At 42.8% G+C, this 124,573-nt stretch overlaps 3 protein-coding genes across 3 annotated transcripts; 2 read left to right on the top strand and 1 right to left on the bottom strand.

Moving 5' to 3' along the window:
• Window positions 1-7,372: 7,372 nt before the first annotated feature.
• On the top strand, window positions 7,373-13,730 carry EPCAM (epithelial cell adhesion molecule). Its single transcript, XM_041424137.1, has 9 exons — window positions 7,373-7,741; window positions 8,068-8,175; window positions 8,756-8,996; window positions 9,272-9,337; window positions 10,551-10,614; window positions 10,975-11,076; window positions 11,244-11,441; window positions 11,837-11,878; window positions 12,561-13,730. The coding sequence occupies exons 1-9, from the start codon at window positions 7,678-7,680 to the stop codon at window positions 12,600-12,602; spliced, it is 927 nt and encodes a 308-aa protein (XP_041280071.1). The 5' UTR covers window positions 7,373-7,677; the 3' UTR covers window positions 12,603-13,730.
• A 5,579-nt stretch (window positions 13,731-19,309) lies between these two features.
• Window positions 19,310-65,289, top strand: MSH2 (mutS homolog 2). Its single transcript, XM_041424179.1, has 16 exons — window positions 19,310-19,538; window positions 21,611-21,765; window positions 22,169-22,447; window positions 22,729-22,875; window positions 23,885-24,034; window positions 26,223-26,356; window positions 44,302-44,501; window positions 49,615-49,724; window positions 51,759-51,882; window positions 52,910-53,060; window positions 55,318-55,415; window positions 56,456-56,701; window positions 58,167-58,371; window positions 58,608-58,855; window positions 62,705-62,877; window positions 64,881-65,289. The coding sequence occupies exons 1-16, from the start codon at window positions 19,319-19,321 to the stop codon at window positions 65,049-65,051; spliced, it is 2,811 nt and encodes a 936-aa protein (XP_041280113.1). The 5' UTR covers window positions 19,310-19,318; the 3' UTR covers window positions 65,052-65,289.
• Window positions 65,290-91,700: 26,411 nt separating this feature from the next.
• On the bottom strand, window positions 91,701-109,497 carry KCNK12 (potassium two pore domain channel subfamily K member 12). The gene is made up of 2 exons (XM_041424151.1): window positions 109,146-109,497; window positions 91,701-92,596 (listed from the first exon to the last, which is right to left on the bottom strand). Exons 1-2 carry the CDS (start codon window positions 109,495-109,497, stop codon window positions 91,701-91,703), a joined length of 1,248 nt encoding a protein of 415 aa, XP_041280085.1.
• Between the last annotated feature and the right edge of the window lie 15,076 nt (window positions 109,498-124,573).

Genomic DNA, 124,573 nt, shown 5'->3' with positions numbered 1-124,573 from the left:
TTCAAAACAGCCAAGCACTCTGCAGCAACAAATCTTCATAAATCTCCAGGGACATAAGTTTGAACTTGTTCATTCCTACTGTAAATAGACTGACACATCCTGTATGAACTTAACTAATTCTAATCAGACAGGGGAAGCCTTTAAGATTTGTTTTTAAGGATTGGCACCTGTATGCTGGTTGTAAATGAAACAAAGTAGTCTTTCCTGAAGAGTTCCAGTTTCTCTGTAAAACTAAATAGATGATATAGACTACATTAGGTCTTCACCATCATGTCACAAAAGATGAACGATCCCTCTCAACATCAGTAACTCAAAACTAGCCCTGCATATTTTACATTAAAGGGAAAGGAGATGACCTGCACTGTTTTCCTTTAAGTGTTTCTGAACCTTCTGACATCATCCACCATATTCTAAGTCTTTTTTAGCCACTGAAGATTGCATTTTGGATTCGCAAGTATTTAATAACCACGGCTATATTTGTTACCCTGTTGTGCCCATGCAGTTTCTTCATTCTGAATTGTGCAAAGAGCCTTAATAAACAGGACTCCTCTCTACCTCCATGGCCCTGGAGCCATTTGTTCCAGATGGCAAGAGCAGCAGGCTTCCTGAGAGACAGGTGCAGGAGCAAGGAGCAGGTGTGTGCAACTGTGCCCAGGGCGCTGCCCGTGCGCTGTGCATGCGCAGAGGGGCTGGACTGCCTCCGTTCACACTGGGAAATGGGAACTTTCCACCCAGAAACAACCAACAAACGCCAGACTTCGAAAATCTCCCAGCTGGAAATGTAGCTGGACAGAGAAAGTTTCAAGAACTTAAGAAACCTTTTTTTAAAAATGGTGTTAGCTAAAAAGTGTTTCATTCCATCTGGAAAATAACACAAATGCTTTGCCTCACGGATGTAATGTTTAGGTACACATTAGTACACTGAAATACAAAACATCCAAGGAACATATTATCCAGGAAATATATCTTAGGTTATTATCTACAGACATCAAAAGTAGAAAAACATTGGTGCTTTCAAAATAGCATCCTAATCCTTTTCCTGAAGGCAAGTTTCCTAAATAATACCTGTTTGAGTGGCTAAAGAATAGGTGGGAACCTTCAAACGTTTAGCTAGATGGGTTATGATTCTATAACTGGGCAAAATGTGTAAATTTCATCAAATCTTTCTCATCTTGTTTTCCAGTTTCAAAGTTTACTGATCACATAGGTCACAAACTCATTCAAACACAGTATCTATTTATTCTGTTTTATATTGTTGAACACAATTGAATCTTTGTCCATGACCCCTATAATATGAAATAATAGTGGTGATTAAGACAGGAAAATTTTTCTGTTGTCAAGAGATGTATTTGCATGGCACAGCATTCAAAAGAGTCACTCCATGAAAGGACTAATCAAAAGTAGTGTAGCTATAATTTTTGAAGCAAGAGGAAATTGTTTTCATTGGCAAATAATTTGGCTCCCATGCTCTTGTACTGCTAGGAAAGGAGCAGCATCAAGTTCAGTAGTGGGAAGGCAGAACTTCAAGGACAGCCCTTTAGAGACTAAAGCCAGACAAGTTAAAATGTGACCTGGAAAAAGTCCAGGATTTGCTTTTTTTAACTCCCATCCAATGGTCCAGGCTCCACACAGTTAAATTAGAACTGCCACAGTTTGTTAAACATTGAATGCCCCTCCCAAGAAGCAATAGGGTCTATAATTACTCCACAACAGGTCAAAAAGCTTTCTTGTTTCACCAAGTTCAGTAATCACAGGTTGTAAAAGTTCTCTCACTCCGAGCTTGAAGCAATAAAATGACTAGTACAAGGGCTGTAAATTAAAGTGCACAGAGAAAGATGAACTTTGGTAACAGCTTTTGCTAACTGGGAAAAATAAAGGAAACTCATGAACGGTGAAAGTAGTCACAACACAAAAGCAATTTATTTCAGTGAGGGACAAAAAGAAGCCAAACACTAATGGCATGCCCAGCTCTTTGAACCCCACTCTCTGCTCTCCGTTGTGCCGGTGTTTGTGGGATGAGATTTTTCTGCCCAGCTTATGGGTGTATTTATTCACCTTTGCTTGGGGTATGACTGTGCACACAAATTAGAGTGAGGCAAGAGTGGGTGGGGATTTACAGCATGTTAACTGCTCCCTGGAAACTGCCTGCTGTGTGCATGCGGTGACCCTGTTTCCATTGAGGAATACATGGCTTCTGCTCGCTGCCAGGTCCAGCCCTGTCTGTGGGCTGTTACTGGGGGTTACCTGACTAAGTCCATGCCCTCACTAGCCCCATGGCAACCTGCACAGGTCCAGCAGAAGCAAATTCAATGGCAGGTTTTATGACAGCAGTACTCAATGTGCCTTCTGATAACACCACCCTGAGGGACAGGACGGCTGTCTGTGTAAACATCTGCTTCAGTTCTGCCTGCAGCCCACAGATGCTGTCATGCAACAGAGCATGGTAAAAACTGCTTGGGACTATCTCACTTTCCAACAAGAGTTTCGTCCGCATCTTCTTTCATAGAGAATAGCTAAAAGAGAGGAAAAAAAATAAAGTTATATTCTTTCATAGAGAATAGCTAAAGGAGGGGGAAAAATAAAGTATCTTAGATGCCAAAACTGAAATAATTTTAATGTAAACAGAGCTTCTTTTACTACAATTTGCAATCTTGTGTTTTCCCCTGAGCCCTTTCCAAACACTACAAATTTGAGGGATTGGGCACAGTATGAAATTAGAAGGTTTGCCTTGCTGCTGCGCAGTAGTCTGGATGAGGAATTATTACCGGTTTTACCTCTAAGGCTGTTTATTTTAAGCCGTTTTGAATGCTGACAAAAGATGTTCTAAAAATGCTGCCAGTATTAGAGCCATGGAAATGCATTTTCAGGTACTTAAAGATGAGGGCGACAAACCTGTTACTGGCCCCACCCTCTAGAGTTAAAACTGAGCCCTGGCAGAAAGATGAGGATGCCACAACGTATCAGACAGGTTGGTTTCAATAATCCTCAAAGACACAAATAGAACATACATTAATTGCATGAGCGTTTCTCTCCTGTGGCTACACCCTGTCTAGTTTTGTGAACCTCTGAACCAACAGCCCTGTACCTCTTAGTAGCTACTCTTACTTTCGAAGGTCTCCAACCTGGTAGAGACCCAAGCTGTGGACTTCTGAAGCTGAGGACGGCTTTGTCACGGTTGTCACTGCCTCTGAACTAATTTCCATCTTCAACATGCATGACAGTCTTGTCAAAATGCACAAACACTGTGTTATTATTAAAAAAATATGTCATGATCTAGAAACGGACCAAAAAGACCCAAACATGTAGAATAGCTTCTTTTTTTCTGGGTTTTTTTTTTTTTATTATTTTTTTTGTTTGCTTGTTTCTTTTGGGTTTTTTGTTTTGTTGTGGTTTTTTTTTAGTTTTGTTTTGGTTTTTTTTTTTTTTGTTGTTGTTGTTGTTGGTTTTTTTTTTCTTTTTTTGGAAGTAGTTAGACAGTATAACAGAAAGGTATGATTGCTCATTTATTTTTTTTATTCTTCTTGGCTCTATACTTGACCACCTCCATATGGACAAGACATTTAAGTTACCCAGGACTCCGAATGTTCTCATTATTCAAATCAGTGTAACAAGACTTACCTCTTTACTAGTGGTTTTCAAACAGGCAGGAAAAATAAAATAGCAATAGAAGCATCAGTTTTGTTACAGTCCTTTGAGCAGCAGCATGTGTCAATTTGTGACAACATGGAGTCTTCAGAAACACACAATAGACAAGGTACTGTATAAAATTTCTCAATATTGTCCTCTTCCTACAGTTCTTTCAAGGTTTCATTCTATGCAGATGATGAAGTCTGGCAAAAAAATAAGTTGAATGCAAACATTCTGAAGCTGTCCTAATAAAAAGTTCCTAAGCAAGTCTGTAATATAATGACATATGTAGCAATATCTGCTGTCCAAAATACCTGTTGGCACTTTTGAGCATCAGTATTTCTGGTCGTTTCTGTCTTTGTCAGCCTTAACCAGTTAAAAGTCATGAATTTTCAAAAGCCATTAATTTTGTTAGAAAAAGACTAACAAGATTATGCTTCCCAGTTTGGTGTCATACATGGCCTATTTTCTAGGGATGAGACTGGTTATCTTTCGGAGGGTACACCCAAAATCAATCAGGTTTGCAGCCTCTGAAGAATCTCAGACCGAGATTGCCAAACACCCCAGTGGCATTGATCCCGCTCTGTCCACTCATCTCTGTGATCTGCTGATCACGGTGCATGTCACAGCCCCACCTTGCATCGTTTCCTGATGCTTCAGGAGTGACTCACACATCCTTTCGACTTTCCCTGAAAGGAGATTCTGTCCCTTTTCTGTGCCTGGGGAGTTTCACAAAGCCCACTTACCCAATTTCTAGTGAAGACCTGGAAATTACCTCACCTCATAGCCCAGTATCACACTAATTCTTACTGGCTTCAGAAAGAGCTGGATTTATTTCCTTGAATCTGATTCAAAATACACTCAAGTCAATAGAAAATTTCCCCCTAAAGTCAATGTCTCTTGAGTATTTCAGTGAACTAATACTTTATTCTCCAAACAGATTGGGATCCTATTAAATTACAGAGCAAAACTAGAAAAATACAGATCACATGAGTTCTCCTAATGCAAGCTTACATACTTTGTGTATGTAGAGTTTAGGGACCAAAACATTTTTTCTTTTTGCTATATAGCAGAGCCAGTAATGTGCTCGTAGCATTTAAATTATAATTTGTCTGAGCTGTAATTATGCTTTAGTAAGAGTAAACCACAATGAGCCTACACTGCAATGCCTAATCAGCAGTCAGCTATTTGATAAGAGGAGGTATGTCCAACAGTTGATAAAATTATCCTGTTTATAACCAATATGCAAGGCCTTACCTTTAGAGCTGTGTGCTGAGGAAATATAGAATAGCCATTGAATATGGTCACGTATTTCAGCACAAAGAGATACAAAAGGTACAAAAATGACACTGCCTCCCAACCCTCCAGAACACCAAGGTACCTGTGTAATAAACTTCAACACTCAGGCCCTTGTACCTGTTTAGCCTCATGTCTGCTCCAGTGGCTTTGATTCTACGGAGAAGCCACCCTCAAAATAACCTGGGAGGAGGGTAAGATGAACTCTGCTTCATCTTACCCTCTTCCCAGGTTATTTTGAGGTGAATGGTGCCTCATTTCCATTGCCTTGTGGTGAGTGACCTTGTGTAGAGCAACTCTCCTTCAAAAATACTGAGCAGCATTTAAACAATCATTTCTTCACATCTGGAAATCTGGTGAGACCACAGGTAGCGAGGTCCTTATTAGTCCCTGCAAACTGGAGCCAAATTAATTGTTATACTACAAAAAGCTGCATGATGCCCCTGTGTTTGTAGCAGAGTTCTCAAAGTACTTTCTACAGGTGCTAACTCACGTTTTGCTACGTCACAACAGTGCCAAAACACACTGTGAGTGGCTCTAGACCACACAAATACCCCAACACCATTCAGCCCCTAGATACAAAAGGTTAGCTATTTTCTAATAAAAAGATACCTATGTGGAGTTTAAAGGTGCTTGTAGAAAGTAGCAAGGCAACTTTCAGTAGTAGTCACTCCAAGACTTGAAGACTGCTTGGATTTGTAAAACTAGGCACAGAGGTTTACCTACACAGAACAAGGATCAGGAGAAGAGGACTAGCTGTACCCAGCCTGTTCTGTTCTTCAACATTTACATATTAAAAAAAAAATAAAGGCAAAAGCCTATAATAAAGTTTATTGGTCCTTTTATCAAGGCTTACGTAGGTCAGCTTGACAATTCCACAATGACAAGACAGCTCTTCTCATCTTGACGAAAACAGTACTTTAACATGGAATAAGAGGTTTATAGTAAGGCAGGCATTTCTGAGCTTATTGATCCTACTTATCTTTCTGGAAAATGCCATCACTTGATGGAAGCCATACGAGAAGTCCATATCTGAGACTTTAGTCTTGCCAAGTCTTCATATTGCTAGGCCAAGTTTTCCATTTCAGTTTCTGACAAGTGTATCAGAAGAATATACTTATCAATCAGAAACCACACAAAACCACACAAAGAATCAAGACAAATGCTGCAAAACTCTGATTTGGGCTGTACCAGGAGCAAATCCAGAGAGCACTCCTTTAACTTGGACGCATCTGAGACAGCAGGGCACTGGAGACAAAAACAAGACACAAAACCAGGTACTACACAAACACAGCTGCACACAGAGACAAAACCACTAAGCTCACCGGCAGTTTCACTTCAGTCAAGCAAAGTTTTCAAACAGTTTCACTTACTGATGTCTGCACATGCAAAAGCAGAAACATATTTTTATTGTACAGTGAACTGGTAAGAAGAAGCTTCAAGTCTTTGGGCAGAATGTCATTCTGGTTTTATCCTGTACTAAAATAACTTGTTTTTCTAGGGTGCTAATATATCTTTTAGAAAGATCTACGCATATTTTTTAACTGAATAAATAAACTCAAGGTTCATAAAGCGCTTCCAGGGTACCATACCTATCTTTTGTCTTCCATTTTGACATTGCTTTTACATTTTGGAAAGCCATCTTAAAGCCTGCAGCCGGCTTTCCCGTGCTTCCTCGTCGGCAACCTGGCAGGGCTCTGGCACTACCTCCCATTTTGTAGGTTCCCACAAAGGTGCGCTGCTCAGAGGCAAAGCACTCAGGACTGTTTTTTCCTGAGTAAGGAAATTAAGAAATGCAGTAGCAGAAGCGAATCTTCAGAGCAACTTTGAGGCAGGGACACCTACAGTGTATTCTAGAAAGGAACCAAAACCGAAAATAAATACTATACGCACGATCAGCGAAGAGCCTTAGGAAAGTGTTCATTCTATATAGATAAGCATTCTGGTTTTTCAATTTACTGAGGAATTATCAGAATTTATGCCAAGAACGGAGTATTTCACACGGCACCCCGGACGCAAACAAAGCTCACTATGAAGCGCGAGTTTCCCTGCTTGCTCTCAGCTCGCCGAGAGCGGAGTGGAAACACCCCCCCCGTGTCCCGAGGGAAGAGCCCGGGGCCACCAGGCCAGGGCAGAGACCCGGGGACCGCCCCGAGGCTCCGAAGGTCAGCGGCGGGCGCGGGAAGCCCCGAGCCGGGAGGGCCGCGGGCTCTGCTGCCCTGCCCGTGTGTCACAGCACAAACACGCCCGGGAGCTCCCGGCAATGAGTAACACTTTCCCCTCGACGGCGGGGGCCGCTGTCCCCCGGCTCCCCGCGACGGCCCCAGCCCGCCGCCCCTCCGCCCGGGCGGGGCGGTTTCACAGCGCGGGTAAAAAGCGGGCACGGCCGCGCCTCGGGACGTCCCTCGCACCGCCGCTCCCCCATCCCATTCCGCAGGAGAGGCGCTCTTGGGGCCGGGCCGAGAGCGGGTCCCGCCCTGCCCCATCCAGTTTCGCCCAGGTGCGGCGGGAGGAGGGGGCGGCGGTGGTTTAAGAGCGCGCCCGGCGGGCCCGGGGGAGGAGCCGCTGTCGCCGCCGCTCCCCCCGCGCGTCCCAGGTGTAACCGGAGCCGGGAGGGCGCGGCGCAGCCACCAGCACCTGCGGAACCTGTCGGGCGGCTCACAGCGCTCCGCCGCCGCTGCCGCGCACGCACCGCTCCCTCTCTGCCCGCGTCCCCGAGGACTTTCCCCGGCCTCTCCGCCGCCCGCCCCAGCCATGAAGCCGCTCTGCGGGGCTGCGCTCCTGCTGCTGCTGCTCTGCCCTGCCGCCACTGCCCAGGGTGAGTGCCCGCACCCCTCCGTCCGCTCCCCGCCCCGGGGCCCCCTCCCGGCCCCGCTCTCCGGAGGGCTGGGCGCCCCGTGCCGCCACATGGCGACACCATTCCCCCTTCGCCGGGGGCGCGGAGCGGGCAGGAGCGCCCGGCACCAATAGCGCCCCTTTGTCCGCGCCCCGAGGAGAGCCCGGCGCTCGGGAAGGGAGGGAGGGAGGAAGGGTGGGTGGCCGGGGGGACGCGGGGGGTGCGGGCACGCCACGCCCGGCCGGCCAGGGGCGGCTTTGTCCTCCTGTCGGGCAGCGGGTCCCCTCACGGCCGCGCTTCCCTTGCAGCGTGCGTCTGCGAGAAGAACAAGCGTGTCACCAACTGCAGGATGGACAGCGGCGGCCACTGTCGCTGCGAAGCCATCGGCTCCGGAGTCACCGTGGACTGCTCGACCCGTGAGTAAAAGGGCACGGCCGGGTGGGTGGCGCGGAAACGAGCCCGCAGAGCGCCGGGGAATATGTGGGAATGACCGCTGAGTTCCCAGCAAACAATGGAGGCGAGGAAGGAGTTCTTCCTGGTCTTCCAGGTCAACCGGTGTTGGAAGATAAGCGTTCAGGGTTTCTCTGCTTGTACTGATGTCGGCTTACGCCTCGTCCTCAGTATTTGTTCTCCAGTGGCAAGAATTTATTGAAGATGAATGTTTGGCTTCCTTACAAGCTCATATCCTCGCTTTTCCTACAAATCTAGAGGGGACAGAGCCTTGTGACAAGACTTCACTCTGGGTTCAAGCTGAGCTGTGAGAAATGGAATGTGTAAATCCTAAGGCTGGCCTTGCTGGGCCTTTGCCTTGAGAGGCTGGCATACCCCAGTTGTATTGATTTTGGGCACCACCTACACATTAGCCATCTGCTCTTGCGTGTAATGGCTTCGAATGTGGTTGCGGCTGGTGTCTCCCGGTGTTTGTACGGACTCGGGGCTCAGGTTTGGACATGCGTGCTCTGGGGCTGCATAACGCGACTTTCTGGTTATTTTTAGTGACTTCAAAATGCCTGCTGATGAAAGCAGAAGTGATGGGCTCCAAATCGGGCCGACGCGAGAAACCAAAAGATGCGTTTGAAGATACCGACGGTCTCTACGATCCTGACTGTGAAAACAGTGGCGCTTTCAAGGCGAAGCAGTGCAATGGAACCACCTGTTGGTGTGTGAATACGGCTGGAGTTAGGAGAACTGACAAACACGATGCAGACTTGAAGTGCAATCAATTAGTCAGAACGATGTAAGTCTTTCAACAGGGTGTGCTGTGACATGAAAACATTCCTGTGTGAGGCTCTGCCTGTGTGAATGATGCTCTGGGAATGAATGAAGATGGAGCAATCAACACTTGGTTAGTTGGCTGGGTTTTTTCTTCAGAAACAAGGAGATATTGAGTGGGTTTGGAAGAGACTTTGCGTGCCTTGGTTTTGTGTCATTGTTCTGGTTTTTTAGCCTGGGGTTAGATACTTTTGTTGTGTTTTATATGCATGTACTTCAAGAATATTCATTGTACTTCAGGTGGATCATCATTGAAATGAAACATGCTGAGAGAAATGCTCCTCTGAACGCTGAATCTTTAAAGAAGTAAGTGATGATAGTAATATGTTATGGTAGTGTATGCATGTCCTCGTGGCTATCTAGTGTATTTCTAAACAGTTGCTAAAAGCATTGACAGACCTGTGAACTCACTTGCAAGACATTTTAGAAGCAAGCTGCAGATTCTTCATAGAATTGCTTTAATTTGAAACAAATTAACTGCTAAAGCTATTCTCTTCCATTTAAAATTGATTGCTAATTTTCCCCCCTCAAATCAATATTCTAAAAGCAATGGAAGGTAGTGGATGAAACTGTTCAGAAAGTAAACTGACAAAAATGGCAGAATAACTACATAGAAGCAGTAGGAGGAAAACGAGAATTTAGCCTTTTTTTCTTTCTTACTTTTTTAAACTTTGTTAAAACCCCACTTGTTGTAGCTATTAGATCACCTCCTTTACCAGAACAAAAGCTGCTGCCCTCTAGCTCTTCTTCTGAACTCTTTAAACTGTAAAGCTCTTTTGTCTAACACAGGTGTTTATTTTACAGTAAGTGCATCTTCACTGTTAGGAGTTAATTGAACTCTAGTATGAAGAGAGTGCACTGGGATTGATTGGGGCAGAGTTAATTTTCTTGATGTGGTGCTGTGTTTTAGACCAGTGACCAAAATGGTGTTAATCAATTCACCAGTGTTTTAGCTGCTGCTGAGCAGCACTTAGAGAGTGTCAAGGCCTTCTCAGAGTCTCACTCTGCTGCCCCAGTGAGTAGGCTGTGGATGGGCAAGAGGCTGGAAGGGGGACAGGGCTGACCTGAATTGACTGAACAGATAGCCTATATCATATAATGCCATATTCAGCAATAAATCTGGGGGAAAGTCTTTTCCCAAGTTGCCATTGCTTAGAGGCTTGCTGGACCTTGATCTGTCAGTGATGACTGATTGCTTTTACATCACTTGAGGATTTTATTTCCCCCACCCAGCCCTTTCACTTCCCAGACTGTCTTTATTTTAAGCAATGAGGGTTGTTTTGGGGTTGGTTTTTTTTTTTGTTTTTTTTTTTTTTCCCTTGCTTTTGCCCTCCTGATTCTTTTCCCAATCCTGCTAGGGGAAAATGAGTGGAAGACTAGGTGAGGGTTTAGCTGCCAACTGAGCTCCACCCACCACAGAGACTGCAGAAGAAAACAATTACACTAGTCTTCTCTACTTGTCAAATGATATATGTGAAACTGTACTATTTTTACAGCCATGGCTTTTGTGTCCTTGCAGGTTTTTCACGGATACCATTACCAGTCGTTACCAGCTGGATGGCCGCTACATAACCAGTGTTCTGGTAAGGGGCACACAAAGTTTAGTCAAGTATCAGAACTTCATTTTGTGAGTCACTTTAAAAACTCGTGTTTGACTACTGCAGTACAGCATGAGTTCAATGGTGAGCAGTTAGCCGATAGCTGTATCTGAACAGAAATGTTGAGAAACGACGCTGCTCTCCTTAGTCTGTAGATAACTTCTTTGCTTCATTAGAAGTGAAGTGGAATTTGAATCCTACTGTAAACAGCTGGCTTGAGTTCAAGAACATAAACTTGATCCAGGATGCAAGTTCACAAACTGAATCATAATGTTTTGGTGAATATTGGATAGCTGGATTTAAAGTACCTCTTTCTTAACACCACCTTATATTTTTTTTTTACAGTATGAAAACCCTTACATTACTATTGATTTGAAGCAAAATTCCTCAGCCAAATTAATGGGTGAGGTGGATATAGCTGATGTGGCCTACTACTTTGAGAAAGATGTAAGTGTGTCACGGGTCAAGTCTGCCAGAGGCTGGGTGTGTGTCTTGCACTGCACTTGGGAGTCTTGGCTGTGTGCTGGCTAAAGCCAGGTGAATTATTCCTGTGATGAGATAAATGCCTTACTACAATGTGAATGAGCAAGTCTGTCTTTTCCTATCTGCTTTAGGTGAAAGGTCAGTCTATCTTTCATAATAATGCTGGGCTAAATGTCAGCATTGACAACGAGCCGGTGAAGCTTGAGAAGACAGTGGTCTACTACGTTGATGAAATAGCACCGGAGTTTTCCATGAAGTCTCTGACTCCCGGCCTCATTGCTGTCATTGTGGTGGTAGTAGTAGCAATAGTGGCTGCAATTGTTGTCCTGGTAAGTTCTAACAAAGCTGCCAAGCAGAGTGGTACCGATAACAGTTTGGGAAGTAACAGCACACGTGTTCGGATTCTGATGGAAAGTCTGCCCTTGTGAATTGGCTTGCTTCTTCAGACGTGGGAGGTGGGAAATTGGTGATGGGCACACTGTCGCTGTTTCAGGTTACAGCTGAAGGGTGTCACCCGGAAAACAAGTACTGGGAACAATTCACAGAGGTGAACAAAGTGCTTCCTGGTTTAAAGTAGTTGAGAGTGACAAACAACCTCGTTTGTACCTACCTCGCATTGGAAGGATGGGGAACAGGCAGCTCCCAGTTTGTGCTTTTAAAGTCAAAACCAGATGTAGTTACTTGTATATCAAGACTTTAAAAATATTGCACTCTTCTGTTACAGGTCCTGACAAGGAGGAGGAAAGGGAAGTACGTGAAAGCTGAGGTAATTACTTTCTGTTCCTGGTATATGTGTGGGGAGGAGGTTGACCACAATCCAGAAACTTTTAAAGTTTGCTGTAGGTTAAAAGCTCGCTTTGGGTGCTTCAGATGTATTCACGGAGACTGAAAGTATTCAAATTCTGCAGCTAGTTTTCACCTCTGTGTAGTTCTGGGCTAGTTTCAAAGGCAGCTGGTGATCTGCTTTTCCCGGAGCTGAGGGGGTGGGGTTCGGTTTTACTGCGAGTTCTGTTTTACATATGTATAGCAAAGGGCTGTGCAATCCACAGGAAGCGCTGATAGTCTTGTTCTGTGACAAGACCTTTACTGAGGTATTTGCACGGATCTCACAGTTTCCATTGAGAAGCTGCTTTCCAATGGAATGGCAAATGGTGCTTCACCCAAGTGTGAAGCCTTTTGTGGAGGAATCCAAACAATGTTGTAGCAGCTAAACAGTATTGTCTGCTTCCTGCATGTGCCCTAAGTAATGCTTTTTTCTGTTTTTTGTTGGGGTTTGTTTTTGTGTTTTTTTTTTTTTTAATCTGGTGAATTTTTCATGGTTGGTTCTGTTAGTGTTGCATCAAATCCATTTGTTAATGAAAATCTGGGCTGTTCAGTCCCATGGCTTACTGAGTCTTAAAGTTTAGAAGTAGCACAGATGTTGATCTCCTCTACCTCCTCCCCTCCAGGTGAAGGAAATGAACGAAATGCACAGAGGGCTGAATGCCTAACTAAATCAACTGAAGACAAGCCAGATTCAAGCTAGAAGACAACAAAAACATTGGAGGCATGAATCTTAACTGTTAATTTCCTCCTGAAAGGGAGGCAATTGTTCTCACTTAATGATTGTTAAAACTCTTAACAGCCAAGACTGATAACCATTCAACTACTTTTACTATTTGTTGAGAGTTAAATGCCCCGTCTTACTCAAGTAAAACCTAACTATTGCTCCCTGATTTTATTTTTTTTTTATGATGATGAAACGAGTTGACAACTGCTGTTACTAGGGTTTTGGAGCATACATGCCTGAATGGTTATTTTACCCTTGTGGGAGTTTTATTGAAAGCAATGATTTTGTAGCCATGTTGTAACGAGACTGTCTCCTGTGTAACTGAACACAACGTTTTTATGGCAGTTTGTACATATTTGAAGTTGCTGTAACTTTTTTATGACTTGAATTAATAAAACTTTGAAACAGGCTTCTAATTCTTCCATGGTGAAATGATAATCTGCTAAGTTATCGTGCTTATAAATTTGTAGTTTGATTCCTTAAAGCAAGGAACCTCAGCATAGTTGAAAATATTCTAGAATTAGCAGTTGTTATTAGCCATCTAGTATTTCAATAGCATGCTCTTTTTTCTTAAAGCTGTGAAAAGTATTCAACAGGAGTGAAATGATAATAGACAGATTGTTCTATGAAAAAATCAACAGGCTAAGAATGCAGTCATTTCAGGAATCCACAGACTGATCTTCCCAATGCCATGTAGGTATTCAAAATAAGCCTCTAACCTAGGAGATCTCTGGTGCATGTTTGGGGGTGGGTAGGCCTGGCATCTGATGGTGGAGCTGGGGGAGAGCAGTTTACCCCATTTACTGTGATTTTTGTCTGTGCAAAGCTGCTGCACAGCAAGGAGCTGTTTGTGCTGTTATTCCTGATCTCTGCCATAGCTGTGGGCCAGACTTCTGTAGGCTCTCAGCCTCCCAGGACATGAGAGCTTGCTTTGGCTGTCAGTAACCTGTGTCATGGATGTTGGCTAGCAATCCCTCCAGCATATCTGATTTATAAAGGAAATGCTGTAACTCCTGTTGCCAAAGAAATAATGAGATGCAAGATAAGGCACTGAATGACAAACCTTGTTACTGATGTGGTGTGTGTTCTGACCCACCCTGGCTCAAACAGGAAAAATAGGATAAGCTAACTGGGAGGATATTCTATGTACTGTCCATGAAATTAAATGTGAAGCATGCCCCATCAGTGTGCCTGCTAGATATCACAGGGACCTTGCTAACTGTGGTGGTGTCACCTCCACTGTCACAGCTCACCAGTATCCCTTCTGCCTTTCAACAGGGTGGCACCTCACATGCATGATACTGCACAAAAATCCTGAAGTTGGGAATTTACTGGAATGTTTTGCAGCCTTTTCAGGCAGCTTTGTCAATGATAACTTCTGCAGGGCAGGCTCTCCCTCTGCTGATCTGTGCCATTCCCTTTCTCCCCAGGTATGCAGGCAATCTGCTGAGGTGTGATTAATTTTGTACAATTGTGTAAGTTGTTAACCAAATAAAGCTAAGTTTTCAGTAAGGTGGTCTTGTGGTGAGCCGTGTGTATTACTGTCTTCCCCAATGCTTCAGTCTCCATCTCCTCTACTTATTTAAATGTCTGCAATATGGTATTCTCACCATTTCTTTCTTCTCCACATTACTCTAATGCTGTTGTTCTCTCTCCTCCTCCCTCCCTCCCCATTTCTCACCACATTTCTGGCCTGTGGGATGGAAAGAGGTGTTGTGAATTGTGGCTGGGCTGGAGCTGCACGTGTGCAGACTTGACTGGACAGGCTGGTCTGTAGCTGCTGTGTGGCCTGGACCTTGTCCCAATCGGTTTGTTTGAACATCATCTTCTCCCTGCTTTTCCCACACTGCAGGGAGGCATTCAGACACTTTTCCATTTTTTTCTTACTTAGTGGAGCTTTTCATGAGAGATATGAAACTTAGTGCTGTATTATGGTTTTCTTCCTTGTCAAATTTGCCTGAAACTAGCTAAGTGATTAGAAAACCAGAAAGTTTACAAAAATTATTTTAAAAACCCCAGAGTTTAACTGAATGCACAACTGAAACTAATGCAATGTTTCTAAACTCAGTTACTATGGTACTAACATGGTGCTGCTCAGCTCTCAAAGTGATCATCAGTGATAGTTTTTTTCATTAGTTTCCTGTTCTAAATAGTTTTATTGACATATTGGCCTTTGTGTTGTTCTGTTTACTCAACATTGCACTTTTCCAGCTGCGTAGAAGTGAATTTATAGGAAAATGGAAAAGGATGAGGGGGAAAATACCTGAGAAACTTGTGTATTGGTATCCTGCAGCTTATTGTGTTTTATAGATTTTTATCCCAAAAGGAGGCTAATGTGATGAAATTCAAAGGGAAAAAAAGCCATTATCAGATTGTATCAACTCTCCACACACGCATGTGATAGTTCTCCTCATATATAGAGCAATATGGCAAAAAATGTTTGCTGCTGAAAACTAATATGGTATTAAATAGGAAAATATTAAATGATCTCAATTTTGATACCTGGATACTACTTTTAACACTATTGGAAAACACTCAGCAAACTTAAAAAGAGAGTTTCCTGTAAAAGAAACAGACAAATATAACTTAATAAAGGACAAGTTGTCTCTGCATCAATTTTTAACTAGGTAAATATTTTGATACTTCCATTTGCCTTATTCATTAACTTCCTTACGTGAAGGAGCATATTTTTAAAATCTAGAGTTCTACATAAAGTTGAGATACCACGTTTCCTCTCTTTTCATGTAATGTCACTTTTGAGAAAGCATGTGAAGGGCAGATTGAAAGTGTATTTGGACTGCATAAATGAGGTTTTTGTGTTACAGAGAGGGATAGACACAAACTGCAAGAAACCCTAGTAATAATACATATCTTAGTGCCTTTGTACAACATGGGAAAGTAGTGTTTGTATAGGCAAGTGCAAATCTATTACTTCCTCATGAATTATTACTCTAGCAAATATGTATTATTATTATTACTGCAGAGTATAATTAAATCTATGTTTATGTAAAGACAATGACAGACTTTTTAGAAGAGGGTATGCTAATAATATATTTGAGAAAGCATGACCAATAAAGTCTATACAATTTGCTTCTAAGACCTGAGTACTGCCAAAGCACAGTTTCCACAGCTAGGAAAAGAAAGGTCAGTGTTGCATCTGTGGGGTATGTTGACAGTACTGTAGCCATTAACCTCCTGAACAGTCAGAGTAGTTTGGTAAGAGGAGTAACACTGTTTGTGAACCATGTTTATTTTTATCCTCACCTGCTGGACTTTGATCACCAGAATACAGTGACTTTGGATGGCATGAAAATATTCTAGGAAGCGAAAAATGCTAGCAGCTCTGCTGCTCCAACTTTACATGTGCTAGTTATGGAATTCTAGCACTCCCAGGAGAGGCTGCAGTCTGGTACAGGTCGATCCCAGGGCATGCAGGCAGTCAGGCACACTGCAGGGGTGCCCTGTATCTTGGAAATAGTTGATCCCAAACCCAGAGATTTTTATGAACTCTGTTAAAGTACTTGTCTTAGCAGGGACATGCAAGGACAGACATGCACAAAGAGGAGGTGGTCTGTGATGGTAGAGGAAATGCTGACCAGTTCATAGTGTGTGAAAACCTCACACTTGTAAGAAGTGATTTTTTTTTTTTCTCTACAATCCTCTAAACGCACTGCAGAATTCTTACACTTGCCTGCCAAGTAGAGCATGGCTGTGCCAAATCTGAGTGAAAAAAGTAAACAAAAGAAAGTTAAAAGGTTCTCTACAAGGCAACAGCCATATTTTCTGTTTTCAAGCTTACGTTATCTAAATATTCTTATCCTGTTAATGTTGAATGTCTGCTGCACGACGTGTGTGCACACACAGCTACACATCAGTCTGATACCAGATTCTCTGGTGACATCCCCACCAGCTCCAAAGCATTAGAGCTGCCACTGATCACAGCTGTATACCAACCAACCACTGGAGAAAAAGAGTTTATTCTTTCTCCTTTTTCTTCCCCTGTAAAGTGGTTAAAGGACATCCATTTTCCTAACTGAAAACCCATTGTAACTTTCCTCTATACTTTACATATGCCTAAGAAGGAAAAAAAAAAATAAAAATTAAGGTCTAGATTAGCAGCAGTTTTCCACCTGCCATGGGCATAACAATTACAGACATCTCAATCCCCTCGCTGCTGACAGGCAAGGGAAAAAGCAGGGAGCGTTCTGATACAGCACAGGGAAATAAATAAATGGTCCGCGCTCAGAGCTGGCCTGTGCGGAGCTGCCCGGGAGGAACAACGGCACACAGAAACAGGCAGAGGCTCCCAGGGAAGGTGAAGGGTGCCCAGCTGCTGTGTGCCCGGGATGGCACAGCACAGAAGCTGCCCGGGGGCCGCGGCACCGCGCTCGGAGCATCAGCGGCCGCTTTGCGTGGAGCTCCCGCGAGTGGAGCCTGCGGAGCCGCACCAGCCCAGGGCTGAGAGAGGCTGAAACACGCAGCAATTACAGCTCAGCAGGCATTATTTTACCGCTTTTGAAGATGACAGTGAGGTCCCTGGAGTCCACCCCGTCTCCAGATGTTTGTGTGGGACACTCCTTTTCTCCCTGTGCTGTCTCCTGCCTTATCTGCAGCCATCGGCGTGTACAAAGACAAGCTGTCCCAGCTATTCAAAATGTGTATTCTGGGCTGACCTGGCAATATCGATGCTTGGCAAGGCTGCCTGACATTCTGAGTGCATTCCCAAGGCAAGGTACTTGCTAAATGACAGCTGTTGGGGCTGAATTTACCATGTGAGTATTGCTGCAAGCAAGCACTTTTGGCGGAGGGAAGTGTCAGACCAGAGAGTTTAGCTGCTTCTGAAAAGAAGGTTAGGAAAAGCACACTTATTCATACTGAAAGTAAATACATTTGGCTTGTCAAATGTCATTTGGCTTACCAGTGTCATTTTTACAATTGTTATGGAGATAAGAGGAAGATTTTGGGCTACTACGAAGCTGTCAAAACTCTGGAGATCAGCCTGCTTTGCTCCTTCCTTCCTAAGGCAATTTAAGGCAGATTGGACTTCTTCTTCACCACAAGAACCACCTGTGATCCTCCTGCAAATACATTCACAGAAGGGGTTTGAATGCTTTTGCTGGAAAAGCTGTGTTTCCTCAGGGGCACAGCACTGGGTTTTGGGAGGGGAAGGCTGAAGTGAGGATGGGAAGCCAAGAGTGACACGGGGCAGGAATGAGGTGGGGACACCAAAGCATTCCCTGTGGTGGAACAGACAGCACATGCCAACACCTTCAGACCAGGGTGGCCCAGTAAAAAGCCAGTTTAGTGTGAAAACCTGACGTAGTTCTTAAAAGGGCATCTGAGGGCCTTTTGGAAAAGCAACTATTGACACTAAGAAATATTAAAGATGAGCACATTGATTCACCAATTGCAATGAAGAGAAAAGCCAGGTGAGAAAATCTAGAAGCAGAGGTCCCAAAAGCATTCCTTAGCTGGAAACAGATGGGAGGGAGCGAGGAAGAAAGGAAGGTTGGGAGATGAGTTTTGAAAAGCTGACTAATATAGGGAAGAAATGAGAGAGAAAGCAATGGTGGGCAAACAAGGGGATGTGCTGTACAAGGTACACAAACCAGAACATCACCAGAACATTTATGCAAGAAATACTGAGGTAAAATAGATTTGTTTTATCTATAGCTGATAGTGTGCAGGCAGCTGGACTGGGATACAAGAATTTGGGAATTGAGATACCATGGTCTCTGATTGGAAAGATGAAAAGCAGTGCAAGGTAAGAGAAGTTTCCAAGAATACTTGACTTAGCTGGTGAAACATGGCATTTCTCATTATTCTTAGACAATAATCACCAAAAGAAAGATTGTCATCTATACTGTTTCTGCTCCTTTGTGCCTTTACAGTACAAGATAAAACAGGAAAACAAAACAAGGAAGAAAAATGCTTAGGGCAGTGCCAAGAAAACAGCATGAAAAATCAAAACCCTAAAGCGTTCTGGGCATGAGGACCACCTTGTAGCCAGAACTCAGGATACCTCTGAGTGCCACAGGGCAGTCCCTGTCCTTTCTGTCCCTGGGCTGGATAACCCTGAGTGTAAATGGGGGTCAAGCCTTGGGTTTTTTGGCCATTTGCCCTGTTCCTTGTGCTGGAAGAAGCGACCCCCCTGGAAAGAGGGCAAGAGCTGCTCTCTTTGCTGGAGGGAGCACACGGGGTCTCTGGACACCACACCTGCTGTGAGCAGAGCCTGTCACGCAGTGTCACTGTGCCGGGTGACAGCCCCGCTCTCAGCCTGCGCTGCAGCCCTCGCCCTCTGGCAGCCCGGACGGACTCTTCTCCTGACGGAGCGCAGGCAGTGACACCGCGGCACGGCTGCCAGGGGCACACGGGCTGTCCAGCACTACCTTGGGCATTTGGGGGAGCTCTGCCCGGGCAGGTGCTGGAGTCACCGTCCCCGGAGGTGTTTAAGGGAAGGCTCCACGCGGCACTCGGTGCCATGGTCTGCTCCACACGGCGGTGTCCGCTGGCGGGCTGGACTCGATGCTCTCAGAGGTGTTTTCCAGCCCAGTGGATTCTGGGATGGAGGCAGCACGGAGCCCCGGTCATGCGCCACCGGCGTTGCCATGGCAGCGGCGGCGCGCCGGGCGGGCCGGGCCTCGGCGGCGGCACAAGATGGCGGTGGAGCCGCCGCGGGAGGCCGTGTGGCCCGAGGGCGCGGGGGCCGAGGCGGGCTTCGTGCGCGCCGTGCTCTCGCTGCCCGAGAAGCCCGACACCACCGTGCGCTTCTTCGAGCGCGGCGACTACTACACAGCGCACGGCGCGGACGCGCGGCTGGCCGCCCGCGAGCTCTTCCGCACCCGCGCCGTCATCCGCCAGCTGGCGGGGGCACCGGGTGGGTGGCGGCGTGCGCGGGGGGCACAGCCCCGGAGCGGGCGCTGGGGGACGGAGGGGCCCGGGTGGCCGCGGAGAGGGGAGGAAGGGGGTGGCGGCCCCTGGGTGCTCGGGTAGGCCCTGGTGGTCCCTGGCAGCCCCGGGAGGCCCTGGCAGGCCCCGTTGACATGCCGAGGCTGCGGGTGTCACAAGGATCGGGCTCGGTGGCATTTCGTGCGTGGTGTGGCCCGGCCAGGGCGGGCGGTGCTGCCGGTCCCTTCCCGCCCTCCCGGGGCGGATGGATGCGGGAAGGGAGATGCTGAGAGGTGTCCGCGTTCCGGTGTCCGCTCTGGCTCGTTGAGGCCGGGAATCGCTGAGTGAGGTTCTTCACTTTCAGGTGTTTCTGTGTGTTTCGTAAGGTTTTCTTTCCCGTCCACCCCGTGCTGCTTTTCGTTTATCACTTGGTATAAGGCAGTGCAGCTTGCGAATGCAGGTGTAGGAGCATCAAGATAAATTATCTTGTCGGAAGGTATAAACCTTAGTATTGGCCTTAATCTCAAGGAACACAGCGTTGCTGAGTTATTGGCTCAGGTTTTGTAAAATAAACCTCTTTTATTGAATCTTTTTTTTTTTTTTGGTGTGTGTGTGTGTGAGCAACAGCATTAAAACAATGACATTCTCACATGCTTTTTCCTTTCTATTGTGACTGCTGAGGTCATAAGTAAAAAAAACCCCAACATTTAAATACCCCAGCTCTCCCCAAAGCTTGATGTGTCTTCCAAGACTGGAAGCGTGCATCAGTATTATTGTTGTATTCAATTTAGAAGTTATTTTGCAGGTGTAATCAGATGACTACCAGCTCCAATTTCAAACCCTCTAAAGCCTTGTCTACCATATCCAACTAAAAGCATAAAACTGCACTTGTTGCTTTCAGGGTGATTTCAAAGTCCACATGAACTTCAGCTGCTCCCCACCCCCTGCTAGTGTATTGTAGTGTTTCAACTGAAAACATAAGAAAAATTTTGCTTTGTGGGGACAGTTCTATGCTGGGAAAGAGAATATATGTCAAATTACAGGTTTTTTACCTGTTTCAAACAATCTTACGAGATGTTTGAGGAAAGAAAATGGAAAAATCCTATTTCAAATAAACCCATAAGTTGTTATGGGTGTGGAAGTTTGCTACTTAACATCTTTGATGGAAAGGGAGGAAGAGCCTCAAATGTGATTAAGACATGCTGCTAAAAGAGAGATGTGATACTCTGTGTTGCTTGTGCTCACTTGGTGTCTCACCTAACTCCAGCGTGTCTGACGCCAAACACTGTGTTATTTCCACTTCCCAGCCTGGCAGAAAGTTTAAAGTACTCTCCTGAAATCCCAGTTTGCTCAGCAGTGGAATGACTTTGTTCTGTGAGTAGGCTGCTGCTGGAGTTGTGGAGGTGGAAGTGGTGTTGCTCCTCTGGGCAGCTGCATGGAATTAAATTTGTTCAGCTGCATCATCTGCTTGCACATACAGGAGCACAAGCAAGAAATTTATCAATTAGGCACTTTCTAAGTTAGGTTTTAATGTAAACTTTTTTTTTTTGATGATGTATTGTTTTTACAGGATACATCAAGATAAAAGGGGAGTGTCTTGGCACACGTGTGAGTGTGAATAGGGTGGCAGTCTGTTCTGTCAACAGAAGCTCCTTATCCATGAAAGAAAAGATGTACAGCAGGAGAATCTGTAACAGACTTCTAATCCTCATTAAATCAAAATGTGTCAAATTTTCATTAGTAAACCAAGTCAAGAATATTGTGAGGGGAAGGGTGCCAAGAACATATCCCTTTGTATATATTAACGTACTTATTAAGTGAAATTAGGAATTGAACATTGTTTTTATTTGGAGAGAGAGTATGCTTTCTTCATTAGTATTAAGTAGTTGAATGTTGTGGATTTGTGTTCTTTCATGGATTCTGCATGTTTGTTTCTTTGATGTTAAGACAGTGTCTTCTGAAGGCTGTTCTTGGGGATTTTGATTACAGAAAATTAGCAAATAAGCTTTATGAACAAATTCAGGTATCTCATAATTTTCTTTTTTTTTTTTTTTTTGGTAGGAACTGAGAAGCTTGAGAGTGTTGTGCTTAGTAAAATGAACTTTGAATCTTTTGTGAGGGACCTGCTTCTGGTTCGTCATTACAGAGTTGAAGTTTACAAGAACAAAGCAGGGAGCAAATCTGTCAAAGAAAATGACTGGTATTTAGCTTACAAGGTACCATTTTCAACCTTTCTTTATAGTTGTGAGATGAAAGAAAAAAGCCCCATAGCTTTTTCCTGTTTGGAGTTTTGGGATTTTAAGGGACTGATGATGAAAAATCACACCTGATTGTTCTATATTGGTTATATGGCTGTTAAACATATCACTGTGTTTTCTGCTGCTCTAAGGATGGAAGAGCTTGCTCCGTGTCATTTCCATAGGTTGGGAAATAAAGGAAACCTGAAGTGCTTTCCTCTGTGTAGGTGATATGTAAAATTCAAATGGTTAAAAAAACAGAATAGCAGTGTATTTTGTATGAATGGACTGTGCAGTACTTGGTTTGATCAGTTGTTATTTTGAAAGAAAGAAAGCGTGCGTGTACAATTATTTTAATAAGTATTTCTCTTTTTCTAAATAGGGTTCTCCAGGAAATCTTGCCCAGTTTGAGGAAGTTCTCTTTGCCAACAATGACATGTCCACAGCCATCGGGGTTGTGGGGGTGAAGCTGTCTGCTGCTGATGGACAGAGAGTAGTAGGAGTGGGCTATGTTGACACTACACTGAGAAAATTGAGTGTTTGTGAGTTCCCAGATAATGATCAGTTCTCCAACCTTGAAGCTCTACTGGTTCAACTGGGCCCGAAGGAGTGTGTGCTGCCAGGAGGAGAGACTGCAGGAGAGATGGGGAAACTGAGACAAGTAAGGGAACCACTGTGGCTGACAGACAAAACTTCTAAAAAGCTCAGTTCTGGTTTTTTAGCCAGGCTCTGATTTGTGGAAAAACCAAGGACCAATATCTTAATTGGAGGAAGTTTTGATTTATGCGTGCAAAATATATTGTTCTAAAATCTTGTCTGTCATTCCTCTCTCTGCAGCCTAGCAGTAAATAAATGTCACTTCAGGGTTTGCTTCTCTGTGGTCAACATCTGTCCCTTAAATATTGAAATGAATTGATAACTGTGTGTGTTTGTGAACAACAGGTCGTTCAGAGGGGAGGAATCCTGATTACAGACAGGAAGAAGGCAGATTTCACAACAAAAGATATTGTTCAGGATCTCAATCGCTTGTTGAAGTCAAAAAAGGAAGAGCAGCTGAACAGTGCAGCACTGCCAGAGATGGAAAAGCAGGTGAGCAGTGTTCAATGTGCCTCTGTTTTTAAAAAGTGGAGTGGTGTGTGCACCTGATGTGAGTTGATCTCCTCTACATTCTTGCTGGAGTGTTCAGCAGTTCTGCTCAGCTTGGGTGCCAGAGCTGGATACCAGGGGTCCTGGAAGAAATGGGAAAAAAACATTCACTTATGGCTTTAAAGGAGAAACTCTGATAGGTAAGCAAACAGGCTGCAGAAGAGGTGCCTCCTGTTCATAATGTATCTAGCCTAAGGACTGAAATACAATGCTCTGGTTATTTTGCATGACAGGAAAATTGGTATTTGAAAACAGAGTAATGTTTATGATAATATTTTTGTTTTGTCTTAGGGCTTAAGTATATGATTTAGTGCCTGCATGTTTGTTCTTAGCTGCAAACAAGAGGCAATTTGTTGAGATAAACAAGTTTTAAAATGCCCCTTACTGCTGATGCTCACTGCAGGTGTAAGGTTCACAATTATCCTCCCTTAATGTGTCATTTCATAACAGATTAGAGTTGTTTGAAGTGTGTTGCAGCTGAACAAGTCAGTCATGCTGCTGCCTCTCTTTTGTGCTGGCACTCAGCAGTGCTGTGCAGTGAGTCAGAGCAGATGCTTGTTCTGGCTGAAAACTAACCCTGAAACCATGTCCTGAGATGATCCAGCATATCTCATTTATCTGTGCAGTATAACTTGTTTGTGTTCCTGAGCTGGAAACATCCTGATAGCAGCTTTGGAAAGCTGGCAAGGTGTGCAACTTCACATTTTGTTGATCAGATTATGCAGATGGCTCGTGTGTTGTTCTTGCATCTGCCTAGAAAGAGGCTGCGGTGCCATAGAACGTCTCTATGGAAATGAAGTCTTGTCAAACAGGATGAGTCTCTCACAGCCCTGCCAGAGTTGGCCTGGCTCAAAGTCTTCCTCAGCTGTAATTTTCTAGGAGCATTTATCAAATCCTCTTGGATTCTTTTTTCTAACTAGAATGTGATGTGTTTTTTTTTAAACAACTTCAGGTTGCTGTTTCGTCTTTGTCAGCTGTTATCAAGTTTTTGGAGCTGCTGTCAGATGAGTCTAATTTTGGACAGTTTGAGCTGACTACTTTTGATCTTAGTCAATATATGGTTCTAGACAATGCAGCTGTTCAAGCCCTCAACCTTTTTCAGGTAAGAAATACATACTTGAGTTAGTAACTGGTTTACAATATACTTAATTATCAAGCAGCTAAGTAATGACCCTGATTGCCCAATTGCAATTCCCCAGATCCTGATTAATGGCAACTTCTACATTTTAGTTTTGTTCTCAATTACTCTCCCGCAATGTGTGTTTTAAACATTTAGATACTCTTACCACTTTTTAAATTTTTGTTTCTTGTTAGTTTATTTTAAATGTAGAAGGGGAGAGAGGATCATCAAGCAGGTAGGAAGTGGTCACAGTAGTGCTGATCTTGGGAAAAGAATGCAAACCTCAGTTAGGTGGTGTTACTGGAATGTGTAGGACATGACAGGAGCAATGCCAGTGGTGTCAGGAAAGGAGGGCTGGCAGTGAACAGGACACTGCTTGAGAACATTGTGAAAGCACCATGTCATGTTAGCTGTCATGTTTTGATGTCAGTTTTACCTTTTTTACGCACATTTTCTACAAATCCAGACAGCTGACAGACTCCTTCATACCTCCTGCCAAGACTGTTTTTCTGCTTTCCCATTTCTGCAGTTAGAGGAAAGCATGGACTGAAAGTGGTGTGTTGTATCAGCTTTTGTCCTGTGTCCACATTAGTAAGCCCTGCTTAATGATCTTTGCTTGGATCTACCTCATCTGCTTGCATTTCAGATTTATAGGAAGATATCACAGATTATGGTCCCTGTTTACTTTGGAGGAATTTCTGCAGGAAAACAGAGCATGTATTCAGCACCTGAGCTGGTTAGCCCCTGGAGAGAGATGTTCTGAATTTTTAAATTTTTTTTTTTAAATTTCCTGCTGCTGAGTGCCTCTCTAGGGACTGAAGCAAAAATTACATTTCTTCTCAAGCTTTATGAAGGGTGTTCTAGGAAGTTCTGTTTTAGCTACATTCCTTTACAAGTCCTTGCAGGTGTTTTGTGATAGGAGATATGCTGCTGTGTCTTCAGGGGCTTTTGTGAGCCTTGGAACAAAGGTTTTTCCATGGAGCAGGAAGCTGCCTGCATGGTAGGATGTGTGTGTGGAGATTTTTGGACAGCAGTAAAGCAAAGTCAAATTATTTTGTAATTTGAGTTGCTCGGTGAGGTGTGTAGGTAAAGTTCTTATGGTGCAGCAGATGCAGTTGGTGGTGTGGAATGTAACCCTAAACATTGGATGTGCTGAAGTAGGTAATTTGTGTGTAATATATGTATGTATGCTATGACACTTTCTTACATTCAGAAGTTTTTAGTATGTCATACTGTCCAGAACACTGAGAATAGGCCCATACACTTTAAATATTAGATATTCCAGGGGCTGAATGTGTCAGTATTGCTTCTCGTGGCATTCATTTCCTGTTGTTGTGACTCTGGTTCTACACACAGAAGCATCCAGACCCACTCCTGGCTGAATGCTTGCCTACTGTTCTAATTGCAGCTTTTCTTGTGTAGAGGGAGTTGAGATATTAATTTCAAAGTCAGAAAGTTTCAAAGAGTTGAAACAAGCTTGTTTGTTCAATGTTAACCAAAATTTTTGCTTCGTAGCTGTTTGTGCGAAAACCAAATCAAACCACAACAAAAATGCCCAAAACCTGTCTGGAGTCCAGCTAATATTAAACCTGAATTATGGGTAATGAGCTATAATTTGAACAGAGTTAAGTTTAGAGGTGTTTATGGCACTGTAGAGATGATATGGGGAAGCTTGAGAGAATTCAAGTAACTGTTCTTCCCCATTGCCTGATTCTGTTCTGTTGTTTCCCCCCCAGCAACCCCCAGAGTTCTCAAACTAAACCCCTTGAACTTGAGTCCTGTTTCTTGCTGCTTTTTTGTGATTGTCAGGACTCCTAATTTTGACCTTAAGAAGAGCAAACTAGCAAATACGTAGATGTATTTCCACTTTGCTACTCAAAGTGCAAACTGCCCCATGACTAGACACACTTTTAACTTTGCTGTTCAGTCAGGATTGGTTCCAAAACAGACAAACCTACTCCTTCCTTCCCGTGTTCCAGGGACCAGAGTGTAAGTATTTAATGCTGCACTGTTTCATTTACCATTTTTGCTGGGTGCCAAGTTTAATGGGAAAAAAAATGTTCTGTTCCTAAATAGCTGTGTGTCATTCAGTGGGTGTCAGTAAACTTCAGTAACTAATTTTTTTCCTTTTGTTCCTTTATATATATATTTTTTTCCTCATTTGTTCCAGAGTTCTGTGGAAAATGCAAATACTGCACAGTCTCTGGCTGGTTTACTGAATAAATGCAGAACCCCTCAAGGACAAAGACTAGTTAATCAGTGGATCAAACAACCACTTATGGACAAGACCAGAATTGAAGAAAGGTAACAACATTATGTGTTTAACAGTCTTAAACAAGTTAGTAACTGTTTTATATAAGGCCCTTTCTTTTTAAGCACAGAATGCTACAACCAAGAAACAGTAGTGGTTGGAGTCTTTTGTGTGCTACCCTGTAATGCATTGCAGTTAGAGCAGAATAGATTTTTCACTGAGATGCAAATTGACAGGTTACTGTTAAATTAAATGCTTTTTGCAATTATACATTTTAAAGAGGAGGTACAATATGTTTAGATGATCTGAATGATGCTGTGCTACAGGCTAAGGCAGTGCAGCAGTCACTTACTGACTTTGTTCATATGCAAAAGCTCAGTCTGTATAATAATATTTTGATGTTGCTTCAAGTTTACCAGTTAAAAAAAAATCAACAAAACACCCAAACAATCAAGCCGTTGTGACATCTTCCTGTTCCCAGAAGAAAGCTATTTCTGGTTACAGTAGGTCACTCTAATCATGCCTAGATACTGCGGGGGCTTTTTCTTTCTTGCCCTTTGATCCTGCCCTCTGTCACAGTGTGGCTGCCCTGCCAGTAGATAACAGTATCAGCTGATAAGGAGCCTTCGAGAATCTGGTACATCTCTGCTGAGAATGCACCGATTATTCTCAGTCCTTCAGAGAGGAAAACTGCAAAGGCTCTGATCCTACTGTGTGTGTTTGTCTTGAGTATGTTCACCATGCAAATACAAGTTACACATTTTTTTTAAACTACTCCTGTGTATACTGTCTTTTAATGATCTAAACCCAAATTTCATGTACCTCGAGCAACCAGCACTACAAAAAGTGTGTGTATTAAAGTGTATCTTGACAAAGCAGAAGAGGCTGGAAATTGAGTTTAACTTTGATAGATTATCTAAGGCTGATATTTCACATCAGGCATTGCAGATATGTCTGTATATGCTGCTGGGCACAGATCCCTACTCCCAAAAAAAGAAATCTTGGCTTGGATGTGCTGATATTTAAATAAGTTATGCAAAGAGTAGTTGTTTAAGTCCAGCTGGCAGCTAAGCACAGAGCTGCCTGCTCACCTCCCTGGTGGAATGGGGAGGAGAGGCAAAACCCAAAACACAGCACTGTACTGGCTACTGAGAAAAAATAAACTCTGTGCCAGCCAAAATCAGGATGATAGTTTTCTCTCTAGGTTTCTGGAGACTGAGTTATTCTGCTTCTTTTCAACAAGTTTTTCTACTTTTCCTCATCATTTGCACAATGGTGTGTAGTAACTTGATCAGAGCCCACTTAAAAATGTTGTTGATGTGGCACTGAAATATTTGTTCCCGGGTTTGTTGAAAGCTGTATCTTACTTCTGCATGTGTTACAAAAGCTTTCATTCTTGGTTCTTGACTAAGTATCCAAGATCATCTGTGTTTGTTAGTTTTGGATCCTAATATCTAAACTAAATTTAATTTTATGATTGTGTTGTTTTTAAAATTTTGAAAGTTAGAACTCCCTTCTTGTAATTTTCTTATGTCAAAGTAAACATTAGAAATCTTAACTTTTGTGTGACACATTTGCTTATTACTGTACATCAGAAATCTTCCAAGTTAGGAAGAGACAGTGTTTGCTTTATAAAACTGGGGTTGAGTTGTAGGCAGAAAATGTAACTTGACCTATTTTGTAGAGTTACTGTCACCTCTGTGTTTTGTGTTGCTGATGTTGGCTGCGTGTAGGAGGAAGTGTATTTAAAGTAGGAGGAGAGTAATTAAATGAAGTTAAGCTCTTAGTGAAGCTTGTAAAGGTCAGTATATTCAAGTGTTACGAATTTGAAAGAAGTCCACTGATAACCTCCTGTATCTTGCCCAGCTGCAGAAACCTTGGAGCTGCAATTTGTTAAAAGCAGTTTGCTTTAACCTCTACTAATGGGTGATAAAAAGCCATAGCAACACCTTTTCACTTTATTCTGCTGCATCCTGTCTGAATGCATCTTGCTTTCAAGTACTACTTGGATGAGCTCAATGTTCTGAGGTAAAAGCAATGTAATTTACTTGTAAGCTTCAAACTTTACGCTTTTCAGAGGGTGTAGGACTGTTCTTTTTTTAATCCCAAGGAACAAGTATGATAAGAGAAGCTGTTAGTGAGATGTACTGACAGATTTAAATATCTTTTGAAAGATATGCAGTTGCCAAGTTGTTTTCTGGAGACTTTGCAGTATATTGTGGTTGTTTTAAGGATTGCAAACCACAGTTTAGATCATAAAGTGGCTTGGGAAGGAAATACCTGGACTGTTGTCCCTTTACGTCTCCTTTGTTGTCAAGGGGAGCTACTGATTGTTTCTCATCTTGCAGTGTGCCATGTTGAAGGATCCCATTTAACACTAACCAGAGCAGAACTCCTCAAACCAAGCAGAACTGCCCAAGCTGGACTGATGTTCAGTGGCTATTTTGAAGGAAGCCTCCCGTTTTGCTTATACAGGAGGTATTTGACTTAACTGTGGTCCCAGGAGTGTAACATTGGTGTCTGAAAGTTTTCCTTTTTTTTCCCCCCCCGCAAGTTAGACTGTTGTAACCCTCTGCTAAGACCTGCAGGTGGTGCAAGTCATCTTTTGGAGATAAAGGAATCCACTTCTTTCAGTAGTTTTTAATCTGCAGTGTGTTGTTAAGCTGTATGGAGAAATGGAACACAGAGTTGAATCAGCAGTCCATATTAACTATTGATACAGTAACAGCACAAATTAAAGTACATGATGCACATGCTTCAGATAAAATGATGTTTACTGACAGGAGCAGCTCCTGATGAGAACTGAGAAAACAGAGGCTCCTGATAGCTGCCTGTCTTGTAAGACTTGGGGTTCTGCCAGTATCCAGCTGGTTTTCCTTGATTAAAAATATAATTGTCAGTCATAAGTATACACAATACAGCCCTGTCTCTCCTGTGTGGTGTGTTCAGAAGGCAAGTACATGAGGTTCTTGCTCCTTGTCTCATAGTCAGCATATTTGAAATTAAAATGTAGTCGCAGAGCCAGCATGTGCAAATTCAAGTATTAATTGCATAACCAAATTGACTGCAATACAGCAGGCAGCTTCAGTATGTCATGTTTATTCTCCAGGTACTGGAAAGTCTGAGGAATGTGGCACAGTGTAAAATAGTGCTTGTTCTTATGTCCTGAGAAGAGAGTTCATGCTGAATATATTTATTTTTTTTCCCTGCATTTGGGATAAACTATCTGACATTTATACACACCATAAATAAAAGATTCCAGCTCACCTTTTTAATGCTTTATGTATACTGTGGTTGAACCTCTTATGTGCCTGTGTCCCATGGAAAAGGTGCAGGGGTCTCAGAGGAGTTAAAGGCTGTACTCAAACATCACTTGCTCTGATCCAAACCTATTTTGAGCTTTCCTCCTGTGTTTCTAAATCTCATGCTGCATGCAGGCCACATTGTAGAAACAATTCCTGTCTCTGGCAGAAGTAATACATTTGGGAAGCTCGAGGTGAATAAATGGCTGGAAGGGTAAAACTTCCAAGTTTGTAGAACATTTTCATGCATCATGATTATTTAAGTAGCAGTTTGTTTAAAAAATAAAGAAAACCCATCCCTAGCTTGTTGCCTTGAGACAAGAAGAAGCAGCATAATCCAAGGCCCTGGATCTCTTGGAGCACCTTGGGTGAGGCGTGAGGATGGTCAGACTCTGGAATGTGAGCTCACAGAAGTGGAGGGATCTTTGTTCTTGCTCAGTGTTTGGCTGAAATTAGCCTTGTTGCAAGGGCTGTAACCAGAGGTCTGCAGTTCCAGTGGGAATTGTTCTGCTGTTAAGGTTTCCCTACTTTTGTGTTCTTTTGTGTTCTTTTCTAACCTGCAGCTGTCCCTGCAAAGCATTACAGATAGGCTTTGTTGCTGCTGTTGTTCTGGGTAGCAGCTGTGCAGAGACCTTCAGTGCTTTTCTGAGTCCAGGTCAGGACCTCTCCAGAGCCACAGACCGAGCCCAGGCAGCTGCATTAGCAGTGTGTGCTGGCCCCGTGTCCTCATGGAGGGAGGGGAAGATGTGACCAGCTGGAGGTTTGTCTAAATGACCTCTTTAAAGTGCATTTTAGGCACTGGGACTGCTCCTCTAGGGAAGCTTCTGAAATACAGATTGAATCTGAACAGATTTGGAGACAGAAATGTGATTTCTTATTGTCACGGAGATCATGGTGCAATAAATATTTCCCATGAAAAAAGTTGTCATTCCAGTGACATGAAAATGGTGTTGGCTTCCACTAAGCCTCTAGAAATGTTAGAAAAACATCACCTTTGTCATTTTAAAAGTTACCATCACCAAGTTCCTTAGAGAAACGTTTGGAGCTTGAAGCTCTCAATGCTTCTTCTTTAACCCTCTTCACCTATGTGTACTGTTTTCAAAACTACAAATTTGCCTCTGTTTTTGTTTGGGTTTGCTTGTAAAACTGAGTTTGCCATTGAGTGCTGTCTAGAGACATTAAACTGGAGCTCTGTTGGTCAAGCACATATCACACAGGCCATATCTTTAGGAAGGATTTGCCATCAAAATCCCAGGTCTCAAAACCTATCCAAAGGCTTAGACTGTTGAGTTGCAAAAAGACTTACATTGAGTTTTCTTGTCTGAGGAGCTGAAAAAAAGGGCTCCTTTCATGACACCTTCAGGTATGAGAAAGATAATGTTGGTGTTTGTATTCTGCTTGTTTGTATTCTGTTAGCCAGATCGTTTGTCTTCTGGGTCAGGGATCACAATCAGTGTTGCAAATGTGTAAATTACAGGTGGCATTGAGTGGTGCAGCTCTGGAGCAGGTAGTCATAGTATCTCCTCGTTGATACTTCCAGCTCACCCACTTCTTCCTGACAAGTCCTCACTTGGTGCAAAATAAATAGAAGGATTAAGCTTTTAGTATTTCTTTTGTGTCTGAGTTTTGAGGCTCAACAGAAATGAAAATTAAACAAAAATTTGATTGAAATGTCACATTAGTTTTCAGACTTGTAAGACACAATGAAACTGCTATTTATTTAGGGAAATGTGAATCTGTAGCTGCCATGCTGTTCTTTGGCTCTCATCCTGCCAAAATGAGGTGGATGGCACTTACTGCCATAGTGAAATTTTACTTAAAATCTGTGTTTGAGTATTCATTCCATTAAGTTTCCATTATGTATGGAAACGTAATATGCACAGGTGCAACGCTCTCAGGTTTGTAACAGTGTCCTTGGTAGTCACTGTTTTGAACATTGGATACAGAAATATGGTTTGTTCTCTGTGAAAGAACAGTGACCACATTATTGTTCCTGCTTTGTTTAATTTATGTCCAAGAACATTAGAAAGGTGGCATGTTAGGACACTGCAATGGAAGCTCTTGGCAAGAAAATTTTGTCTTGGCTTGTAATTTAATTTCATTTATCATGTGTGAGGATTATAAGAGCCTTTAATGTTTTGTTGACATTCAGTTTTGAATTTCTTCTGCACCGAATGAATGCAAATGAAGAAATATTTGTTTTTCAACAGCTAAGAAATAGAACTTGTTCAGTATGCTCTTAGTTTGCACAAGCTTAAAGAAATGCACAGGTTAGCGATTTAAAAGGGTATTAATGTTGATGGAGTAGTGTAATAAACGTAACCTCTTCATTTTAATAATGTATGGAAACTTGTAAGGAATAAAGCACAAAATAATAATGAAAATACCTTTTCCTCAGCCGACTGTAGTCTTTGAAGGCCATGCAGTAATACACTTTTATCACTGGGCCCCAAAATGCCATATTTAATTAAAAAGCAAGACTGGCAGAAAACTTCCATGGTTTAAGACATTAAGCTGGGAAACAGCCTCTGCTGCTTTCCATCTTGGGTTGCTCTGGCAGGTTTTGGGTGGAGCAGTTTCACTCTGTGGGGTTAATGAAGGTGCCCATGACTGGGTAGTATTTGGTGAGTCCTTGCTCCATCCTCTTCATTGTTCTTTTTTACCATATAAGAAATGGAGGTTTATTAGGAATTCTTAAAGATGGGCAGTTATTGTTTTGTCTGGAAGCCTAAATATTCCTGTGTTGTTCTTGTCTTTATTCAAATTAGGATCTTTTTGCCTTCATGTCTTTGACACTTGCTCACACTCTCTGTTCTGTATGTAGGGGTTTCTTGGGTCTTCAGGATTTAGTATGACAGTTTTTCATTTGTTTTTGACTCTTGTGAACCATGCAGCAGCCTGTGGCCCTGAGTTGTTACATGGGTGGCTCGTGTTTAAATCACTTTAAATCAAAAGGTTCAGTCATGCTTCCCTAGCTGTGGGCTGCCACCTGTTCCCTTGTAATTGGCACTGGTGTTCTTGTAGCTGACTCGTTCATCTTGTGATGGGGAGTTTATCATGCTTAAACATTCAAGGGTGTCATGCTGGATACCAGATAATCCAGAAAAACTCAGCAGTTGCCAAAAGGGACACTCCTTTTTTTTTTTTTTTTTTTGGTCTCACAGCTAAAGATTAGTTTGATTTGGCTTGTTCACTTGATGAAAACTAGTCATGAAAAAGTGAGGAAAGTTGTCATCCAAAATCATTTTGCTCCTCTGCAGCTGGTCCACGAGCTGCTATTCTCATGAACATCCTAAGTGCAGGTCAACAAGTACCAGAAGCCAGGATTTGTTCAGATTTAATAATCTGACTTGAGTTTGCTTTCTGCTGGTACTTTGACTGTTTTAGAGATTTTGCCAGTTGATTTATGTTGTGAGTCAGATTGCCAAACTTGCTACAGGAGGATAGAATGGATATCTTCCTATCCTTGGATTGGAATAGTCAATTTGTGAAATGGAGCTGTGCACTACCATTGCACAGTAAACCTGCTGCTTTCCTGACAAATTAGCTGTGAAGATGCTATTAGAATATTTTTAGCTCCTACAGAAAACAGACAATGAAAATGTTATGAAAAAGACTATATGCATGGAAATAAGCATTGGGAAGACAAAAAATACGTCTCTGACAAAGATTTTGGGAGATACTTCTTGTTTTATGAGCTATCCTCATATCACTTTTGTCTGTACAGTTCTGTGAGGGTGAGAGACTGCTTAGTCCAGCAAGATTGCCATGGGGTTTGAGGTGGGAAAGGATTTGCTGCGTTGAATATTCAAAATTCAACTTTGGTGATATATGCTATTTTTTTTCTTCTATAAACATGCATGTTGAAAAAGTTGGGAATACTTGTTTATCATTCTGTGAAGTAGTATGTTACTATAAGGTGAGAATTTCCCCTTTTTATGCCAGTTCCTCTTCTGGTGAGCTGTTTAATTCATTTAAGAGTAATAATTTTGTTATTCCTTAGCTGTGAAAGAGGAGGGGAAGGGGAATCAAATCTAAATTGTGCTGTTACATAAAACTAGTTTGAGTGGCAGTTCTTGGTAATAATTAAAAAGTACTTTGTTCTTATTTGGCCAATACAGCTTTTGGGACAAGAAAGCAATGGTTTGTTTTCCTTGTCTGTTGGTTAGATAGTGACTGGTATTGTATGTAACACACCCAGGCTGAGGAGTGGGAAATAAAAGACACCTGGCTCTGGTTTGAAGTGTGGCTGGGGTGATTGTATAGGTGTAATTTGGATGAACAGGTGTGTGAGAGTTTCTTCAGAATCTAGACAGGAGCAATACTTCTTGTTTAAAATGTGCTGATATTTTCAGGACCTGAGTTTTGTAGAGCCAGGCCATAGGAATGTGGAGTAGTCCTCTCGGGTTTCCTGCTTTTGGGATGACCCGAGAGTCCCTTTTTCCCAGCCCGGTGGTAGAAGAAAGAGCTGGGATTCTTCAGCTCGTGTTCACAAGGTTGTTTATTATCTATTATCCAAGATATTTTCTCTCAGACCCGCAGAGGCCTGATCTGCAGGTCTGTCAAGGGCACGCTACCCGCCCCTGGGCTGGTGTTGTCTTTTTGTACTAAAAACTAAATGTACTTTATTTGCAATTATTTTCCATCGTCTATGTTAGACTGTCTACTTCTACTTTAGGCCAATCTAAATGTGCCACCATCACCAGGAAGATGGAGGCTAGGAAGAAGAAAGAAGAAGAACAGGACAACGCCCATGTCCCTCCATCTTGCCTCCTAGATCCCCTATAATAAAATCTTAAAAATTCCACTTTTCACCCTGTGACAACTACTATTATGCTACTTAAACTTTTGTGACTTGTGATTCTTCGTACAAAGTTGGTAATTTGCTCCATGGGTTAAGATCAAAATCCCAAGTGCCTTTGGCTTCCGGCCAGGGTCTCCGAGCCCCTGCCAGGATCTTGAGCCATCCAGGGCACCCAGAGGGATGTCCTGGGTTCCGACATAGTCCCAGCTGTGAGGTGGTGACAGGGAGATGTCCCTGCTGCAGGGCATAGGTGGCCCTCAGTCTCACGTGGAGAGAAGCAGTGGGAGCCCTGGCAAGCCGTGGTCACCTCCTGCCTCCTGCAGAAGAGCTCCTGCAGATCCCTCTGCACGCCTGGGACACACAGCCCAGCGCTGCCTGCAGCTCTTGGCCACGGGCAGGGTGGTGGTTGGTGGGGAGTGCTGCCAGCCCTGCCTTGTGCATCAAGGAAAGATGGTTCCTTCTCTTCTCTTTTCGTTGTAGGGAATTTCTGTGCCTGCGTCACAGTCCTGTGCTTGCTCTTGGGTTCTGGCTGGAGGAGGCCAAGCAGAGCTCTGCTGCTGTGCTGCTGCTTTATTTCGTGTTCTTCAGTATGATGCCAGGCACTCGCTTCCCTCAGCATCTAAAAATATTGCTGTTGCAGCAGTCTGCTTCAGGAGCAAAGTCTTAACTGCATCAAGTGGCACTTTGCTGACAAGAATTAAGACCAAATATTTTATTTTTCTGCTGAAGAATTGATTTCTTCTTTACTTTGCTTGACCTGCTGAGGTCGGAAAGTTCATAGGCACTTGTGCAAAAATAATGAATTATTGGTAACATCAGACTTGGATAAATAGTTTGTGGGGAAAAAACCCCAATGTTATTTTGACTACTTTTCCTGAAAATCCTATTTTATTTTTCATTCTGATTTTATAATCTTGCCTCATAGTCAATACATGCAGTTTTCAATGCTTGATTTTTGTAAAAAATTTTCGTGCTTGATTTTTATAAAAAATAGTTACTTTGTGCCTGGTACCCCTGATAGAATCCCAGGGCTTTAATTTGCTCTTCTAGCCTTTGACATAATACTCAAATAGTGTATTCAGAAATTCATGTAGGGTGGTAAAGAGTCAGTTGCTTCCCTGATCCATATTAATGTTATGTTATATAAATAAAACTGATATAGAGGAGTGTGAACTCTTTTTATTTGGAAGACTGCATTTATTTGAATTACAAAACTTCTCTGTAAATGGAGTGTCCTGAAGTTAGAAATATCCATTATTGTTATCATGGTAGGATAGTTTAGGGACTAATTAGGGAAACTAGAAAAGGCATGAAAGTGATATTTGACTGTGGCTTTCTCTTACATTGTTTAATATTACAGGTTTAACAGCAGAGAGCCTGATCTGTGCAGCTGCTTAGAAGCACACTGCCTACCCAGAGCTCTGGAAAGTGCGTGCAGTTTGATTTCTCTGGCTCTCCTAGGGTCTAAAGCTGCTCTTCAAACCTTGCACTCCGTATTACAGGGGATTATACTTCAGCAGGGCTGTGAAAAACAGGGTGTTCATGGTCTCTTCAAGTTACATTTAAGATTAAAGGACAGTAGGAGTGGGCTCTGAAGAGCTGCACTGTTGGAATGGAGTGAAAGACAGTTGTTAGTGCTAAATGCATTCTGTGGCTTCAGATCCGTGCCTGCAGATAGATCCCTTGGCTTAGTTCATTTAAAACTTGATGGGGAGAGTGTGGCAGGTGGAAGAGCAGTGGGTAGCAGCCCTACCTTGCACTTCTCCTGGTGGCAGTGCTGCTTTCTGCCAGCTTGGAAGCGCTGCTGGGTCGGGAGTTTGAGGGCATAATTTTGGAGCCACTTTAGGCCAGCGTCAGGACACAGCTGGCCTTGTCCACAGCTGGCAGGGCCACCCCAGGGTGAGGTGGGTCAGGGGAGCCAGAGGTGAAAGGCAAACCCAGCCACAGCAAATGAAGATGTGTGTTTGAGGAGGGGCTACAGCTGGGAGCATCCTCCTCAGTGGCAGGCTGAGGTGACCACTGGTGCCTCTCCCAGGTTTTGTTCCTCCACGCTTGGTGGCTGGGCTGTGGACAGAGCAGGACAGCTCTCCTGCTGTACCCCTGAGCCAGCTCCTGTTCGGTCTCTCTGACTTCTTTGTTTAGGCAGAGGGGAAGTTCTGGTACTCTGTTTGGGTCTAGAGCTGTGAATGATTGCAAAAGCTTTTAAGAAGCTAGAGAGGTGATCAGACTCCAAGGAATGCTGTCATCTTACTGGGGTGACAGCGTTTTCTCTCCAAGGACACAGGCATTACAGGTGAACTGAGAAACGCATCCCCCTGGGGCTCTTTGTTCCTGCTTTTCTGTTTCTGTTCATCTGCTTTATGATACAATATCTTCTCATTTGTTAAAAGCCTGCAATTTCACATCCCTCACATAAAACTGTAATGCACTTCAAATTCTGAATTGAGGAAGAATATACAGTGTTCTACTTCTTCACTGTCATCTTCAAAGTTTTTTTTTGTAAGCAGCTATCTTTTAGTTTAGCTTTTTGGGAGTGTTTAGGTCGTGACAGTGGTTTTCAGGGAGGGAAGCTGTGAAGTAATTTGATAATACAGAAACATTCAGAAACTGAGGAAACAAAACCAACTTTGTGCTCACGTGGCAGGAGGAAACAATGACAAGGTTGCACAGTTTGGGCAAGGGCAGGAGGGAAAGGTTTTGAGCCATTTAGCATGGAGGGGAGTCCCTGTGAAGGTGCAGGCTGCTCTTTTTTTGGCAGACAGCAGGGAGAAGTTTGACTGCCTGGGCACAAGCCTCCCCCCTGCGTGTCTTGGAATTGCCTGGGTTGTCTGCTCCTGAATTACAGGTTTTTGTGTGTCCATGCCAGTTTGGGAGAGCTGGAGGAGAGCTTGCTCAGGTGAACAGTTTGTGGTACTCAGCCACAGGATTTTGGACCCTGAATGATACTGTATGGCCAAGTTGGTACAATTTCATTAGAACAGCAGTAAGATTCTGACCCCTTGCTTGGGATGTTCTGTGTCATGTGTAAGAAGTGCTGGAGAGGTGTGTGCACAGCTCATCCAGAAAGCAACATTCTGAGTTCTTGGTGAATCAAAAACCTGGATTCAGATCTAGTGTCTTCAAAGTACTGGAAGAACTGGTGCCTGTTGTGAGCCCCTTCCAAGGCTATTCCTGTGGCTTAGGGTAAATGTTGCCATCAGCTGGAGCTGCCAGAAACCAGAGCCACTTCTGGCTGTGCAAAGGCTCCAGTATGAGCTAAGTGGGAATTGAGATCAGTGATCCTAAACCTATGATGTATGACTAAAATAAAATGGCTTTTGATGGTATTAATCTCTCTAAAGTTGCTGGTTCTTTATTCCTCAAGGCTTGCATTACATTTATTTCTAATTGTTTGCAGAGACTGCTCTAGTTTCATAAAAAAATGTCTTTTGTGCATAACTAAGCACTTCCAAAAGCATGCGTGGGTTGCCTAGCTATCTTGCATTGTTATTTCTTTGTGCTTGTCTGAAAAATTTTGGATGTTGTTTTTATAAATGCATGCAACAGCTCTAATTGTCTGAGGCAAAATGACCTGGGATGGTCAGTGTGATTTTTATGCTGCTGTGTGCTGAATTACTAAAGTAATTTTTAGTTACCAGGGTTCAGATTTCTGATTTAGTTTCCCATGTGCCCATCTTAGGTGTCTGCCTTAACACTTCAAAGGCTGTAAAGCATACTGAAGTTCTTTGGCATGAAAAGAGCTCTGTAAATTTAAGGTCTCTACTGAGGCAGCAAACTGGATTATGGCTGATTTTTGGGAGAGAGATGATTGTTTAGGGAATGTCTTGGTCACCAGGAGAAGTTATAAAGGGAACTTAGGGGACAGTGTCTTGCTTATTTCTGTTTGGAAAAAAAAATTTGGTTGGGAAAAAAGAATTTGAAGTATTTCTCCACTACAGCATCTTGCTGTAGGCTGGGCTTCCTCCAGGGTGTTAAAATTCTGCGTGTCTTGTGTGAAAAAGAAAATCCATTTAGAACAGGTAAGGTGGTGGGTATCATTTTACATGTCTAGGTTAAGCATGTCCAGGGAGGATTTGCTTTGGATACATTGGATTAAGAAGAGATCTGAGTTTGAAAGAAACCTGAGGGAAACAAAATAATGGTATGTGAGGTGTTTTTCCACTTTCTTTTATATAAGGAAAACATGAAATTAAACTGATGCAGCTGTCCATATTCTGAAACTTGTGCTGAGATGAAAGTCTCAGTATATTTTAAAGCAGTCCTTAATATGCTGCTTTTGGAAGTGGTATTTTCTGTTTAAAATTCTGCATAATCAAGTAGAACAGTTGGACAGGAAAGTTGGTCTTAATCTGCAAAGAAATCCTTTAGCAGGCAGAGAATACAAATGTGTGCTCTTCAGAAGACTCAGCTGTTAGGTAGTCAGGGAGTTACAAACTTTAAAGTCTTCTTAAAAGTAAGTCAGCTTCCCCTGTAAGAGAGGGCATTCTTAGTTTATTTCAGTATTAACACTTTTTCCTTTGTGTTATGTGGAATTCTTAGTTAGTACAGGTTTTTTTTCTGAAAACATCTCTGAGTAATTGGGATTTAAAGTCACTACCCTGAAGTAATAACTAAATATTTATTACTCATTATTAAATATGTATTAGTGATTACATATAGATCCCAGTTTCATGAAATGATTAAAAAAACCGCTCAGAGTCTTTTTTGGAGCTGAGGTTCTTGAGAGAAGTGTTTTCTTTCCAGAAAGAAGGTGCAGAGCTGTCCAGGGTTTTATAGGATGTTGGTGGAGGAGAGATTGAAATTCTAGGTGCTAATCTTATTGCACACTGGTTTTTGGTTGTTTGGGTATTTTTGAGGGTTTGTTTTTTTTTTTTTTGGGGTTGGGTTTTTTTGTGTGGGTTTGTTTTTTTTTTTTTTGGTTGTTGGTTTGGTTTTGGAGTGGTTTTTGTGAGTTGTTTTTTTTTTGTGTGTGTGTCTTTTTTTTGTGGGTTTTTTTGGTGTTGATCAATCTTGCCTAGGCATTATAAATTCTCTATTCCTTCTAACTGTGGTCTTTTATTTTAGTCTGTTAGTTTAGTTATTATTTCTACACACAGAATTCTTTTCTTCATAAAAATCTATATACAAATCTGGCATGGTTAATGTTTTCCTGTTAACTTAAACTTTGATATTCAGCTGTGTAAAAATCTAGAGATAGACTTAAACCCTCCTGACAACGTCTGTGTTGAGGCACCTTAAAATGGTGATGAAAAATGCTGCACAGGTGTAGCAAGGGAAGAAGCAATCTCTTCTGATGAGATAGACTTAAACCCTCCTGACAACGTCTGTGTTGAGGCACCTTAAAATGGTGATGAAAAATGCTGCACAGGTGTAGCAAGGGAAGAAGCAATCACATCAGCTGTGATGCAGACATCAGTGGAAAGGAAGCAGTGTGTCGAGGCTCAGGAACATGTGTCACATATATTAGAATGGAAAAACCAGATTTTTGTTGTCTTTGTGTGTGTGTGGAGTGCATTAGCCTTCTGTCAGAAGCTGGTTCAAGAGATGCCTCTTATTAAAAGCAAAACTGGGGAAAAGATGGAATGTTTTGAGTTGGATTCTGAAATACCCAGCGGGAACGTGGAGATGAGTGGGTTTTTTCCTCTCTCTGTCTCCCAGAGCACACTGAGCCTAATGATACTTGTTAGAGCAGGGAATTCAAAGCTGGTGAACAGCCATGGTTGTGCTTAGCAGGAATAAAAGGTGGCTACTGTTTCCAAATTAAAGAAAAGCACTCGTGCTGAGTATCAGTTACGTTTGCTGCAGTCTTGTTTGCTGGTTTTGCAAATTTAAATAACTGTCTTGAAACAGAGATTTCCTTTATGTTCTAGTGTGGTTTCACTACTTATAATTGTTTCTGTTATCTTGACTGTGCTGCCTTAGATCTGTGGTGGAAAGTTTTCCCCTATTTTCCTTTCCTTTTGGCTGGGTGGCAGAAATGAGTGATCTAGTGTTGTCAGCTGTTGTTTGGTTACACTTTTCTTGGGTTTTTAAGATTTGTTTCTTTTTGTATTTCCTTTTATTTTCCCACCTCAGTTGAACTTTATATTAAAAACAACCTGTCATTTGATTTCATTATTACTTGTGAGCGTTATTCATGGCTTATGGTTGCGTTACCTTTCTGTTCAGCAACCTTGTATTCTTACCAACAGGAAATTGTTATGCAAAATGTGGCATGAACACAAACCTGTCAGATGTATCTTTGTGGCTGGCAAATGTAGGGTGGAAGATAGAACCCTACTAGGAAGGTCATGGAGTGTTAGTCTAATTATCATGGTTTTGGCAGAGGAAAATTGTTCATGCTGATCTGAGAACTCTTTGAACTTGTCATTGTGGACAAAAGAGGAGGGGAAAAAATAAATTAGAGCTTTCAAAATGCCTTTGACAGGTCTTATCCAAGAGGCTGTTGAACAATCTGAGGGAGTCGTGGGATGAAAGTGAAGGGTTTGTTTGTGAAAAAGGCACAAATGGCAGGAAAAAAAGCCCTAGATCCTGGTAAAGGTAAGCTCAGGACTACAGAAGCTGTGCTTGAGATGTTCTTGAATGACTTACAGCAGCTGTGCAGAATTTAGTAAATTTTCAGGAGTGATTCTGTGCATATATCTGTATGCTAGCATTACTGATTTTCTTAGGACCTCTTGGAAGAGAATCTAAGTTCTCTGACTTTAAACATAAGCCATGAGAGGACAAGATAGCATCTGATGTTGATGGTGAATTTGAATTTTGCACATTCTTGCATGTGTGAAATTGGTCATCAAAATAAGAAAAAAAAGTAGTTTTTATACATGAAATTTCAAAGTTGAAGTAATGGAGTAATCAGTAGTTTAAGCAGATTGGATAAACCTAGAAAACTCTTGTTTCCTCCTGCAGGCAGGAATAGTATTTCTCTGGATTAAAATTCACTTTGATAATGGATAAACATAAGACACATTTGAAATGTGTCTTGCTTTCTTCCTGGTGCTTTTTTAAAGTGAAGAAATACTGGGATTTTTTAAAGTGAAGTAAGGTGGTTTTAAACCAGAAATTCATGCCATTTTCCTCATTATAAAACTTGAAGGTATTTGCAACTAGTTCCTCTTTATGGGTTGATGGTGTGGTGGTATTTTGATAATGGAGAAATAATAAATAAGTTTACAAATATTGCATAATACCTGGGAAGTGAGAGGACATAAGGTCAGGATAGTAAAACCTCTTGTGTGTTTGCCATGACTGTAACTGCTGAAGACCAGGGAAGGTAAAAGTGGGAATACATGGGTATGCTAAATGGAGAAGTTTCTAATAAATCCTGCTTTGTTTTTGCCAAAGGAATTGTTTCCAGATTATAGGACTGAAAATGGCCGAGCTGCTGTGGGGAGGTTCGTGTTGGCAGCTTGGTTCCTTCTCTAATCCCTTAGGGGGAAAGGAGCACGTCTCCTTCCTGGCTCCTAGTGGGCTCGTATTTAGGATCTTAAGCAGTTGTATCAGGTGTTTTTAGTTTGGTTTAGTTCTTATTCCTTTTTTTCCTCAATATTTAAACAATATCTAATCTTTAAAAGCTGTGTTTGGTCACTGGTGGCTGCTGGCACTTCTGAGAGAAGAGTTTGTGATGTGAGCCCTGAGTGAGTCTGCTGGGTAAATGGATTTGTGGTAAACATGGCAGTGTATCTGCTGTGATGAGATCCCGTACTTCTTGTTATTCTTCCAAACCATTTGACAGAAGTCTGAAAGCTAGAAATTGTGTTCAGATACACCAACAGGGATCAGAATAGAAAATTGCTTGGCTTTTATGATGTTTCTCATCAAAGTCTTGTTCTGTGTTCCTGCAGTAGGTATCTTCAGTGTTTTCCTGTCTATTTCTGACAAGCTCTGTGTACATGCTGAAACTTTAATGTTTCTTTTGGAAGTAAAGCACCCTTATGTCTCAGTAATGTCAATCTCTCAATTTATGTATTAAGGCTGTAGTTGGATGGATAAACGTAGAGGTAGGATCCTTCTCATCTTTTTCACTGATTTTTTTTTTGGGATATAATAGAGAAGATTCACTGGAGTGTGGGGGTAGAATACTTTTTGAAACAGAAGGAATTTTTTGTGTACAGAAATGTACCACTGCCTGTCCAGGGCTGTCTACCTCTTGTGTTGCTTTAGCCAAAGCCTTTGTTTCCTGTCTTTGCTAATTACCCGAGGCAGCGGACTGTGTTAACCCCTGTGTAGTGCTGCCAGTGTCTGGCACTCTGCACAGCACTGTAGTGTGTAATGTAGAGATTACTGCTGTCAGAATGACAAAAAAATGTAATTTCCAATGCAGTTTGCAAGTGCAGATGTTACTGTAATTGAAACAAATGCATTTTTCTGCCAGTAAGCAAATGGGCAGGAATAATGTGGTGGAAGCTGTCCTTTCCTTGCTTGCATGTCTCTAGATAAAATTAACTTCTCTGCTGAAGCAAAGATATTGATAGATATTATTTAGATATTATTATTACATAGATATAGCTATTTCTGGTTAGAAATCAGCACAGTATGTAATATGGGGAGGTCTCCGAAGGAGGCAGAGCTCTTCCTTGGTGTTCTGAAAGTGTGATCAAAGAACACTGACCTCCCAGGCATTCCAAAATTAACAGCGTCCGACTTCCTTTTTTTAACAGTAAATGCAAAGTATGTAGAGAAGGCAATATTAACTGATGCAAAACCCCCAAAAAATGTATGAAAATTTGCTTGCATTCTAGTAGAGAAATTCAGTTTCATGCTCTGTCACTTCTTGTTGAGATTTATGCTTGCTTTGAGCGCTTATAGAATATTTATTTCACTATTTTAAAGCCCCCATACGTAAAATTAAAAAAAAAAATCAGAAAAAACCCCACAAAAATACTAAACCAAAATGTCAGGGAGCAACAGCAAGGGAAGGCAAGCTGGGAGGCAGTGGTGACAAGGCTGGCAAACAGTACCCTCATTGATAAGAGTGCAGTCCCCCAATGCCTGCCATGAGGCAAACAGTACTTTGGAAGTAGTTGGCATGGATTTACAGAGGGAAAATTGTGGCTGGCTATCCCTTCTACAATAGATAAACTAGGTAATAGGATAAGGGAAGAGCAGGAAATGTTGTTTCTTGTGGCTTGAGCCGTCGCTATCTCCTGTTACCTCTCACAGAGCAGGGACTGGGTCAGTAGTAGCTCACTGCTCAGTGCTGTGTGGTGCACTGAAAACTCACCCAGCTGCCAGGCTCAGGGCCGTGATGTCCCCATGGAGGTCAGTCACAAGGGCTGTGTTCCAGGGGTTGACACTGGGACCATCCTTGGGGTACCCAGGATGTGCAGCTGGCTTTAGCTGTGACCCTGCTTTGAGCAGGGGTTGGAGTAGTCAGTACCCAGAGGTGCCTTCCCACCGTGAGGATTCCCATCCCGTAGTCCAGGCTTGCTCAGCTGCACCTGTCCATGTTGGCCTTGACCACAGGGAGCTAAACTCTGCCAGCAGTGGGGATTTTTTTCCTGCTTAATACCTCTTCTTCCATGGACTACTGGAAGACTTTTTTGCTAGTGAAGGGAAAGGATTAATCTCAGAGTCAATTCTGAGTCAGCTTTACCTGCAGGATAGGTGTTGGTATTTGTGGCAATTGCACTCCAATGCTGTTCATTAGAAACCCTGACTGTTCAAAACTACAGAAGCTTGACACGAGTTAAATCTCCTTGCTTTCTCAGCTCATGTGTTGTCCTGTTTTCATTAGGTTTTTTGGTTTGGGTTTTTTTTTTTTTTTTACCAGGGAAGCTGGCCAATGGATACAGCCATAGAGAAAACACAGATAGAAACTGTCAGATAACTGGTGATATAAAAGAATTACAGATCATGGTATGCTAATCATGGTTATGAATTTCTCATGTAGGTTGAATTTGGTTGAAGCTTTTGTGATGGATCCAGAACTACGCCAGTGCCTTCAGGAAGATCTGTTACGTCGCTTTCCAGACCTCAACCGGCTGGCAAAGAAATTTCAGAGACAAGCAGCAAACTTACAAGACTGTTACCGAATGTTCCAGGCTATCAATCAACTGCCTAATGTTGTACAAGCACTAGAAAAACATGAAGGTATTGCTACCCCTATCTATTCCCAATGTTTTGTGGTATGCTGATGATGCAAAGAAATAGAGCCTAGATTTCCAAAGATGACTTTTTTCTCTGTGTGCTTTTGTTGCAGAAATAAAGCTTAAACACATTTGAATTTTAAATGAGCTGAAATTCTGAAATGCCAATCGGATACTTAAGAATATTCATAGCCAAATCTTTGCAGGAAAATGCATTCCAGTTAGTGTGTAGCTGGGATTCTGGTACTGTTGGGTGGTGGTGTGGGAATCTTTGACATGGACTTGTCTCTAGGAATTCCTGACCAACTGTTGAGCAGTTGTATCAGGTGTCTTTAGTTTGGTTTAGTTCTTACTGCCTTTTTTCCTCAATATTTAAATAATACCTGGTCTTTAAAAACTGTGTTCTTATTGTGATCTTACAAACAAGATATCATTCATACAATAGTGTTGTCATCCACTTCGGGTTGTAATTACACACAAAATCCCCCCAGTTTAAGTATTAGTGGTATAACTCAAATGGCTTTTTTAAAAATCATAATGCTCCTGTATTTGATACAAGTAACATGGCAGGATTTCTTCCAGTCCTTATTAGTAGGAAGCACAATGCTGTGACAAGCAAGTATAGAAAGTACAAAAGCTGCTATTTTTTTTCCTTTTATGTGTATTACCAAGAAAATGCAGAATAAGATCAGCATTCAATTTAGCAATAGCAGTTCTTACCTACCAGAAAGCTCATTTCTGTTGAAGCCCATTAATTTGTTATAAATTCCCTTTGTGTAAAGCAAGCACCAAAGCCTGAAAAACAAATGTTGTTTGAAATGGTACAGTTACAAAAATTTGTTTCCTCTATTTGATTAGAAAATAAAGCTACCCAGTCTATTACGCTTTCCTGTACTACAGTTTTACAACTTCAAGTAATGAAACCTGTACAATATTAATCTTAAATCAATTTTCCATTATTATCTGTGTTATTTCCGTGAGCACTTAAGATCTGAAACTCTGAGAGAACTGACAGATGTAACTCTTTTGCTTGTTTTTATTTTTAAAGAGCTGTGTCACTCTTCAGCTGCCTCAGTTGTGTCCATTTGGATTTTCCAAACAGACTCTGCTTGTCTTAACCTTGACATGGAGCTCTTGGATTCCCATCCTATACTGAGGTGTTAGTTCAGAATTGTGGCTTCCTGTGTTTACTTCTTTTTATATTAGTTGCCATTTGGATCAACAGAGTTCCTCTGTCATAACACTGGGGTAGGAAAACAATTCCATTTTTAGAGTTTTGGGGAGCAAGCTGTGTAAGGCAAACTGCTAAGCTCACCATATGGAAAAGTTAATAGACTGCAAAAGGTTCTTCCTGTTCTACACATGAATCAGTTGGACTTAGTAGGGCAATCACCAGCAGTATATTAAAGATAGTTTAAAATAGGTGGTGTGTTATTTTTATTTTTCTTTTACTTGTACCACCTGTTCAAAGTACATGAATGGTCTGGTAGTTTTCACTGTACATGAGTGATTCAGACTGGATATGGTAATTTCTCTGTTTCTGGCTGTACAGAATGTTGTAACTCATCAAGGGATGGAAAGTTAGAAAGATTTTTGACAATTCTGAATATGTGCCAGTTTCAGAACTCCCTTGCCTATGGATGGCTGTGGGGATATAGAACAGCTATGGAGATATAGAACAACCACAAAGCCATCAGCTGTGAGTGCCTTTCCCTCAAAATGAAGCATTGTTTTGTTAAAATCCTTGTTTTTATGGATGATGAAAGCTGAGGAGGGGGGTGATGAGTGAAGATGGCTTTTTTCTGATTTGGCCATAAGAAGTCTGCATAGAGATGGGAAAGAACTCTGAGTCATCAACTCATTTTGCTCTAGCTGGCAAAAGGGAGCAGTTGTTCATTACTCTGATTGCTGGGGCATGAAATTTGGATCCTTACTTCTGTCTTCAAGAAGCTGCTGAAGCATCTTCCTTCCCATCTCAAGCATTCTTTAAGTCAGTAAATATGCAGGATACAGGAATTGTGTGCTGGGTGTCAGGTGTGCTTTTACCATACTGTATACAGTGACTGAATACTCCTTACTGCTTGTTTCAGACCTGTTCTTTCCCAGACTGTTGCACTGGTATCTTACAGCATGTTGTGATCATAAGCCTGTTGTTTCCCATCCTTTGTCATATCCAACTGATTATTCCCTCATTCATAGTGGAAACACATTTATCAATGTGTCATCTTACTCAGTATTACGTTTTACTTCATTTCTATTAGCCCAGTTTTCAAGGTGTTGATCTATTTCTGATTTATCTTATTCCAGTATAAGCTACTGATAGCTTCCATATCACATATTTTAGTGACATTTATAAGCAGCCTTCTTTTCTGCATTAACATGAATTCACATATCTTAAAAAGATAAATGCTTCTGTGAGCCCTGGAGGAACTGATGTCCTTCCTTGCAGCTCGTTCGTCTTTTGCAAGTGGGTGATATCCTCTTTATCTGCCCTCTGGTCATGGCGTAAATCATGGCTCTTGCACCTTGGCACCTCCTGTGACACCATGCTGAATGCTTTAGAAGAGCCCAGATTAGTTCTGCAGAGTCCCCTTTGTCTCAGGCATTCCGTATTTCAGACAGATGCTGCACCATATGGATATTATCTACCTGTAGAAAACCTATACTCTTTTTAATCCCAATTTCCATTGTTCTTTTCCTTTTATCCCACTTTCCATTGCACTATCAAAATGACTGGTGCCCTTAATCATCGGGATTTGTCTGTTTTGCCCTGATAGAGCAGTGTCATTTTGCTGCCATACTAACTGTGTGCTTCAAGTCTGAAGATTAGTGCTTTATTTTAATTGCCAGACAACATTTTTAAACCATATTAATAGTCAAGTCTTTACCATGTGTAATAAACACTTGTCTGTGCTTCAGTAAGTAAATTATGTTTTAAATTAAAAACTGCACCTGGGCACAGGGAGGCTTTGTGATCAATATGCATCTCTGCTTTTGATGGTACATAGCTCTATTAGTCTTTCTCTCAGTGGTTACTTTCCATCCTAATAATGTTGAGTAGGTGCAAAAGAGCATTTTTTTTTACTATGCATCTTTTCTATGAGTTAATGAATACAGGTGCAAGACATGTTGGAGTTTAATTTAGAATTTTTCAGTGGTGTTTCTTGCTCATATTCTTGTAATGCCAGGTGTTTTAAGAAAAGCATGTGCAAATAACTTTTATAAACCCTCATTATTCTCTGACTCCACTGTTTTACTTCCTTTGAGTGCTGGATACCAAGTTTGAAGTTGGATTAAAAGAGAAAATAAATTTTGCAGTGTATCAGTTGGACCCATATAAATGAATGCATGTAAATACATCAGTATTTTGTTTACTTAATAAATTAATATATTCTAATATATTCTAACTTTGTGACATTTCCTATGGTGTCCAAAATGTACCCTTCAAGCTTAAATAATGAAATGGCGTCATGAAACTTCCCTACTCAAGAAAACAAATTATAATAGCTACTTTAAGTTCAAGCACAATTGTTTTTCATTGATTCAAGAATATTGAAGTTCATTTCGTTGTGTGTGCCATGTATTCTGTCAGCTGGAGCACTGGGAACTGCTAAGCCCACTCTGAAGAATGGACATGAAACTTTTTCTGCTCTTCAGTTTCTTTCTTCTTTGTTGACTGCTTTTATTTTATAGATTGGTTTAGATGTGTCTTCTTACAGGAGGGAAAAAAACAAGATACTAAGAGAGCAAGCAAGAAATTTGGAATTGAAAACAATCTTTATTTCGTATCTCTCGGTTTTGAAGATCTTTAGTCAGCAGAAAACTCCATTTTTGCAAGTTCAGTAATCTCTCAGCAATATGTATTTTTTTTTCTCTATTAATAGATATTAGTCAGTTTAGAGCTTTCACTTTAAAAGTTTGAGGGACTGGGGAAGCAAAAAGTCATGGTAGAAAAAGAAATCAAACTAAACTTTTTCTTTCTACTTCAACTGAGAGAGGAGAGATTCACTTGGGTAATTGTGTCCTCACTTGTGACTTCTATAAATTTCTGTGGCACTTTTTCTACAAATTTCTATGGCACTTTTTCTAAGCAAAGGCTAGGACTTTTTTCTTAGTCTGGTAAGAAATTGAGAGGCTCTGGAATATCCAGAGCTTAATTCTGTATTTCTCTTGTTAATGTGCAAAGCCTTGCCTGTAAACATTAGAGGCAGCAACATGATTCTGTATGTAATTCAGTAAGTCTAAGCTCATAGCACTGGATTCATCTTGAGGCATTTTTTGTAAATCACCTAGTCAATAATGCTAATCTTTTTGTGATTAAATCATAACTTGAAGTAGCTGCAAAGATGTAAACATGCATTTACTCACAGAGGGTTCCCACAGCTGGCTGCTGGATATAGGTGCTTATTTGTAGCTTATGTGTACCTGAAGAAAATACTTCCTTCACAAATTTGGCAATATCTGTGCTTGTTAATTTAACTGTGAACTGCTCTTGGTCTTAAGTGCTTTTGGTGTTCTATGGACTTCCAGCCAATATGTGTTCTTTGCAGTTTGACTTGGTGCTATAGAGTATCTCTGTTAATTTTGATGCCTTCCTGTCCAGTGGAAGGAAGTTACTGTAAACTTGGTTATAATATGTGGTCTTTTTTTGTGGAAAACAGAAGCTGATAACATACACTTCAATTGCTATGTCCATATTGTAGTTACCAAATATTCCCAGTATTGTGTAATATTTTATTAAGAAGAATTGAAAGCTGTGAGTGTGGAAGATAAGACCTACATTTTTGCAGAAAGCATGTCAACTTTTATGTGCAAGAGTTGGTAATATTCAGACAATGGGTTTGCTTTTATACTGTTGTTTGTTGTTTTACTCACAGTAGAAGAGAATTAATACCCCCAGTTATGAACAAAGGTGACAGAATAGGTACAAGCTTAATCAGAATGTAGATGGGATAATGCCAATTTTAGAAAAAGGTACATGTGTTTCAGTGAAATAGTCATAGCCCATCTTTGTAAAACTAACCAGCTAAGCAGTTGTGTTGTTTGTCTTGGATAAGTGAACTCTGGTAAATCTGTGGGGTTTGTGAATGATAATTTTTCTTGTTTGTTTGTAACAGGAGCTCACCAGATGTTGTTGTTAGCTGTATTTATAACACCTCTTAATGATATCTGCTCTGACTTCTCAAAGTTTCTGGAGATGATAGAAACAACATTGGACATGGAAAAGGTATGAAATGTTGTGTGGGTGGAATTTACTCAGCAATTAAAGTTTCTTATTGAACTTTGCAATCTGCTCTATATGAACTAAATTTAATTGATCATCTCTGTTAAGTAGCTAGTGGTAATTTAGCTGCATATAGAAATATATGCTGCATTTAGAAATATATGGAGGCAGTTATTAGTATATCAGGGTACTCATCAGGATATTCACCCACTATCTGAAATTATCTAGCTAGTGAACAAATGCTTTGGGTGCATTGATGCTGTGGACCTGAAACTATTTTTTAAAGATCTCATCAGTATTAAAAGTGGAGAAGTAATTTTGTCATTTCTCTACTTTGTATTTTTAAAGTTACAGTAATATGTCTCAAATCCAGAATGTAGCCCAGGGTATGTTTATTACCTGGGGAGTCTTTTAGGATTTTCAGTTTTTTTGATTAACCAGGGGTTAGGATTATCCTAAGTGAAGGTCTCAGCTGACTGTAGAAACAAGAGAACTACCTAAATATGTGCCAGACATGGTAGTAAGGGCCATTTGTTGAAACTTGTGCGAACTGCAGTGGGTTAAAAATTTTGAACATACATACTTTTATCCAAAGGCAGGAGCCCTGCCTTTTCTTTCTTTGTGTTGTGTTGTGCATCCATCAACTGCATTTTACTGTTTATGGAAGGACTTGTTTGATTGACATGTTGCTGTAATTTGTGATGTATGGTAATGAAGAAATTTATAGCTTTATACCAGTTACAGACCATCTGTTGATGCAGTTTGTGTGCCCTGGGACTCTGTTTTCTTTAAAGGTAACAGCTGTTTAAGCCTTCACCCTTCATAGTCCAGCTCTTCAAATTTCTTTCCAGGTTCTACTTTAAAAATGTTTTGTTGTCCTTCTAAACAGAATAACAAGTCAGTTATTTTTAGTCAAATCCCATAGAATCTGGCATGTTAAGTTTGATTTTTTCCCCCCCTTCAAGGTACTGGAAAATGTCTATAGATAAGCCAACGCTGGTTTTAGCAGAAGAATAAACCTTGTCCCTATGAACATTATAATTTGAACTTTGGCTTGAAATTCCTCTTGGATTTTGAGGGAGTTCAAATAAAATACGCAGTTCTATTCTGAGTGCAATTGAAGGATAGGTTGTCATAGCAACTAAATTATGTCAATAATCCATTCTAATATAAAAAGAAACATCTAAGTTCAAAAAGCGTGGGATATGGTTATTCATTTACCTAGCTGTAATAAAAGTTGAGAAACTGTCACTTCCATTCCTGTTTATCACAGAATCATAAGGGGACTTTGAAAAACCATCTACTCCAACCTCCTCCTCAAGTCAGGGCAACTTCAAAGTTTGGTGGTGCTTTTGGTACCTTGCCACCTGGCAGTGGAAGCACAGGGAAGGGAGAGAAAAAAGATGAAATACAACAAAAAGATGAAATGCTTCATCCTTGCCTCTGAAACTGTTAAGCTTAGAAGGAACCATATCTGCTTTTCAACTCAAGAGCTGGGTTGAAATTGGTAGGATTTTTTGTGACACTATGTAGGTTCCTTCCTAAACCTCTAGAGTCTCTTTTGGGGCAGAAATTACTGATTCAGAAACTTCAGTTTCCAAAGGCTTCTTGTTTTGAAGGACACTGTGCTTTTACACTCTGTCTGGGTTAGCTGCCTAAGTGTGGGGTAGCAGACAGATCATGTACATGACAATTTCATTCCCTCTGACTTCCCTTTTTGCCCTGCCTACTGCTCAGTCATTTGTTTGCAAATAAATGTGCAGACAACTGCATTTCAGCAGAAAGGAGTCTGTTAAATTGGTATATTTTGTGTGTATGAAGTACATTATGTGAGAAAACAAGCATTTGAGATGTGTTTGTTTTGCAGTTGAACCAGACACCAACTATCACAAACAACATTGCATGACGACATTATATATGTATAAAAAATTGAGTGTGAATTATTAAGTAAATTCACTTAACCGCATATGATCAGGAAGATTTTTTTTTCTTATTGCTTATGTTCATATATATTTTTTCTTGTTATTTTTCCTCCAGGTGGAGAATCATGAATTTCTTGTCAAGGCTTCTTTTGATCCTAATTTAACAGAATTAAGAGAGAAAATGAATGAACTGGAAGAAAAAATGCAGGCCTTACTAAAGACTGCAGCCAAAGAACTAGGTAGGGTTTGGAACTGCGTTTGATTTGTGTCTCCTTTGTGAAATGTTTTGCAATCAGGTGATGAAAACTGGTGTAAGAAGTTAAAGGTTAAAGGATGTTTGCATTATTTTATTACTGAGTTGGGGTGACTTTGGTTGTTGCAGTACAAGCTGTTGAAAACAGAGAGATTTTTGGCTTATAACTTGGTCTTAATTTTTTTTTTAAACATTCCAAATTATTTCAGGAATGATCATATATGTTGCAGAATCCATTTTGTAGAGCTGTAACTCACCAAACTCTTGGCTAAGTCTAGTTCTGTTTTACATTCTTTGAGGACCTCCACTGAGACTTTTTCCCCCTCTTCTGTGCATTATCCTGAATGTCCATTCAGCTTTCTTTTGATGTTCTTGCAAAATGTAATTCGTAAGCAAATGAGACATTTAAAGTGTTGATTTTCCTGTGCAGAAGATTCCATGTTCAGCTGATGAATTGGGCATTGAAAGAGCAAACTTTAAGAAAAAGCCACCAACTTCTAATGTAAATATGGCAAGGAAAATTGGCAACACTATACTTATTTTGGGTTACACCTTTAAGAGCTTGCATTTTTTTAAAATTTTTTTTAAGTGTAAAGACGATACCTGGATGAGAAGAAGGAAAGGCAAGATTGTGTAGGGATGAAATGAGAAATCTTGTAAGCGAACTTTGTGTTAGTAGAGAGATTGCAAGAGTGCAGGTGCTGTGCTAACAGCAGCAGTGCAGAATGTCCTTGCATTTTTCACCTTCCTGGAGAATTCATAGCAATAATTGTGAGCCTGATTTGAATATGCAGTTTGAGAGCATCTTGAAGTAAGAGCAGAGAATGAATCCATATATTTGTGTTTGGTCTGGGTATTTCTCATAGCTGTACAGAAGCAAAGCAATTCTACTCAATTAGGTCATGTAAGAGAGGCTAAATCATGGGAACTTAGGGCTGGTGGGCAGGAATAGCACAGGCTGCAGGATTTGTGATAATACAGCTGGTTTCTTTTTCTTTGTTTTCATCTGAAAGGTTTGGAAGCTGGCAAAAGTATCAAACTGGAGACAAATTCACAGTTTGGGCATCACTTTAGGGTAACTTGTAAGGAGGAAAAAGCTCTCCGTAACAATTCGAAATATGGAATCATTGATACACAGAAGAATGGTGTGAAATTTACTAACAGGTATGAGATGATATTGGTAGTTTTTTAAGCCTGTTCTGAAAGTAATAGAAATGTTCCTTTATAATTATGCTGGTAAACTGGATTCCCTTCAAACTGTCACCTTTTTAATTGACTCACAGATTGAAATATTGAGCAGGACTGGCATAGAGTTTATGTTGAAAGCTGTATTCCCCATTTATGTTGCCAATTATGTTATCTATTTTTGGTCCTTTGACTTGGGCTAATTTCTCTGTTTTAGCTGCAGCAAGTATCATAATTGCTTTTACTGTGAGTGTTTATACAGACACAAGCTGCAGTAAGGAAGGAGCTATTTATGTTTATCACCAAATGTGACATGCAGAATTCTGTTGCTGATTACCTTTTTTTTCCCTTTGTTCCAAATCTTCTCTAATTCTGTTAGTCCTGTATATTGAACTTCAATTCTGTGGCACTTTTGATTGATCTGTTAAAAAAAATTTAAGTCTTCAGGCTAATTGCATTGAGGCTGTTTCAGTGTGTCCTTGTCTGGACAGCAGTTCTGATACAGATCAGCTGAAAAGTCTATATTTTTTGTTGAATTTTAGCTCTTTTAGAGTGTTTTAGCAGGAGCAGGGGCTGCATCAGTCATCAGATGTTTCTCTGTTCTTCAGTGTTTTTACACAGAGGAAACAAAGCAGAAAGTTACATATGCAGAACTGGGTAATAGCTTAGGTTGAAGGCTGCTTCTTATCCCTCACTCAAAGCTGATGCACCTTGGAAATCAGATCCTATCTCAAGCTTAGATGGGTTAGCCCAAGGCTTTGCCCAAGTGCCCATCCTCTGAGTGTCCTTCACAGCCTTGTGGGCACAAGTTCCAGTGCTGAATTACTATTTATGAAAACTTTCCTAATCAGATCTAATGAGAATTTTCCTCACAGAAACTTGGCATCTGAGGATCTCATTCTTTTGCTCTGCACCTCCAAGGAGAGTCTGCTCCTTCTTCCCTCCAGGCTGACCTCAGATGCTCTCAGCCTGGGCTGGCATCTCTCTCAGCCTTGCCCTGGTGTGCCACGTGCTCCAGCTCTGTACCTTTGTGGTGACCATCTGCTCCAGGTTCAGTGTTGGGAAGACAAAACCCAGAACCAGAGATGTCATCTCAGGAGTGCTGAATAGAGGGGAAGAATGAGGAAGAATGATTTCCTTCAACATGCTGGGTCCACTCTGGCTAGTGCAGCCAGCATGGGCTTGGTCTTCTCTGCCTCAGGGGCGTGCTGCTGGCTTGTGTTCAGCTTCTTGGTGGTGTAGAGGCTGGTTTCTGTTTATCACTCACTTCCATAGTTATAAATCCTTATCTTTGAAAAGGAGGGCAAGCATATTGGTTCACACCAATGTTGGTGTATTTCGCACCAATTTACTTAAATGAACAAAGTGTAAACTTTAATTGCATTTTGTTTTAACATTTATTCGGAGGATATTTTTTAAAAACATCCCTGAAATGCAAAACAGCTTTTTCTAGTTCCAAATAGGTTCTGAATCTAAATGTATGATGAAGGTAGGCTTTTCTGTAACTGAGAAGATGTACTTAGAACCTGTACTTTGTCATCTGTTACTTTCCCTTAGTGAGGCAGCCCATGCATCACTAATAAAAAAAACTTCTCTGTGCTTAGTTAAGTTATAGTTGCTTCTGTAGGTGGTACTGGAAGCACAAGACTGACTTCTGCCTGTAGTGTGGGCACACTACTTGGGTGTGTTTCTTATTCAATCTTGTTCTTTGTTTAGGAGACAAGCTTGAGAAGAATAAAAACTTGTTTAAACTCTTGTCTTTATTTCAGCTTGCCTTAGTTTGAAGATCAGAACCTGTTCATAGTGACAGTAATTAACTTAGGTTTTTACTAAGTGAAGGAAGTCAATGCCTTCAGATCTGATAAGCCTGTTGTAGGACTCTGGGCTAATTACACAGTTGCTTAGCAGCAAAATGTAGCAAAATAGCCAGAAGTTCAGTTTTAAGAGCTAGTCCTTATCACATAGCAGCTCTATAAGAAACTTAGATGATGATGTCATGTGTTGATGCTAGAATTTCTGGTTTGGCCCTTGTTGGTGATCTTAAACTTGGAGTTAATCTTGAGACTGCCTTGGTGTGGATGAACTGTAGCTCAGTTGCTTTGTGCTCTTTGTGCTGAGCCTTGCTGTTGAAACAGCTGGGACACTCGGTATAGACTCAGATGAGGAGGCCAAAAGTTTGGCACTGTAGGTGAAGGCAGAACATCTCAGCTTCTAAATACTCTTGTTTTGTTCACAGCAAACTGAGTGCCATCAATGATGAATATATAAGGAACAGGGAGGAGTATGAAGAGGCTCAGGATGCAATTGTTAAGGAAATCATCAACATTGCTTCAGGTGAATATGCCACTGTTGATGTGTGTCACCGTCTGGAGTGCTGGGAGGGAGGACTTGCTGTTTCTTTGAGGGTCTTTTACAGAGACAAACTGTAATATTGCCCAAAGAATTGCTGTGAAAAGTGAGGTGTGGCTTTCAGACCGCTGTTGAAAGTTTGAAGTGTGAGTTGTCTTCTGTCGCCAGACCCTTTCCTGGCATTGCTGCAGATGTGCAGTGATGAGGTGTGTGCAAATGCTAATCCCATAATAGGAACAAAATTAAGGCTATAAGGGTCACATCTGTCCTCCACCTACCTCCCTGGGGCATCTTCACCCAGACAGCAGAAGAGGTAAAGGACAGCAGAGAACTGAAGGAGTGGGACCTGAGGTCTTAGAACGTTGATATGCAATATAAGATGAAGTTAGTCGCTGATTATATGGCAATAAAAAATAACTGTTTTCCTAAGTTATTTCCATATATTTTGGTCCAAGATTGCCTACTTACAGGGCATTCTTTGTCCTTCACCAAAAGCAGAAGAGACACTGGGGAATTTGGGCTGTAGACTCCAGTCCCTCATCCCTTTCTCAGAAGAAAACCAAACACCAAAACTTCAAAAGCTGGTACAGGGGATGCTGGGCCATCTAGCCTGGTGTCACAGGCTCTGTATCTGACAGACCTCCCTCCCATCATTCACACAAACACAGATGGTTGCTGTGTCTGAACTGTCTGTGCTGTGTCTCTCGTGTCTTTGCTTGCATGAGCATCAGCATGCTGTGTATTATTCATGAAGGAAACTTGCTGGATTTCCAGATGAGGGAAATTAAGCACCATGGCCTCACCTCCTCCTTTTCTTAGTCTGAAGAAGTCTCCTTGGTATTCAAGGCATGGGAACTTCAGGATTGCATCCTAGACTCTCCTGGGAGATGACTTTAGTCTTGAAGAAAATTGTTACTGCAGATGAATTAACTTGATGGACTCTGTGTAGGCTTCAAGCTACCTTCTCAGCAGGAGCCAAAGCATAGCTAATGGCATTGCATTTGCATCTCCTCTGTGCAAACCAGGTTATGCAGAGCCCATCCAGAGCATGAATGACGTGATAGCTCAGCTGGATGCCATCGTCAGCTTTGCCCACGTGTCCAACGGAGCCCCTGTGCCCTACGTCCGGCCCGTTGTCCTGGAGAAGGGGCAGGGCAGGATTGTGCTGAAAGGTGCCAGGCACCCCTGCATCGAGGTGCAGGACGAGGTGGCCTTCATCCCCAACGACATCACCTTTGAGAAGGGCAAGCAGATGTTCCACATTATTACTGGTAAATGTCGCTGTTCTCTTCTTCGTTTGTTATTTACTTTATAAATGTCTCGAGTATTTCCAATAATGATGTCTTTTTAAAAAGAAAAAAACAGATCAACAGCAAGCACAACAAATCAGCAACCTAATAAAATTCTGTCGAAACAATTTCTCTCGTCAAGGGCGAGCAGCTACTGAGTTACTCATCTTCCTGCATGGGGAATGAGATTTAGCTCTGGTAAAGAAGGGAGGGTATTTGTAAGCTATTATTTATTGCTATTTTTGATTATATATTTTTAAAAAAATGTCCACAGTGTTCATGTGAAATGTTACCTTTGACAATGGATATTCTATATGTTTCTGTACATACAGGCATATTTCTCATCATCCAAACTAATAGTAGTGGAATTGGTTATTGTAGTTTTAGTTGTAGTGCACTGTTTGGAGAAGGTGATCACTAATTTGCAAAGAGTCGTTTGTGAAGAAAAGAGAGGCTGCTGGACAGTAGAAAATAAGAAATTAGTCCTTCCTTAAACACCTTAGTGAATGTAACTCCACAAGTCAGGCAACCTCAGGAGCTGGAAAGCCTGACCCTGCTAAAGTGATTTGGAAAATTCCACTAGGCATCAATTGTACTTTGTTAATGTTTTCTTTGTGAAGTACTAAAGTTGATTTTAAATGCAAAACATGTTTCAATGACTACCATTTTTTACCCTTTTCTCTGGTGTAATTAAGATAATTTTACTACACACTAAAACATTTTTAGTGTTTATAGATTTAATTGAATCTTAATTTCCATCCAGATGTCCTTAACATACGTTCTGAGTAGCAAAGATCTGAAATTAGAGAATGATTAATGAGCACTTATAACATAATCAAAAATCTGAATTAATGCATAGTAACACGCTTCTTTTTCTGGTTAGCAAAAGTGTAAAATTGGTTTTAATTATCAGTTTTCTGCATAATACTTTTTATTTCATTTGTATGTCAGTTACAATTAACTGCTTAATATCTGGGTTTGCTGATTCTGAGTGACCCATTAGCTTGTACCCAGTCTGTAACTAAGCTGTTTCATTTTTGCAGAGAGATTTTAATAGTTCTTTGAGGTGAAAACAAATTATTACCATTCTTAAGCAGAAATAAATACTGATAATTTTTTAATTTAAAGCTTATTAGTTTTAGGTATGAAAACCTTAGAAGACTGCTTATACTTTTGAAAAGTCCCAAAATTTATGAAGGCCCCTAATTTTCTGTGATCGCCTTTCTTTTGAAAAAGGAGCATTCAGTAAGACAAACAAGCAAGCCTTGTTAGCCCTGGAGCCACTTGTTGCACCTGTTGGACAAGTTTGCTGCTCTTTTCTGGCAAGAAAGTAATACATTTAAACACTCCTTGTTCTAATTTAGAGCCTGTTCTCCTTTAAAAAAAACTGTTGACTTGTAAAAAGATGATGCTTTTTCAATTAATTTTTGGAAAATTTCTTCTTTAGGCCCTAACATGGGGGGAAAATCAACATACATCCGACAGACAGGGGTGATTGTTCTCATGGCCCAAATTGGGTGTTTTGTGCCCTGTGAGTCTGCAGAAATAACCATTGTGGATTGTATCCTGGCTCGGGTGGGAGCAGGAGACAGCCAGCTGAAAGGAGTGTCTACTTTCATGGCTGAAATGCTGGAAACTGCCTCAATCCTTAGGCAAGTCCTGTGCTTTTGTTTGATTGTCTTGGCTGGGGGTGATGGGAAAGGAGGCTCCCTTACAGAGGTGCATTGGAGATTTTTCTTTTGGGGGGAATCTTAGTGGAGAATCTCAAGTTCTTTTCAGCTGGGTCTTTTGCCTCCTCCGTGCTCTGCATCCACAGCATAACTTGGTTTACTCCAATATCCAGAGTTCCTGCTGCTCTCAAACTTTGCAAATGCTCTTGTGTTCCTAGGACAGCAACTGAGAACTCCCTGATAATCATTGATGAGCTGGGAAGAGGAACTTCAACCTATGATGGCTTTGGCTTAGCCTGGGCTATCTCAGAATACATTGCCAGCAAAATCTGTGGGTTTGCCATGTTTGCCACACACTTCCATGAGCTCACAGCTCTTGCTGACCAAGTGCCCACAGTAAATAACCTCCATGTCACTGCTCTGACCAGCGATGACACGCTGACCATGCTGTATCGTGTCAGGGAAGGTAAGGCTGTGTCTCAACTTCATGTTGCCCCGAGAGAGAAAAATCTTCATGTGTGGATTTTTGTTTTGGTTTGGGTTTTTTTTCCTTTTTTTCCTTTTTTTGTTTTTTGTTAAGGTTGGGATTAAATGTGTGATAGAGTATTTTTTTGTTCGGATTTAGGTGTTTATTAGTTTTTATTTATATTACAGTCGTATAAGTTGTGAGTTCTGCAGTGCTTTCTAAATTAGAAAATGGAGCCATATTTCTCTTTCTAGAAAGTCTTTTAAGGATAAACTGTTTAATTAAGGCATGACACTTAAATTATTTTTATTTTTAACTTAATAACTACTTGTGACCCTTAATGTGGACTCTTTTATCTAATTACACAACATTACTTAGACTCATGAAGAAGAAGGTGAAGAAAAACTAGGACTGGCTTCTGCTCTAAAACTTCTGTTTTTGTTTTATATATATTACTATATTTGAAAACTTTAAGCTTTTTACTGTGTGATATTCCACATTTCTATTCAAACTACACACTTACAATCCTAGTTCTATTATTCAATTTTGGAAGCTTTCTCTGTGGCTTCAGGTTAATTGCAGTGTTCTCTTGGGGGTCAGTGCTTGTCGGCACAGAAAGTCTAAAATTCTCAGTAACCAGCGTTCCAGCAGTAATGGAAAAAAAATCCCCCCACAATTCATGTCATACTCCAGGCTTGGGGTTTATTTATATTCATATAGATATAGATATTCTTCTCTGTCCACGTGTGAACACAGTAGGTGGTGGTGTTAATGATTATTTCTTAAGCTGTCTAGGCTATTTCTGCCATTCAAGTTGATGCTTTTGTGTTGTTCCCTTTTTCTTTTTTAAAGACAGAGAGGAGGGTTCCAGAAGGTTATTTTCTGTTTTCCTAAAACAGCTATTTTAACCTGCTGATGGAAGAGACTTACATTTCTCAAACTGTGCTTTTAAAAAGAATGAGTGCGCCTTTTATGTGCTGACAGTTTTTAATAATGTCTGTTTCTTTGTAATAAGACTTAGTCTGACGTTGCCCAATTTATACAGCAATTTGATGTAGGAAAAATCATATGGGTAATTTCTAGCAAATGGCATCACAATGAAACAAGAATTAGCCTGTTTTGTTAGTATAATTTCAGTTAGATGTATTTAATTAAAGTCTTTTAGTGGATCCAGTTATTCCTTTCAGTATTAAATTAAACGATTTTTAATTAGGCATAAATTCCATCTATTCCTCCTGTTTCCCTATATCCCCATAATTTGTTTTTGTTCCCTTCAGCAGGAGCCTGCATTTATTGCTAAATAAAGCAGAGCTGTAACTGTGGCTTGCAAGGTGTGCCCATTTATGGCATTCTAATTTAGTTGTGAACTCTACAGTGATTTTGGATTGTTCTCACTAGAGCATTTCAGTCCGGTTGGCAACTTCTGGGCTGAGGTTTTGATTTAAAATGTGGCCAGAGTACTCCTTCTTGCTCTGTGCACCTCTTAATTTTCCTCTTCTGAGTTCCAGAGCGGAGGAATGAGTTAGGTAACACTTGAATGAGTTGAACAGGGTTCCTGTAGAATACTCTGGCTATCCTGGATCTGATACCTTGCTGGTTTTACTCCTCTGTCATTGCTGACTGCCTATTTCTTACTCATTTCTTCTGGTTTTAAATCCATGGAATTGCTTCATTTCTTACCCCTAGATTACATGTATGACCACTTCTAATTTTGTGTTCCCCTCTGGGTATAATCTTGCAGTTAGGTTTTGGGTACATTTCTGTAAAGCTGTGGGAGACTGCTCTGAGCAAGGGGAATCACAGCAGGAGCAGAAGTGCTGCTCCTAGGGAATGCCCAGTTTTTGCTTGAATATTACTCCAAATTGCTGTGGCCCCAATTCCCAGCCATGCCCGCTGGAGAGGAGGTGTCTGTGGTTCTTTCCTAGTTTGCTGTTCCCCATCTTCTCCAGCACATGTTGAGCTCCTCACACAAAGTGAAGGTTCATGCTCAAAGTGGGGGTTAAAAGGTGGCTTGGTGTGGCATTGGAACTGCATAAAAATAGTCATAAACTGCTGCAAGTGTACATGGATACCAGGTGGTTTTTGTGCAGCAAGAGATGGTGATGTACAGACTCTGCAAACAAGCCATCTTTGGGTGCCTTAGTTGGGGCATGTTGGTTGAGGAGGGGGTCAATATACACTATATCAAAACCTTCTACATCCTTTGGAGCAGCAGCAGCTCCTACAATGAAGCCCCCTAATATTCCCCAGACAGCTGGGTGGCTTCTCTTTCTTCAACCCACTCCTTTTGTTTTTAAAACCTGTATTAATTCAGCCATTCTGGTCATGATGAGAACTGTAGAAGCCCAGTTTCATATTTTTCTTCAATCAGTCTTGCCATTTTTAGTCATACACATCTTTTCTTTGTACATGCAGTGTCTTTTCGTTCCATCCATTTTCTTGGAAGTGCTATTCAGCATGGAAACACAATGTTTTTATCTATCTACTTAAACCTCTGTCAGAGGAGATGCAACACTATGAAATCTTCATCTTTAAATACCTGGTCTCCACTCAGATATCTGTCTCTCACCTGAGGTTTTGCATTTAGTGTTGTGTTCTTTCCCTTTTGGAATTTTTATATGGCTCCATCAGGGATGTGCATATAGGCAGCTGGGATACAGCTGTGCTTTGAAACAAATAGCAGGTTTGATGTAGTTTGAAATGCATAACCAGACCTGAAAAGCATGACAAGGAACTTTTACACAGTGTTTTCAACCATGTCTTTGTGCTTGAAGAGTGACAGAATCACTGGAAGAGGAGGCACATGAAGTACTGTTCTCCAGGCCTCTGCTCAGGATTCTCTGAGCCGAGAACTGAGTTAGCTCTGGGTCTGGGGAGGTGTGTCTTTTTAAAACAAAATCAAGAAGACTATTTCCTCCTTAAATAAGTTAATTTCCTTTAAGAAACCTGGGAGTTTACAGGGTTAATAAAACAGAAAAAGTCTGAATACTAAGTTTTTCTTCATCTATTCTTTGGTTACCTGGTATTTAATAGATGATTAGTTGACAAAAAACCCTGTCATTTTGCAAGTGTAATTAATTTATTCTTAACTCCTTGCTGGAGACCAGAATTAAAAGGATGTAGTAATATCTGTGGGAGGACAAATGGAATTATGATAATGCAAACAAATAAGAGTTGATAGATTTTATCAGAGGGCTTTTGATACTGAAGTGAAAATTGTTTTATGAAACTGTGTATAATTTACATATTCTGAGCAATTATGAGGACTTTTCTTGAACACTTTATAAACAGTGTATTAATTGAAGTAAGTGTGAAGTTACAGTTGAGAGATTTTGATATAATTAAAGATGACTCCTGGAGACTGAGGAATTATGTGGTACAGATGCAAAGGAGGAGAGAGATGATTGAGAATACAACATTTTTAATATTTAGCTATACACACACAGATATATATTTGTATAGGTATAGAGTAAATGTCAGAGGTACCTATTAAAAACATGCAAATTATTATATTCTACAGACTGTGCCAAAATGCTTTAATAAAAATCATTGTTTGATTTGATTCAAATACTAGAGGGAAATTCTCTCTGCCTGAAGAGTTTTCCATTTCTTGAAGCACTTTGGAGCTCTGCAATTACTGCTCTAATAGAGCTTAATTAAATAAGAGCATATTCTTTGTGTTACCATTTTTAGTAGAAAAGGTAAATCAGGAAGTGTTGAGGAGAACCAAATAATGTCATGCACTTAATTTTTGAGAACAGAGAACTATTACAAGCATGTCCATGTAATCTCTGTGTAGCCATATTATCTTCTGAGAATTCTTAACTGGGTTTTTTTCTCTGCATCCAGGTGTTTGTGACCAGAGTTTTGGAATACATGTAGCAGAGTTGGCGGCTTTCCCAAAACATGTGATAGAAAGTGCAAGAGAGAAAGCATTGGAGCTGGAGGAGTTTCAAAACATTGGCAAGTCCAAGGAATCTGAAGGAGAGCCACCAGCCAAGAAATTATACAGAGAAAGAGAGGTTTGCTGTCAGAAATATTTTTTTAAATTTTGAATTGCTGAAGCAAAATTATTTAAGGATTCAGATTCCCCCAAAGCCTGAGGATAATTACCCTGTAGTGTATTTTTCCATTACAAAATGACTTGGCTACGATGTTCATTAGGAGTTGAAGAGATGTTGAGGGGTAGTGAGTTAGATTTAGATTAATTTCAAGTTAATGTAGTCAAGAATTTTATCTGAAACACAGATTTAAGATACAGCTTTTGTTACCATTGTGTAGAATATTCTTGGCTCTGCAGTTGGGTCACACCTGGTTTTGCTCCCCCTTATTTGAGTGTTCATTGGTGCCATGGTGTGATCAGATCTGCTCACACCAGAGAAAAGCTGAATACCCAGCCTTCTCCTTTGTGCCCTTCCATGTCCCATGAGAACTGTCACATCTCAGAAGCTGATCACATCAAAGAACACAGCAATGAGTACCTGGAATTGCTGATTTACACCTGATTTATCGGTGTCACAAAGCGAAGTTTCTTTAGAGAAGCTTCCTTAGCAGGTAGTGTAGAGGCAGACAAAGGCTGCAGGAAGCTTTAACAGAATATCTGTGTTGTCTTGTTGCTGGCATCTGTGGCAGCCTCCTGGGAAATCCAGTGCAGCTGCTTTGTGGCTTGCACTGGTTTTTGTCCAGTGCAGCTGGGTCCTCCTTGCTGTGTGCATGCAAGCCTGCTTCAGAGCTTTGTTCTGTGTCCCAGCAGTCAGCCTGGATCTCCACAGCCTGGTACCACCTTGGTCTCCTTCTGGCAGCCTCGGGACTGCTCCAGTGTATGGAAGCCTTGAAGTGTTAGTCCACATCCAGAGCACTTCCTACATTTTAAAAGCCTTTGCTCTAGACAGAGGCTGTTACCTGTTTATTTTCGGTTTCAGAGGTCAACTGCATTTGTTGTTCTGGCTCAGTAAGTGGATCTGATGCTTTAGATGAACAATCTCTTGTTTGTTCTGCTTTTTACTGCCAGAAGACTTTCCCTCCAGCTACCTCAGTTGCTCCACTATTACCTTTCCTGTGTCAGGCATCGTGGTGAAGAAATTTTTAGATTAGTTGGACCTGGCTGTGTGGTCCTAAGTTGGTAAATTAAATTGACATAGCAAACACTTGTGACAAATACAGCATCATGTTTTATTCCTGGGTGTTTCAGTAATACAAAATATACCATAAACCCTCTAGGCAATAGAATGGCAGAGCTTTAGATGTCTCACCCAGAGAATTTGTCTGCCTTGGTTTACATCGTGTGTAGAGGGAAAAGGGTGCTATTACTTTTTGGGAACTTCTGCACTGAAAACTACTGCATCAGTCTTAAATGATAAGAGGAAAACTAAGTGAACTTTTCAGTAGAATTCTGCAATGCAAAGGACTGGATAAACTTCTGCATTCTGGACCAGTTGTTTCCAATACAGGGATTCTGAATATTGTTCATTGCAATGTTTGTTCTTGCTGTTCAAGTCAGATTGTTTAGAAGTTCCACTTTGCCTGTTTGTGTAAAAGCATATGCATAAAGCTTAATTATCATCTGTTCTCCTTGGTGACGGCCACTCTGCAGTTGCTTGGTTACAATTTGTCCTTTCCTTTTGCATGTTGAAGCATTGCTTTTGATTGACAGTCCCTTCTAAAAGTAACTAGTTTGGGTAATATGACCATTCTGGTGCTAGTACTGCTGGCAGTCCTCACCTCATGTTGCTGCACACTGGAATTAAATGTGGAACACTTGCAGGAGATTACAGTGTTAAATACTGTATTTATGCTGATCAACTGGTGCTTTTTGCTCATGCATTGAAAAAGAAGTTCTGGTACCAGTGTAAGTGGTTTATTCTGGTGTTCAGAACTTGATAGCAAGGACAAAAATAGGCATGATTTTTGCCTGCACTGAGTTTCCGCACTGATGAACAATACTTTGTATCTGTAGAGAATTTGGAAAATTCCTGCTTGCAATCTAAACACCTTTTCTGCTTTCTTTTCCTTCTCTCTGTTTCAGGAAGGTGAAAAGATAATTCAGGAATTTCTTTGTCAAGTGAAAGCATTGCCCCTGACAGATATGTCAGAAGAAGACATTAAAGTCAAGTTGAAACAGCTGAGAAGTGATGTATTGGCAAAGAACAACAGTTTTGTGAATGAAATAATTTCTCGAACAAAAGTTACATCATGAAATGTGCAGGAACAGGATACAGGTCCTGAAACATACTTTGTATTGAAAGAACTATAATTTTCTTGTCTTGTAGCTTTTATACTTTATGATACTTGTGCTCATTTATGTAGGCATTTTTTCTTGGATTGTAATTATTTTGTAAAAAATTCTGAGCACATTACGTGCCAGATTCCTGCTTTAGCTGGGATCATTTTGTCCTTTTAGAAGTTTGCAATAAAATGTTTTTTCATATTGAGTGTTATTGACTGCACAAACAGAATGTGTAATGCTTTACGAGAAGTCTGCTAGAAAGTCTTAACAGTTGAGGTGTCAAACAGTTGCCAGAGCCTTGGAAAGCAGCAGTACGTACACAAAGCCTTTGTCCTAGGCCATGATTCTTTTTTGTGTCATGCAATTATATTCATTAATTCACTGAAGATTTACTAATTCTATATTAGTGCTGCGTTAGAAAAAAAACATCTAAGTGTGCCCAGGTGGCCAAGAGGCCCAGGTCATGCAATTATATTCATTAATTCACTGAAGATTTACTAATTCTATATTAGTGCTGCATTAGAAAAAAAACCATCTAAGTGTGCCCAGGTGGCCAAGAAGGCCAATGGCATCCTGGCCTGGATCTGCAAGAGTGTGGCCAGCAGGAGCAGGGCAGTGGTTGTCCCCCTGTACTGGGCACTGGTGAGGCCACACATCCAGTGCTGTGTCCAGTTCTGTGCCCCTCACCATGGGAAACACACTGAGGAGCTGGAGAGACTCCAGAGAAGGACAACAGAGCTGGAGATGGGTGTGGAGCACAAGTCTGATGAGGAGCAGCTGGGGGGCTCAGTCTGGACCAGAGGAAGCTCAAGGGAGACCTTATCCCTCTCTGCAGCTCCCTGGAAGGAGGGTGTAGCCAGGTGGGGTTTGGTCTCTTCTCCCAAATAACAAGTGACAGGACAAGAAGAAACAGCCTCAAATTGCACCAGATGAGTTTTACGTTGGATGCAAGGAAAAACTTCTTCCCCAAAAGGGTTGTCAAACCATGGAACAGGCCACCTGGAGAAGTGTTGGAATCACCACCCCGGGGGTATTGACAATACAGGTGGATGTGGCACTCAGGGACATGGCTCAGTGCTGGCTTAATGGTTGCATTCCATAATATTTGGTCTTTTCCAACCAGATGTTTCTGTGGTTTGTCAGAAATTTTTTGCATGTGTACCTGCACAGGTCTTGGGAGGGGTGAGTGGGTGGGTGGGAGAGATTTTTTTGGTTTGCTGTGTGAATGGTAATGCTTGGGTCAAGTGCACTACAGGCCTGCTCTTCCTGCCTGGGTTGTGGTTTTGTAATGGAAGCAGAGGCTGGGGTGAAGTTACATTTTAACTGGAATGTCTGAGCTGATCATGATTAGTGAGGGCTGTCTACAAAGTAAGAATACATTGCTTTTTATCTGATGTACTTCTCTCATTGAGGCAGTTTGAAAGCGTGCTGGTACAAGTTTATTTTCTCCTTGAAATTTAGCACTTTAAATTGTAACTGAAGAATACTACCTATATTTAAAGCTGTCAGCATTGAAAGACTAATGGGAAAAGTTGTTTGTCGCAGGAGATGATAGAAATAAAATCATGCTGAAGATGTTAGGCAAACTCTTGCTGTGTTCAGAGATTGCATCAGTGGGTGTGTGCTGGGACAGCAGTGCTGCTGTTAAAGCTGTGCTGTAGTGCTGTGTCAGGGATTAATGTGTTGCAGTGGTGTCCATTTAAACATTTAGATAGTCATAAGAGAGGCGTGATGTTCAGTTTGCTGTTGGATAATGCTTGTACTTAGACCAGGACTGGGACATATTAGATCTGCTTTACAGAAGCACTAAAGGCTTCTTTGAGAGGTTGGGGTGCTGCATAACACCTTTCTGGCCATTAAATTAAAATCCATTTTGCTTACAAAGACAAAAACAGATTTGCATTTACAAACAGCGCAGTTAATGCATGGTCTGGAAAAGCATAAAGTAACAATGTATGTTTTTGCAATGTGGGTTGTTTCAACCACCAAAGTATCCAAAAATGTTGGCTCAAACTGCTTTAGGTGTTGCTAGAAAGGGGCAGTTCCTGTGAGACTGGAATGGCTGGTACTGACAGCCTCTGCCTGTGCATACTGAGATCCCTGTGCTCTGAGCAGAAATGCCCCTTGCTCAATGTCTTGTCCATGTAACCAAGAGAACCAAGGCACAAAACCACCAGAGGTCATCTCTTCCAGGAATTTCTCTGTTGTCCCTTTGACCCTGTGTGCACTTTTAGGTGTCTGCTTAGCCAAGGAATTCCTCACTGAGCTGCCACCAGCAAGAGGAGTCACTTCTCTGCTTCCCTCAGTCCCCTTTGTGTTCTTTGTGTCCACTCTTTCCTTTCTGGGTGCAGTGCCTCAGTGCTGTGTGTTTGCAATGTGCTGAGGACAGGCTGCTTTTATTTTTGTATTGCAGTTGGAGGCTGACAGAGGTGTTCCTGTGTGGCCAGATTTGCCTGTCTGAGGGCAGAAGGTGCTCGTGTGTGACTCAGGAGTGATGGGCCAGCTTGGGCCAGCACCTTCTGTGTGCTTCAGGAAGGGTCTCGTGCATCTGCAGCAAAGAAGATTCAGTTTTTCTGATGCCCTTCAACATTCACAAGGAAGAAAGGTGCAAGTTAACAAGATTTTAAAGCTAATCTTTTGAACTGTTTTTTTTTTTCTCTTCTACACTCCACTTCCCCCTCCCTCTGCTGCTGGATATAGGCAAGAGGGGATCAGGCAGGGTTAAGTCTCCATATGTCAGTGCTGCTGGCAAACTGGGTTACAGGTGCTGTGATTTCATGTGAGCAGGCGGTGTGGCTATTTTTGCTGCTTCCAATTTAGCTTTTTGTTCAGAAACGTACCTATGGGGCAGGAGCAATTCCACAACTTGTCTGCTTATTACAGAGCTGTGCCAAGGATGCAAAGATTATCAAAGGTCCAAAAAAAAACGAACCAGGCTGTTGAGGAGTCGGTGAGGCCATGCAGTGTTAGCCTTCAATAAAGATGCAAGGTTCTCTTGGCTCATTCACCTGAGAAAGCTTGGCACTGAATGCTGCAGGCAAGTGGTCTTTTTGATCTCTGCTCTTACTGTTCATCTAGAAGGCTCTTCATGAAGAAAACTGCATTAGATGGGGTAAAACAAAAGAGGGGACATGAGCAAACACTGAAGGAATTAATTTTCCTTTGGTGATTTCAGTGCCCTTTTAGAGATCAGGAGTACCTGGTAGCCAGCCTGATGAGAAGGTGTTGGGTTTTGGTTAAAGGCTCCAGTTAGGGTTAGATGACTCCAGGGAATGCTGCCTGCCAGATCTGGACTCGTCTCTGCATATTCCAGCTTGCAGCTGTGCCTGTTCATCTCAAATAATAATGCAGTCACCAAGTGGCTCTGTGTCTCTCTCCTGTCCTGGAGCTGAGGTGGTTCTGGAATCAGAAATGGCAGAGCAGGACTGAGGTGAGTCCTTGCCCACTGGCACTGACACTGCCCTGAGGAGACTTCCAGTGCTTGGAGAGCTTTGGGTCCCTGCTGGTGACACCAGCCCCACTGGTGGCCTGGCTTTGCAGAGCACAACAACTTTGCATCAGCTCCTAGGGCATGTTGTTGTTCTGGGCTGACAACCACCCTGTAAGTGACTGGAGTGCTCCTGGTCTGACTTTCCCAGATCCAGGGAAGCCTGGAGGAGAGCTCATTGCTGAGGTCTGGGATTGTGTGAGCAGTTTCATCCAGTTTGGTGCAAGATGACAATGGTGGTTTAACTGGTTTTCATGGCATTAATTTAATGAGTTTTTGAACACCCTGCCACTACACAGGTTGAGCAATTTCTCTGGATAAGAAGCAGTGAGACCATTGGTCTTGCTGTTCTGCACTGGGGCAGATTTTTTTGAAAAATCAAGGGAGAGCAGTTGCTGCTCTGCATCTGAAGAAGTGTGAGGTCATGCACTGAATTCTTGGCCTCTTCTGACCTGGGAAGAAGGAAAAGAAGTGGCCTCAGGAGCCTGAAGCCTTAAAAGACAAGGGGAGAGATGCTGTCATCTTGAAATGGTTGCAACAGCCCTTGCAGGTATAACTTGGCTCTTGATGCTGTTTGCTGAAAAAGCCTTGTTAGCAGTTGTCTCAGATATTCCTGTTCCTCTCCCAGCCTTGCAGCTGCCTTTCCCAGCCTGTTGCCTTTCCTCCTTCTGTTCCTGCCAAGCTCCTGCACTGTTCCTGTGCACAGGGGAGCACCATCCAGTGCTTCTTTTATGTATGTGTGTCTCTCTCAGCTGCCAGCAGAGATTTTTGTTTGCATGGGGTGGAACAGGGGTAGGTGCATCCCTGCACCTGCTGCTTTGCCAGTCAAATTGAGAGGGACCGACCTCTGCTATTAAAGAGGGAAATGACAATTTCTGGTCCCTTTTAGTGGCAGTTGGGACTTGCCCTCCTGACTCGGTGTCCCCTTGACCTGACCCAGCAGCAGTGCCTGTAGCTGAGGGAAACAACTAAGTAAAGCAGATGACAGGTTGTGTTTGCTCCTCCAGCTGCAGCGAGTAGTGCTTTCCTAGAGGTGAGAAAATGCGTTTGCTCTTTTGCCTTTGTGGGAAAAAGGTGCCTTGGCACCTGCTTGGAACTGCTTGATTTCTGTGGCAGTTTCCTGAAGGATGTAATGGTTCTGCCTTTATGGGGACGGTTGGAAAACTGAAAACAGCTGTGCTGAACAAGAGAACTGAGGGAAAAGCTGTGAATAAATAAATAGCCTGTACTTATGAGAACATTTCCCCTGCTAATCCACCCTGTCCTGCTGCACGCTGTGAAGGCATGGCTTGTCAGGGCAAGGCACATGGGGTGGCTTCAATATGCTCACTTTCTAAAAATTAGGAAGCTGCTCCCCAGTGAGTTGCTGTGGACTCTGGCCATGGGCCCAGCTGCCATGGCAAAGAGCAGACCTGCACAGGGAGGGCTGCTGCACATCACTCTGGCAGGCTGGTCCCATCTCCAACACGCTGCTGGACTGTGCTGTGGGGGAGGCAGGAAGCTGGGCAGCACTCCTAAAGTATGTCTGTGCCTGCCTGAAGATGCTGCTTATATATCCTGAGGAACATGAATTTTTTCCATCCTGAGCTTTTGCAATATCTTCTGTCCTGCCCCTTTCTTTTTGTGCACAAAACTTCAGGAAAGCATCCACTGCTGTGGTCTTCAGACCAGAGAGTGTCAGTCTCTTCAGCATGCCTGCTGGTTTCCCTTGTGTGGCTGTTCCCAGATGCCTCTGACAGACAGTCCAAGCTTTTAAATCTCTTTGCACCCACCTGACCCCATCCAGAGCTGCCTGGGGAGCTGCTCTCCCTGTGCAGTGCAGCCGGAGTGGCACCGTGGGAGACAGAGAGCCAGTAAACAGTGCCACGTTTGCTGCACCTGCTGCACCTCCTCCCCAGGGCCCATGGTTCAACAAAAAACACTCCACAAAGGATCAGAAATGTAGCTGTCAAAGTGTAGTCCCAAGCCCTGCAAGGAATGACAGCGTGTGTTACCATGGTGCAAGCCTTGCGGGTTTTAGGGGATTGGGGAAATGCTGCTCAGAAGCAGTTCCCTTCTGCCTGGATATTTGCAGTAATTCTTCCTCATGCCTTTCTGCTGGAGGTTGTTGCTGACCTGAGTGTCCCTCTCTTGGTTTTCAGGGTCTCAACATAATGGCAGGTAGTTTCCTTATGCTTTCATGTGCTAATGAAGAAGGTAAAAATTAAAACCCAAGCTTCATATCAATGTTCGACATCAAAATTACCAGCAAGATGATTCTGATGCTCATTTTAGTGCAGATGCTCTGGCGGCAATCATTTTTTACCATGACCTGGGAGTGCAGTGTGGGAGTTTTGGTTTCTGTACCTACTGACTCTTTTCACCTTGGGCAGTAATAGATGTTTGAAGCTCACGCTCCCTTTCTGCTTTCAGGAAGTCATCTGTCATATCTTCATTCTGCTGTGGCATTTATCATTCCATTCAGGGACACTGGGATGCACTGCAGCAATTCACTCCCACCTTGGTGGCAGTCAATGACATTAAAAGGTTAAAAAAAAAAAAAAAGAAGCCTGCTTACTTTGTGCCTGCTGTATAAAAGGATGTGAATGATGATGCCCAAGGCTGGTGATGCAGGGGCAGGAAATCAGGGGGTGCATAGAGCTCTGTGAGATGTTCCCTTTCTCCGTGGGAACATTCCCAGTGAAACTCAAGGGTTAAAAAGCTGCACGTCTCCATGCTGGCACAGGAGCCTGAGATGAGAAGAGTGGCTGCACCAGCTGGGAGCAGCTCAGATGGTGCAGAGTCCACAGCGTGGTCTCCTTTGGTCCAGTTTGGGGGCACCCTGGCTGCTGTAGGAGCCCTGGCCCCCAGCACAGGCTGGCCTTTCTCCAGAAGCGTTCTGGAAGGTGCTGTTTCAGCACTCGTTTGGCCTCTGCTGTTCTGCTCTGGTTATTGCCTTTAGCTTAAAGAAAGTAATCTGAGAGCAAAACCACTTGTTTGAGGCTGCCCCAGAGGATGAGCAGCACTTGCTAAGCAGGCAGTGGACCACCAGCACTGTGACACACTTGCGTGGCTGGTTGGCTTGCTTAAAATATTTGATGTTCTGAGGGGGAGGCTCCTGTGAGACTCCAGCTTGGACCTGCCCTTGCAGTGCAGTGACACAGCCCTGGAGCAGAGCTAACCTAGCTCTAGCAGACCTGAGTCATATTCCAACTTCCCCTACAGCAGCATTTTAGCAGCTCCTTCTCTATGTAATTTTTAATTTGTTTTGGACTCTGGGAAGGAAATCAATTTCTGAGAGGGAAACCTTGCAGAAGCCCCTGTCTCTGTGCTGCTGTGGCTGGATATCAAGCATCATGTGGTATGATACAACACTGGTTATGAGAAAGCTGCAGTGCTGTTTATCTTTCTGCTGTAGAGAGACACGGGATTAGCTCTGTAATCTCTCTTGTAAGAGATGTGCTCATTCAGTGTGAATCAGAGGAGCTGCATGAAGTAAATGCTTTTTTTACCCTGAGATTAGACTGGCTGTTGATTTGGCCCATGAATTCACACTAATGCTGTTGTGCTCTCAGTAGTTCTCAATGGTTTAATTTCTCTCGGGAGTGTAGTTTGTAGATAAAAGTGTAATTTTCTTACTGGAAAACTTAGAAAGCTGATGAGTATATGTAATGTAATACCCATTAGTATTACAGTGTTTAGTTTTACTGTGTGTTTTTTAAGAATGAGAACTGGTCTCCATCAGTGACTAAATGCTTATTTATCCTGTGCACATGAGAGGAAATCAAACCATCCAAGGCCTTGCTGCACCTCCCACACATCCTGAGGCATGCACTTAGGATTTTTTTTCCCTATTACCCTTATCAGCGGATATCATGCAAGGCATCAGGCTGCTTGAAGGTGTTTAATGTGAACAAGGAGTTTTTTGGGGGAGTATGGTAACCAGTGCAGTAATCTGACATTTGCAGATAATGCCTGAAAACTCGCTCTTTGGCCCTTCCAGGAGGACACAGGAGCGTGGGAGGGATGCCTGGTGTGAAATCCTGGGCTGCTGTGCCTGCTTTGGGCCAGTCTCTTTATGAGGCCTGCCCAGGAAGGATCTTGATCCAAATGGGAAAACTGAGTCTAGAAAATAGATTGCAATGCATCTGGTCTACAGAGAGCAGGCAGCCAATAATGCATTTCACAGGGAGCTCAGAGAAACCTCCATAACCATCAGCCAGGAGGGTTTTGGAAAACCCTCCCATGGCTGTAGTGGCCAAGTGCCTTGTACACCTTTAGGATGGCGTTGGGCACCTGTTGTTGCTGAAAGAGGAATGCTCTTTGCCTCTCCTGCAGTTTAGTCTGTCCCCAAACACAGCCCTGCTTTGCACTGCAGCCAGCACAGTGCAAATGCTCACTGTAAATTCCTCTGCTTTTAGTGCTGTGCAATTGGACAGGCAAACAGGGAGGAGGGGAGAAGCACAGCCATGAGGAGCATGTGCTTAAACTGAAGTGGTACAGAGGGAGAACCACAGGGTTTTCCCTTCACTACCACAGGCTGCTCGATTTTGCTGCTGAGTGAGCTAGTGACAAAACTTGCACCAATTTGAATAGAGCAGAATGAGGTCACCATGAGTCTGTGTGTGATGTTTCACTTCCTTGGGTAGTGAAACCAAGCCCTGAGCCCTTTGAAACTGAGTGGGGTGCTGAACCTGAAGGCTGAAGTGTGGGGCAGGTGGGAGAGGCTGTAGTTTTTGGGTGCCCTTCACATGCTGCTCTAAAAAAGCCTCACAAACAAACAAACCAACAAAAGCTGTTTGCACACAGAAAGTAGTCCTATTTCTTCTTTAAAAAAAAAATGTATAAATTAGCAAAGTCTTGCAATTCCAGCTGAGGAGGAAAGTGGCTGCTGAGATGGATGCTCCTGAATGTGTGCAGGCAGAACAGCTCCAGGAATTGGATGTAAGAAATTTTGATGCCATCAGGTTGTCTTGTGCCTGCTGAAAATTCACCTTTCTAGAAATGCTTTTTTCCCACTGATCTGCACCCTCTGCCAGGCCATGTAAAAAACATCCATGAGAGCAGACAGGCTGTGGTGAGTAGGATGTGACTCTCTGTGTCAGAGTGTGAGCTGTTGAAAAACCCTGGATGGGCTCTGCTTGTAGCAGTTTCAGAGACCTGCTAGAAACCAGCCTAACAGAAATAAGTTCTCAGCTTCAGTGTACCCTGAAAGTCAGCAGTTTCTGTCTTAAAATGGACTGAGTGGCCAAATATGGTTGCTGGAAAAACTATATAGAAAGATGATGGTCTTTATCCAGTTTAGAGAGGAAAAGCACACGGACAGGCATCCTCATGGATGTCCTGAAAGGAGACAAGCTCTTTGCTTCTCCCCTGAAGCTGGACCCTAAATAAAGCATCACTTTTGTGTCACCCTCACCTCCCCACTCAGCCCCTTTCTGGGGAGAGCAGCTTTTATTCTAACCCATATTTTTAGTGGCTTGCAGCTCTATAGCCTGTCCAGATGGAAATGTCCATTGATAATATATTGGGGTTTGAATGACTAAATTTGTTCAGCAGCAGGGGAAAAAAATCCATGTGGGGACCTGTCACTTCTCTATCCCTGGGGTGTCTCCTCATTTAATCAGAGTAGAGAAACCTTTGCAGTTTGAACTGAACACCGCACCACTCCCAAGGCAAATATTGCCTACTCAGAGCTCTCCTCATGGGCCCAACATCTGCCTTGCAGGTGCTTTAATACTGCCCACAACAAATTTTCTGCCTGCACAAGAAAGCACTGAACCAAGCAGGAGCAAGCTCTCTGAAGGGTGATGCTCCCAGGGCTGCCAGCACAGCATATTAAACATTTATGGGGTACTAGAAAAATACTGGAGGGTACAGGAATGATGCTAATAACACCCAACTGCAGTTTCTGGAGTTTTAAATTATTTTAGAGCAAAGATGACTGACAGTGCTGAATGATGCAGTGAATGCATCCTCTCCTGACTATATGGGGTGCTGACTTGAGCACATCAAAATCATCTCTTGGCCTGAGAAACCCCCTCAGCCCTGGGCATCTGTGGGTACCAGCAGTGTTTTGGAATGATTTTTATTGAGGGGGTTGTTTCCCTTCTGGCAGAGCCTCCAGGTCAGCACCACATGTTCATCAGAAGTGGGGGATGTGGGAATGGTGCCGCTGCTGAGCCAAAGAGCTGATGGGCAGGGAGGAAATGTGCCAGATAAACAGGATGAGAGGAAATGATTAGATTGGATCTTAGGAAATGATTTTTCATGGAAAATGTTGTCAACTATTGGAACAGGCTGCCCAGGGAAGTGGTGGAGCCCCCATCCCTGGAGGTATTTGAAAGTGATGTAGATGTGGCACTCAGGGCCATGGTTTAGTGTGGGCCTGGCAGTCCTGGGTTAATGGTTGGACTCAGTGAAAAACTCAGTGGAAAGACAGGTCTTTCCCAACCTTAATGATTCTGGAATTCTGTGATTCTCTGAAAGACCTCCTGTGAGCAGCAGTGTCACCCTGAGCACCAGGCTCCTGCCAACCCACCAGCCCTCCTCTCCTTCTGTTGGGCAAAGACAATGTCCTTAAAACCCTTTAATAAAATTATATTCTTCATTTTAAAAAGGGCTTTGGAATCTCCTCTGCTGGAGTTATATATTTATTTGCTTGAAGGGCTTCCAGCAGCACCTCTTTGGGCAGCAGTGCCAAACCATCTGCTTGCACATGGGATGGATGCTGGCTGTGCTCGGGATGCTGCCCCAGGCTGAGCAGGGAGCTGAGTGTCACAGTGCCTGCACAGCTGCCATGCCTGGGGCCCTGTGGCACTGCAGCTGATGCCCAGAGCCACCTTGCCAGGGAGACCTGGGCACTGTGGTGTCACCCATTTTCCTGCTCAGAGTTTGGATCCTGAGGTGTCCTGCAGGCCTGACCAAAGCTGAGAGGCAGGAAGGTGAGAAATGGCTAAAACACCCCAGCTGATGTGCTGAGACCCCCATGGCATCCCCATCCCTCCCAGCTGTGCAGGAATAACCCTGGGAGAAGGGTCTGCTGAGACGCATGATGGACAGCACCCAAGTGCAGCCCAAATTCCCCCAGAGCCACCCAGATCCCCCCCCCCCAGTTTGGCTTCAGGGCTTTGGGCACCTGCCCCTGCTCATGGCAGTGCACAGGGAGTTATCCCCACCTGCACTGGCTGCTGCCTCTGCCTGGGTTAAACTGTGTTTTCTGCTGTGGAGGTGCTCAGAGGGTGTCTGAGCCCTGTCTGATGGTATCTGCTGGCTGTGCCCATCTTCATCTCCTCTGTGGGAAAGCAAGCAAGAGCACCCATGGCATGAGGCAGGATTTTGCACTGCTTATGTTTCCATTTGCTTTGGAAAATAAAATTATGTGCTCTAGCAAGAAAGGGCTGTGATATTTCTGGGGACTTTCCAGCAGAGCCTGTCTGTGGCTCCAGGTTTCTCTGTAGTCTCTGCTCTTTGTAGGTGAAACCAGTCAAAAAGAGTGAACAATCCCTGATGATTGTTTTCACATGCACTTTTGATGTGTGTTTTTTTTTTACAGCATTGCAGTGTAGATCAAAATGCATTTAGCTTGGGACGTGATATCATAAAAAAGCTCGTTGACTTTTCAGTGCCTAGGTACAAAGCAAAAATGAAGTAATTTTTAGCTTTAAAAATTGCTGAGAGATGAGGCTCTCTTTTCACTGGCAGTTTCAAAACCTAGAGCCATGCTTTTTTTAGACTACTTTGATAAATGCATGTTTTGTTACAATCCCACTGAGCTGAGCTGCTTTCTGATTCCTGCTTCCTAATTCTGATGCCTGCATGATGGGAGGAATTGTCCCCACCAGCTTTTTATGTGGCAACCTCTGCTTCCAGCTCTTTCAATTTCCTATAATAATAATAATAATAATAATAATAATAATAATAATAATATTATTCTCGGTGGCCTGGTGTCCACTTTCACCAACTTGGTGTGTACAAGGGATTTGGTCTGGTGAAAAATTCAGAAACTGCTGAATACTCTGTGTTTCTGTTTGAGCCAAGGTGCTCAAGATTTGTAGGGTCAGAATTCTGATAATCTTCAGGAGAAAAATGTGCTGCCTACAACACTGGTCTGGGGCTCAAGGATTTGCTGCTAATTCCTGCACAGGTCGCCCACGTTGTGGTGGACAAGCCCTTGACTCTCTGGTATTTTTCTATGTATAGACTCACAGAATCATTCAGGTTGGAAAAGACTCACGAGATCATCAAACAATGTATATGAAATGAGGATGCCAAGAATGTCTCATTCAGAGGCTTGTGGAGAAGCCTACGGCTGGTCATGAGATGCTTGGAAATCACCAGCAACAGAAGGGAGCCAAGATGGAGTATCTGATTCATCCACAGGCTTCTCATTATTGAAAATGCTCTGAGGGGCTAGAAAAAAGGTAATTGCACTTCAGATGGAAACAACGACTAAAAAATTATCCTTGATGGTTCATTTTTTTTTTCTCTGAAGGGCTGTGGATACAGCCTGTAACTGCCTATAACCATTTTTAATATGAGGTAATTTCTGCTTTAATGATCTCGCAGATCTCAAGGATATGCTAACATTTACCATCAACTATTAAGTCTACATAGGAATATTTCACTTCTTCAGTACTAGCACAGATGATGCTCATGAGAGGTTGCTTAATTATACCTACATTTTCAAAGATGAGCGATAAAAATAAATATCGGTACAAGTCAACATGATTATATGGGTATGAATAATCTTGTCCATATTGGCTTTTTCCTTTGCCATTGCTTATGGTTTTTACCTGATTTGCAGAGATTTCAGGGATGAGTGTTTCTCTCCCTGCACAATTCAGATGAATTGGTTTGATTTTGCGTTGTAAATGCAAAATTGGTTTGATGTAGTGAGACATGGGCTGTGGCAGCTCCTGGCATGCACACAGCTCTGGCCAGGAGTGCAGGAGAAGAATTCTGAGCCTGTCTGACCAGGCAGGAGTCAGCTGGGGAGAGCCTGGAGCACATGGATAAAGCAAAGGTACCCCTTCATCTTATCCCACAGGAGTCCTTCTGGTTTGGTCCCTCCATTGATTTCATCACTTATCTTTCCATGCCATTAAGATGCAATAGTGTGTCAGGCTGAACAGTTTTTCTTCCCTGGACATCACAGCAGAAGTCCTTTATTTGAAAGACACTCTCAAATTCCCATGTTTCCTACTAAAAGAGCAGAGACTTGGAGTCACTTGTCCCGTATACTTTCCCCAGGAAGGGGTAGGGATGGCCACTGGTGCACAGCTCAGTGAGGTTGGAGGATTTACCTCTTTTGGGAGACAGAGGAGCAGCACAGAACTCATCTGTCAGTATCCACCTGCCTCTAGTGCACAGGCCTGCCCTTGGTGTAATGTGTGGCAGGAGACCAAGCAGTTCTGAAAGCAGAGAGGTGCCATGAGAGGGCCACTCTCAGCACAGCATAGCCAGGCACATCAGTTATGGCTGCACTGGATCCTCCCCACCCAGTATTTTGTTATTCCTTCCTCTGGTTCACCAGGAGCATGAGACGGTCAGAATAGTTTCCTTGGCCAAGGAGCCATACATGCAGAATTTTGCCAGCTGATTGACATTTAGGTGGTGATGGACATATGGACATAAAACTTTGCCCAGCAGGCATCCCCCTGCAGCTGTTGGGGCGAGGGAAGGGGGCTCCTTCTTCTCATTCTGCCAATAGTCCCAAAGGGAAAGTGTCCCCAGTTGTTTGGCACTGCTCCAGGGCTGGGTCACTCAGGACCATCTCTCCTGGTGTCAACACGATGTGTGTGTTAAAGGCAATCAGAAGTTTTCATGCAGAAGACCTGAGACACTCAAACATCAATAAATTTCAAAATGAAGGGTTTGATCATAGCATTATAAACTTCCCACATGAACCATTTTGAATGACTGGAGGGTGATAAACTAAATATAAATGTAATTTCTTTTTTAAAACTGACTTCAGGCACATATATACAGCTTTGGTTGACTTTCTAGAGGAGTCTGTGGGAACATCTGACAGCAAAATTAAGTTATATGTTTCTTGTGGGAGTTCGTTTCCTCCAAAAACAGCAAGCGCCTTGATTCCCTGGCACCCAGATTTTTAAACCTGTAATCCTAGCAGGATATGAACTGTTTTTAATTACCCTCAGTGACAGAATTTTGTCCTTTGAAGGAATTGCTCGGGGCGTGAAGGGGAACAAGGACATTTAGTGCAGATGCGAGGGTGTGATTCATTTTTAGGGCTGGTGTGGCGATCAGCTCAGCCGTGGAGGTTTTGGCACTGATTTCAGCAGGTCACAGGGTCACACACTGCTCTTGGATTAGTTTGGGAGAATAAGGTAGTGGGAAGGAAACAGAGGATGTGGAAGCAGGCAGAGGAATAAATGGGGTAAGATTCCAATTAAAGCAGATAAAAGCAAAGAGAAAAATGGTGGGCATGGTGAGGGTTTTAACGACTTGTACAGCACATTTCAAGGGTATTTCAGGTGAAATCTTTTTTGGAACACTCATTCAAGTAGCGTCATTTCCACCAAAATAACTGGTTACATGACTAGGGTGAGGTGGATTTTAACCTTTATATAATCTTCCTGTATAAATGCAACAGTTGCACAAAATGTGCTTTTTGGATATGGTGTAGGGAGAATTGCAGAATCAGTTAGGTTGGTAAAGACCTCTGAGATCATTCAGCCCAACTTTTGAGTGAACACCACCACATTAACTTGGCCATGGCACTGACTGCCATGTCCAATTGTTTCTTGAACACCTCCAGGGATGTGACTCCACCGCCTCCCTGGACAGCCCATTCCAACGCCTGACAACCCCTTCCATTAAGAAATTCTTCCCAACGTCCAGCATGAACCTCCCCCGGTACAACTTGAGGCTGTGTCCTCTGCTCCTGTTGCTGGTTGCCTGGGAGAAGAGCCCAGCCCACACCTGTCCGCACCCTCCTTTCAGGGAGCTGTGGGGAGTGCTAAGGTCACCCCTGAGCTTCCTCTTCTCCAGGCCAAACACCCCCAGCTCCCTCAGTCACTCCTCATGGGATTTACCCTCTAGATCCTTCACTGGCTTCATCCTCTGGATTCACTACAGCATTTTGAAGGTGTCAGTGTCTTTCTGGGTGTGTGTGATCAGGTGCCCACTGGAGATGGAAGGACAATGAAACCCAGTCCCAGGAAAAACCAGCAGCAGTCATCTCACCCTGATGAAGTTTCCAGCTTGGTGTCTGGAACCAGAGAAAACCCCGATGCATGATAAGCCCCCAAATCTCAGTGCACAAGGTCTAATGAATCACCTGTAATTGCCTCATCCCTCAAACACAGCCCCGTGCAGGGCTCTGTCCCAGCGTGGCACAGCAGTGACATGCCAGCAGGCAGCCTGGACACTGAGCTGGTAACTGGTACGAGCATGGGATAAAATCCCAGTGGCACCTTTGGGAACTCGAGGCAGCCCCATCATCCTGGTAATGTAAATATAAATGCAGCCCTTACATGAGGGCTGGGTCCTGATGTAATAAATTGGATTAAGGGCTATTTTTACATTCCTGCCTCTGGAGAGGGTTTTGGGGGCCTGGAGATGCATGTCATGGCTGGGTACTGGCACCCTGTGCCCACTCCTAGAGGGGTTACCAAGTGTCTGAGCAAGCCAGCCCAGGCTTACCTGGGGGCAGCATGGATGAGCTTCCCACCAGCAGCAGAAACAAGGGCAATCATCTCCCCTGAAATCACCTCCATTGAACTTGCTGCCTTCTTCCACCTCCTGATATGCACCAAGACTGGATGCCTTCACGGAGGCATTCTGCCTGCACCAGGACAAGCCACTCGAGAGACCTCAGGAGCAGCTCTGGGAGCTGCTGGTGCTGCTCATCCGCGTGAGTTTTCTCTTCCACTCATTTGCTTTGTTGCCTTCTTGGAGCGCAGAGCTCAGTGAATTGTTTATTTTCTCATTAGGAAATGAGTTGAGGTAGCTGGTGACTCCTCAGGGATATATTTGCAAATCAGGAAGGCGCTTGAACAGTCACATCAAAATATAGTGGTGTAAAAATGGTAATTATTAAAAACAAAAGATTTCTGATTTTCTGTAATGACTAATATCTACCAGACTAGTAGGATTTCCCCACCACACTCTATGATGGGGAACTTTATGGCTGGAACTGTGAAACAGTCTGAAAATCTTAACTTCTTTGAAGCATGGGAAACCCTGAATAAAGCCCAGGGGAATTAGACTCCCAGCATAGCAATTCTGGGGACACCCAACATCACTGAAATGAGTGCTAAACAGCCAAAAAATTCCCCCTCCCCTTCACTGCTGTGTCCAGCATAACATTTGGTGGCCACAACTCTTCCATCCTTATCCTTTCTGCTGGTAAAATAAGTTGTGTGCGTTTTGTTAGGCAGGGGCTGCCACACCAGCCCTTGCAGGTTTTGTGCATGGCTGGACACTGCGGGTGCCATCCACAGCCTATGCCCAGCACCAGCTCTTACTGGAGCTTGTTTTATTTAGCTGAGGAGATGGGGAGAGCAATAGGGCTTTGCCTGGGTTTATAAACCAGAAAGGTTTGCCCTCTGGGTCCATGTTACCTGGCAAGATTAGCAAGCCCCCACGTTTGGGGCAGTGACATTTCTCGGTTTGCAGTATGATTGATCTTTTAAGCGCCTTTCTAGTCAATATCAAAATTCCCAAGATTTATCTTAATACCTTGGACAGATGGCTTCTATTGATTAGAATGGAAGTTGTGGAGAGGGGATATATTGGGAGTTCCTTGTAACTGTTTACAGAGCAAACAGTTTCCATCTGCTCTCTATTTTATTGCAAAGCAAAGGATCACTCAGCTGCAGAATTTAACAGATGACCATCGGAAGCACATCCCACCAGTTGTTATCCCACCTGCCTCTGCTCGACCACACACAGTTTACTCAGCATCTGGGGACTTGTGGGGTCTCCACATATGGCTCTGAGGTCTCCATACATTTCCAAGGGGGTCTCTGACCCAGGAGGTTCTTCTGCCTCGCCTCCCACTCTCCATGCTCAGAAGAAAAGACAAGAGTACTCGCATGCACATCCCAGGCAAAGTTTTTTCTCCTGTTTATTTCAAAAGTCTTTGTAGTAGCTTAACTGCAACATTCCAAATGTCACCTGGAATTTGACATCCTCCCAGATGTAGAGAATTCATACGCATATTTCACGGCATTAAAAACACACAGGAATGTTCCCTGGACACCACCAGTGGGATCTTCCACAGTCTCCTTAACCACCAGCTCTACACATCCTCTGCCAATGCCTCTGCACCGCCCTGCAAAGCAGCTGCACCTCAGCTGATTCTGCCTCCTGGATCCATACCCATGTTTCTGTGAATGAAGGGGTGCCAAGCCCAAAGTGCCCATTTTTGTTTGCAGACTGTATATAACGAACCAGCAGAAATGTGATCCACCTTTTACTGGCTTCTTATATGGCTTTTAGTCCTCTTCATTCAAAGATCTTACAGTGGAAAAATCCTGAGCTGACATCAAAAGTGGGACTGATTCATTAAGAGCACTCGCAATCATGGTATGAGTTGGAGGCTAAGTTCCTGTCAACCCAGGATTAAAGCATTTTTAAAACTGACAATTGTTTAAACAGATTTCAATCTTGAAATTTATTCCAGTTTAATGTTTTGCAAGGAAGTATTATCTGAAAGAGAGTAAAAATCTATGTTTTCCAATCAACAATTTACAGGAACTTATGTTGCTTCATTTCACCTCTTACCTTGGTAAACACAATCAAAATTGTGATGGAAAAATACATGCATCTCCTTTTGACTTCTAGCAGGCATTTAAGTCATTACATCTATTTAATTAGGCTATTTACCACCTGCAATTCAACCAAGTTTCTCCAGATTCAAGCCACAGGAACACTTGCTTCTTAGACCCCACCATCTCTTTTGGTTTTTTTAGGTAATCTTTGTGGTTTGGCTCTTTGGGATTATGTTGAGTGATGTCAGGCACTGGGACCTGCTGCAGCTGTTTCTGGATGGCAAAATGTCATCTTTTTTCTGACCAACACTCAGCTGAAATGTCTCTTGGTTGTTAAAAATGTCCCTGGCTAATACCCATATGCACAGTATGTGACAGTAATTTGCTCGTGTAACATTTGCTACCATCCTCCAATTTCAGTAGCAGGGATGTGAAATGCCCCAAACAGCGTAGAAACAGATGCAGAAATTTGGTCAAAAAGTGGCATTTTGCTGCTGAAGCTGCTTGTAGGGCAATGTTCAGCACCCCAACCAACCATCTGATTCTCTCCTGAACCCAAACTTCTCCAATTGCCATGAAAACATGTAGCTGCTGCAAACAGAGGCAGCTCTGCTCACAGCTTTTGCATGTGAGATCCTTACCACCATATTCACGATTATTTTGCTTGTCTGAAATGCTGATAATGTGTGTTGGGGTTTTCTGTTTGGGGTTTTTTCCTCCTCTTTTTTGAAAAACCATGACCACTTGAAGGTCAGCTGCCAAATGGACTGAACGATCAGTGCAGGAAAATTGAAATTCATAACATCTTGTGTGTAGGCTGTGAAAAGGGCAACACCCTTTTGATCATTAAAATAGAAAATGATCTCTCTGTTTTCCACTGTTTTTAGCCCATTAAGAAGGCAGGGATAAGAGCACATTGCTGATGATTTGCACCACTCTCCTGGCAGTACAATCTCTGGCTGCAGACCAGGGGCTGGCAGAGGAATGGATCCCACCCTGGCAGGGGCTTGGCTGGAGGAGGCAGCTATGGTTTGCCATGACCTTCAGCTGCTCTCCAAAAACCACAGACACCCCAAAGCAGGGACATTTTGTCCATTTTCTGCTGGGGGCTGGACCAGTATTCATGGTCCACAGGCATGCTTAAATTTGGGGATGGAGGCAAGCCCACCCCTGAGCGCTGTGCAGACCAAGGCATGTCCTCAGATACATTTTGCTTTCTTACAGATAAAGAAAATATAAGCCTTGCATCCCCTGGAGCAGACAGAAACCAAGGTTTTTTTCCCAAAAGATGCAGGTGCATTGAGCATTGAAAAAGAATTATAATTTTGTGACACATGCCTGAGCTTTGGGGTCCAATTGTATATTTTAGCACCTTACTTTCTGTTCAGAACACCACTTACTTTTGTTGATTCACTGTACTGGTAAGACAATTTTTCTTGTTTTTAGTGATAAATATCTCTTAGCAAATATAGCCAGACTCTGTAATTGATTCATCTTGTAATATTTATATCATCATAATTTTATCATCATATGGGAAGTCTAAACAAATCTCTCTATCCATTTTATGAGGAGAGAAGCACCACAGTAGGATTGCTGCTTCGCCAGTGCAGAGACACTGAAAAGAGCAAACTGGAGTGTCCCAGACACTCCAGTTTCAGGAACAACCAAGGGTTCCAAGGTGGCCAGAACCAGGAACAGCCTAGCACAGGCTACAGCACTTTGCTGTGCTTCTCAAGAGAGGCTCAATGCTATATCCTTTATCTTTTATACTTTTTTAGTACTGGCAATCATCTCCTGCAGCTCAGCAAAGGGAACTGCCTGGATCCACCCAGCCAAGCTGCTTTAACCACCCCAGCGCCAACTCCCAGCCACCAAACCAACCTCCAAAATAACATTGTTGTGTGTCAAGAGTCCATCCATCACCCTTGGCCCTGTAGTTGTGGGGCCTTTTTGATAAAAGTGGTTAGCAGCCAGTTGAGCCCTGTGGTTTATGTTTCTTTGCTTGAATTGGAATTACATTAGCATGCCCTTGGTTTGCAATGGCCAAATAGGTACAAATATTCAGGTTTTGAAGGTTTAGACATGCAATTCTGATTGCAGCAATCAGGCAGGCTCTGTTTCAATCCCTCTAAAAGCTCTATTCACAGGAGCAAATGTTCAGCATAGAGCTTTTTCCAAATGAGACTTACATACTTCTGACTTTAAGAACTTGAAACAAATTAGATAGAATGGGCAAATGAAATAGTCAAGTCCTTTTACATGAAGCTGAATCATTAGCATCCTCCACAGCATTCATGTCAAGCAATTCTGTTGGTAGAAAAAATATTCAGTTTGCTAATTCCAACCATAATTTACAATCTGATTCTAGATTTTAAAAAACAATTAAAAAAATAAAAAGTTCCAAAAAGTGACTAATTTTGGTGTGTCTGGGAATATTTGCTGGTGTTCATATTTCAGCTATTAGCAACCAATGCAAAAAGGAAAGTGATACCAACCAGAAAACAGGACAGAACTGGTTGTTCCTTCTAGAATTCAATGCAGAAATGAGCAAATACCAGAACCAGGGGAATCAGCTCCAGAAGTAAAATTCTGAGATTTGTAGTAGAAGCAATGCCAGCTCAGCTAAAAATATCTACCAAGCTGTGCCCTTTCAAACAGAAACAAAATAAATAGGAATACTTTTCAACAGGTTTTCTTGAAACTTGAGTAATTTAAATGGGCTGGAAATTTTGAATGAATATTTTTGCTGAGAGTATCCAACAAAGTAGTATTCTAGTGAGCTAAAAATGGGTTTGTATATGTAGAATTATAGCATTTTTATTTTTTGTAAATAAACAATGTTTACACACACAAAAAATCCCACAAACAATCCCCAAACAATTTTTCAGATGTTGTGCTTTCAGATACTGAAGTTTTACAATAAAACTGGAACTGAATTCTTGCACTGCCTGTGCAGCCCATGGAGGATAGTATGAGCAAAAATTTCCTGGACATAATTTTACTTGCATGGAATAGGAAATTATACCCATTGAGAAAACCTGGTGTTTGATTTGCACATTATGAGAAATAGCAGTAATTTTTTCACGTTGTTTATGTATGTTATTACAAAAGCATTAATCTTGCATTGACTCACCAGCTTTAAAAAGTACTCTTACAGTCTGCAAAGTACAAAAGGAATATGGAGACTTCTTTGTATTCCTTGGGTTTGAAAAAGCATCTCCTGCTGAAGGTCTGATCCTGAAAACACTTGGGATGTTGAGGATAGGATGCTGGGATGTTACACACTTTCAAACCCAGCTACATCCTCATGCCAAGTCTGGGCTGGGGAGCTGGCTGGGACACACCTAGGTGTGACATGGCCCTGGGACTAGGAGGGCTTGGAGTCCTGGCAATCTGCACCTCTGATACACCCAAAATGCTGATCATCACTGTAAGGGAGCAGCACGGCTGCTTTCCAGTAAAAGCTGGGCAGCTGACTTCCTAAAATCAGCGCTGAATGAAGATGGTGACTTTGTGTGGTCCCTTTTCCCACAGGAAAAGGCATTTCTCACAAAATACCTCTCTCCATGTTCCAGACAAGGTACCTGAGCCCACGATGCTACAGGAGCTCCTTGGGGGGTGACAGTGTCACAGCGCTGTGTGAAGAGGAGTAAACGCATGAGTGAATGCAAAGCAAGTCTTTGGTTTTCTGCTGGATTTACTAGAGAACACTTCTAAGCTTCTCCCCTTCCCCATGATTTTCACTCCTGCTGTATTTTTTTCCTCTCATGCTAAATCACCAGATTTTTTTGATAATCTGCAATAAACTCTATCTGTTATTACTCCTTTTTTTTTTTTTTTTTCCCAGGGAAGGATGAAACACAATACATTTGAAGGCTGCACATCTGCAGCCCCACTTCAAAGCTAAACTACACCACTCTGGATCCTTAGAATTCAAAGTTTGGATTTGATCTTAGACCCCTTTTTGCCTATGCAAAATATAGGGCAATTGCATTTTCTTTTTGAGGGTTTAAAGAGTTAATTTAATTAAAGGGTGGATGTTACCCATTTAGCAAACAAAGAGAGAAAGAAAAAACATATGTGTTTATTGGTAACTGCATTCAGACTGCAGCCATGTAAACTAGTTTCTTTTCCTCAGTGCCATTGCTACACAACGCATTTATAATGCAAAATGAATCTTACTGTGTATGTGCTAACATGCATAGCCTTTGTGTCAAAACTCAGTGGAATTGTCCATACTTTCCTTTATTTTCCACAATGTAGTGCTTCTCTTTTCCTAGCATTCATGAAAGCACAATTTGAGCTCAAATATGGACATATTCACCAAAAAACAAAACAAAACAAAATTGCATACTGGTTGTACAATGTGCAATGCACCCTTCATTAGTTATTCTGTGTGAGTCAAGTAGTAATTTTTCCTAATTGAATTTATTATGTAACACAGCATTTATTGTATTATTTAAATGTAACACTGCAGACGTGTGTTGGTTTGCAAAGGCACATTAGTAATCCAATTAGAGCAGCAGCCATACCCACAGATTTGCTAGGCTAGCAATCAGCAAAGTATGATTTTGTTGAGATTAGCTCTGAACATTCACTGCAATGATTTGCCACTGAATATTTTTCAAGTTAAAGGCTAGAAAAATACTAAAATGTGAGAATTGTCTCATTGCTACAGCTAATTTCCATATAGTCATAAATTCATCCCACACAGGCAATCAGGTTTATACTGAGCCCACATGCTTTCCTATATGACCTCCATTGCTGCTGAAGTCTTTCAGTAGCAAGGCATGACTGAAATATGGGTAAATGGTCACAGTATACTCAAATTTTCACCCACAGAAAGCTGGGGAGGAGAAAAAACTGAGGGCCAGGGCTGAAGTTGTGCTGGGACAGCAGCACTACACCAACAGGGGCATTTCTGGGTAACCTAGCATGGCACAGGGCACTCCCAGAGAGCTCTAGTGGGATTCCTGTCTTCCACCAGTAATTCTTGTTGCAATCAGAGCTGGTAACTGCCTAAAGAGCCTTTGAATGCACTGCTGTGCAATGCTGCTTCTGCAGGGAGGCAAAGCACAGCCTTGTCCCTCAGACACTGCCTCTGTGGCTGAGATTGCTCTGAACATCTACGTGGTCTGAAGGGCATCCTCTGCACTGCAAGGAAATAAAGAGCCATTTGAATTTTTTTCAGAAGGAGAACAGTGTTTGCAGATGGAAAGAAACCAATGAGAACCAGATGACTTCTTGGTGAGACTCCAAACTATGTCCAAGACACACACAGGGAAGACAGACCCTGAGAGGTCAATGCCAAATGCTACAGGTTTCGCAAGAAATTATTCCTTGTGACTGCTCTGTGCTGACTTCCGGGGTTAAGAGAAGATGTCACTCGAATTTGGTCATTGTTGCCCATCAATTTTCACCTAAGTTTTAATTTTCATCTGCGGGGCATTAGTGCAGGTGCCAGGCACATGTGCTACCTCCTTTGTCCAAGCAGCTCACACCTGTGCCACTGCTGTTCTCACTAGGGGCCAGCTCACAGAGGAGTCCTAATTCCTGCAGCCTTCTGCTGCTCCTGAATGCTCTTCCCTGGGCTCAGGCAGCAGCAGACCAATCTGGGGGACAGGGTCTGAGCTCAGGTCTGTGCTGCCTGCAGGCTCAGCAGGCAGCTGGGATGTCTTGGTCTGTGTCAGTGAAGAGTTACTACTGCTGCTCTACAGGATGCAGAGGCGGGTGTAGCCGCGAAGATGAGCTTTTAAAATCTAAGCCAACTGTATTCTTTCAAGGCTACCCATAATTAAATTTTAATTAAAAAACCAACCCATTTCAAGAATGTAATACAGCTCCCAAGTTACCTGAAAAGAAAGTGCAATCTAGTGCAGTGTGCTTTCACTTTCCCACTCTGTTCCTCTCATTTCCTTTTGATTTCTTGTGCTTCAGTCTTTGTCCAGGTATTGCTGGTATCTGCTTTGTCTGTGGAAATGAAATACCAGGAGGAATTGCACTTGGTGCAACTGGTGCACATTTAGGGGTTAATTCACCAATGGAGCAGGCTGCCCTGGGGAATCCACGCACAATGGAAAAGGAGTCAGGTGCCCAAGCCTGGCAAGTTCAAAGAGGAGTTGTCCTTAAAAAAAAAGCTAAAGGAAGAGCACAAGGGACTAGGAAAAACTGATCTTGAACCTCCTATGTCCTCCTGGCTTGTGTTTTCATGCACAGGGGTGAGCGGTGCCCAGGTAGGGCTGGCAGGCTGAAGAGTAGAGATTTGGAGCTGGGTTTCCATGCATCCTTGAAAAATACTTCTGCTACTGAATATGAGGGAATTGTAAGGCCACCCTTCAGCAGATGCTTCCCAGTGCGAACCAGGTCAGTAAGTGTGCTCTGACCCTCCTATAAACTGAGCTTTGCTGAGCCAGATGGGTTTGGGGATTTTTACAGGACTTAGATACGACCTGGTGGCCCCTGTGGTTGACTTTTGTCACCATCTGGGGATATGAGGCCTGCAAGCAACAGGGCCACTGGTAAATAACTGGGCATGCACTTCCTCTGAGGCTGGAGGGAGGCAGAATGGAGATTATCAAGGACCTTGGGTGTAAGTAAACATTAGATCTAAGTGAACAGAGCAGCAATCTGATGCCCAAATTCCTTGAAATGCCCAGCTCCAGGAGCTGGTCCAGCTTCCTCTGGAGTTAACAGGATCTGCAAGGGGTCCTGCAAAGGCACCGCAGTGACTGATGGTACCAGAAAGACTTGGAAGCATTTCAATCATGTTACAGCAGACTGTGTGCCTGCCTTTGCCTGCACTCAGGAAAAGTACAGAGGAGGTATGTACAACTTCATATTATTTCACTGTATTTTCCAGGCTGGAATAAGAAGTTTGAAAACAATTCATAAATTTACAGTTTAAAAAGGATCCTAATTATGGTTATAATATTCATCCTTTAAAACAACTCACTGAAAAAAATTTGTAAATTTGCTACCATAGAAATAAGAGTTCTTGAGCTCACAGAATGTTGATACATTTGAGCATGCTTTTATGAGCAAAATAATAAACAGGTAATTCTGCTGTGGCTTGGGGCCCTATCAGTTCAACTTCCTAAGTCCTTTGGGACAGAGCCTGTCTACCCTTATTTATGTAATAGTTCTAATGAGTAACAGACCCCATGATGACAAATGCACCAAGACACCTTAAGAGAGGTTGAGCTGCAAAAAAAGAGCAGGGTCCCATTCACATTTTTAATAAACAAACACATAAATCATCATAGTAAGAGATTTACCCCTGGGGGTAATCCCAAGGGGAAATAACAAATTTTCTTTCTTTTGGTTCCCTGCCTGTGCTGTTTCCCTTGCATCTCTGGAAGGCATCTGCCTGAACTGGGTTTTCCAGCAGTCAGAGTCTTTTCCAGACCATGACCTGTCCCTGTACATCCTGCCTAAACTTATCCTTCAGTGGCCTTCAAAAGGAGCACCAAACACCTCTTCCTGCCTCCTTAAAGAGGAGGAGTGCACAGACAGGAAGGCACTGGGACAGATGGACCTTGAGGAGCCTCTCTACCACCAAGAAAGCTCCTGCCTCTTGGATGCAGCCCCTACCATACCACAGAACCTTAAGTGTGAGTCTGTGCCAGCTGGAAACACATTACAATCATCACTGCTTGTTTCTGGCCAAACACATTTTGATAAAAGCTGTGACATTTACAGTGTGATACAGACCAATGTGTGATGGTTTATCTGCAGCTATGATTTCTTTTCATCAGGAAAAAAGATACATTCATCACCATAATTCAGCTAGCAGGCTCAGGTGTGCAAAATCTCAAATTTAAAGTTGGTTTTCCAAGGGTAAATTCCAAAACATTTTGCACTGCTACAAATTTAAAAGAAAGCAAAAATGATGGCTACTCCAAACCCATGCAAAACAAAGTAAATAGAGTAAAATATCTATATAAAACTTCATGGAAATATTTTCAAACATTTCTAATATTCCTAGTTTTTTGTTCATCAGCTTGTTCAATTTATTCACTGACCAACCTACTACTCATGGTCTTGCCTACAACTTTCCAGTAAGTTTCCAAGAGAAGGCTTCTCAGAATATAAGCTTAAGTTTTATTACTTGCTTGGAATCAGCAGAAGCCTTTCTATTATCTTCACAGTATAGTAGAGAGAATTTAGAGAAATGATCCAGAGCTGTGCATGCATTTTTGGAAGAGGTTTGCAGCAAATGCTCTGCACCCACTTGTCGTGCTAAACTACACACTCTAGACCAAGTTTGCTTTTGGCTCTTCAGTGGTTTGGGCTAGCACAGGTTTAATATGGCTTGAGATGGTAGCAGCAACAGCCAAAGGCCACTTAATGACTTAGTATCAACATTTTGGGGGAAGCCAGCTTCTGGGGGAACTCCAAAGCAATGCTCTTCTTCTGTACAACCTGCACAGTCAGATCTGTGGGAAACAACTACAGGGTTGGGGCCCTCAGAGAATTGCAAGATGATTTGCATGAATCTCTGCAACAACACTGCAGAGGATGCAAATTTAGGACAAAAGAGAGCCTACATTCATTTTAGTGACTTTCAATGAGAAAGTAAGGAAGTAAGCATTTTTGTGGTGATGCAAACATTTGACACCAGAGGTGCATACCAGCTTCTCTTGCATTAAACAAAGTCAGTTCTGAAGATGACAATTGCCTGTTTTCTGTTATTCAGTAGGTAGGAGCAGTCCTGCACACTTTAACACGGTCCTTGATAATCCCCTAACTTTTAAGAGTTAGGTGGCAGGTGGTCTTCCAGACAAGCCTGGCTAAACCCCATATTTGTAGGAGGGGAGTTCAGCCCATTCCATCCTCTGCCACTGAAGTCAGTGGGATTACTGAAGTGAAGCACAGCCACCCTAGAGCTGGTGTGACGACAGTCACCTACGTCTATGTCATACAGAGGCCTGCTACGAGGAACCGCTGAAGAGCATTGAGTACAAGGCTCAGGACTGGACCCAGACTTCAGCAAACTGCGAGACACTGGTTAGCCAAAACTTACCAACCCCATGTTTGAATCTGGAGCGCAACTTGCCTGCTTTATGCCTTTTAACACAGAGTTTGGGTTCAGGCGCTGCTCTGAAGAAGAACATCTTGGTTTTGACACCGTCCTAGCCATTTACACCATCCTTCTATAATTGCACCAGATTCTGCATCAAAGACATCCAAGTCTCACTTAAAACCCCCTTAGGGGAAAACTGTAACATAATGGTAAAGATCTCACTGCATATTAGAGAAAACTTATAAAACCCCCAGAAAGTAAAATGCTGAACACCCAATGAATACCAAGGCTGTCTCTGAAATGTAAAACTTCCCAGTAGCTTACAGTGGGAACTCCACCCTAACCGCCATTTTATTTTTATTTAAGAAACAAACAGAATTCCAAAAACTCTACCTAGAATCACTTGTTTCTGCCAAGCGGTTGTTCATGATGGCCAGAGCCCCCACCCCCGCAGAGAAACCGTTCTGTCTCGTATTGATGCAAACATTCCTCGGGTAGCCGTTGGCTGTCTCGGACAACTGCTTCTGCAGAATGGCCAGGGAGACTTTACTGGACGCCGTGAGCTCCCTCATGGAGATCATCTCTCCAGAGAGCCTCCTGCCCTCGGTGTCACTGTCGTACTGTCCGTCAGCGTCCGTGGCGACGTTGTGGCGGCGCAGGCGGGCTCCTGGGGTGATGGCGTTGCGACGGCTGAGGCGGGTACTGGATTTATGGCACTTTGGGCAACATCTGCATTCGAATTTTTTCAACACCCAGTTCAAAATTTGTTTGATTACGATTGAGATGACATTAAAAAGGGAGTATATGCAACATACTCCCATTAATATAAACATGAAGTTCCCGAATCTGTATAATCCCTGATGCTGGTACACAGCGTTTTGGTTGCTTACCAAATCTCCAAAGCCGATGGTGCTGAAGGTGACAAAGCAATAATACAAGGAGTCAACGTAGTTCCATCCTTCCACTGCCGTGTACATGGCGGAGGCGCAGCAGGAAAGGGCGATAGCAAAAATTCCCAGGATCAGCATGACGTGGTAAACGGACGGCTTCCAGCCCACGAGGCTGCCCACCCCGGACACGGCTGGCCCCCTTCGGAAGTTGGGAGGTAGGAGACCACTCCTTCGCAGCTGCCTCTCGTAGCACGCCTTCATGATAAATGCCAGGAGGGAGATGATGCGCTCCAAGAAGAGGTTGAAAAAGAGGATAGTCCCAGCACACCCAAAAAGGCCATAGACAATGAGGAACACTTTTCCAGCCACTGTTGCTGGTGTGGTCATTCCAAAACCTACGGTGTGGAGATAAATGGGCAACGTTAATAACACAGGTTTTTATGAGTAAGCTCACGATACATGTACCTTAACAAGGCTCCCATCTCACTGGACAAAAGGAGTGCTATCTCTAAGTCAGCTTAGGCCAACATGAAACCGAGTTTGGTGAAGAAAGAAGAAGGCACCAAAAGGTCAACAAGATGACTAAAACTCAAAAGTGAGCAAAAAAATTCCTTGCAAGATGAAAGGATTATTATCTGTATTAACAGAGCAACACCACTTGAAACGCAGGTAGAAGACTCACTGAGCCCAAACCTTTTCAAGGTGGGATGAGGTGAAGAGGCCATTTCCCTGCTCCCACATGTGTCAGCCATCATGACCTGATGGAAAATTTAAGTTCTCTGCTCACAAGCTGTAACACAGTGTAACATTTTTGTTATAGGGGTCTGATTATAACATTCCCACTGAGAAGATGGAAGTTTTCAGGTTGTGTAACAAGAAAAAAAACCCCAAACCACCTCCCAAATATTGAATACTGTTTTAAAAATAACAGCACTTTCAAGCCTTTTCCAAATCCCAGCTGTGACTAGCCCACCTGGTGTCATCACAGAAGGAAGGAAAAGCCATCACGCCGCAGAGCTGCCTGGCAGACTGGGGGCATTGGGAACTTGCAGATGGATAATTACAGTAGGGAAAAACACTGCTGCACAGAGTTGAACAGAAAAATCAGAATATATAAACTCTGGGAAGATCCAGCAACAATATTAATTCAACTCTTCTTCATATGAATTACTTATTGTAATATTACTTATTATTATAGCATTCCTCATACACGAAGTTTTAAAAGTAAGCAGAAATGCCTTGTAGCTAACAGATGGTTAAATAACAGCAAAAGTGAACTTAAATTTGCATGCAAATAAATACAGTAAGTTTACTCCATGTCATTTGATGATACCAGTTATATTATGAAAAAGATTACATACATTTCACATCCTATCTCAAGAAGAGTCTTCTGAAACTCAGTTCTGCAGGTATTGGCTTTTTTCTGCTATTCTTCCCTGTGAAAACACTTGGTGGCTCAGGCAAAAAACATTGACAGGATTGAGGTGACTGCTTATGTCCCAAGAATAAATAACCGCATCTAATCTAAATGAAAGTTTTGTGAAAAATCCACATACCAAAATTTCATTGCTGTATTGTTCCACCAAAATACCCAGCAAGCAATATATTCAAGGAGGTAAATATCAAGACCAGACAATATAAACAGAAGTTTGTGAAGGAAAAGTATAGAGCATAATGAAATCATTACAGAGCATAATGAAATAATTAAATCCAGTTTATTACCACTAACACCTTTATAAACAGCAACAGGATAATATTGCCTATATACAATGAGTTGAGATTGCTCCTTGAAATCTCTTTATCTATTTTGGCAATGGCTGAATTTTTCTGGCTAGTTTATCTGTGTTCCTTTCCTACTTTGTTGATAGAGAATTTCCCATTGGTTGACAGAAGAATGTAAATGCTCATGACAAGTAAACTCAGACATATCTTTTCAGTGACATGAAGATGAATGAGGGAAGAGGTGGTCCTACTTTCACAACAGATCTGGCAGGCTCAGAAACAGCTGTGTGCCAGCACATCAGCCCATACCTCATAATGTGAGTAACCTGATCTAGTGAAGCGTGTCCCTGCCCATGTGAACAGATAACCTTCCAGGTCCCTTCCAACCCAAACCATTCTCTGATTTTATGATCACAAGCATCACTGTAAAAAGAGTGCTTTGTGTAAAAGTCAGTGAAAAACTTGCTTAGTATTACCAGAAAATATTACCAAAGAGGTCATTGCTTTCTGGACCCACTGTCTTCTCTCCATTTTGCAGTGTTAACAAGACCACCTTTAAGCAGACCCCACAAAGCCTGCCATGGGCTCTGGGAAGTTCTCAGTTCCTTCTTCTCTGCGGGATGGACCTGTTCTCTGAATTGGGCTGGCTGGTAGCAGGTGTCCTCTCATTTAATGATGCATATCCAAAGTGCCTGGTCCTCAGAAGGAGCTGGGGAGCCTGTTGTGGTTGCCAGCTAGGGATACACAGCCAACTTGTTATGGAGAAGGCATCTGTTTGCCTGTGCCTTGTCAGCAAAGCACTTAAACATGTGCTTCACAGCAAGCATGTGAACATCACCATCAAAATAAATGGGTTTATTGTCACACATACGGCTAGACACATTTATTAATTAGGAAAAAAAAAAAAAGAGATAGCAACAGTTTGGATCAAGCTGTAAATGCGCTGAAGCCTTTTACTATTTTTTGGTGATCATTCAAGAGAGGTGATGAAGTTTTATATTTTTGATGCTGTTTGTTTCATCAAAATTTTTCTGAAGCAAAATGCTTCCAAAATTCAGTATGTAGCTAGGCAAGGTGAAAGGGCCCATCACAGCAATGAAAAAGCTAAGAAATAACATAAAACAGGCAAAAAATGAGGCTAGGCAAACACTGAATCATTTAGGTTGGAAAAGACCTTTAAGACCATTGAGTCCAACTGCTACCCCAGCACTGCCAAGCCACCACTAAAACACATCCCTTGGGTCACCAGCTGGCTGAGGGAAGCAGTCATGGGCTCTGTGTGCAGGGTCTTCCCCTGCCAGCTGTGTTTGTCCCTCGGTGCCACCCCCAGCACGAGGAGTTGGTCCTGGGATGTTCTGTACCTCATCTCTGAGCTTGGCCCCCGCTCAAGGCTCAGAACACCGTGATGCCTGCATGGAGCAAACTCATCCAGAACTGCCTATGCTCCCAACACAGTACAGGGAAAAAGCACAACAGGGCTTTGTGCTTTTCATGGCCCTGAGACATATTTCACAGGTGCCTTGGGGTTGACTTTGTGTGGCTCAGAAGCAATATCTGAACCTCCCTCGTGCCAATTCTGCCCCAGCACCTCAGATACAAGCTCTATGGCAGCATTAATTTCAGCTGGTTGATATTTCTCCTCCCCAAAGAGAATTAGCAGAGATGAGCTGATAAAAAACTCTCTTCAGCAGCAGCCTCTCACGGTTAAGTGCTGGCATTTAATGAGACCCTCATCCTGACTTGCATAACAGGTTTGTGGTTACAGTTCTGCTCATCTGGAGCTTTAAATTACTTAAGCTAGGGATGGATTCAAGAGGCAGAACAGATGGACAAACTTGTGACATATGCTTCCTGTTGCTCTTGCTTTCTTTTCTTTTACCCACTTTCTTATGAGTAAGAGGTGGCTGATGCCAGAAGACAGAAAGGAATAGCAGCTTTAGTACTTGTGAGCTCTTCTCTCAGTCAAATTACTTTGGCAATTACCTTGTCTCACTACATTTTGAGATTAAAGGGGGTAACAGTTTTGCAGTAAAATACGTATTTACTCAGAGATGCAATAAAGTTCTGGTCATTTCAAAAACTGAACACAAGGAAGTCACAGAAAACAACACAAGAAAGGGCATAATGTGTCCCTGCCTCTTTCAGCCACCCTAGTTCTCCTTATAAGCCATAGGCCTTCACTCACACAGCAGGTCAGCACACTGGAGCAGTCATTTGAAATCCCAGAGTGAAACAGCACTTAGATCATCAGAGCAGCATCACCTCTACACCACTATATAACCATCACGTAGTTATATTCAAGGAAATCAAAAGAAACTAAAATGGTTGAAAATAACTTTTTAAACAAATGGTTCCACAGAGACAAACAACAGAAACAACTATAACCAGAATGCTGCTTCCAGAAGGAAAGAAGTTCTTGTAACATAAAGGCTAAAAGAATGGGGTTACAGAACACAGAGAAAAAAAAGAGCTACCAATTTTAATGTTTTCCTGCTTCCTGTCTTTTCTGAACTTGCTTTACTTCATAGCTCTCCCATTGTCCTGGCTGGTCTTGACTGACACATAAACCATACTATACATGTAGATAGGAACCAAACACCCTACTCTGAATCCCATGTTTGGGTTCTGGTGCTTCCTTCCACCCTTTCCCACCTGTTAGCATTTCATCATTATTTCCCCTGAGAATCATACCTGTATATTTTACAACTGCCTCTTATTTATTCTCTAACTCCTTACCACCTAACATCCAGAAACAGTTGCCTTGGATACAGGGTCACAGCTCAGAGCTGACAAAACTGCTGCATCCAGAGATTTTTCCCAAGGAATCGGAATACAAGGAGTCAGTTCTTCCAAATGGCTCTGCATTTCCAGACTACAAATTAAAGATGTACTTTCCCTTTAAATCTTTCTCAACCTGCTTTACTAAATACCCCACTCTGGGCTCAAACAAGAAATTATTTTAGAGCTTTTCTATTGCAAAGCCTTTAATCTAGAAGTTGCTGTAAAATCCCATTTGATCTTATTGAGATTACTATCTGCAAACATCTCCTGAACAGCAGAGCTCTGTCCAGCACTGGGTGAATTAAGATCCTTTAAGTTGGACCTGTGCTATTTCTGAACAAATGAGATACAACTGCAGTTTTTAGGGCTGGCCTAACCTGTATCATACACAAGCTTGCAGTCCTTGGTGACCCATGTAGTGGGGCAGATATTCCATGGAGAAAACACTGAGTGACCATGCAAATAAGGACTGACTTCCATAATCATTCTCTCTATCCATTCTCTATCCAAAAAAGAGCACCATGATAAGCCTAATGAATGTAGTTAAAAACCACCCATGTCTCTGCTGGTGCTCCTTGTTTCATTTCCACCTGTGAAACATCAGTCAGGTGTTTGAGACAACTGCTACTCAAAAGGAGCCACTCTGGCAGAACAGAGCCAGGAGATGATTAATTGAACTTAAAGGAGTTTCAAAGAGCTGCAGGTGACTATTACAGGCTTTCTACAATCCCAATTTTATCTACTTACACACAGTGGTGATCAGGTTATTGGTTATCCAAAGTGCTGTGATGCCTGAGTGACCAGTGAACACCAGAATCAATCACCCTTGGCACTCCTCTGCTGGCCATGCCTTAAACCACAGGCTGAAAGGTCATGGCCAAATATTCATTCCTCTTTGATGTATGTTGGTTTTAAAAAGAGTTAATAGAATTGTATGGGGGGTGAGGAGGGGACTCCAAAACCTAAGGAGAGGCTGCCATGTGTGAAACAGCCAGAGCAATGTATTTAGGGTGAAGGATATGCCAGACTGAGAGGACTAAGGGTGAGGTTTGACCTCAGAAACCTCAATTGTTGCCACCTTGATGGGGTCTAAGGCACTGGGGGTGATCCCAAAGAAACCTCAGGGAAGGAGAGAGGAATAACCTCCTCAAAACCTGGCTGCTCATGAATGTTTAACTTCTCCTCCTTGCAGCAGGTTTCCCAAGAGTGTTGTTCTAAGCTGACACCTTCTAGATGAGCTTTCCAAGAAAGATCTTCAGTCTCTAGTGGGTACTCAGCAGGCACATTCATCAGCTCAAGTGGCTTAACTTTTGCATGTTTGAGTGATACGTGGCCCTTAAAAAGATAAACACTGGGGCTTCAGCTTCACCACCACCAGCAGTATTCCTGCTCTTTTCACTCAGCAGAAGTAGGCAAGCTTTTTTCCTCAGCTGTACTGCAAGCTGCCCTTTCTGGTACAGCCTGCAAAGGAAGTGCACACCAAAGACCAACCAAACAGGTCCACCCTTGCTCACTACTAAAGACAAAACCCAATAAATACAGAAGGAGGTTTGCTGAAGTTGCTTTGGCACAGAACCAAGCCAAGGGAGAAGAAGAAGTGTCTCTAAAGCAGTTTTATGCCTGGCTGGGGCCAGCTGCTCTTTTTACACCTTGTACAAGCAAATGGGGACTGACTTGTGCCAAGCCATCAGTGCTGCCAGCTGAGCAGCAGCCCTGGCCCAAGGTCTTGCTAAGCAGCCCCCCTGAAGAGGGAATATGTGGGGAGAGTCTCAAAATCTTTGGCAAGCTTATGTTCAGTTTTCTGGCTAATCCTACCTTGGCAGAACATGGTTTTGAATGAGGGAGAGGGAGCCCCTCCTAAAAGGAGATAGTGGAGAATAAAGCTCAGAGGATGAAAATCAGGAGCGAAATTCAAACTACACAGAGAAAAAGAAAGTCAAGACCTACAAACTGGCACTATTCTTGCTGAATTGACTTTAAAGGGATGGACGTGTCCTGTGGCATGACAATCTCCCTTCTCTATTAACATGCTGTTCATAAACTTTTTCTTTCAGTACTTAAGGTTTTATTGTTCTTATAAATAATATAATCTTCTTGTCTGCTAAACTCTTGGGGCCAGTTTACGGTTTACAATCATAAAAATCAAGACTGAAATTATTTTCTTCATTTTATGCTGCCTTTCTTGGGCAAATCTTCAGCAAGATGCCACTAAATGTCCTCCTGTTTTGTCAGTTATCCTGCCCCCTTGGCACAGCCGAAGCACTCTAATGGCTTGTTAAAACAGAAAGAATATGGGCTAGTGTTGCCTAAATTAGTCCTAAACCACCTCACAAAGGAGAGCTTCTAGAAAAAGATGGGAGCAGGATGTTCTTTCCTTTGGGTGCAGCCTGTCTCCTTGTACATTGATTTAAACTAGCCCAGAGCTGCTTCCTGTGGCTGCCTCCACACCTGATCACTGCAGGCTCCTGTCTCTGGCTTGTTTTCTTTTCTTATCCTAACAGCTGGGGAAAACAATTTTGCTATAATCTTCTCTGAAATGGTGGTGGTGCTAATAACAGAAAAATATATCCCACATGCTCCAAAGTTGTTTTACTGTGAAAAACCCTCCCCTTGGCACTACAGGCTTAGGGTCTTCACACTCTCGCATGCTCTAACAGCTGCCAGGGAGGGTATCAAACCCATGCTCATGATCCATGAGTGTGAAGAAGCATCTGCCTTGGCTTACTGCACTGCCCAGAATCACCTAAAACACAGGGGTTTCTGCAACACCACCAGACACAGGAAACACCCCTGCACTTAAAAATACTGCTTTAAAAAACAAAGAGAAAACAAAAGCATGGTAACCAGGAAAAACCAGATGAAGTGTGGCTCAGTAACCATGGATATACACAACAGTGGAGCTCATGGACCCCAAGAATCACCAATTCCTTCTTGCTCTTAAGATGTGTCCAATATCTGAAGCCATACTCTGCCACCTCCTCTGACCTTCCTACAGTCTTCATGCAGCTGATGATTCTAGGTGAATATTGTTCCAAAAGTAGATTTCTGTTGCAGTCATAATTTTTCATTTTTAAAGCTGCTTCCATTCTTATTTCCCTATGTGTTTTTGAGAATGTTTTTGTGTGGATGATCGTGTATCTAAGCAACACCCTAAGAGAAAAAAAGCTTATGCCCTGTCATTTCAAACATTAGCATTCACACATGCTTTTGCTGTTTATTGAAACCTGCAGTTGTATTTCAGATGCTATGTACACCCAAGGTTGAGCCTTTCTTTTTTTTCTGAACTCCAAGTGAAAAAGAGTAATGGCATCCAAATTTTGTTATATTCTTGAGATATTATTGGCTTCCAAAGAATACTTGCACATGAACTGTCATTTCAGTGCCAGTACATCTCACAGTACTTCTCCTTTCAAGCTAAGAAACAGCATTATCTAGATTTCACAAGTGATTTTGGGTCTGTGTCATATTTCCCTGCATAAGAAGTCTGACAGAAGAAGATGTCACTCGTGGGCTTTCTGAGCCTTACAGATGGGAAAGGTTGTTCAGTGGTTATATTGTTGGCTTATCATTTGACTGGATTAAACAACAGACTTGTGGCATATTTTTTCTTCTGCCACTGGTGTTTGTGTAGGTAGGTGTTCAGAGAACATCTGTTTCTTCATAGTTGTCTCAGCTATTCTGCTTTACAAAGAGTTTGGCTATAAAGATGTACCCAAGGGATAAAAAGGCCCTAAACATGAAAACATCCTTTCCACTCCTAGGCCTGGTTGGTTTTTTTTTGGTTTGTGTTTTTTTTTTTTTGTTTTGTTTTGTTTTGTTTGTTTGTTTGTTTGTTTGTTTTTGTTTGCTTTTTGTTTTTGTGGGTTTTTTTTTCCAAATCTCTGGACAAACTTCGAGTTACAATTAAATGAAAAAAACTCTGATAAACCTACCTGAGCTTCTTAATGATTTAAATATACCTTCAAGGGTCTCTTATTTTAAAAAGTTTCAGCTGAAAGCAAAGAGCAAATTCTCAAGTATCTTTTTGCTCAGGCAGCTCTTCCAATCCATTCACGAAGGCACAAAGTCCCAATTTTAAGTTACTGTAACAGAAATAGAGGGTGACAGGACTGCTGACTAACCAGTTATTTCCCATTTTCTACTTCTTCATTTAACTCTTCCTTCCTCAGTAGGCATTTCCCTTGACTATTTTTAAATTTAATGACACTGAACAACTCTGCCACACCACCAAGACAATTTTGAGCTTATATTTTATCTGAGATTTTCCTGGTCCTGCAGCTCTGCCAGTAGCAGCTTTTGTAAACTAACAAATCATCATATCAAACAGCTTGTTTCTGCCTCTCTTGTGAAAATCCCAGCTTGGGTTTAAGACCTTTACACTGCTGTCACTCCCTCCTATCTCCACCAGGCTTAAAGCAGACCTGACTCCACTCATGCACATTGAGCATGAGTGACACTGTGTTTTTTGTTTGCCCTCAGGAGAGAAATATATTGCTTCCAAATTCTCAGGCTAAGCAACAAGATGACAGAATATATAATGATGGATAACCAAAGACATTTTATCTGGCTTTAACTGAAATTTACTGAATTAGTTTCTCACTCCGCTCTTGCATGGACAAATTTCTTCTAGCTGCAGCTTCTGCTGTGATTAAATTTGCCTGTGTAAAACTTGAGAATGATTGTGAAACATTTGGCCAATAATTTCTAAAGAGGAAGAAGCTGCAGAGGAACAAGCTCAGAAAGGTTAAAATCCAGTGAGGACTTGCTGTGGGGCTACAACTGTTTTCAAGGCATTACTGCTCCTTTCATGCACTTATTATGGAATTTTAAGTACAAGCAATAGCAGTGCCTCACTCAGAATAAGTAATCCCGCATGTTAACATCAAACCATTCAATTTCTTACCTTATTCCACTCCAAGGCTTTAATTACTTGTAAAGGCTGCTAATGCTTTGCCTTGTCTAATGCAATTAGATTTAATTTTCATTCTACTTCTCATTTGATTCAAGAAAGATGGTACTGAAACCTTCCCATGTCTAGGTGTACCAGCCAGTGCCATCAACAGACCCACTGAGCTAAGGGGGATGTATTTTACATGGCAATAACAAGTGCATCTCTTTTATAAACCTGGTGTGCCAATAAAGCACCTAAGGTAGGATCTCCTAAAGCTCTGCAGAGTGGCCTGCTATTGACTTCAGCAGAAATAGGCTATTGAGGAGGTATTTTATTTGTCTGGATTGCTATGCAATTGCCCCTTGGAATATAATTCTGTTTGTTACTAGAGTGCTTCTATTCACAAAAGGTTTTTATTGTCACTTCAAACATTTATTGTGCTCAGGAGGACTTTTCACATTTCAAATGTTCATCAGCATGAACCCTAATTTTTGCCCTTAAACATCTTTTCCCAAAATGCCCTAAGATATGCCCTTGGTGCTGACACACTACAAAAACTGTCTCTTTTGATATAGGTAAGCAAGGCTTATTCAGATCATGGCCAAAGGCTATGCTTTCAATACTATCAAGCTGTTTCAGTCTCAAAATTGCATATGAAATGTTCCCAGCTGCTCTTCTGTTGCTCTAACCCTGATGCTACTATGGCAAGAGGCAAAATTCTCATTGACTTAACAGCTTCAAAGATAAGGTAATCCTGCATTCATTAAAATAAAGAAATGACATTGTATTTTCCAGCACACCGCCAGCAGCAGGTAATGTTACATGAAGTTAATTGTCAACAGAACTACCCTGTAATTGTTTTCCTCTTCTCTCCACGATGAAGAGCAATTAAAGCTTGTATAAAAACAAGACAGTGCGCTGGCAAAGATGACCCCGTGGTACAAGTGAGAAAAAAATATGATCTGTGTCAAACTGAAGACAATCAGAGAAGGAGGAGGAAACAAACCAAGAAAGAAATGAGGGTCAATAGCAGGATTAACACTAGGGAAAGGGGATGAGGGTGATGAGGAACAGAGAGAAGCTGTAAAGCTTTACTTCTGACTTCTTTGGTAGTCCTTAACGTGAAAGGCTGTAAAGACAGCAAACAAATATTTGAAAGTTAATCAAGCAAACAAATCCCCAGTAGAGAAGGGCATACTAACTGGAGGAAGGCAGGAGAAGCTGGAGAAGCTCAGGCTGGGAAAGGCAGGTGAGCAGGCAGCAGAAGAGAAGCACTACGAGAAGGAAAGGGGGAATATCCCCAGGAGAACAAAGTGGGGGAAGGCTCCAGGGACTGGCAGGGCTCCATGGGAACACAGGCCATAGAGTTTCAAGCAGGATTTGGCTTTATGAGCCTGCAGCAAACAGGGCAGCTGATAAGCCCAGCAATTATGATCCCTCACAGCTATCGCAGGCACCATCACTGGTTCACAGGGAGGCTGCTCGCTAAGAGAGACGGACTGGCTGGAGCCACACGTGGATGGAGAGCTGTCAGAGGGTGCTTTGGCACACCAGTGTCTGCTCTGCAATCACATCTACAAGCTCTTGTCAATGCTTAGGGAACTAAAAGAGAGGTATCTGCAGGACTATCACCGAAGACCAAATGGAATGTTCTGCTAAGCAGGAGGTACATGTTCACCAAGCAGGCACTGCTCCTTCAATGACCCCGAAGGCTGCAAAAATGGAATCCATGATTACAAACTCCAGCTGGTCTTTGTTTTGAACCTGAACCAGCACCTCGTAAGGCAGTATAAAATCTCCCCATGCTTCTGAGATGCTGGACCATATCTCATGTAACACTGGGTAAAATTTGGTTTTTGGATGAATGCTCGACAAGGCTGTGGTGCTTGACATTTAATTTGGAGACCCCACATTTCAGGGCTCCAGCTGAGCACCTCAAACTCCACAGCCATGGCAAAAACAAGTGCAATTTGTTTGTCCTTGACTTCTCCATCAGTTACTGATGTTAGTATTTTGAAACATTTAGCTAGGGGTTTATATTAAAGAAACATCTGAACATTTAGATTAACTAACCTGAACTGAAATGCTCTGCAGAGATCATTCCGTTTGGATGGCCAAAGCACAGCGAAGGCTTAATTTTCTGTGGCTGGCATAACCCTACAGGGGCAGGCAAACCCTAAGAAGCAGTGACATTAAAGTAGTATTTTTCACAATTTTTTTTTTTTTAATTTTAGAAAGGGTTTTATTTCAAGTATTTGGATTTCTCCCTCCTTCCTTCTAGAATAAAATCACAACAAATTTAGGATCAAAATTATTTAATCACGACCCTTCAGTGGGGACTCCTCAAGTCACCTGTGTAATTACATGGATGTATTCCAAGTAAAGATTTATGTGGTTGCTCTCAAATACAAGAAAGCAAGCTGTGATTGTAGATTACTTTTCTGCCCAGAACACCCAACCTATGCCCACACACCTAGGAAATTCCTATCAGTGGCATCCAAAAAGTTAATACTCCCATGCAGCTATGGCAAGCAGAAAACATTGCTATGGTCACAGTACTTCATCTGAGGAAAATCAGTGTAGGATCAGAACTCTCCACAGAAATATGCTGACCATTGACCTGCTGCCCTCTGAGCCTCTTGCTCTCTGTTCTTTATCGAGATTACCCGAGTGAGAAAATAACTCAGAAATCCACCGGCACATTGATCAAAGCATGGCACGCACCGGAGGAATCAGATCTGCCTGAAACACCCCCTCGTTCTGCCTGCAGATTGTGTACAGGATGGCAAAGACAAATAACCTGACACTGCAGCTTAATAACACTGCTGGCTCTTCCAGCTGCTTTCTCATTCAGTTTTGTTTGATTATTTCTTAACTTTAAGAAGGTCAAATGTGGAGGCAACTCCCCCCTAATCTGAAACCTCTGCAAAAGCTGCCTGTACAAGCCCCAGAGAACTGCAGAGCCCTGAGGAGGTAACGCTGCTGCTTATCAGGTGCACACCCTGGTGTGGCTGTCACCTTTTGGATGGGCTGGCCCCATGGACAGCGAGGCTGCCTTCAGGGAGAGCAGCGAGCCAGAACAAAGAAGATGGGACAAATAGACTTGCCCCTTAAACCTTCAGAATATCTTGGTTATTTGTGGGATTTCTCACCAAATTATCCTCTGTAATGCCTGATCTCACAGGCTGCTCTCAACCCCTGCAGTCCAACATCTCACCCGTGCTTACTGAGCTGTCCAAATGTGCTTTGCACAGCGCTTCCATTAATTTATCACCTCCAGAACATCTGGACCGACAGATATTCTCACAAGACTATGATACAAGGCCAGAGGGTCTTTTGGAAGTGAGTGGTTATGGTGCTTAGGTTGTGGAGCACAAGCTGAAATGCTCTGCTGGGTGGGCTGGTCCCTACAGAGGAGCCAGAGAGAAGAAGGTCTAACCCAGCTGACATCCCAAGCAAGGAGAAAACAGCTGCCAGAGCCAGCGAGATGGCAGAAAACACAGAGTGCTGTGTCTGTTACTTAAGAGCAGAGGATGCCCCCATCCCTTTGGGTGGAGTTGTCAGTCCACTGGAATACTGAGTAATTTAACAGGATACCTCAGGGATAAGACAAGTATGAATAGTTCTGCTCACTCCTACACACTGTGTCCCCAACACCTGTAACCCCTGCACAGCTGTACAGAGAGAAGATCCCTGCTTCTTTTCTTCCCAGGGGTATTTCTCAAGCACACATAACCCGGACATGTTCCACCCCAAAATAATCTGCCCACAGTAAAGGTGCTATAAAAAATATTTTATTTTAAAAATCACTTTTATATATCAGAGTACTTCACTTGACCTCATTTTTTCATGCCTGGTATGGATTTCTATAAATCAATTCTATCACTTGGTTCTTGAAACATGTACTTACATATAAGAAGCTTAGAATCCAATTTAAATGGGTCTATGTTACAAAATGTTTTACTATACAGGCACCTAAGATTTATTCTAACACTTAAGAGAGGAAAGAAATCTGGGTACAAAGTCTAGACTGAGGCAGAAATCCAGATCTTCAGGCATTCCAGAGTTGCCTGGTGTGCTAGGCAGAATAAATCTCTGCTACCAGAATACAGGGAAAGCTAGGACTGATTATACCTGCATCTGTAACACTTTACCAGGGAGAAATCTGGTCTGAGTTATACTTTTGTTTTCAGTCTTTAACAAAGTGCTGGGTACATTGGAGGGAGGGAAGGAAAAAACTCAACTGAAAACCAAAGTCTGCAGTCAGTTAGACCAAAAAATCAAGAATAAATTTCACCTAGCTGCTCCTTAAAGAAATCAGAGTAATAATAATAATTGCCTAGAAACCCAGTACCTTTTGGACTGCAAAATAATGACTGAATAGATGGTGTAGTTCCACAGCAAGCAATCAGAAGTTAGACTGAAGGATTTTCTAACATTGCTCTGACCAGATGTGTCTAATGAAAACAGACTCAACATTTCATTATTCAAACACAAACAATACAGTAATAAAAACTAAATGCCCAGAGTGCTATCAAGAGGGTGTTTTATGGACTGCAAGCTACACATTTTGTGGGCTATTCAGGAAAATGCTTTAAAATTAGAATTTCAACTCTCATTTCTTAAAGACCCCATTAACACGTTTCTCACCAAGACTGTTTGATTGTGTCCCTGAGGATTTAGGGAAGTGCAGAACTGCAGCCAAGGAGGCACCTAAGAGAGGGGAGCTGCTTGGCTCTGCGAAGGGCCTGCTCCAGGAGCATGGGTGGAACAGTTCTCTCCCAGCCCGGCTACTCCTAACCCTTGTGTTCACAGAAGGATGAAGAACTGGAGTCCTTCTCAGCTCAGCTCACACAAACTCCAGGAGAACTTGCAGCCCTGTGCCTGGATGACTGCATTTCAATGCCTGCATGAGAAAGACTTAGTAGTTTTATTAAAACTGCTGAGAACAGAGCGAGGGCTTCAAAAGACATAGCGAGATTCCTGCGAGTTGGAATCCTCTAGAGATGAGAAGCTGAGTAACCTGTGGGTGATTTACCCTTGAGAGACACTGAGTATACCTGCTGCTTGTTAAGCAGTGAGTAAGGAAGATTTCCACCACCTCGCTAGGATGGTGGTGTGTTTAGCTGGAGTAATAAAGTTGCTTTGACACACGTAACTGATGAAGCTGTGGAGGAAGGAAAGCTGTTTTGACTCTGCATGTCTGGTAGTTCTAGGCAAGGCTGGGTAAAAACAGCATTCTTGTCAATTAAGCATGACATGAAAGCAAATCAAACTGCTCAGAGCCAGGATAATCTGGTGTGTGAGCAGACAGTGGAATCAAAGGTAGTCCAGGTGGGTAGGTACATAAATGAGCTGGCTGGGAGGATAAAAAATGGACCTTGAAAGAATGGCTTTGGAACTGCTCACTCAGGTGACATCTCGCTGCCCTGCCATTTGGTTTCTCCCGTGCTGGGACCACGAGCCAGACAGCTTTGTGCACGTTTGAGTAAGAGCACAGCGTCGTGTTTTAGTGGCACTAGTTAATTCACTGGGCTTTTTTGCTTTTGCTGGGCAGAACTGCCAAAAATAACCGAATACAACTGTGTGGTGGAAGAAACCCTGCTGCAGCTGAGCTCTTCGTGGGCTTTGCCTCTATGAGCTGCAGCAGCTTGAAGAGGCACGTGAAGAGAAGCACTGAGGCGGAGGCACCAGTTCCTCTTCATCTGCAGGAGCTGTACACGTGCAATGTACATGGTGGAAGCCATTCCTGGATGGAGCACAGCAGCCTCGGGGTGTTGGGACTCCGGCAGACACTGCTCCTGCCAGGCTGTGCGGTTTGGCACCCCCAGCACAGCAGCTCTGCCACGGCCTTTGCTGTGCCCACAGGCACAACTCAGCCTGCATCAGAGCAAAGCCTGGCTCTATGGCTCTCTGAACTCACACCAAGTACTCTAAGCAATCCAGAAGTAAGCACTGCCAGGTAGCATTCCAAGAGAAGGTAGGACTTGGGGAACACTTGTCAGAATCCAGCCTTTGATGCACATCACAAAAAATCCCCCAGTCTTCATCCCTCACCTTGCATGTGAGATGTGGCACTACTGACTCTAAGGAGAAAGGACTCGGCTGGTGCTACAGGAATATGAGAAACACAACTCTTCGGTCTGCCATTTACACCTGTCCAGACCCGGCAAAACCCCTGCTGAGTTCCTCAGTTCTTCTGCCCAGGTACAAATAACTGCAGGCGGGGTAATAAAGTGGAGATGGAAACAAATGCCAAGTTAGAAGAAACATTTTACATTTCAATAACCTCAGAGAGGAGAAGCCAGAGTTGGCAGGGAAGCAATGTGTTTACACATCACCTGAAGATTTCTGTTTCTCACAGCAGGTGTAATGAAACAATGGGTTTGTTAAAAGATTAGCTTTTTTTGTTCACTCATTCTGATCAGTCAAAATCACCTCTTTTAAATATACGTTCCTGTGATGAAGAAAGCTTAATGCTTAATTAAAACAGTGTTTTAATGACAGGGCTACCAAATGTAATTGCAAAGCAAAAGTTAACTGGATTTTTCAATGCAAAGAGTAACAATACCTGACAACAGTGCTGTACTCACCATCACCACTCCATTATATGGATTAGTTATTGTTCATAAAACATTTTCCGTACCTAATGAATGTAAATGCAATAACGAGCTGTGAGTTTCTTCCTCTACAATAAACGGAAAACAAGACATTTATGCTCAGAAGACACCTGGCTTCTTACAGAACTTAAAAACTGGCAGAGTTAAGACCGCTAAGATCTTGTATTCAGGGGACAGGGTTTCCTCAAGCAACAGTCCAAGAGCAGTAGATAGCCACAGAGTTTAAAAAAAAAATATCCTCCCACCACAACTCATCATTTGCTTCACAAAGTGCCGCTCTTCCTAAACATCTATGGGATAGGAAAAACTGCAGCCGGCTGCAGCGATACACTGAGAACGCTACGGCTGGAACACACGCGACTTTGCGTCTTTAAACACACACACATCCTAACTTTGCCAGCAGTTAAAGCCGGTACCAAGGCGACCAGGCACGGCGAAAGCCTGTCTCTCGTTCAGCATCTCCATCAGCCCGCTACTGCCGGCCCCCGCGCCGCCTCTCCCGGTACCGAGCCATTGGCACGGCGGGCGCATCCCGGCGCAGGCAGCGCTACCCGGGCAGCCGCCAGCCCCGTTCGCTCCTTCGGGCCGGCAGAACGAAGAAGCCCAGCCGCCGGCAGCAGAAGTTTGCTGGGGAGGGACGGGGCTCCCGCAGCCGCGACGGCCGGCGCTCCTGCCAACCCGCGGGAGCAGCGCCGGTCCCCGGCTCCGTGCAGCGGGGAGGGGGGGATTGGAGGGGACCGCGGGACCGCGACCGCCGGGACGGGAGGTCGGCGGGGACAGAGCGACCCGGACGCGCTGCGAAGCCCCGGTTGCCACAGCAACCCGGCGGCGCCTCTCCCCAAACTTTGGTCGCTATAACGACGGGGCCGGGGCCGCGGCATCCCCCGGACGGGCGGCTCTGCTCCGCCGGGCCGTCGGGGCGGCGCTCACCTATGGTGGAGACGACGGTGCCCACGAAGTAGAAGGCGCCGGGGAAGTCCCAGCGGGGCCGCAGGGCGTCGACGCGGATGCCCGCGGCCATGGCCGCCTCGTAGCTCCGCAGGAAGGCGCGCAGCTCCGGCAGACTGATGTTGAAGATGCGGCTGAAGTTGTGGAGGGTCCGGTTCCAGCGGAGCTGCGCCGCCGCCTCCGACGGGCTCTCGAGGGCCGAGAAGACGGTGGCGCCGGCGCTCAGGTACGCCGCGATGAGGGCGGCCAGCAGCAGGAACCGCCCGTTGTCCTCGTTGAGGGGCGCCAGGCGCCGCCGGCGGCAGGAGCCCACCGCCCCCCGCGGGGGCATCATCCGGTGCGCGGCGCGGCGGGCGCGCGCCGCCCGCCCCGGCCGGGCCGCTGGAGCCGCCGCTGCCGCGCCCCCGGGGACCGCCGCGCCCGGCTCGGGGGAGGGATGGGGCGGGACGGGGCGGCTCTGCCCTGCCCTGCCCTGCCCTGCCCTGCCTTGCCCTGCCCTGCCTTGCCCTGCCCTGCCTTGCCCTGCCCTGCCTTGCCCTGCCCTGCCTTGCCCTGCCCTGCCTTGCCCTGCCCTGCCTTGCCCTGCCCTGCCTTGCCCTGCCCTGCCTTGCCCTGCCCTGCCTTGCCCTGCCCTGCCTTGCCCTGCCCTGCCTTGCCCTGCCCTGCCTTGCCCTGCCCTGCCTTGCCCTGCCCTGCCTTGCCCTGCCCTGCCTTGCCCTGCCCTGCCTTGCCCTGCCCTGCCTTGCCCTGCCCTGCCCTGCCCTGCCCGCCGCTCCCCACTTGTCCCCACTTCTCCGCTCCCACCGCGGCGCCGGCCGGGCGCGGGGGACGCGGCGAACGCGCTGGTCCCTCGGCATGTTTGGGATGCGCCGTGGCCGCTGCGGGGGTGGTTTGGCTTCAAAAGCTTTCCTCTACGCCCGGTGCCAAGAGGGTGTTTTTGGAGGGAGTTGGTGGTGGTCGGTGGAGCCGTAATTACTTAATTTCAGCCATTTCTAGATGAACGAAACGTTGTTTCTGATCTGACTCCACAGAGGTAGACCCAAGAAAATGATACATTTTGGGTTCGCTGCCAAATGCCCATTTAATCTTAGCTAGTGTCTGAAAAGTGATTTTTTTCCCTCCTAAGATGTTGGATTCTCTCTTTGCTGTTTGCCTTGGAACAAACAATGTAGCCTTTCTTATCCGTTATGCTGCAGTAAGAACTGCAGTCCTTTCCTGGGAGACTCGAAGTAAATAATTACATTCGTATTTTTAAAATAAAATGAGAATTCTCACTGATAAAGTATTGCAAAGAGGATGGGAGTGATGCCAGTCCTGCAAACATATGTGTAGGGGTTGATAACACGTGTAGGAAAGATCTTGGCTTGGAGGAGGAAATGCTCCCCACAATTTACAGTTGCCAGTGTCAGTCTCACTGGGATGGAAGCTTGTGCCCTGATTTATGTTTTTTTTTAGCCTAGGTTCGATTTTTTCTTTTCTTCTTCTTCTTTTTTTTTTTTTTTTCCTGTATAAAATATTTGCTGCCTCTTGGTAGCTACATGATGTCTTTTAGCAAAGGGCTATTTGCCATCACTAGAACCTCTCCATAGCTTCACACATCTATTTCTTATTTTGGATCTGAGAAATTTTGCTTTGCCATGAGATTTCACATTATTGGCAGTTATCTCTTGGCCACCACATCCATAGCAGGAGGACTTCCTCCCTTTCTAAGAGACTGTTCATACTTGTCAGGTGAAGAAAACGCCTTGGGTTTACACCAATGCTTCCTAGGAACAGAGTACTCTGATCAAAGTATGTTTTGATAGCCACTAATATGTCTAAACTTTGGGGTTTTGTCGTTATTGCTTTTGTGCTAAAGCATTTTGTTCAGTAGAGGTGAAAGTGTCTAGAAGTACCAAAGAAGATTTCCAATCTCCTTTTGTGCTCAAGGCAACCGGTACCACATGCAACCCTTAAGAAAAAAGTGTCTCCTATTTCAAAGTGTCAGTTGTGTCCCATTATAAATACTAAAACTGAATAAAAATTTAAAAAAATTAAACCAATAAATCACAAACCCAATAGCTGGGCAAAGCAATAGCAGGTCTCAAGGACATAAGAGGCAGAAAAACATTGGGAAAATATATCAGACCTGATCAAAAGACCATTGAAATGAGTGGAAAGTCTCCCATGGATGGTCAAGGGCTCAATAGGTCAGAAATGGGTCATTTAGTGCCAATGACTATAGCTGGAAATAATTTCCAGTGTGGTATGGAATGATTATATGCAATCCACTGTGTCGGATGATGTAACACTAAGCTCATTTACCTGAATTTGCAGAAATTTTGTTGCTGCAGATGGACATCACTAGGTTGCTGGTGCTTTTGTGTTTACAGAGGAAGGTTTTGTTTTGGTGTTTTTTGGCTTTGTTTTTGTTTGGTTTTTTGGGGTTTGGGTTTTTTTTGTTTGTTTGTTTCATTTTGTTGCTTTTTTCACTTTCCTCTTGGGAACATTAAAAAATGAGGGCTCACTTCTCTGGAGTCCTCAGCAATTTCACCTGCTGTGAGAGGCCCCTGATGTTTTTAGTGAGAATTCAGTTAGCAAAGTTTGTGTAAGTCATACCTCACCATGCCATGCCTTATCCCCTATTGGGGGATGGTTTCTTCTAGGTGGGGAGTGAAAGATTGGCCACTTCCTGGGGTGACAGGACAGTTTCCAAGCAGTAGAAGCTGACTGGCTCTGGAGTCTATGTTGCCTTCTCTGGAGATGTCCTGCCTGGGAAGGGATGATGCTGGTGGGATGCTGATTAGCTTGAGGAATCACCTCATAGATATGAAAGCCTACCAGTAACTTTCCATGAAGAAAAAAGCTCAGCTGAAGCAGCAAGGGACGTGGTTTAGCTGCTTCAGCATGGACAAGATTGTATTTCCAGCAGCACCGAATCATGGTTTCTAAGAATTCGAGCTGTTGACAGATTTTCAAAATGTTTTGACAACTCATTTTGCTAAGATTTTTTTACTTGGAGTCTTGAAAATTTGTCACCATTTTGCAGAAATACTTAAAGTTTTTTTTTGGTTATAAAGCTAGGGGGAAAATTTTCTTTTTTTTCCATTAAAGTCCCACTGAAAATGTTTGGTCCTTTCCAAAGTAACTGGCTCCTGGAAAAACTCCATTAGCTAGATAAAAAAGTCTTCCAGAGCTGTGGCTTAAAGGAAGGTCATAGTTTTGGGATGCTCTGATCTGGATATGAGAGTTTGAGGAAACATCCTGAAGCTGCTGCTGCGCCCCTGCTTGGGTAACACTCTTAAAGGCTGTCATATGGTTAAATGAAAGGTGTTTTTCTGAATTTTCTTGAATAATTGAATGAAATCTTAAAGGATTTGGTGAAAACATCACTGTCTTTAAAATTGTTTGCCTAGATTTTTTTTTTTTAAATCTGATGGTCAGGTGTAAATTGGGCTTTATGCTAAAATTAGGTCCCTGAGCTGTGGGAGTATTGTATGCATGGCACCAGCCATTTGCTTTGTCAGGAGGTCAGTGTTTGTGAAAGCAATTATTTTAATAACCAAAATGTGATGTTTGCGTTATTATCTTGGCTGTGTGAAGTTAAGCTCGTGCAAAGAAACGAGATGGGCTCATTAAATGTTTAATTAAAGCATTGTCTGCAAATAGGTTGTACTGCTAAACATCACATCCCTTTATTAAGGAATAAAGTTTAAAACGGTGTTTTAAACCTGAGAAAGACCAGTTACTGTTATTCCTTTCAAGGGAATAGTTAATTTTTTTTTTTTTTGATGAGTAAAATCCTCTAAATTTCCAACCATGGTTTGACTGTGTAACTCACAAGCCAATTAGCAAGACCACTTCTTTTGACTTCAGGGATACGAAGACCTCCACATTTGTGTTCTCAGTTCCAGTACAAGCTTCACTCATACACATCCCCAATGACTTTGCAGCAAATATTTGCCAAGAAAAAATATCAAGTACCTCATTCAGGAGCTTTTTACCACTATATTGAAGTAGTTATTTGGAAGTGTCTCATACAATCTGAAGGTAAACATGCAGTCCCTGACCTGAAATGTGCGACTTGTTTGCTGTAGCTGGACATATTTTCTACCTCAACAGTGACCAAAGGTAAATGGATTTGTAACTGTTCCTGCAGCTGGAATTAATGTGCAGATGGTTTTGTGTTGACCTCCATTCAGCCCAATATGGGCTGTATGAATTATTTTTTTTCTGTAATATGTACCAAGGAAATTGGTTTTCAGTGAGTGGCCTTATGGTGAGCCTGGGTGCTTGACAAGCTGCACAGGCAATGACATGGTGCTCTTCTTCTCCTTTGCCTTCTACGGGATATCAGGAAATTACCTTGTCATTTAAAAAAAAAAATGGATGAGGTAATTGGCAGTCTATGCAATCAGAGCCTGGGTAGCATTGTGAGCAAGGGTTTCAGTCACAATACACAACATAAATTAATATGCCCAATTTTTAAGTTATAAATCTGGATACTTTAGGATAGAGGGCTCTTCCCAGTACCTGACTTAGTGTGATGACAGATTGAGACAGTGAAAATGTACCAAGTACAAAGTATTTGGGGATGAATGTGTGTTTCCTTGGAACCTCAACTGTTACTACAGTCTCCTCACCCTCCCCAGGCACTTTCAGGTTTTGAAACAGACCAGTCCTGTGGTCAAATAGCCTATTGTGTTCTCATGTCTTCTCTCTGTATCAGGGTGAACTTTTGGGGAGGGGAGAGAGAAAACAGGCAGGCTTATTACTGGTCTTGAAGCCATGAGTTGCCTGTTTCAGACAATTTGGTTGAAAACTAAGACATTTTATGTGTTGATTAGCAGGTGGTCCATGTGGAGTCTTGGCATGAAACGGTTTCCAGGTAGCTGGGCTCTGTAGATCCTCATTGCTCTGCCAGTAGCACTCTGGCTTTCATGGAAGAAGAGCCAAAGTAGCTGATGAGATAAACTTGAGAATCCTTTGGGAACCATTTCTTCTCCTCCCAAACTCAAAATCAAGTCAGGGTGAGATGTAGGAGTCAGCCAGTGCAGGTTTTGGTGTGCTAGGTCGAATTGCTAGGGGATGCTAAGCTGTAGGGAAACAGTGTTGTTAGCCAAAGACATGATTTTACTGGGAGAATATTTCCACAGGTTTAAGAGAAACAGGCAGCAATCGCTGTCTAAATCAGAGATTCCTTCATTCTTCCTGCTAATTTATGAATATGCAATGGCCTTTTGTTTTTATTTTTCCTGAGGCTCGGTGATCTAACTACTACTTTCTCACTTTCACTGCTCTCGCTGAGAATGATCTAATTAGTGTTGCCAATTACATTCAGTTTAAATCTGATGAATAGCCAATTTCAGAAGGCCTGATTCTGTCTAGTGCTCCGAGCATCCTGAGCATGTTAACTAGTTAATTAATTAATTAATGTGTTCTCACTTGCCTGTGCTGCCAATGGAAGCTGCAGGCACCCTGCATCTTGCGCAGGTAGCTCTGTGTTCACATGACTTACCTTGCTCACCATTTTTGGTGTGAAATCTCGCATTTTATGGGAAAACCTTCCCCTCTGCTGGTTTATGCTGTTCCTGCATTAGTTTTGCTAATTTGTTTTCTATTATTGCTTTGCTCAGGGAAATCTCAGTCAGTGGCTTGGCATGCAAGGGATTTTTAATACAATTTAATAATGGAAAGCTACTATTCTACTACTCAGAAGGATGTAGCTCTGTCATATTTCTGAGACCCTGCAAAGGATAATTTCTGAATGCACAACCCCCTGTTGAATTCATGTAGACTATTAGGCAACAAGCCAGTTCCCAGATTTTCTTTGGATCTTACCTTGTTCAGCCTAACCAGAGCCTGGCCTTTCAGGAGAGGTCACCATCCTCCAGCCCTCCAAGTGAACAGCTCAGTTTTTGAAAGGACTGAAAGGCCAGTTAGGCAGTTCTCTCACCTGCTACTTCTCTTGACAAGAATTTGGAGGAAAGAGGAAGAGTTCTTTGTAAATCTCTGTTAAGGTTAGAGATGTGGCCCTTGTATTCTGTGGTTGAGCTTCTCATTGCAGAGGGGAGGGATGGACAGGCAGATGTATGGATGGATGGATGCAGAAACCTGCAAAATGGGATTGGTGCAGCTCCTGAGAAATCTGCATCCTCCAAGTCCATGCTTGCCTGTGTACCAATGAGCTGCAGGGAGCTTGCCAGGAAGGGAAGTAATTTTAGAGTGTGATTTGGAAAATGATTCAGTTTAAAAATTGCTATTTTTGAAGGGCTACTTTCAGCTGGGATCCAGTCTCCAGCCTGTTCCCAGAAGCACTTGCCTTGCTGCAGCAGAGCGTGGTGAAAAGTGGAGGAGGAATGTCTGTCTGGGAGCTGGCAGCCCTGAATCTCGTGATGCCACGGAGGAAAAAATCCCTGGGGATGGGACCTCCTTACATTTCACATCCCTGCCTGCATCTGACAGGTGAGTGTTTAACCCAGCTAGGCTGGTGAACACGGCAGAGGTCACTCTGCCCACCCTCCCTCCACGCTCAAAGGAAAGCACAGGAACGTGGGTCTGGAAATGGGGCCCCTGGGCAGACAGAGTTTCAAGACAGGAAAGCCTACTTTATCCTGCTGACATAAAAGCCAAGGACAGCGTGAGGAATTTATGAATCAACGCTGTGAAATGGCAAACACCTTTTTCATGCCATTTGAAGATGTACTGTGTACATTTGACAGAGCCTGTGGCTGCAGCTCCTGCAAATCTCTCCAGCCAGCAGCACCAAAATGAAATCAGCTAAGCTGATGCTCACTCCATCAGGCTGAGGCTTTGCAGAAGTTCAGGACAGTCAGCATTTGATCACAGCTCTGAAGAAAATATTGGCAACCCCTTTGATCTGTTAGATTTGCTTTCTAGGGTGAGAAGTTTCAGGGAGCAATTGTGTGCTGATTAGAGCTGTCAGTCACCACCAGACAGGTTGAAATGTCCCTCCTGCCCTGGATCTGTCCTTCTTGTTTCTTTCAGGTAGGTGCTGGCTGATGTTCCTCTAAGGTCATTTACCCTGGTAAGCTTTTCATAAACAGGCTCCACTCATGACTAAGCAACTTCACACAACTTGGTTTGTTCTCGAGGATGTGAGGAGTGGAAGTGTATGGCTGAAGACTTTGCTTTGGTTCCTGTGCAGGTACCAGGCACATACAAGGAAAGCAACATAGCATCTTTAGAACAAATTTTAAGCTCCTGCTAGGAAGCAGAAGGTGAAGAGAATGTCATGGTGAGGAGAGCTCCCTTTTACAGATGTCTGTTCTTGCTTCAAGTGCAGTAAGCAATGGGGAAACATATCAAGCTTTAAAAAAAAAGTAAAATTTCAGTTTGCTATGTAGAGGGTTTTAAATGACCTTTTCAGATTAAAATTTCCTGTTATTTATGGCCACATAAACATATTTAAAGTGTTTCATATGTAATACCAAAACATTCTTTGTGTACCTTATGAAAGAAAGACAATTGCTGTGCCACTGAGCATGCAAAAATGTGCCAGGGAAAACCAGGCACATTAAGGACCAGAGTAATTTTCATCTCTGGTCTTCTTAGCCTGGAACTGAACTTCAGCCTCCCATTTTCCTATTTTTAGAGATGGCCACTGCCCATATTCACCTGGGCACTAGGGGAAAATGAAATGAAATGAAGCTGTTTGGCAGAGTTTTGCAGTCATTTCACAAAGGAGCAGTTAAAGTGATGCAAAGTGATTAAATTTGTTACAGTGGCTTTAATGCATTGTAGGTGTAGTGTGGCCAGTGCTCTCACTTTGGTTTTAGAGCACTGGGGTATTGATTTAGCATTTAACAAGCACTTACCTAGTGAAAATGCATCAGTGGAAACATAAAAAATAAAAATGCACCGTGAAGAACATATGATATTGAAACCAAACTGCACGGTGTGCTTCAGGTCAGAAATTGCTTAGGTAAGGAATGAGGTGGACACAAAGGAATAGTGGGATGACAGGTGCCTCGGAGTGGACACTTCAGAAGTGGAGTAAATAGTGGTAACTCTTGGGTATTCTGTGCCTGGGAGATCACCTCTGTAGCTCTGCATCTAGGAGAAGTGCAGGAGCCAGGGATGGAGGATAGAAAGGAGCACAGACTCTAGAAGCTTTCTGGAACTCAGGCTTGGAGTCCTCTCGGGAGATTTCCTTCCGGCTGCGCAGTCCCCTTGCTGGCCCTTCAAGTGTGTTGACTTGGAGTTCGGCACGGTCCAGGGCAGAAAGTTTTCAAGCAGCACTTGCCAAAAGGTATATTTTCATTTTCTTAAGCAGAAGTTCACTGGGCTGGCAGAGGTCTAGAAGATAAGGGGTTTGTCCTACATGGAAAGGAGCTGCCTCCGTGCGGCCGAGTGCTGCGTGCCACTGGCACGCAGGGGCTGCTGCCTTCCCTGGGACTCCTGGCTGTGTCTCAGGATGGAGCCATTCCCATTTTACAGTGACTCTGTGTCAGGTCCAGCCCATGTCCCACCCACAGCTCCTGACTCCTGGTCTAACAGCCAGGCCATCTGAGTCAGCCTTGGAAAAGGTGGATTTCTCACCAGTTAAAAGCTGGTACATTGCATCGTATCTTGGTCCAATAATTTCTCTTCCAGTTGCCTTACTTACCCTTTGGACCTTGGTCCTGTTTCTCTCCCTAGGTTGAGAAATATTCCAGAATAGAACAGCTTTTATTTTGATGCATTATCATAGGTCCATTGGAGATGCAAAGAAATCATGGCCAGCTTCCCACCATCCCTGAAGGAAATAAAAGAGAATCCTGCTGGTGTGAGAACCATGGTACTGGGGAGATCTTGTCATGCTGATAATGATATAAGGGGAAAATGCTGTGAAAAAACCGTGTTCTAGCAAGCAGGCTTCATTTCTGTCCAAATGCCAGTGTGGCTTACTATTCTTTAATGAAGTGAAATATATTCAGGCTCTCTGAAGTTGACTGTGTTGATTTAATTTGTGTTTTATGATCAAGATTCTAGATTTCATATCTTTTATGTTTTATAAGTAGTGAGCAGAGATTTAGCTGCATAAGACACATTAATATCCATACACTATAACTCCCCAGGCACTTCTTCAAAGACTACTTTATACATAACGACATGGAATTTCACCTCTATATTTCTCTCATTCTCTGTAGGAAAAAACAGTGATAGCTAATCTGAAGGCAAGCACACATTCTATTATTGCTCTCAAAGCAGTAAGCATTTTTAATACTCTGAATTTTTCCTGCTGACAAACAACAGGCAGTGTATAACACAGAAGTCAAATAGCTGATTTTTTGTGGGCTGGCTGGGGAAAATAGCAGAACAATCTCAGGCAAGAAATCACAGGTTATTATTTATTTTATGTGATTTCAGTGTGCTGCTTTCAGAGTTTTTTTGCTTTAGAGAACTGGTATGCAATAAGTGAGTGAGATCCTTCTCCAGTATGAAATATTATTAGAAAAGTAGTGTTGACTTTTCTAAAAGAAATTTCCTGGGTCTGCTTCATTCCTCATGAGTAAAAATGATCCAAATACTGTTGGGAATTTAAATAGGGAGGAAAAATTACATGTTTTCCAAGCAAAATATGTTAATCTTATTTTAACTTTGTCCTTACAAACCATGTTTCTGACTTTCATCCCAACCACTACATTTATCTCTCTGTACTAAAAGACAATTGTCACATCGTAGACACCTGTTCATCCAGGAGAATGGAACAATCTAGGAAGGATCCTAGATTTGTTTTTTTTTTTTAGTATTTTCCAGCAGAAGAAAAGACCTCTGAGCATCGCCTGATGACTTTTGCTGTGTCTTGGACATCCTGAGATGTTCTGTTTGAGCTGGTGCGAGCTCCTGCCAGAGCAGGCTCTGTGCTGTGGGTGAAACAGCTGGCTGGGCTTTGCAGGGTGTACCTGTGGGATCACACCTGTATCATGCCGGCCCTCAATACAGGAAACATTACATTTGTCCTAAAATTCAGCTTTCCTGATTTAACTCATGATTCATTCTGGTTATTCTGATGACACTGAGAAGGGTGGGACTCATGGTAACCCTGTCACAATTTGCCCTGGTTTGGGGTTGCAGAACATTCCTTTTGCTCTGGACTGAGTACATTTGGCAAGTGTGGAGTGTCTCTGGAGCTGTGCAGTTCTGGTCCTGAAGAAGATTGTGCACTACACTGGTCAGTGATACTGTTGTGTATTGATCCCATGGAGCAAATTCTCCCATCTCTGATCAAGTGCTGAAGTTTAAAGGTGCTGTTGCAATACAAGAGAATATAAATCATCGCCTTAACTGCAGCCTGTGGTAACCTGTGTCATGGGATTCAGCCTAACAGCAAAATAAATCTATAAATCAGCTGGAAATTATCGAGGAGGTGAGTGCCTGGATATTATCAGTTGGGTGTTGAATAATTATGAGCTCACAGTGTGTATGCCCAGGTCTCACACACACACACACAGAGGAAAATCTACAGCAAATCTAAAGCAATTTACAGAAATCTACAGCAAAACTGTATAGTTGATAGGGATGTAGTCCAGAAATTCCTTATTTGGCAGTTGTAGGAGTTATGAATCCCAGGGGTTGTAGGAGTTATGAATCCCAGGGGCTGCCTGACCTTAGGATTCTTCTTCTAGGCTACATCATATTTAAATAACACTGGATTTCATAGGACTGAGGAATACATGAATCAGAGGGATGAAGGGCAGGGAAAGAAAAGATATGTTTACTCTAAAGTATGACATTGGCCCAAAAGCAAACGAGCATATATTGCCTATGAGTGCACTGAGAGAATATTTGAGAATGTTCCTAGCTATTTAAAATGATCAAATTTCTAAACAGTATTCCACTAGGAAGAATGAGAGCGAAAAGCTGGACTGCCTGTAAAGTGGAGTCTGAAGTGTTTTCTATAAAGTGATGTCTGCAATACCAGTAAACTGAATTTAATGGCTAAAGTGCTCCAAAACATCATCAGGTATTTTAAGCTGGATAACATACCGACCTCAGTCACACACAGTATTTCTTTCCCATCACCACTAAAAGGGGTGTTACATTTCCATGCTCTTTTTATAGCAATATTGACTTTTGGAACTCAAGTAACTTTTGTAAGCTGGCTGAGGAATGCATTTAGGAAGAAAGGCTAGGGATGATTTTGCTAGGACATCCTTATCAGTGGAAAGAAAAAAAAAAAAAAAAGAAAAAGTTATGTCTGTTATAATTTACCGACATGAAAGCTCCTCAAGGTCTCTGCTGTTCAGAACCCAGCAGGAATTTTCCAGCTGAGGAGGAGAAAGAGAAATGTTTACTAAAAGACAGATTGCAAACATCAAGCTGCCTGTTCTGCAATTGATCTTTTACACTGAGACTATCCAGAAGATCTATACTTATGGTTAGGCTGTTATTTGAAAAAGCAGTAAAAGACATTCTGCTGAGAACTGCTTCATATTAAGCCTGCAACTTGGGGAGCTTTTAAAATACAGCAATTGCCTTGGATGCTTATTTCAAGGCAGACCTTACTCTGTGAATTTAAAATAATGATTTGTCTTTCGGATCTACTGGAAGTATGTTGGGTTTGTTTGTTTTTTTCTTGCTTGATTAAGAAGCATAAAAATATCACAGAGGAGAAAAAAAAAGGCTGTTAGGAGGTTTTTGTTAAATGCCACACTCTAGACCCTTCATAAACAAAAAAAAAAAAAAATTTGAATAATGGACACCTCTTAGCTTACAAGTCTGGAAGGTAAGTGAAAATGTTCTTGAGCAGGGAATCTGTCAAATTCAGTCCATGGGGCTGTGCTAGCTCGGTGGAACACCGTGGGAGAGCCCAGAAATGGGGGATGATGTTGGCTGAACAATCATATTGTCATTTTCAGGAGAGACACCTCTACACTTTGTCATAGTGACCTTTAGTTTCTTATCACTGCAGATTGAGTTCCTCTTTTTTGCTTTTTTCCCCCCAACCTCTTTAATCACTATTTTCTTGATGAGAAGACAACTCAGAATAATTAGAAGATTAATTTTTACTAGGAAGAAACATGAGTCTTTATCAACTGCCCCTTCAATTGCTGCTGCTAGGAGATTGAGACATGGAAAAGAGATTTATTGCTTACTGCCATGCTTCCTGCCTGGTAACATGAAACTACATCCACATCCCCATGGCTCCTATCTGGTACTTATGCACAAACTTGTCTTCTATGCAGCAGCAAAGCTTTGCTAGAAGCTGCATTTGCCTCTTCCACTGCCTCTGTAAGTCTCAAATCCTCTGCAATAAAGCTCCTTTCAGTATCATTTCCCAGCAGAGGTGTGATAGCTATAAGCTAGCTCCTTGACTCTGATATTAAATTCCCTGGTATTAATGAATTATGGCCTTCAGCATTGTCAATATTACTGTGACACTGGAAACTCAATCAAACCTCACCTTTTACATCAATTGTTACACAGTTCTTACCTTAGCACTCTGAAAAGAAGCAATTATCCTGGATTCATGAAAACATCTCAAGTATGAAAGACAGCAAGTAATGACTGCTGTCCCTTCACCCTCAAAGAAAGCAGATAACTGCAAAATATAAATAAAGACAGTGGTGAAAGAAAAAGGGATATAAATGGGGCCATAGGTCATAAGAAATTCTGCCTGCTCGCATCTACAGTGCACTAACAGATCAGCAATTTCTCAAAGGTAAGTGGGTTGCTTTCACAGCATTTTTTGATGCATCTTTTGAGAGACCTGGGGCTGAAGATTGCCCAGGTGTGATTTGTAATTCTACCTCCTGCCTGTTCCCACACACGCAGGGAAAGTCCTGTACCCTCTTCTTTTTGAGCATGGCTGGCTAAAGGCGAGGATCCCTAGGGAAATCTACAGCAAAACTGTGCTCCTGCTTTATGATGACAGTTAACTTCGAAATTAAAAACTAATAAAGAAAATTCTAGCTGAGCCCAGAATGGTACTGGCTTTTTGGACTAAAATTTCAGGGTTGAATAACTGGAATTTCAATATCATCCCATATGTGTTTGTGAAGCAGTATTGTCCCAAATGGCTAGTGATGCAGTGCTTTCTCAGTCCTGCTGAATAAATCTATTTTAAGTCAATTCCCAGTAAAAGCATTTGAAAACCTCCTCTTGCTGTTGGCATTGTTTATTTGCAACAGTAAAAATCTGCCAAATTTCAGGCTTCATCCCAAAAACACCAGGAGCTCAGTCTCTTATCCAGCAAAGCCTTTCATCACGGGCTTAATTCCGAAACACATGAATAGTTCCCAGTGACATCTGCAGAATAAGTGAACTTCAACAGCTTAGGTTAAGCACCTCCATCCCCTGGATCTGAGGGTTTTGTTTGTGTGTTCAGAGCACAGCCCTGCAGGAACATGTTCACCAGCAGAAGGTACCTGAGGAGTTGATGACTGGTGTTCCACAGAGCTGAGCCAGGCAGGGGAGAGGGGACCAGCTGGGCATTAGGGAAGGACAGGAGGCTTGTCTTCATGCTTTAAAATTTATATTCCACTTCATCCCAAAGACTCAAGTTTATCTTGGTCTGGGAGTGTGCTCAGGGCAAAAACAATGTCAGGTTTCTGCATTCTTTGGAGATTTCTGTTTGGTTTCAGGGGTTGTTTCAGGGGTTTCAGTTCCCCTGCGCCTCTGCCCAGTGGGGGAAATGCTGCAGATGGAATGGCACAGCACTGCTCAGCCCTCAGAGATGTAAATGGGTGCTGCTGAAGGAGGATCTTCTGCTACAGCCTAAAACCTGGCACAGACATCATTTCACTGCACTGAGTGATTTTAATCTGATGGAACCCTCTTTCTTCAAATCTCAGCACACTTGACAGACATCAGGAGTAAAAATCTGGAATAGAAATGTTTCTGTTTGTAATTATTACTGGATAAAAACTTCCCCTCTCCACTACATTGACCATGCAATGATTTCTTTCAGTTCTGTGCTTGTTGGGAAGAAAGCCTGGTATATCATCAGCATGAATTGCTCTGTAGAGAGTTTACAAGGGCAGGTGCACAGGAGAGAAATAGATAGTATGGCCTTGTGTGTTGACAGGAACTGTTACTGGCATGGAAAAAGTTTAATTTCAATCTCACACCATAAAACATGAAGCCAATAACTTTGTGAGTGGTGAAACTCACACCAAGCACACTCATCCAAGCCTTACAAACAGGAAGGGGGCTCTGACTCAGGTGGGTTGAAGGCAGGTCGAGGTGAAACCACCTTGCTCACAGGAAATGAAGTGGCTGATGGTGTTGGGTGGGTGGATGGCTTTATTTCAGCCCAGTGAATGTGGTGCTGTGCACGAGGTGTCCCCTGGCTGCATGATTACAACGAGGGGCTGTGGGGTGGAAATGGCCTTGTGCAGCAGAAGCCTGAATGTTCAGGAGCTCAGAGTGTGCCCCACCAGGAATCTTCTGTAATAACATAAAATATGGTGGGCCCTTTTGTTGTGTTTTGTTTTATGAGAGCTGACTGCTGCTTTTAGTGGCCTTCCCGAGGTGAGCTCTCAGCTAATGTGGAGTGCATTTACAGCACTGGCTGCATCAAGTGCGCTCTGATGGAACAGTCTGGCTGCAGTTCCAGTTTCTGCATTTGTCTTCCTTTGAACAAATGGAAAAGAAATAGTTAATCATTACACTTAGCAGATAATACTGTTTACAGCTGCTGAACCCATTAGAAATGGTTTTCTGTCCCCAGCAGCTTTGTGCCTTTGAGGGTTCAGCTTTTGTACAGAAAAAAAGTCATTGTGCTCTGCTACAGGCAGCAGCATGGGAGTCCTGTGTTTGTCCAAATTCTTGCTCTGAAATCCTACTTCTGTTCTTTCTCAGCATTGCTTGTTCCATCCCAGGGTCATTCAGACTGAAAAGATATCCTTAACCTGAGTGCATGGAAAGCATGAAAGACACAGGTTAAGGTCTGTTAGTTAAATAAACTGGTACAATAAGCTGAATTATGCCAGGGGAGAAGCAGGCACAGAACCTTACATGGAATTTTGTGCTGCTTTTGCCATTCAGGCAGTTGGCCACCTCAGCCCTTGATGAGTGAAATACCACCTTTGGCTCCAGTGTTTTTAATGCAGGTTTTTTTTTCCTGCATGCTGTGGGCTGCTCATGGACTGTCAGAACAGCAAAAACAGGTGAAATGCTCCCTCAGACCAAGCAAAGTGATTGCTTTGAAAGACACATTGCAAAAGGGGACATCAGGTACCCTCTTAGAAAGTGTTGGGCATCCCTCATTATCATTGGAAGGACAGGAAGAGCTTGATGGGATGTAGCACCAGGCATGGGGCTGGTTGTGGAGTTTGCAATTTCCTTCCCTTTCAGACTTTTGACATGAACCAGAAAAGTGAGCCTTTGTTTTAAAAATGACTGTGGTGACCATTTGAATCATCATCATCATGGACACTGGGGTGGATTGTTTGTGCTCCTGAACCTTGCCTTGACAATCTCTT

This window comes from Onychostruthus taczanowskii, unplaced genomic scaffold, assembly GCF_017590055.1.
Source record: "Onychostruthus taczanowskii isolate IOZ18803 unplaced genomic scaffold, ASM1759005v1 scaffold80, whole genome shotgun sequence".
Classification (NCBI taxonomy): Eukaryota; Metazoa; Chordata; class Aves; order Passeriformes; family Passeridae; genus Onychostruthus; species Onychostruthus taczanowskii.
Note: the sequence above shows the minus strand (reverse complement) of the source record. Positions and strands in the feature narration are given on the sequence as shown.

Coding starts and splice junctions, on each gene's coding strand:
- EPCAM (XM_041424137.1), top strand. CDS start 7,678: ATGAAGCCGCTCTGCGGGGCTGCGCTCCTGCTGCTGCTGCTCTGCCCT. Junction 9,338..10,550: donor AACGCTGAATCTTTAAAGAA/GTAAGTGATGAT, acceptor GTGTCCTTGCAG/GTTTTTCACGGATACCATTA. Junction 11,077..11,243: donor CCTACTACTTTGAGAAAGAT/GTAAGTGTGTCA, acceptor TATCTGCTTTAG/GTGAAAGGTCAGTCTATCTT.
- MSH2 (XM_041424179.1), top strand. CDS start 19,319: ATGGCGGTGGAGCCGCCGCGGGAGGCCGTGTGGCCCGAGGGCGCGGGG. Junction 22,876..23,884: donor TGCCAGAGATGGAAAAGCAG/GTGAGCAGTGTT, acceptor AAACAACTTCAG/GTTGCTGTTTCGTCTTTGTC. Junction 56,702..58,166: donor GATGTTCCACATTATTACTG/GTAAATGTCGCT, acceptor TTTCTTCTTTAG/GCCCTAACATGGGGGGAAAA.
- KCNK12 (XM_041424151.1), bottom strand. CDS start 109,497: ATGATGCCCCCGCGGGGGGCGGTGGGCTCCTGCCGCCGGCGGCGCCTG. Junction 92,597..109,145: donor CACCGTCGTCTCCACCATAG/GTGAGCGCCGCC, acceptor TCCACACCGTAG/GTTTTGGAATGACCACACCA.